At 43.5% G+C, this 144,179-nt stretch overlaps 2 long non-coding RNA genes across 10 annotated transcripts; both read right to left on the bottom strand.

The window, feature by feature from the left end:
• Positions 1-89,363: 89,363 nt before the first annotated feature.
• LOC115602062 lies at positions 89,364-129,415 on the bottom strand. Of its 9 annotated transcripts, none has more exons than XR_003989586.1 (11): positions 124,557-129,415; positions 123,296-123,428; positions 122,575-122,726; positions 122,249-122,320; positions 121,746-121,862; positions 108,361-108,468; positions 104,903-104,999; positions 102,617-102,764; positions 101,361-101,651; positions 100,656-100,814; positions 89,364-92,416 (listed from the first exon to the last, which is right to left on the bottom strand). It is a non-coding gene; the product is annotated as an uncharacterized LOC115602062 (long non-coding RNA). The 9 variants fall into 9 exon arrangements; XR_003989590.1 differs by having other exon boundaries at positions 122,575-123,428; positions 124,557-124,664; positions 127,498-129,415; XR_003989587.1 differs by having other exon boundaries at positions 122,575-123,428; positions 124,557-128,697; positions 129,168-129,415.
• A 1,619-nt stretch (positions 129,416-131,034) lies between these two features.
• LOC115602063 lies at positions 131,035-138,084 on the bottom strand. Its single transcript, XR_003989594.1, has 4 exons — positions 138,028-138,084; positions 136,506-136,711; positions 135,593-135,797; positions 131,035-131,241 (listed from the first exon to the last, which is right to left on the bottom strand). It is a non-coding gene; the product is annotated as an uncharacterized LOC115602063 (long non-coding RNA).
• Between the last annotated feature and the right edge of the window lie 6,095 nt (positions 138,085-144,179).

Here is a 144,179-nt window from a genome sequence, read left to right as displayed (position 1 = left end):
CATAGCAGGCAATCTGAATCTCCTTGGCTGCAGTATAAAGCCTAAATGTCCTTGTTCTATCTACCACAGATAACAAGGACAAATTACTCTCTTTCCCTTTTTAAGTGTTATAAAGATGCCGCCTCTTGCCTTAGCCCTGCTCTGTCTTAGGTACACGCTCTTCCACGGGCTCCTCGTGCTCCTGCTCTCCACCAGTAAGGATGGGATGACAGCACTGTGCCTCCCTCCCTCAGGGAGACAAACACATTTAGAAGATTGTGAGTTTTAGATCCTACTGTAGGCAGCATGAGTTTTTCCAAGGTACTCTGAAGTGATGGATAACATTGTCAACTGCAGAGTTAGCTCGAGTGTTGGAAAACAAGAGCCTTTCCCTCACAACAAATTCAAGTGCTCTTTGGTATCACTCCAAAGGCATCCCAGAAACCACCCCACGGAGTGCTGCTGACTACTACACTTCATCTAAAGTCATGAGGCCAGACCATGACATGAAGTAATAGGAAACCTGATGAGAATAAGCCACTTCACTGGACATCTGGTTCTTACCTGCTGCACTGAGAGGACAGAGCAGCAGATGTGCCTCACGCATGAGCCTCGATTGGATGTAGAGTGACACCGACATGAAAGGGGGCCGAGGAGCTGCCATCACAGGGAAGCACAGCCCATGTGCTGAACCAGGCCACGTATCTGAGGAGCTGCGGCTCCTGCCTCCTATCAACACGTGCATAATTCTGACATGCAATACAAACAATTCCTCCTTTGCCTCATTAAGAGATGCTACTTTCAGAGTGGGTTTCAGCGGTTGCCTCAAGAAGCACAGCTACTTCTGCTTTCACAGCATAAAATAAAAACCTCAACTAAGCTCCGAAGACAGGGCCTTGGGTTTGGGGTCACTGAACAAACAAACTGGCTTTGACTTCGTGGCTTCACAGATCACCAAAACCTACTGCTCGTTATGTTCCTATATGACACATTCTCGAGTCTCAGGGGAACATCTACTAAGCAGTACTTCAGCTCCTGCTCAAGTAAGTGGATGTATGCACACATCAGAGCAAACAGATTTTAGACAGTTAAACCATTTCGATGCCCATATTTTCAGAAGGTGCAGAGTAAGAAAATGGATGCTCGCTTTTTTTTAAGCATTTAAGTGAGGCACTTAAATTGGAGCAACGTGGCTCTCCATATAGCTACGCAAGCAAGAGGTACTTGCTAAGGTCTGGCCTCTCCTCCTCCTTCCCCAGACAATGGAGTGATCTCAACAGTACCATATTCCCAACTCAGCTGCTCCGGTTCTGAGTAGAACGAACCTGGTTGCAACTGAGTTCTGAAACAACCTGCGGGATGCATTTCTCTTCCCCAAATCCATTCAGTTCCAAGGGAACAGGAGTTACTACAAGGACTACTTCTTGCATTCAGCTTGAGAATACATCTAGAAAAGGTGAGTAGCTGTCACACACGATACATGGGTTTGCAAAACAAGGCTTAAAGATACACTTGGGAAGCATTTGAAAAGACACAAACCCAGAGAATAAGTCTCCAGCTGCTGTTCCTTCTTCCTTACTCCTTTATGCTACAAGGCATGAAGAGAAGAGGAGAAAATGAGGATCCTTCTACACTCACTAAGAAGCGGAGTCACAAAGTAAATATGGAGTGGGCACTCAGCAGAGCTGTCACAAGAGCTACGGATACACACATCCCCCATCGCACCTACAGCGCTGCTGTGCCCGCGTAGTTTGGGGGTGCCCTAAGAACAGCTCATAAGCACCAGTGGGCTGCTGAGCCTGAGGCTCCCTGCTGCAGTTTGCACAGGAGGGACCTGCCAGAGCAACATCCCGCAGTGTTAAACAGGCTCCTTAATCAGCATAGAATTCTATTCTGTTCTATTCTAAAATAGGAAGGAAAACAGGATGAGACATAGACTAATTTACATGCAGAGCTCCAATAAACCAACACTGTAGGATATATCCTGATCAGAAGGTAAGGAAAGGGAGAAAGCAGCTAAACCTTGGTATTATTAAATGCAAAACGTAAAAACATTTTAAGTGACACCTTCAGGAAGAGAGCTTTTAAATTATTCACAGTCAATGCAATACAATCCACAGCTAATTACAGTCTATACATGCAAATGAAAGTAATGATAATCATAATGACTTTGCACTTATATACTGTAGCAATTTTCGTCTGAAGACCTCCAAGTCTTTATAAACATTAATTAATCCTCCCGTCACCCTGATGTGCCACGTAACTGTTACCATAATTCTCCTTTTAGAGGCAGGTAAACTGGGGTTCAAAGGTGAAGTGATGTGCTCATTGTCACGTTCTGGTGCTGCAGGAGGGATGGTGATGTCTCCTTGGAGGGCAGCCACTACAACCACTGCCTGGGCACAGCTGGGGGCTAAGGGAGGAGACGGGCATATGGAGACGAGGCAGGTGAAGGGATGATTCTGGAGCTGAAGAACAAGAGTTTGCCAACAATACTTCACTTGTACTACAAAGACAGCACTGTAGCACACCACACTGCAGCAGTTCCACTGCTGAGACCCATACACTAACCCTAAAAGAGCTGACACTGATTTGAAGGTTTGATTTTGCCTTTGTAGAGTTGTTTTATTTTGTTCTTTTGGTTTGTTTCTTCTAAGAAAATAGTATTGTAAAAGTTTGTCTAGGAGCCAGGATTGCAGAGAAACAGCAAATACCAGAACCACTGCTGTTAGCAGCTTTGGCTTTATCTAATAAAGACCTTTTATCTGGAGTTTAGAAATGCAAAGTGAGAAGATGTGGTGCATTACTGGGAAACAAGGCTGAACTTACAAGTTTTTGGCACATGGGCTCAGATTAACCCATCCAAGTCAGTCTTGTGCCTTCTGGTTTCTGTTCATGGGCTCCAGGCTCTCAAGAAAGCTGCTCCACCAGGTAATGCTAAACACAGAAGTTAAGGCAGTTTGGGCTGGATGTATCTGGCAAGCATACTATGGGCTTCACAAGTTAGGTATTTAATTCCCAGTGCCATCCCATTACATTTGGAGACTCTTCTGCAGCACCCACCCTAGGGCAGCAGTGAGGCAACCTGCTAGGTGCTACCACAATGAAAGTGATTGCTCTAATACAAGGCAAACCCTGCAGGACAGTTCGCTGGTTCTTTCTAGGGCTAATGATGAGATGCAAAAGATGAATGGACTTGTGAAATCCCCTTGGCAGAAAACCTGACAGTCCAACAGACACCAGAACCTAACTTCAAACCCCTCTCACCTGGAATTACTCTCCTGGATCTGTATCCCGTGGCTCAGCAAATGTCCTTACCCGTGTTTCTAAAGGCTGTTGTGTGTTAATCATTGCCTGGTACCATAAAACACAACAGCCATCAATATCAAGCCTGCCAACTTAACAGACTCTTGTAATGGGAACATTTCTATAGACCTACACAATAAGACTAATTGCATGGGCTTGCTGTAAAAGCCAGAGGTCATTTGATTACTAGCTGTTTTGTACCATGAAAGTGCACATTAATTATTTAAAAGATGGACTTATAATTATTGTAAGGTCTAAGTAATTACCTCTAATTCTGGCAAGTGTTAGAAAAACTGATAGTCGAGCAAATTCAGGTTTTAGTCATTAGTAAGCTCATAATTACATTTAAATTGTAAAATGAGAATTATGCAATTTATCTCCCCAATAATGCATAAACATTACAGTGATTGTAGGTTTTAATGGACTATATTATTACTATAAAAAGCAGAGCAGTGATGGGCAGTGAGGGGCAATTTGAGTTCATTGCTGTTATTTTACATTATAATTGCTTATCAGTGATTGCACCATGATGGTTCTTCTCCTTGATTAACACGGGATGAGTCCATTCCACTCATCCAACTGTACTGCAAAGTAACAAAACTTACTGCAGTCACTAAAAAGAAAGGATTATTCTTATACCAATCCAGGACTAATTGCTGCAGGGAAGCAATCCAGAAATCACATATTTACCCTTTCTCTATCCCTTAAAAAAGCAGAATTCCCAAGTCATGTTGGTTTGGGTAGGGCTGTTTTCATTCAGACTTTTCAGGACCTGTTCCCATACACTCCTCACCCCTGCCTGAAGCTACTCACTGCTACTGCACCACCTACACCGAACAAGAATGAATAAAGAATGCCAAGTAATACTGACACAAGAGGATTTTTCAAATGCTGCTATTATTGCAGCACATCAATGGCAAAATCCATTTCAACATGAGAAAAGCAGCATAATGACTAGATACGGCTCATCAGACAACAGAACTGGTCTGGAAGAGTGAATTGTTCAGCATCATTCTAGAAAGAGGAACTTTCTAGTAATAATGAATGCAAGCCATCAAATCTGATCAGGTAACTACGGATGTGTATGCTCCGATGCTCACAGACCACCATCTGCCCCGTCTTCAGCAGCAGATATTCACAGAAGAGTTCATGCCTACTTAGCAAGGTCCCCAAAGTCTTCTTCACAGTGGCAGTAGAGAGTAAGTAGGAGGAGTGAGACCTGTGTGAGGCTGGGACACATTAAAGTGGAACACGGGACAGGAGTTTCCAAAGCACACAGTGACATCCCAACAGCACTGCCACTGGGCTCAATGGACATTTCCCCATATAAAGTCACATGGGCAGGGAGGTTATTTCAATTTAATAATGAAATTCCTTTGGTTTCAGGTGATGGGTGAAGTGATTTCTATGTGCGACTAAGCACTTCACCTGCCACACGCAGGTGTCAGTCACACAAGATCTGGAGAACAGATCAGGATAGAAGTGTAGGATATTCTATCCGGCTGAAAATGACTGCAATTAAACCACATGAGAAATGACGTGAGGCAGACAGGATTCTATCCAAAACACAGCATTTTCAGCCAACAGCACTTCTCTCTACAGCCAAACAGTGATATCGGAGTTCAATACTTCCTGAAAAGAAAAGGCAACACCAACCACTGTGAGTCACTCCTGCAATTTCCTTAAGGATTTTCACCTTCCCCATTACAGAGACTTCTCAGACAATTGACCACAGACACTGGTAGAGGTGAAGACCATGCCATTAGCTTGAAATCAGCACTGCCCGTGCAGTTAACTGTTGCCTGATTTCAGTACGACCCTTGGCTTCAACAGTCCCTCCTGTCCACAGAAAGCTTGTCCCCGTATAATGCAGGAGGAATGAAGTGCTGGGACTGTAATTCCAGGCTTGTCTCAGGGAGACACTCACGCTGTGTGCACCTTCAAGGCTGGAGGCTTGCCAGTACAACTGGCTTGGTTTGACACCAGGGAAATTTAAGAGCTGTTTTGTATTGTTATTTTACAAGCCCTTCTACAGTGTTTGTTTTAAATGATGTGCTGTGTGATTTAGTGGTTGCTGAAATGATGAAAGCCAGCGCTTGATGTGCTGTGCTCTGTGACTGTTGTCTTCTCCTGGAGATGAGATATTACTTTGCACAGGAGTTTCCCAAAAGGCGGCAGCAGCTTTAGCCTTTGGGGCACCGGATCTGCTCGGAAATTCAGAAACTAAAATCCAGGGAAATGAATATGCTTTTGGAGCAGCTCTGCACAGCCTTTAGCAGAGCAGCTCTTCTGGGTGGTGGATGGATGGCACGCAGGCAGCTAGTGCCAGCGAGGGGTTTGCTACTTGCTCTGGGCGCACAGGGTCAGGCTTTTATTAGCTATATGTTTTGAGGCCACAGACAGATCATTTCTGGTATCAATACTCAGACTGACCCTTGCTGCCCTCTCTATGAGCTATGGCATGCAGGGGCTTCGGCCTGGAAAGGGTTGTTGAACCAGGCAGACCTGCCTGCTGTGTGTTTCTCCAATGGTGAGAACCAAAGTCCCTGCCCCAGAGGGCAGAGGGGAAAAGGAAGAATTACTTTTTGTCAAATGAAATGCTCTACCGTCCTCAAGAGCAATACAGGATCAACCCTTGGAACTCAAGAGCTGATACAAGTCCTGCCCTGTGTAACTTCTAGGTTGCTACAGGGTGAAAAGAGTTGGAAATAACAGGACCCTGGGGATTTCTATGCTGCTCAAGAAACCTAATCCGAAACTTTCTCTCTGAGAATGCCCAGGATCAGGTGCTGCAGAGAAGATGCACTAAACCTTACAAGAGCTAAGCAAGGAATGATGTTACCTCACAGCATCTACTCAAGGCTCTACTAATCCCCATTTAGCAGAGTTTTACCTGAGCATAAGAATTTATACCCCTTCCAAGCCTTTTTATTAAGTAGTTTAATTCTGTACAGACACATCCAATGCCTCTTTGCACCTCCCTAAATTCCAGCCCTTCGTAAGAACTGTCAATCTTTATTACAGACACATCAAGGCGTTGAAAACACTTCCTTTCTCTGGCAAGTGTTCTCTGCCCTCTGGTTCAAAGGTGTGTCTGGTCACAGGTCAGTGAGCAACCAGAAGGCATCTTAAGAGAAACAACTTTCCAGCCAGCGCACATTTCCTCTGGGATGATGATAGCAATGGCTACATGGGAACACGGGATCCCTGGGCTGGCAGAGACTGGATGGGTCACCGAGTACAGTGCCCTGATAGCAGAGGCCACTATGTCACGTAATCTCCTTCATACAGGCTTCAAGCTGCATCTTTGAACAGGCAGTATTTTTGCCTCTGTTATTCTGGCATGAACACTGCTCTCTTCCAGAATCTTGTTGCTTTAAATGCTGCCTTATTTCCAGCCTAAATTACTGCGTGGTTAATGTATATGTTGTGCTCTTAGCCAGTGCATTCCTCTCTCTCTGCTCTTTAATCCCACATGGTATTTTTAGACAGCAATCAGATCGTCTCTTGGTCTGTGATTTGCTAGACTAAACAAGCCAAACTCTTCAAGTCCCCTCTCTCATAGTACGTTCTCCTTTCCCTTAAGCACGGGGTTCAAGTTCACCTTTCCTGGATATGACTCACTGAAGGGGTACTGCTCCAGACACAGACTTGCACGGATAGTTCCTTACCCTTCAAAGATGGCCTTCATCTGACAAACCCCAACACCACACTCCCACCTCAAAAGCCACAGCTCTAAGGTCTCCCCTTCAGGAGCCTTCTCTTCTCCAGGATGCCCCAGCCCAGCTCTCTCAGCCTGGCTCCAGAGCAGAGCTGCTCCAGCCCTCGCAGCAGCTCCGTGGCCTCCTCTGGACTCGCTCCAACAGCTCCACGCTTCTCTTGTGTTAATGACAAGGTTACCCCTGTGTTGCAAGTTGGCTGAGGCAGATTCTCACTTGTGTGCTGCAAGAGTCCTTCCCTTCTCTGCAACTCTGCACGTATGATGTATGTGACTGACCTGCCTTGTGGCTTGCAAGTCTTTGTCAGGAGTTGTGTCTAGAGTGGTGGAGAAATCAGAATTCACCAGTCAGGTGGTGAGATCAGAATAAACACAATAATTTAGAGTGTCTGTTATTTTCTTGCAGGGAAACACTCTTCAGTCACCTCAAATTCTAAGGTGTTTGCTTTTAATTGCATTAAAAGCTCAAGTTTCAGCTATATTAATTCTGTCAGTTATACAGCTCACAGAGTATCTGTGGTGCCCTGACAGCCCAGTGGCTCATGGGGAACAGCTCTTCATACAGCACTTCCAAGTCACCAGACACCAAAACCAAATAAACTCAGTGTTCTACAGAAAACAAATTCCAACCCATTCCCCAGAGGAATCTGGCCAAGTTCTCCTCTGAGGGTGGAAATTAAAATCGTGATTCCAAACCGTCATCAATCTCTCCAGACAGCAGATCATAGACCACAATTTTTGGGAGCAGAAGGTTGTTGGGTTTCTTTACTTTGGACTTGGTGATTCTGCAAACTGACCTCTTTCTTTGTCAACCCATTTGCAACTCATACCTGAAGTGATTTTTGATGTCTTCAAGGATCCATTACAAACCAGAACTCCCAGGTCAATCCACTGGGATTCAACACACTTGGGTTGGGGAATTTCTTTTAAGTTCCCTCGAGATCACTGCAACTCTCTGTGGTTAAGAGTGCCAAGGTGCCTCAACTGGAAAGAATCCCAGCTTAATCTGATGGCACAAAGCTGCCTACAGGAAGAAGAGACATGAACAGGCCCTGTAATACCTGACTGAACATCAGAATGCATATTCCATCCAGATGGCTATCTTCTGAACCACATCCTGGACTGGCAAACAGCAAACCCCATGTTTGTGTTCAGCTCACCCGCATGACAGAGTGAACTCGTATCTGCATGGCCGGGTACGGCCAGAGAAATGGAGCAGTTGCACTTCTCAAGTGCAAGACATGAAAATCAGAAGCTCTCACTTCATAGTTTTTTCAATAAAGAACACAGATAGTCTTTTCTTATTTAAACAGATGGATACCACTCCTACCTGGGAGAGAACATTCACTGCCTGCCTTTTGTAGTTGAATCAAAGTAAAGTTTAAGGGATGAAATAAGACCTACCAAGCACAAAGTACTACAGGGCAAAGAAAACAAGTGGTAGTTCTGAGGGTCCCAGGTTTGGTTCTAGCAAAGGAGAAAGAGAGGAAGACTTGTTCTTCAGAATCATTTCAAGGACTGTCAATTTGAAAGCTCCTCAATACAGCAAACACATGCTTTAGTACACCCACTGGGATGTGGTCTGGCTGTTCAGCACCAAAATCTTCTGTTTCTTCCACCTACTGAATATACACAGTTCCAAGCGAGTAAAACTTGGTTTTGACCATATGACCCTGAAGAATTTCAAAGTTTTACTAGTCTAAGGATTTGACAGAACTCGGATGTGGCTGGATATTACAAAGGAGCTGTGAAACATTCATTAATATTCTGCACCATCCTTCACTCAACTCCTACAAAGAAAACACTGTATACATATGTTGTCCTGCAGATATGCTGAGGCTGTCAAAGCTGCCTACAGAATTTGGCATCCTAATTGCATCAAAGTTATCAAAATTAGGTGTTCACATGTCCCAAGTAATGTTTTATAAATAGTGCTTAAAATAATACCAGAAATGAAAACACCAGAAGATGGCCTTGTGACACCAGCACTGGGATTCAGGCAATCGAGACACAACAGCTCCCTCTTGTACAGATTTCCTGTGCAAAGAGCAAGTACATTGCGGTGGAAGCGTGTCCCCAATATAAAATAGGGGTAATAATTTTTCACCATCTATTCCTAGTTAAAAATAAAAGACATGTAATGAAGACTTGGATGGTGTCTTCTGATGTCAGTATGCAACATTTAACTCCATACCCCAAGGATACTCTTTAGGTTTCCATATATTAATCACAGAGAATTATAATCCCAGACATCACAGGCTGCTTGGCTTTATCTTCGTTAGATGAGTGCGGAAGATGATTAACTGAAAGGCACTACTGCTAAATCCTGCCTCACTCACATCCCAGATCATCACGACGATAGGAACATTACCACTACTTAAAACTGCCTTTGCCTCAAACCCTTTTGAGAGAATTACAAGTGCAATAAAAAAGTTTCAACTGTGCAGATATTAAAATAAACAGAAACAGATTTTAATATGAGATCTTCTATACCTGACAAGGAAAAAAATCCTGAAGACTTTTGAGACCTGCAATGCTATTTCTTTGGTCTAATGTAGGTTCCCTTTCACATGGCATTTTCAATGATTAAATCTCAGGGAGATCAAAAGAGGCTTTGAATTTAACCTGAGAATTTTTCCCCTCCACATGGAAACGTTTTATGAATCTTCTTTTAAACATGAACCTCTGAGAAGGTGAACAAGGAAAAGATGGTCATCTGCACAGGCTGCAAGTAAACTAGAAACATACAGAAGCTAATGAAACATTAAGTGAAAATGTCCCCATCTTTGGCTACTTAATTCTTCATATCTTGCTCTTTAGAAGCAAAACGTAAAGATAACAGGAATAAATCAACAGTTTTGAGCAGCTGACACTGAGGCAGCACTTCATGCAGATGGGTTCATCACTGGCTCCTGCTCAGTCATGACGATCTAATCTCAACATCTTCTGACCCTTTTCTATAGTTCATTACTTTCTAATCACTTGTGGCCCTTATCGAAGAATGCTCCGAGCTTCTCAGACTGGAACAAATCCATAAATCAAAGACAATGGCTTTTTTGCTTTCTTTAGCAGCCTGTCTTTTCCTTACAATCTCACCCATCTGTTGAATCTGAAATTCACTTTTTGTATGTGTATATATACGGCTAAAAAAATAAAGAAACAAGGGAAAATATTTTAGTACGGAATAAATTGTCCATTGACTTTCTGAGCTAGTGAGAGGCACCAGCCCTGGCAGCAATCCAGGGAAGCAAGGCTGCCTCCTGCAATCTGTTATCTTGCTTTTCTTCAGTGGAGTTTCTCAGTATTCCTTTATTGATATATAGTTTCTTCTCCATGAGCAGACAATAGGAAAAGGGAAGGCTAACAAAATAATGAACTATTTTGATGCTTGCCTGTAGTTTGCACTGAACATTTTGCAATGCAAATGAAGCACACATGCTTATTAGCCATCAATCTTTGTGTCAGCTTCTGAAAGGATATAACAATCACATTTGATATTTACTTATTTTCTGGTTTCAAAGAGGGACTCTTCCTCCTAACACTTTGCAGTAAAATCATCTCTATTGAGCCACATTAGTGACTTACAGATCAACTTCTGCTCTTTAAAGACGATTACATGAGTGACATTTGTTCTAGTAATGATATCTCCTAGATCAGTAGAGAACAACATATTCAGACCCTCTACAGTGGAGCATCTCCCGGGGTTTAATGGATTTAACAAGGACCAAAACAACACCCAGGCAAAGGGGATGAGAGGGACTAATGCAAGCTAAGAAGATGAGAAGGGCTTCCTCTCCATTTCAGCTAGTCAAAGAGACTATATTCTTCCACTTTCAATAACAAACCTGCAGGACTTGTCAATAAAAGCACCAAGAGCAAAGCAGTCCAAAGCACTGAGAAGATCTAATGTGCCCTCTGCCCACCTGAGGCTGCTAGGTGAGGGGTGGTCAGGTCTTCTTTTATGTATCACTGCAAGAAGAAAGTTTAGTTTTGATGGAAATAAGGCAGAACCTGTCTAGTGAAGTATCTCAGGAGGCATTTTATAATACCCCATGTGCAAGACTGACATCAAGACAGACAGTGGACAGGGCAGGGAAGAAGAATATGCGGAAGAGGACAGAGATGGGAAAATCTGTTTTTAAACCAACAGTTGCAAAGAAAGGGGATCTGAAAGGGGCTGTGAAAAGCTTGTCCTGCTCTAGTTTTCCTGGCCATCCTTTCCAAGCCTGGGCTGGTGAATGAATAAGACAGACAAGCTTCTCAAAGCACACAGCAGCACAGGCCTAATGCAGCAGAAAATTCCACAGTGCACACACACACCTCCTACTTTCTAACTAATAACAGCTCTTGTGAGATTGGGAAATCACTAATACAGGCATACAAACACTTTCAAACTGGCATTTTGCTTCACTCCAGCTTGGGTTTGAGCCAGGTATGCTACCCTAGATGCATGCCTGAACAGAAACTCAGGCTCCAGTCCTGATGTGGAAGGAGTTGATTTGATATATCAAAGACAAAACATCCATCCAGGGTTGAATTTACAGGCTAAAAGCACTGGAAAGCAATAGGAATCCACAAAATCAAAGATAATACAGTTCCGGAATATAGATAAATATGACATATACTGTAAATGGATTTAAATTTCCAAGGCAACACAAAATGTACTATACCTCACCTCTGTGTTCCCTTTACCCAGACAACTTATTGGGATTTATTTGGAGCTGTCTAACATGCTGATGACATTCTGACATCATTTATCTCCCGATGCACAGCCGAAGTTGGCAGTGTTACTGAGGAGCTGAACAACCAAGGGATAAAAGCCGAGCTGCTTCTTAAGATCAGTCTCATTTGAAAGTATTTAGATAACTAATAGATGAGTTTACTCTACTTGTTAAGTTCTTCTATGTTCTAAGTAAAACTGACAGTGAAATTAAGCCTACTTATAGTAACAGCAAAGTAATAACTACAAATACTGTTCCATACCCTTGGCACATTTCAGTTGCTGCACCAGCGCGTGAGCCTCCACACGTGCCTGGTGCGAGGGAGCTTGGCTGGAGCTGCTCTGTGCCACCCCAATGAAGCTGCATTTCTCCATTGGGCAAGATAACACACAGCTCGAGTACGTTATAGTTTTGAGACCTCTCTGGACAAACAATGCTATAAAAGATGTGCCATGTTCTGTCCTCAGCAGTTCATCTCACTGTCAACTGGTTATCATAAAATAAGACTCCAGAGCAAGTGAGGAGTAAGGTAAAGCAAGCTTCTTAATAGGGGGGTGATGCTTAAAGCACAGCTTGTCATCTCCAGTGCTGCGTTATTTGTAAAAGCTCTGTTCTCTCCAAGGAGCTGGAGTTAGAACAGATATATCATGAAATAAATCAAACTCCTGTATCTTCCATCATATCTTCTGACCATCTGTATGACTGTCATATTTCCCATCTTTTGTTGAATTTTTTTCCACGGAAAGTCAATAAATAAGCTTTCCTTTCTTTGCTTTTCAGCTACACTTCTGGAACAGTTAAAAAAACACAACCCACTTCAACAAGCCTATTTCATAGAATATAACATCATACACAAACCATCTCAAGCACAAAAGCAAAGACTGTCATGTCCAACTTCTGAAGAGTGTATGAAGAATGATAACTTCCTTTACATGCTTTGTCTGACTCTCCTCTCCTGCTTTAAAGATAGTTTTCAAGTTTACTTCAGAAAAATCATTTTCCCTGGCTGAAGGGAAACAGCACAGACTATCCTGAACAGTCACCATCAGAGTGCCAAGCTAAGCACGAGCCGAAGGGACACAAGATCAGTGCACAGGCTGAGCCGAGTGAGACTCCCATGTCTGAGCTGAGAATATAGATGAGTTAAACAAAAGCACTGAGAAAGAAGAGATCACTTTTCAGACTGTTCCCAAACGGCTTTCCCAAGCTGCATCTCCACAGAGGGACCAAGCAATAACCAGCAGTCACATCTATCTCTTTTCTGTCAACGCCAATGCCCAAAGCACCTCTTATTGTTTGAAGACGCCACGTGTTTGGTGTGTCTGTCTGTGCAAGACAGAGAAAGAAAAAGAAGGTTATTAAAAAAGCAGTTTGGCTAAATAAGGGAGCTCATTATGTGTGCTATTTCTGTTCCTCAAATGTCTGCCTTCCTCCCTTTCCCTGGAGGTTTCTAGAGAAATCTGACAATCAGGGCTGAGGTTTACTGTCAGCTTCCATTAGGCAAATCAACCAGGCTGGGGATGGGGGGAGCACAAGAGGAAAATTGCCCTAAAAGTAAGCTGATTCAGCACCAGTAATGCCTTTGTGCACACACCCACTGCCAAATATTACTCGATGGAGGCACTGTCCCATAAACAAGCCCTTTCAGAGTCCCCCTGTACCCTCCCTGTACGACATGAAACACTGTTCTGACAGATCCACAGAGGAACCCATCTCACAGCAAGAGCTTCCAGTGCTCTGACAGAGCAAATGACCTTCAGCGTGTTCACCTGCCATGGAGCTCATTTCCGTGTTGTAACTGAGGTGTAAAAGTGATCTTCATTACTTGAACCACAGACACACGAGCCTGCAGAACAGGAGACTTGCCCAAGAATAAGAACAGACTCGCTGGACATGGAGCATTGGATCTGACATTTCAAAATCTCAGCATTAAAAAAGTAAATTTCTTGATCTATTTTTCACTTTCTTTCTAGAAAATACTGATTTCCCATCAGTGATTTTATGTGCATTCCATCAGTTTATATATGGAGTGTAAATTGCTCTCCATAGACAAGAGGTCCAGTTTTAAGCAGAAGAGGTTTCTGCCTCTTATGCTTTTAACCACCCTGCTCACAAAACAAGCCATTATTCCCAGGAGAGGCCTGCCTCCAATGCGTTGCCATTCATCCTGGTTGCACCTTATGTGTCTTCCAAGATCAGTCACTATACACAGACATAGAAAAGAAAAATTAGAGTCATCCACTACAGAAAATAGAGATGTTTCCCTAGTTAGAAATAGAAATAGTAGGGGTTTACTGCACAACACAGCTATTTGCAAAACTGCAGCCATCAGGGCAGGAAGGCAGCTTGTACATTATGGTTTCCACAGTAATAGCACTAAGAAAAAATATTCACTTCTCCAGCTGTGAGATGCCTATGAACTGTAATCATGCATGTCTTCTTCGTCATCAAGCAGTTGTGAGGCACCATCAAATCAAACTCACAGTAAACAGGGGATTACACTAAATTATGTATTTCCTTACAATCACAGAGTCATTTAAATAAGCCCCTGACCCACAGAAAACATCACCAGCGCAGCCACAAACATAAACCAACATTTAGAAGCTTCCATGGCACCTGTGGCTTGCAAACATTGTGCGTTACAAATGGCAGTTAACTGGGCAGTATTGCACCTCCTTGGGGTGTGATTGTTTCAGGGTAACGTTACATCCTTCCCACAAATGGACAGACCTGCCCAACGCTTTGAATTAACTGCTGGAAATGGGATGTGAATTGCTTGCTGGCCTCCCATCCTTGTCTGGCCATCCCTCCCTCTCCTCCACACACCACAGGAGACACCAGCAGCAAACCTCTCTCAGATACTCCTGTTCGCTTCTGAAGGCCCCAGCCAGGAGTTAAGTTTCCAGACGCAGGAGCATTTCTCCCCTCCAGCTACTGAGGGGGACTGCTATCCATTTCCTTACCAGGCTCCAAAGCAATGCCAGCCACAGAGAGCTGCTTGTGAGGTGGTGGAACAGAAGAGGAGATGAGGAACGAACCCTGTGAGCAGTGTGGGGACTCATCCTCTGCAGGGCACTAACAGAGCCCCAGACAAGCTCCAGGGCAGGAAGACCCCAGAGGAAGAAACTCCTTACAGGAACTCAGCCAGACATCCTTGCACTGCAGAGCCTCAGGGCTCATCTCCTTGCCTAACCTCATGTCCCCCTCAGCACCTCTTCTCTCCAGGTCCCCAAGCCACACTGCCTCCTGCTCCCCTCCGGAGCCACAGCTGGTGCGGTGGCAGCAGCTGGCTGACAAGCCCAAGCCACTTAAGAGTCCACTGCTAAGAATTAACAGATGCTGTTTCCAATTCCTAAAGACCACTTGAGACTAAGCAGGAACAACTCAGTAATTGCCTGAAGTTGGATATATACTGCAAAAAGCCAAAGTCTGGAGGATAAAACCTGTGTTTTGCCTCTCCATATGTTCTTCTTGCCTGCAAAGCTCACCCTATGCACCAGACAAGTTTTGTACTTCTGTTCAATCAACTAAACCAAAAAAATGGACAAAACTTTGCTGGGATGATCCTCTCCCACTCAAGCATTTCTATTTTATAGCTTAGAATAAAAGCTTTCCAATAAATCCAAGTGCTCTGATCTCCTCCCGTCCCAACCCTAAGCATTCCAGTGGAAATTAAGTACTTTTAAAAGTGAGGTTCTTCCCATTAAGGAGTCAAAATTTTCAGTATGCTGGGCCTGGCTTGTTTTCTTTTTCAAGAAAAGCACTGCTTCGTGTCATGGGGTTGGAAACTGTTGTGCAAAACATGAAAGAAAGAAAAACAGCACTTTGTTTTTCTTTAGCACAGCAATGGAAAACCAGCCTTGCCTAAATCTTCATCTGTTTCTGCCAGGGTTCCCATCTCCTGCAAATGAAACCCAAGGAAAGGCCCCATGTCCCCAAGTGAGCAGGTCGGGGAAGGAGGAGAGTTTGTGCTGGGACAGGACCCAACTGGAGCTGCCCCAATTGGGACTCAGTGTGGCCCCAACAGCCCCAGAAACACCAGGAAAGGCCTTTCTGAGATGGTCCCAAGCCGCAGGAGGGGAAACTTACTTCTCCCACGTGAGAAGACACTCCTGCTGCAGGCTCTTGCCAGGAGTCCATTTCAGAGCTGAAGCTTACAGGATAAACCATCCAACCTACCAGGAATTGTCAAAAAATGCAGCTAAATCGCAAACACATGTAAGTCCCAGGCATCTCCCTCAGCCCCACTTGTTCTTTTTTTAGCCTCGAGAGAAAAGCACATTCTTCTGCATAATTTATTTCTTCAACAAAATTATGCAGAAAACTGCAACTAAATTGCTTTTCCTGATTAAAACCAGAGTATTTTGTATTCTCCCCTTCCCTCCCCCATATTTCTGGATTGTTTGATTTTTATCCTAGAGCCTCTTCTCCCTAGAGAGAGCTCTCTAATTTTGCCTAGAAAGCAAGTCAAACCCTGTCTGCTCCTACCTTTCACAGCACATCCCCAGGTATGAGCAGGGAGACCTCCCACTGCCCCAGCCCCATCTCTATGAATAGGGGGCTCTGCAGCCCAAGGGCTGGTTCTGCTGTGGGTCTTTGTGGTTTGGGGCTGGACTTGCTTAGGTGAAGGCTGTTTGCTGATGAAAGGGGAGAGGTATTTTATCTCAGACAGAGAAATAGCTTTCTAAAAAGGCTGATGCTCTTGGAATGGTGTAAGGAGGTCTCTGGGTAGGTGGTTACAGGGCTGAAGACAACAGTTCTGTACCTGGAGGTCAACACCACAGGTGCTGGCACAGGCACTTGTACAAGAGCAGCACCAGGTCCAACTGCTCACAAATCACCCCAAATCAGTATGAGCTGCATTTGGATCAACTTGCTGCTCTTTGGGGTTTCTGCCCATGAGTGTGAGAAACTAGTTTTAGCACATGTGGAAAAGGGACTGGGGATCAGTGGTTCAGGGGAGAGCAGTTCCACCTCCCTGTGAACTCCTTTCCTCATGCAGCAGTGATGTAGTGCTTCTACCTGCATTTAGCTCTGATGAACATGTTGGCTCAGCTCTCCAAAAACCTTCTTTTAGTGTCCAGTTCCAGCCCAGAGGCTGGTTATAAGCCTTTGCCTGCCCACTGCCATGCTCTTAGCACAAATAAAAATGGATGGATTTTCACTTTCATTTAACATCTTCGCCTGGTACAAGGATCCTGACGTACTGAGCCAGTGCTGAGCCACGCTTTATGGATTCTGCCTGCCTCTAAGAAACTCAGGCTATTGCAGTTAAATACAGACACACTCAGTATTACTTGACAGGTTTATTTGCAGAATGATGGGGCTGTAGTTTTCTGGTTGTTTGTGCTGCTTCTACTGGGTGTTTAGCAGCACCAGTGGAAATGAAAATGCAATTGGTGCAGCCCTGTGGAGATCTCTGAGTTTTCATTATAGCAGTAAGGCCATCTCCCTCCTCATTCTTGTCTTTATTAACCACAAGTGTAGTAAGTGGAAACAGGCTCTGGGTCACACTCCCAGGTGAAGAAAGTCAGAGGACATGGGATGGGGTTAGGCAGGGGCTGTTCCTTGGCCATTAAATCCTCCTTCTCAGCTGCTATAGGTTGTTTGAGGGTTGTTTGTTTTAATTAGTGGAAAGAGATAACATTACTGGTCTCCTCTGCATCTCTCTCCAAGCCCATCTTTTCCCATAAACCAGGGAAAGCAGCCTGTGTGGCTGTGGTGTCTGTACTGATCACTGGTTTAATCCAGACTTAAGAAGCATCCTTCATTTTAGGGCTATGAAGTTACAATACACAGCAAAATGTCTGAAAAGCACTCTAAGAGAGCTCTGTGAGTTCCTTTCCTATGAGAAAACAAGGAGCTGGGAAGTGGGAAGCTAGTCAATGAGTTCAGGCAAGTAACAAAGCTTACGTACAGAAACACACCCTGCAAGCACATGGTCCAAGTTCTCTCAACAAGTCTGGGAGAAAAGACTGGTTTGGAAGCATGTTTTGAACACTTGCTCAAGGCCTTGTTCTGATAAAGGGAAAAAGTCTTACACCAGGAACCCATCCTTGCAAAATACACATCCAGGAGTCACTTATGGACTAACTCAACCACTGCTGCAGGAACAGAGCTGACCTCTCACGTGTCTCCTCTGCTCTACAAATGGACTAATACCCATCAACACTGCCCTGAGCTTACGGGTGCTCCTGCAGCTTATTCCTCTGCCTTGCACTGACTGAGCACAACCAAATCCCTGGACAAAGATGCCAGGGCTCAGAATCCACATGGAATAACTGGGTCTAACCATTGGAACTGTGTCTGCTGCCATCTGCATACAGCAAGTCACAACTCCACAGACTTCTGGGTATTCAGGTTGTGCTAATTTCATCAGTGCTGCCTGAACTATGCACTTGCTATCATTGTGTTTATCATTCATGTCTCTACTAATAGGATACATCAGCTATTATAAACCCATCACTGCAGAAGCTATTGACACATCTCATGTGTCAGAAACATACCTCTCTTCCTGAGTAACAGATCGTTAGTGCACTGATGCTGTCTCCCTTCTTGAATCCATTAATCATTGATCTTTAGCTTAAAACTTCAAATTAACTATTTTCTCTAATTTGGCTTCTCTTTTGCTCACTATTAACTTTGCTCTTGATAGTATTATGTGCTGTTCTGGGCTTGTCAAAGATCCTGATAGGAAGGGAATTCCTTTAACAGCAGAGAAATGTATTAATGGGGCAATTTTTGACTGATATTTTGAATGAATTATAAATGCAACAAGAATTCACAAATTTCTCCAAATGAGTGACTTTTTTGTTAGTTCCTAAGCTAACACATATGATGGCTCCCCAACAGTAACTACGGATAGCGGGATTTAGTGCTTTTATTTGCAAATCAGTCTGTGCTATTAGAGCATCTTTATTTCTGATGAGAACTCTCCAAGGTGTTGCCTGGGAAGAGAGAATCAAAATTACCTAAGGAGTTTCTGCACTGTTCCCTTGGGAAACAGTGGTTTTGTTCCCCACTTTAGACTTGGCACTGCATTACTGCAGGTAATAGCCTTTTGAGAGCAGTGACTAAACGCACAGGTTGAACAAGGCGGTACATATTGTGCTTTACATTCCAGCTGATTACATTAAATATTCCAGATTCTCAGGGTCCTCTCAGTACACACAATGCTCCACTGAGCAGATTCATCATCAATATTTAAACATTCTTTCATATCAAGCTGCTCACAGCCATATTTGATAGGTAGCAATGGAAATGATATAGCAGATAGCAATAGGTTTCACCTTTTCACTAACATCTTGTGTAGCTACAACCCCATCTTTATTCTCTTCCTGAGCCCACCTCACTATAGAACCTGATGTTCGAGTCCACACATGCCTGCTCTAATCCCAGCGACCTGCTGTCCAGCTGAGAGAAGGCAAATGACCCTTTGACGTCATGTCAGGAAACTACACACTCATCTGGCCCTTTGCCTTAGGGCTTCTCTGCTTCCACCACCACATGGATCAAAGCTCCAAGTCCTTTGGACGTGGACACGCTGGAGCGAGGCCAGAGGAGGCCACGGAGCTGCTGCAAGGGCTGCAGCAGCTCTGCTCTGGAGCTAGGCTGAGAGAGCTGGGCTGGGGCAGCCTGGAGAAGAGAAGGCTCCTGAAGGGGAGACCTCAGAGCAGCTCCAGTGCCTAAAGGGGCTCCAGGAAACCTGGAGAAGGGCTTTGGACAAGGGCCTGTAGGGACAGGACAAGGGGGAATGGCTTTAACCTGCCAAAGGGGAGACTGAGATGAGCTCTTAGGCAGAAGTTCTTCCCTGTGAGGGTGCTGAGGCGCTGGCACAGGGTGCCCAGAGAAGCTGTGGCTGCCCCATCCCTGGCAGTGTTCAAGGCCAGGTTGGACACAGGGGCTTGGAGCAACCTGCTCTAGTGGAAGGTGTCCCTGCCTGTGGCAGAGGGTTGGAACTGGGTGAGCTTTAAGGTCCCTTCCAACACAAACGAGTCTGTAGTTCTCTGATTCTATGAAAGCTCCTCCTGGCCTAAGTACCTCGTGGAGGCCCACTCCTTCCTGCTGGAGGGGACGGAAAGCTTTTGGTCTCATGTACTTCTAAGCTGTACACTGGCTGGTGGGGAATAGGCATCCTGCTCCCGCTTTTCCAAGCATGTTTTCCAGAATCTTTTACAAGGAGGGGCTGCACAGCCTGTGCTGTGCGCATCCAACTGCACATCCTCTCCTGTGTCCTGAGCCAAGCTCCAGTCCCACAGGTTGAACGGAGCCAGGGAAGGATGCCTCTCCACAGATCCTAATAACTGAACTTACAGCAATAATAAAACACGATGTGCTCCGTTAGATCTTTCATTTGAAATAAAATCCTGTGACACAGAGATATCATTATCATTTTTATCTCATCAGAAGTAACTATCACATTTGTGGGTAAATATAATAGATCAAAATGGATGCTTCTTAGCAAAGGAATCTGTATAAATACAAACAGTGGAGATTAAAGGGCTAACAACAATGGGCTCTGCTGCTGAGGCTCCAGCAGCACCCTGTGTGCACCCCCAGCAATATATTTACTATGAAGATTTTAAAGCTAAATCTCTGGTATTACCTCTTCTCCCCCATCAATAATGCGGTAGCCCTAGGCACACATGCCAATGGAAAAGCAGGCTGGAGTTCAAAGATGTGGCACACGAGAAAGTAGCAGAGATAATTTTCACCTGATATCGCATCATCAGAAACTGCTACACAAAATTATTGTGAATTATGGGGGCCTGCTGTGCGTTTGATTTCCCACAGCTGCCACCACAGCAGTCACTTGCCTGAAAATTAAGTGCATGTTTCATCTGCTCACAGGAAGGGAAGAGGGGAGAAAGGTAAAGAAAGAAAAATATCTGCTGAACAGCCCACTGGAAGCGCCTGTGCCATCCCAGGAAGCCACAGCCTGTTTCATGGCTGCACACTGGAACAAACAGCAGGGACACGTGGTGCGGTGGCACCGGGCGAGATGGGCTGTGTCAATGAGAAGTGGAGCCAGAGCAGCCGTACCAGAGCTGTGTCCAGCAACTGCAATATGTTCATTCAATTTACATTCTCTGCAACTCACTTCTGCCCTTATCTCCAGCAAGGGACACTTCACAAAGCAGATTATTCCAGTTTCTCTCCTCCAAAGCAGGCAGCAGCATTAAAAGCCCCTGCAACTGCCAGGAGCTGCGCAATTAGAGCCTAGGAGCCTGTCGGAAATGAGGGGCCATGGGGGAGTGAGGGGAGGGTGTTTCTGTCCTTCCTACGTGTGAAACTGCAACACAAAGCTCCTTCCTAAGCACTTACTGTGTGATCACTGTACTTGATTTGAATGCCCTCGCTTGCCGGGTGGGTACCGCTTCCCTGCGGTGAGGCTGACAGGCAGAGCACCACGCTGACAGCCAGAAAGGCAACAGCACAAATGTATTTCCCTCCTGCACCCCATTATCATTCTGCTCCAGCAAACCCTGACCGGAAAAAGCCATGTGGTTATTTCAGTTTGGGGCAGGTTTTACTGGTGTGGAAACAAAGATACTTCAATCACACTTTTGTGTCCCGAGATCATCAAGTGCTTCTTTGAGTGCTAATTAAATTTCACAACCTCCTCAAACAGTAGGTCAATCCAATCCAATGCTGCTGGAGCTTTGTTTCCTATGGAAATGACACACTGTCTAGCTGGTGTGCATCTGCAGGCCCTCCCCTAACACGTGCTGGAACCACTGGCCTATTTAAAGAAGATCTGACAGAGTTAGAAGCCCCCAAGAAAACGAATCTCCCAAATTTTTTATGGCCCTGACCACCATCACTTCAAGCTGCAGAAGGGAAAGGCTCTTGTGTGAGTTCATTGGGCAATGCAGGCAGAAAACACCTCAGCCATGGAAAAGCTTCAGCCAAAGCTTGTACTTTCTTGGACAGTGAACTGAGAGAAATCCAGAGGAAACCAGACTTGGGACACTCTGGCTCACAAAAACCGGTCATGGACCAGAGCCCATGTTAGCAGAGGGCCTTCTACCAGCTCAGGCAAACCAAGCCCAGATCCAGGACCCCAGTCTAGAAGCCCTGACATTTCCTTGTCAAAGTGATGCTTTGAACCTCATCCCCTGGGATACTCACAGGTATGATCACTACTTTGACTCCTGCGCTGCTCCCAGCACTGTAGGATCAACTGCATGTAAAATCGGGAGTAATAAAATCAGGTCTTCACTGGGCTGCTTTCTGTGTCTGGACATTTTCTTTTAAGCAGCTGATTTTGACCCTTGGCATTGAATTTTTAGCCTTTTCCTTTGAAAAGGACATTGGCATTGGTCCTTAGAGTAAAAAGTGGTAAGAGTGTTTCTCTCAAAAAGGCCTTTTTATAAGGTAAAGTGATTATGGATCCTGAGAAAAAGCAAAGAAAAGCCACTGTGGCAATTTCATCCAGAGGTGCCTTCTTCAGACCTCCTCAGGAATTCCTCTGAGGTTTTGAGGTCTTCATCTTCATACAGGAGGCCTGAGAGGACAGAGTTTATCTGAGATAAGATAGGAGACCCGCAGCTGCCACCCAGGTGCCATCAGGGCTTGTTCTGCAAAGAGCCAGGTCCCCCTTCACTAGGAAGTTGAGGCAAAGAAGAAATTACTGGAACTCATTTTAATGGTAAATGTACGCTGGCATCAAGCTGGTATTTAAGAGAGATATGAAGTTATTCTGAACAGCAACAGGATTCTTACAGAATATGGAAAAGGACTGAAATTTGGGGTGAATTGGGAGTATAAAGTACAGTTAGAGAAAAATGGAAAACCAGAGAAGTGCAAACACATGGTAGTACCTCTTCAATACAGAGTGCAGTCATGTGTGATGATTTTTGCCTGTCTGGAAGGAAAAAACTAGTTTTAGAGGTAGTGGGGGCACTTCTGTGATCTGGATTGTGACTGGGGGGAGAGATAGAAGGGGATGAGAAAAGGAAAGGGGTGAGAGTTTGCTTTAATTCAAAGCATCCTGAGCTGATAAAATTTTGGCCCTGTCTAGATAACAACAGTGGAAGAAACAGCCCTTGTGCTATCTCTTTTCTTTAGACATCTCCATTCCAAAAAGCCACTGTCTGGCACTAATCTGTCTGACCCCTAATAAAATAAAATAAATACACCTCAGCAGGTTTTGCCACTGGCTTTGTCCAGTGTAACCTGCTGGTTGCCTGGACCCAGAAGTGGCTGTCATTGCTCATTTGTGTGCAGACAGAGAGCTCTGGGCAGGACATGGCCTGCCATCAGCTGGAGCCATTCACTGGGAACAGCCACGTTAGTCCCAGCTTTATTCCAAACGCAGCAGAAGCAAACACAGAAATAACCCTGAGTAGAAAAGCACAGGATCATTAAGGGAGGAGAAGGGGGGGCTGCATTTCTCTGGCTTCTCAGATGGTATTGCCAACAATAGAGGAAAAGGGATTATCTTTTTGCTTCCAAGGTTGGGAGTCCTGTTACAGGTTTCATATAATCAGAATGGTACAGCGCAGACAGCCATAATAACCTGCTCTGAAAGCTGCTCGCTGCACAATGGCAAATTGCTCATGGGCAGTGATGGCAAAATTTAATCCCTGCTCTTAGAATGCAACCCGCACAGCCACTCAAGACAACATAATAGCACTTTTGTAGCTCTCTGCTACAAACATCACTTTGAAAAGGATACAGCTGTGGAGGGGAGTCTCCACATGCGTCATTTTTGGCTGGCTACCAAGCGAGCAGAGCCTCAGACACGCTGTGCTCCCTCATACAGCTCTGCCAGCTACTGCATAGTCACGCTTGGGAAAGGGAGAAGAAATGGAAGAAGGATGGAGCAGTGTGAGCAGTAAATTCAGGATACAATTAAGTTACTTGGCTAGGTGAACAGGTTAGGAATTCATCTGCTGAAGAACTGGGATGAGAGAAAACTGGGAGACAGCTCCAGTCTGGGATTTCACTTACAATCTATAAAGCACTCTATGGACTCAGGCAAGTCTCTAAAGCTGAGACGTGTCAAATATCAGCCATTCCTTCACCAAATGCTGACCCTATGTTACGGCCATGCGTAGAGGATCCCAGACAAGACTGGACACAGCACCAGCTATTTCTCTCCCCATCTTCCCTCCGCTGTTTTCCTGAGCTATCAATCACTGTTTCCAGCTGTCAAGTAAATCAACTAAGGGAGCGAAGAGGCCAAAGCACACCCAGTCTCCTCTCACCACTGCACGAGTTCTGCACAGCCAGAGTGCCTCTGTGCCCTGCACAGCAGCCAGAGCTGTGAGCAGTTCACCCAACCACAACCAGAAGAGTCCCTTCCACCCTCTGAGCTCCACTGTTGCTGGAGAGCTGCAGGAGGCAAGGCAGGAAGAGCCTGGGTTTCAGCTGTGGACCAGAAGGAGCAAGAATCCTCTCCAGAACTGACCATGGCAGCCTGTGACTTGAATCTCTACCAACCTGCTGTTGACTGTTGCTGAAAGCACCAACAAGTATCAGCCAGCATTAGTTTATGCATAACAAGTCCAAGAAAACTGTAAGCTTCCTATGGATCACTCAGAGACAACGCAGTGGTGTCTCATATGATACCACCTGGGCCTCTGCATCCCAATATTTATAGGAAGAATTTCCTTAGGATGGGCTGTTTCTCACCGCAAAGCTTTGGGGTGTACCCTCCCTTCCTGGCACAAATAAAGATACAGGATTTTGAGTGAATTGCCTAGTAATTCTGTCAGGAACTGAACTGCTTTCTCCTTCCTCCTCACCTCACTGTATTACTGCTGGTAACAAGGGAGTTATTATCAATCAAGGCAAGCTACATTGTGATCTGTGCCACCGAAATCCATTCCAGATCCGAGGATAAAATGTGATTATATTTACACTTCCTTGACACAATTCAGGCAGCAAAATAACAGCCTTCTAGAGACATTTTTCTTCTTCATATTTAGATTTGTCAGTATTGCAGAGCTGTGTGAGAAGGGAGGAAATTATTACAGCAGCTGGGATTCAGTGATATGTTTTAGTTGCCTTACAAATGAAGATGTTCAGTTTATTGTGTTGTCTTCCCATCTTTTTCATCTCCAAGTTCCTTGAATACTGTCCAGAACATCCTCCAGATTGATGAGATTGCATTTCAATCAATACAGCTCTATGTAAATCTATTTTTACTTTTGACACATCCCATAAATTATTTCTCCTTATAACCTTAATTGCTCTGTATTCATCACAGGAGATGGGATTTCTAACTCATGCAGCTGTTTACAAATTCAATTTGCAATTAATGAAGAAAGTCTGAGATTAAGCACTTCATATGTCCCCATCTCAATTTGAAAAGGATACAAACATGTTTTATATGGTCAGACTGTGCTTGGATGCTTTTATGTTAAAGGTGTAAGCTCCAAAAACACCCCAGAAATGCAGAAACTGGCTTGACCGATGTGGTCTTAGTCAACCTGAGGTTGGGCTTGACCCGCTGGTGGAACAAACACTATTCCTCATAACAGAAGTCTCATTTCCAGTAGACAATCATATGTTGTCTTCTCTTTCCAACTCCAGCTATGATTTTCAGCCCATCCATCCTATCCAGGACACCGAAGAAGCATCCCTTTTCATTCCACATCAGTGGCTGCCACAGAGTGTCCTGGCACAGCCAGGAAAATCCCCAAAGCTTTGCCCTGGAGTGAACAACCACCCTTTCTCAGATTTTTACATCTTCTCTCTCTTTTTAGGAATTGTATTACAACTTCTACAGAGTATTTCAGGGAAGGATCATCTCCTGTCAACTCTTCAGATTCAGAGAGACAGTTTTCAAATGAGGACCCAGCCTGAGAACGTTTCAGTATTCTCCTCACAGGCACGTTACATAGCAGGAGAGCTGGGAAAAGGTGTTAACCAAAAGCATCAATAGCAATTTTTAAGGAACAGTCCTGTAGAACTACTGTTCAAACTTGATAATATATCATAATACACTGAGTTCATCTGCAGGAGAACACACTGAATCTGGGAAGGAATGAAAGCACTTTTCTTTCTTTAACAACTGGAATTCAAGACCTCTTCACTGGCCAATTTTCCAACACCTGCAACATGTATTTTCTCTCATTGAGCCTCGTTCCTTCCCATCTCCAGCAGACTGCCTTAGGCAAAGCGGTGCTCCTCTCCTTTTCACTTTTCCTCCTTTTTTGCTTATACAGTGAATTTGAAACTACAGGGTGCAACAGGAACATGTCCTTGCCCTGTCACTTAGTGCAGGCACAGAAAACTTGAGAGAAAACATGAATGTATTAAAAAAATCAGGAGTCAAATTCAAGTGTAGTCACTACTTATGGACCCAAGGTGACCAAGGCCTTCCCTAAAGACTTAGTACAAGGAAGAATCAGGATCTTGAGCCTATGCTATATTACCTGCTAATGGAAGGTTATAATATCATTTATTAGAAATGCTGTAAATTCCTCTATGTATCCATCCAGTAAAAAATGAGATATAATGCTGCAAGCTTCCTCAAGTAACACAACAACTATTATTCAAGTGTTTATGTGTTACCATGTGTTTAAAAAGGGCTCCATGGCTAATAATAGACTGGAAACTCAACATGGGTCTTGGGAATCACAGCAACAGCTCTAGAAACCTGTCCTGATACAATACTGAAACCTGTGCGACTGAGCAACTGGTATTTGCTTTTGGGAAGGAATGGGGTTCTGGTGCAGGAAGAAGAAAGGTTTAATAAAGAGCAGCGATTGCTGAAGGGAATACTGAGGACAAGAAGCCAGGAGTCAGTAAGCAAGCAGATGGTTAAAGAGGAAGGTTAAGTGGAGGTTAAATAAAACATGAGAAAGGAGGTGAACCGAAGACTGAATACTGGAGGAAACAGAAGTGTTAAGCAGTAACAGAGCGTGTATGCGCGTGTATGCACGTGCATGTCTTGAGAGAAGCCTCTCCACTGCATTCTTTCTCCTTTTTATATCCACAGAAAAGCCCCACACACTTCTGAGCGCTGCGTATGTCCATGGCATCGATGGAAAAGCACTGCAGGCTTTTGGAAACCACAAGAGAGAAAACGCCAGGGCAGGCTTGGGGCAGAGCTGAAAAGGAGCCGAAAACCATTTAGAAGCTCCTTGTCTTGAAAAGGTAACCTAAAACTGGCAATCACCAGTACTAAGTGATTATGAGCACTTCCTTGCTGGATTGGCTTAAGCCAAGGAATCCTCCTGATGGCTTCCAGAGGGGAGATGAAGCTGCTTCTGCTTATCCACTCCAACCTCCCTCCTTATCACCTCTTTTTCAACCAGCTATTGACGCCTCTTCTAACTTCATCAAGCCATCTACAAGAGGAATTCCCTTCTTCCCAATGTCAGTCTTGGAGGTGAGTGTATTCTGGAGGAGCAGTACCTTTGATAATGAAATCCTTGGCAAGGCAGAGCGTGCTCACTCCATGCTCCACCACCATATGGTAAAATTTTCCTCTCCAACAGATTTAATAAATAGTGTTTACAAATCCTTAGGCATGCCTCCCTAGCAAAATCCATTAAACCCACAACAAATACACTTATCATGGCATTAATTTGGTTAGAGATTTTCTCAGAGTATTGACAGCCATATCTAATTTCTAAGGATTTATTTTTATTTTATTTTTATTTCAAAAGATATTAGATGTATTTTTTCTTTACCCACTACAATTCCTTTATAATCGTGTTTCCTCTGAAGGCACAGGGCAGCTGCTTCACAATCATCCACTGCTAGACTACAGCCCCTCAAAAATATCCTTCAATAATTAATATCTTATATTTATTCACCAGTAAGAACTTAAACTTTCCAATACAGAGCTGCAAAGCCCTAAGTCCATTCTTCCTACAACTGAACACTGACATTTCATGGTTCAAACACCACTCCCTGCAGGGAGATTATCTAGTACCGTGGTCTAGATATTAATATCTGCAGTCTGTGAAGTAGGATTTAATAATCTTAAATATAAATTTTAATATAAATTCTCTCACTCATACTTGTTTCTTCTTAAAGATGAAACCAAGTAGACACCTCAAAAGCAGGGACTTCAATTCAGTACCAGTTCCTGATGCATTTCCTTTCTCGGTCAATCAATTGGCCTCTGTTAACAACAAAACATCCGGACTAGTAGTGAACTAAGTGTCCTGCTGATGGATTCAGATGCCTACATTCCTCTTGAAATATGGACATTACCTGCCATACAGATGCGAGGCTCTCTTCCACCCCAGTAGTTTTAGATTTAGCATATCAGTACAGACACATCATGGCAGATGAATGCTAACATGGCATGGATCCAACCCACTGCAAGTACCAGCATCTCTGGTACATCATCTTCCCTACATACTGGAGCCACAGATTCATCCTCACCTCTTTATGTATGGAGAAATCCTGCAGTAACAGACTGCTGCAGTCAGTTCCACAATACAAACACCCACATGTCAGCACCAAGCAATAGATTCCCACTGAATGTATACTGTTAGAGAGCTTTGAGCACCCAGGGTTGTGTGAAGCATTCATGATGACAAGTGAACTCAGGAATGGAGTTTCCTTCTGTTTGTATTTCTCTTGATGGGATGCAGTTCCTTGGTTATGACAAACTCCAGTCTGAAGATGTGTGAATTGTTACAATTGAGTTGAAATGTGTGCAGCACCAAGTGAGAGAGAAATAAGGAAGGCAGAAAGCCAGCACCCTCTGACATCTGCTCTGACCTGAGGTGCTCTCAGGTTGCGTTGTGCTTCCTGCATCAGACTCTTCTCATCCCACAAATCCATAAATAAACTTTGGAGGAGAGAGAGAGAGAGAACCTAATTCCCTGATTGCAACGGCAGACTCCCTCAGATAAAACAGCACTGAATTCATCCTCACACCTCCTTCACCCTCCTCTAACAACATGAGCAAACAGAGTCCAATCCATCTTCCCCTAATAAATCTAACCACCTCCATGGCAGGAATTTCCTGAAAAGCAGGACAGAGTTTTTAGCTGAGCAACCAGTAGTTCCCAGTCACCTGCTCAGTCCATTACCAGCCAGACGGTGCTGCATTAGTTAGCTGACCCGGGTGCAGGCCTGGAGTATAATCAAAGATGGATGTCTATCCAAAGATGATGCCAACTATTTCTAAGTACAGGGAGGAGTCTTAGCAGAAGAGTGTGAATAAGGAGCTGCAATTTTTCATGCACTCCTCATGACGAAAACTGCTTTTCTTCACTTCCAGTATTCAGTCATTAAGTTTCCAAGGTCAAACATTTAGGGCCAAAGTTGCAGCTCCCATGAAAGACCACTGCTGGGTTGGTTTAGACCATTTCAAAATGATGGCCTTGGGCTTGATTTTTCCAAAATCACACTGTCTTTCCAGTTGCTTTGGACAACAGTTTCCCACAGAACCAGCGCTTCCCAGTGACAGGAAATGCTTTTGATGTGGTTAAACAGCTTGTCATTCCAAGTACGCTATTACCCAAACCACAGTGCAAACTGCAACCTCAAAACAACTGGCCCAACCTTTTCTTCTGTGGCTGCACAACAGCCAGCTCTGCACCACAGCCCATGGGATGCTCCTGAAATAACACTTAGTAACAACAGCTCTGCAAATAACAAGAAATGTACAAACAGTGGCACTCGGATTCTGGGAACAACATTCCTCTGAAGGTACCCAAACCACAGCACAGCTACCCTTCAGGCTCTGCTGCTGTGGTCTGCAAGGGGCCACTGGTGGGAGGAACTCAGTATTGCTCTGGATTTGGCTAATGCAATGATCAGTAAACACGATGCATTCGTTGCTCATGTGCTCAGTGTTACATGTTCAAAAGGAGAAGTCAGTGCAACATCCCAGATATAAACATGTGCTGCCTTCCCAACCATGGAAATGTATTTTTCCCTTCCCTTATATTCTCTCTGTGGCTTATCGATTAGCGTCTGCTAAATACAACATACCCTTGATTTGGTCCACAGCCTCAAAGCTTTTATGTGGCTTCTGCTCCACTCCAGGAATTTTGCAAACAAATTGCTGTACTGGATTTGTTTTGAAGAAAGCATTTGTTTGTTTTCAAATCATATACTTGGCTAAATGAACAGGATCCAGCTCTCTGCTTTCTCCCAGGCTCTTTGGGTTCCAGTAATTGTTTGCTGCTGTATGTTTTAAGGAGATTAAGGGGACAAGGGATGGGGCAGAACTCGAGCAAGCCCTGCCGCCAGTTCCACATGACCTGTGCCCATGGACAACACTGACTGTCCCCTCTCTCCTCTGACAACAGCTCCCATGTGCATGTCGACATCTCAGCCTGGTTTCAGCTGAAGGAGAAGAAGGTGCACTCCCAGAGCAGCTGCTTTGTTCTGCTTTTAGATACCCACTTTAGAAGAGGAATCATGCCCAAAACGTGTCCATTGCTCTCTGTGGGCTTCAAAGGGAATCTGAACAGTTAGTTCACATGAACATGACAATGTTGTAGTAATTCTGGACTGCTGAGTTCTTTTCCTAGTATTTTCCATTATTATTTTAGTCTGTAGAAATAACATGGATCTGATTTGTATCTGATACATATCTGCATCTGGGCTTCCCAGACCCATCCAGCTCAGAATCTCCAAAACTGGGGAGCCAATAAGAGAGGCACCTGGACATTTCAATACCACAGATGCCCATTAACATCTTAGAGCAAGTTTCTTTTTTAGACCTCACTTTACCCAATACAAAATTGGGATACAGATACTGAAACTGATGTCTGATTTAAAGACCTTGCACGCCACAAGACCCAGGGGCTATTAGGAATAGTAACATAATGGGCACAAGTAGCAGAATGAGATTTGAAATCAGTGATTTCAAATGACTGATCAGAAGCTGTTGCGCAGACAGCAGATGAGAAAGAATGAGAGCTTCTAACATATGAAAGCTCAGACCTCAGGACCTTTGAGGACAAAGACACTGCCTGAGAGGGGGAAGAAAGTCATAAAAAGAATAACTTTGTAAATAGCACTATCATAATCAAAAAGATATTTGTGAAAGGCACAGAACGAAATGGCTGGAGTCAATGGAGACAGGCCACGTTTAGTGACAGGGGCATTTGCTTCTGTAACCCCGAGTCATGTCAAGGGCAGGAAATAAAGTTCACAGTCTGAGCACACTCTGGTTATATCACACCTTGATCACACACAGGGGAAACTGCTCCAGAAAGGAAGCACAGTCTTGTTTTATGCTATGATAACAGTAACCAGCACATCCCATAATTTCCCCTGTGCTTCAGCAACAGAACTGGCTCCTCCAGGTGAACAGCAGGGCAGCAATTATTTTTAGTAGCTAAAAAGTTAATCTGATGCTCTCTTCTTCATATCTTCCCATCTACCTCAGAGTCAGTCTCCACCAGGGCTACAACTTCTATTTCCCTGGAATATCTTTACATAAGGCAATTTCATGCTGATAGAAAGACACTCACCAACAAGGTCCTTAAAATAGTACTTAATGTTATCATTAGGCTGACAAAATCAAGGTGACAGGTAATCCAAGCTTGGTAGAAAACGATGCTGCTACTTCATACCCACAACATAACACTGCTACAGTAGCAATAACATGTGTGCATTATGGATTATCAATCCTGGAACAGCAGAACTGGCATCTCTCTCAATCAGCTGCTAAATTATTCTTAGCTAGTCCCTAAATTAAACATTTAAACAGACAACCCTATAGAGAATGCTTTAGAAGTGGTTTTATGAGATCTTAAGAGCCTGATGTGCAGCACTCCAGAGAACCAAGGGTTTCTGCTTGGCTTTGGCTGGGCCTGGGCAGCTCAGCACTGCTGGAGGCTGAACCCCGGGGGACATCTGAAAGGGTGCAGCTCCCCCCATCCCCTTTCTGAGGCTGATGCTCTGCACCGCCACAGGAGAGAGCAGGAGGGAAGGGAAGCAACTGCTGATCTGCTGGATGCCAGCAAAACCTGACCCTTTTTGGCCACATGTGTTTAAGGCAGGGCTGGGAACTAATAAGGATGATGGGCTGAAGATGTTCACTTACCACTTAACTCCACGACCTTGGGCAAATTGCCTGACTAAGCACCATCCGCAGCTATAAAAGTGGACACAAAACACAGCCTGGATGATCTATCTGAAAGCATTATGCATGATGGCTGTCTGAAAGCTGCTCCTGAGCCATTCCAATACAGAAGGAAGCCATAGTGTATAAAAACCTGCTAGTGGCAGCCAGAGTAATTCTCTGCACCTACAAGTTTCCAAAGGCACCTCAGACTGACCTACAAGACACTGTTCTGCAAAAGAATAAACACACAGCCAAATAAGAAGAAAAATGCATGTATACCAAGGTACATAACTCTCTGGGGATGCTGTATAGTGACCTTTTACTGAACCACATGTGGATTAGCTCTGCTGTATCATTCAGATATCTTGAATGAATCCCCTTCTGGAAGATCATTACATAGAAAACAAATAAAAATGATTTAAATAAAAATATTAGGTTTTGGAGTATTACTTCACCTTTCCCAAAACTATTCTGTGCACATCCACAGGTACCAGACTGTACTGAAAGACAGGAATTGATCTCACCTTATCCCTTTTTTGTTGCTGTCAAGGTATTTTTAATCACTTGTCTAGCATTATTAGTCTCTGTGTTTTCTCTTGTAAGCCCTATTCTAAGTCAAGGCTTTCTTGTGTTCTGTGTGTGTGAGTGGGCCAATTCCCTCCTCAGCCACCCCCAGGTTATCCTTACTCTGCTCAGGCACATGCACAGATCACAGTCTCTGCCTCCTGTGGTCAGCAGGCCCTGGGCTTATTCAGGCTTGCGGGTGTTCTTCTGAAGTCACCGATCTGGCTTTCGGGCTACGCTTGCTTCTCTGCTCCCACCTCTGCTCTTGTCCCACACTGAAGCCTGCCCTTTTCTCCTCCTCTTCTGTCAGGCAGGACTTGCAGGAGTGTACACGCTGTGCTGAAGAGTTGTCTGGTTGGTCACTGCAGGCAATGCCTGAGAGAAAGGGATATTTCAACCATGTGCAGCACCTGGGAAACTGGGGCACGAGATAGACATGCCCTGGGTCTAACAGGAAGATGGAAGCTGGACCCAGATTTGAATCCTACCTGAGACACCACAGCCACAGAAACACCTTTCTATCTTACTGCATCTCTCTCAATCTGAATGCCATTATCTTTACCTTTTTTCTACCCTTATAGATAACAGCTATAATTAGTTTATAGCATTTAATATACTCCGAAATAGAAATTAAGTAACAAAATATTAACATATTGCCTGCATCTCTCCCTCAGTGCACAGCAATTCCTAGAGTCACAGTGATCACCAAAGTACCGCATCCAGTGTCACAGACAATACCATGTATTGTCAGTAAACACTTCAACAGCAAAATGCAACCTCATCAAATCTTTATCCTATTGATACAGAAGTTTTCCTTCAGAAAAGCCTGACTCAATCCCCCAGTATTCATGCACCTGTGAGGGTGGAAGTTTTTTACCTACTTACATTTTGGCACCTTTCATCTCAACTTCTTTCTGAAGCTGATCATCCCTGTGGTGCCTAAATGAGAGATGACAGTGAACCCATGGGGAAAATGAGGCTGATGAAATGCAAAACAGCCTTATTTATGCTGAGTCTGTGTGCAAAGTGCATTTCAAACTTCCTTGATTTTTCAGTAATAACCAATGTTGGCGAGGATGGGGCAAGCCAATATTTGCATTTGATATTTTGGAATATCTCATCTTTTTCTTTCTCTCTTGGCTCACTGAAGCACAATTATTACATTTTTTTTCCATTTGACTTGAAGATGTGAGTGATAACTAAAGCTCTGCAGGCAATGTAACTAGCATCTTTGGGGTCTGCAGACAGGAGAAGAAAACAGGCTGGAGAGGGGGGGTTTGGGCAACCCCTTCTTTCAGCCTACAGGAGATGAATGTCAGCTGCTTGGATTTGGAGGCATGTTGCTGTGGGAGCCTCACACTGATGCTGTCAGTGTCATATTCCTGTTCTCCATTGAAAAGAATTACTTGACTTTGAAGCATTATCATGGTTGCTCCTCTTTAAACAAATCTCCTGTCTTCCTGAACAAAAGCCATGGGCTGTGAAGCACTGCTCAGGGTTGGCCACCTCCAGGCAAGGCTGGGGAGCAGCCAGCAAACCCCTCTGCCATACGCCGAGTCCAGCATGCATCTGGCCAGGGTTTTGCCAGTAAAGAGCCAAACATTGCTCTGTCCGAAGCACTAGCATGCCTGGGCCTTCACTGGCCTGAATCAGCACAGTGTAAAACATTATCTGAAGGAGACAGCATCAATAAATAAGTCACTCAATATTTCACCTTAGAAGTATCACTGGAGAACCCATCTGCAAACCCAAACAGATGAAACCCTCTCAGATATAAATCTGTGACATCAGTGAAATGCAGAGTCGGGCAGGAAAGCACAAGAAAACCCTGTCCTGTTGATAACGTGACATTCTGCCTTTGCTCCTCATATTGCATAAATGAGGGGGGGCAGGCTTCCTCCCACTGTTTGCATGGAGGGAGCCGTGCTAATTTTTCACATCTAGCATTACAAACACAGCAGAAAAAGGGAGGGTGAGGCAGCCATCAGGCACACACAATAACACACTTGCAGCTCTCAGGCTCAAGGCCTCCCCACAGCGGTGGCTCCGCGCTTATGAACACTCCAAGTGCATCCCTAATGATCTCGCCCAGCCATAGCAGACAGCCAGGGCTTTGCTGCTGGTTATCAGGCACCATGGTGGACCTGCCGCCCTGCTGTGCTACTGAGAACTGCCAGAAACCTGTGAACAGAGCTTCTGGTTGGATCTTCATTGTCTTCACCATAATTGTGAAGAAGAAGAAGAAAAATTTCTTTCTGTTTTGTAATAAGCAGAAAGAAATCCAAAGGACAGGTCTACAGCTCCCTTGGTCACGGGAGCAGAGGAATGAATCCAGTACATTCCCAGCACTCCCATGGCTGTTTCTGCTCCCACTAACCTCAGCTCCCTTTCCTCTATTTCAGGCCCTGCAGATAACAGGGTCCCTGAATGGGCAGAACTGGCAAAATGAAATAGGCAGTTCCAGTTTTAGAAGATAGCTCTGTACCCCTGGAGCTATTTTTCCCTTGTTCCTATTGGCATTTCCTTTTTTCTCCCCGAGCTGGGCTAAGCAGCTAGTCCTCACTGAGATCTAGTCCCATATTTCTCCTACCTGTGTCACAGCCAGGTGCTATAAGGGTGTCTATATGAGTGTGGCAGATCCAGGCTCTCTGTTGTTCCCAGAGCCAGGCAAGCTGCACCACAGCTGGCAGGGAAACCAGGGCCCAGCAATGGGAACAGCCTTGAACTCGAGCCCAGTACTACAGGAATTACTGACATAACACCCCAGGCTGCGTAGCGCAGACAAGTACACCAGGAAGTACTATAGCCAAAAAAAGTAGTACAGCCATAGCCTAATTGTCATCTCTGCATGAAGCTGAAAACAGAACGCTACATTAATATCCCAGTGTGCTTTGCTGGTCCAAGTTCCATCCAAAATAAGGGCCCCATTTTGCTCCAAACCATGCAGGCAATTATTTGCTTGCAACAAAAACTAAGTAGATCCTGCTTTAACTTTCTACATTAACAACTCATTGATCATCAGCCAGGCATGAGAAATACCAGCTCAAACTATAAATGCTCCTGAAATTTATGGTCAGAGAATAGTATAAAGAAAACCATACCAGAGCTGTCCCTCGAGGGTTCAGGTACTGCCTGCTGCCTCCAGTAGTGGTGCAGCACAGACCTCTGCTCCTCAACTGAAAGGCAACCCTGTTCACTGGGCCGTGGTGCAGGCTGTTTTCTCCTGGCACCAATGGGGAACACCATACTTCCTCAGTTTGTTGCACTGACTTCCAAATACATAGCTGTAAAAATAAACTATGGCCCTCAAACTTTGTGTGAATGAGCGTAAATCATTACTTCAAGCATGAAAACTGCAAACCTGCTTATAAGATTTATTATTGTCAAGCTGGGCAATTACAGCATGGAGTCAAGTTTGTGTTTTAATAAATGAAGTACCAAAGCTCTTGCCAAAAGAAAAGAGGAAAAAAGAATTAAGTCAAACTTAATCTGATCCAGATGGGCTGCACCAGGTTGTCCCCAGTGTGGCACTGGTTTGATGAGACAGCCAGGTCTTCCACTGCCCGAGGAGATGACACACTGCAGAACCCAACCACAAGAAGATGCAATGGGGTTTTAATTGACACGAATTAAAAATTAACTCTTTGGGTTTTTTTTGTGTGATGGGTTTGTGTTCAGCAGATTAAGTGCCAGCAGGGGGGCAAGCAGCAGAAATAAGCTCTGCTACAGCCCCCAAAGTGGAAGGGGTGGGGAACAATACAGAACCAGCTGGTGGCAAGAGGCTCCAGCACAGCTTAAGGAAAGGTGAGAATATCCTCTCTGACTTGCTAAATTTGTAAAAGAAAACCAGCGAGACCTTCTGCCAAAGTAACTGAACTGTGTGAGAGATAGACTATGTTCTGTACTCTTTTTCCCTCCCAAACAAGAGCAAGAGAAATACAGAAGAACCTTCATCCATCAGATGCTGCCCACTGAGGAACAGAGCTCAGTTTGCTGTATTTCACTGCTCCTCTTGCACGGATGTACCCAGCCATGCCCTCACAGTCCAGCACTGCTAAATGCTGGTTTAGTCCTTCGCCTGCTCCCACAGATCTGATATCTCCACCTGCAATTGTGCTCTGGGTCAGCCTTCCCCCGGGATCAGGCAGAGTGCTGCTGCTGTCCAACTGCTCACATAACGAGGAGCTTGAGACCAGGCCAGAGATCCAGCATCTGGGATACTCTGTTCCTGCATTTGTTTTGTCTTTTGTGGTGGAATGACTGCATGGACTAACCTGACAGGAACACTGCTATGGTCCTGCTCTGTCCCAGATTCAGGCACTCTCTCACACTCAGTGTCTAATGAAGCAGCTCTTACTTTCTCCTCTTCCTTCTGTACTTCTTACTGGGAATGTTTCTCGTAGGGGCAGCATTTTCTCATTTTCACACACTGATCTCACTACTGACACTGCCAAAAAGACCAACTTAGGAGCTGAGACTCCCCCACATTGACAAGGCAACTCAGCTTTGTTGCACTTTGTGTTGGGCCACAGGATGGGGACAAATGGTATCAAAACCTGGCAATCTTTTGTCCCTTACCACCACTAAAAATCTATTTTCTAACAATCCCACAAACAGGTAAATGATGTCCTTAACTTGGCAACTTCTGTCTGAGTTCTATCATTGCCTTCCTTTTGTTTTGCAAAGTGCTCCACACCTTGCCATCATATTCTTGTCTTTCTAGTCTCAGTGTTCAGGGTCACAAGTAAATGAGGCATATCTGCTTTCCATTTAAACCAGTGAGTAAATATTTACGCTGCAGAAAAATCTGTGGTTTTGCTTGCAGTGTCAGAGGAGGCCACTGAAAGTACCAGAGGAGGCTCCAGGGTACCTGCAGATACTGCCTGGCCTGGATCAACTTCTTTGTATTCCAGTGGCTGGCAGCAAGCCACTAACTGTGTTTGAGTTTTTGCCTTCAGTAGGTGGTTTCACTCCACTGGAGCCCAGCATCATGGTGGGGAGAGGAAAGGAAAACAGAAAGTCATCACCACTGTATAGCCAGTGTTCTGACATCCCAGTTAAGTTCTAAATTATGGTTTTAATTACTTGGCATGATTTATTGAGACAGTGTCTCAAGGTCATAGAGCACCAAAGTGACACAACTTGCCTGTCAGCTTGAATCTCTGCACTGAAGTGCTCCCTTCTCTTCTGCTCTGCCATCCTCCTTGTGCCTTCTCCCACACTATCCAGCATCAATGTCGTTGGAAGGATTCAGACTTAACACGAAGTAGCTTTGGGGGTTAATTTGGTAGCTCTGAGCCACAGTTGTAAAGGGAAAGATTTGGGGATAGTAAAGCTGGACTGAAGGGTTGGGTTCCAAGGAATGTGTAACACAGGTCTACCATAGGAACAGTCCTGTTGCTGCCCCCGTGATAAAGAAATAAGAAACCCAGAAAGCTGAATGCTGCTGTAATAATGCCCCTCATGCAGCCAGTTCATGCAGCATGAGGGAACAGACCTGCAACCCACTGAACTTGTCCTGCACCAGCCTAAAATCAGCAAGAGGATGGTTAAGGCATGCCCAAGGCTATTCTGCCTGTAGAGCTGTAAAGAACTCACTGATTTAAGAGTTGCACAGGAGCCGCCTTGCTTTGCACCCAGTGCATAATGATGTGCTGCTGCCCTGCCAATTAAAGCTGCTAACACTCTTCCTGCCTTTGGGAAGGAATTTGTGCCCTTCCTGTGGCAAAACAGTGCAGGGTGCCAAGGAAGAGGCACTGGAATACAACCCTGACGCATTTTAAGGCTTCTATAAATAATTAAGGGAGCTCATTAATTAATAAAAAGAAAGTGAAATTGAAAAAGCAGGAGGAGAGGGGCAATGAATACCCACTGGGGGATAATAAGTATGTCCTACACTGCAGCTTACACAGACTGAAGTCTTTTAGGGAGGGTAAAAGTGGCTTTGTGGTTTGAGCTAGAGAAACAAATCTTAGCTAGAAGAAAAATCTTCTGGGAATAACACAGCTACTTCCTAAATCCAAGTTACACTTGGGAAGATCTTTCAAGGTTTACACACTCAAGTGCAGACAACACGGGATATACACAGATGTATCTGTGTATTTCTCAAACGCGAGATGAAAAACCAAGGCTGTAGCTGGCGCCTGAGGTTGGCTTGCACCAACATGTCTTTGGGGAAGACATAAAATACAGCAATGCAGAGAAAAACCTCTTTCATTAATTAGATCATTATTAGTCTCCTCTGGCTCAAACATGGGCAGCTTTGAAACCCTGGCTGCTATCAAAGAAAAGAGTTACAGAAGTTTCACAGAGACAGAAAGAAACAAAGTCTGGTAACATCCCAGTGGGTTAAGAACTGGGAGAGTACACTGAGTGCAAGTAACTAATTACAGCAGCTTTGAAATCAGCAGCTTAAACCTATGCTAAACAGCAACACGGTGCTTTGGGCCACAGCTTCAAGCCCAGAGAAGAAACGTGACAAACACGCACACAGACAAGTCATTCCACAAGGAAAGCAGGAAATTGGAGGTGCTGCTGAATGCTTGTGAGCACACAATTACCTGGTGGTGGTTTGCAACTGCATATTTCACATGCACAGTTACCTCCTTGCACCCCTGCCTGTTCTTGCATGGGATTTCAATGCCTATCTTTGAGGACGACCTTGGTATCTGAAAACACACAACTTGCCTCAAGTGCTGATCCAAACAGCCAGTAAGCATCAGGGTTTCAAAGAGGTGAAAGGGCTGGTTTCTCTCCTGTTACTAACACACTGCCTGACACAAATTGGTGCTTTGCTGCTGATGACTTCTCATCTCCTGAATATTCCCCTTGGAAGTTCTGGCATGCAGCTGGTGAACCGTGCAGCACAAGTGAAGGGAGACGAGGTGTATGTCTCCCCTACAGGAGCGAATGCAGAGGAAAGGTATTAAATGAGGTTGAAGCCTGTGATCTTGCCAGATCAAGAAAGTGGAAGGTAATAGAGGCAGCTGTGCTAAAGGGCTATCTTTTGCTGTCAAGCAGCCTGACATTTGCTCTGGTTTCAAATACTTATAATCTGTTGTGAAATATCCTTTGGATTTTCCTGTCAGCAGCTCTGCAGGGATGGAGCGTGCATGGCTGGGCGGGCAGGAGGAACACGCCTGAGGCCATTCAGCCTCTCCTGCCCGCCCTGCAGAGCCTGCCCAGGGCTGGGACACAGCCTCCATGGGACAGAACGTTCCTTCTTCAAACTCTGCTACAAGAGCCTCCCCTGTGAAACAAACACCATGTACATTTGATGCAAAATGTATTTAAGCACAGGGAAAAGCAGTCAACAGTAAGATTTCAGGTATAAAGACAATACTCTAAATACTACTCTTATTTCCTACTGTACAGCCTGCATGGCTCTTCACCATGATAGATGTTTATTAACATCCAGGCACTTGTATGCAAGTAGTAAAGAAGCAGTTCCCAGTGTGGGGCCAGTACAACCCTTATTTCTACATTTTCCTCTCCCAGTGTAAGACTCAAAGCTAGAATAACTTTCAAATCTGCTCCACCATCAGGTTTTAGTGCTCTAACTCCACTGTGCTGGCACCCCATGCTCCCAGAAAATGATACTAATCCTAAAATATGTGTCTGATGTAATGTCTGTAAGTAAAATGTTGGGGAAAGGGGTTGGGGCTTCTTTGTGCTGCTAGCAGCCTGCCGTGCCTTCCACGAAAGAGCACAAGAACGGAACAGAACTTTCAGAAATCATGCTAAAGAATGGATATTAGTTGCAGAAAAGTTACTCATTACTACTCCACAGTTCTAATAAAAGTCTGCATAAATGTATGAACTAATGGATGAAATAATAATTAAAAAAAAGATATTGTCACCTGGTAGGGGAAAAATCCCTGTCCAAGGCTGCAATGATTTATTAATATAAGTAATCAATAGCAATAGGTCTGTATCAGTTTTCCATCTAATTTAAACTTTCAGGTCTCAATGTACTCATTAAATAATAGAATAGATTTACATATTTTAATTATATTTTATGGATTCTGAACATAATGTAATTTAAAGGGTTTTTCAGGAAAGATTATTAATGAACAGGGCAGCCCAATGTTCTGTACAGGCATTGTGGGTGCAGGACTTCAGTGTGGCACAAGCTCAATCCCTGATGTGAGCAGCAGTGGGGTCACCTACACATATAACCATGTGCATTGAACAACTGCCTGCACTGAACTGAGGAACCAGAGGGCAGAGTGAAGGTGCAAGCCTTTTGGCTTTTAGCCCCCACCCCAGGCAATCAGTTACACCAGGAATACATCAAGACACGGGCTCAGAAAAGCACAGCCCAGCTGTGTTCACTGAGCAGGACTGTGTGAAACACAGAAAAGGTGTTTCAGGTCTTGTGCCAAGGACCTGTCAAGGTGACACCCTCAGCCCAAGCACCGCTCCTGCATACATTCAGGTGTGGTGGTGTTTTACAAGTGGGATACTGAGCTCTGGAGGAGGGAGAATGAACTTGAGCCAGGTCCCAGAGCAGGCAAGAACAGAGCCAGGACAGGGCTCTCTATCTCTACCCTTCTTCTCCAGCTATTAGGCTGAAAGAATGATTTCAGAAAAGGCTGCTGTTCCCAAAACTGTTTTTCCAACCACATCAGACCAGCTAATAAAAGATACTAAATCTTTCTGCAAACCCTGAGTCTCTCACATCCTTAAATAAACACAACTCTAACACCATCACTATTGCTTCTACGTTCAGGAATTACCTATCAATAAAATGCAGCTCCCTCAAACCAGGGTCAGACCTCCTGAAATAACATCCCTATGAGCCTCAGCTTCCTTCTGAAGACAGGAAGTAAAGAAGATTTGAAATAAAACCTGAAATGCAAACATAGAGGAAAGGAGGTCAGCACTGCCAGCTCTTTTGACTCCACTGAAGATCTTTAATACTTCATGTTTCCTTCACTGCTTCAGCTAGTTGGTCTTGTGAGCAAAGAAATAGAGTTTCAAGTCCTCATGACTGTGGAAGAAAAGCTGAAAATGCATCTGTTAACTGCTTGGGACTGTTGCACATCAAATGGTCACATACAGTAAGATTTTCCCTACTATTACAGTCAGATTAGACCTTATTCTGCAGAACCCATCACTGTAATAAGCTGCACAACTTGAGGTTAGTAAATTCTGTAAATGTTTCCTTTGATGTTCATGTATTCTCTGTTCACCGTACAGTATCCTGTCCTTCTAGTTATGGAATGCTGTTTTGGGAGTGGCAACTAGTGAGTTAATTAATCTGTTCTCTTCTACCCTCATGAACTTTTTCTCTATCACATAACAAGTTTATTTTCATGGTTCAATAATTCCTTGTTCTTGCTCCTAATACTTCTTCCCCTGAACATGCACAGAGGCGACAGTTCAGTTTCACTGATTTTCCCAAAAAGAAGGATTTAAAATCAAGTGTAAAATACAACTAAACCACAACAAGGAGAGGAATTCCCCCAAAATCAACCTGTGATGGCTGAAACAGAAATCCACTACAAGGTATTCTGTAAAGAGGCACATCCTAAGAGAACAAACAGCACAAGATCTGTACAGATTTCAATGCTGTTCGTGTTCTAGCTCTCTGCCTGAGCAACCTCACTGCTACACAAGTTCCACTACAAGAGAAAACATTAACGCCTTCTAACACACACCTTAGTTAACCAAAGTCAGGGTTACAACCATATCCACTAGCAGATCCGCTGGGCTTAAACATCCTACTAGTTAGGACTTGTGTCAGCCTTGACCTCCAGGCAAGGTCTTTCCTCTTCTAGCTCAGCCCGACCTTCAAACCATAAAGCAAGTTTCATTATCTTCCCTGAAGAACCTGAATACAGCATTTTGCCATTATTGCCCATGCTGTTACCACCAGAAACTTGTCCCCAGGGCCTCATGTCTCAGATGGCATCCCTGTTCCCTTCAGCCTTGGCTCCAGCTCCAGCCCTCGCTGATGTTTCTGCATTTGCTCAGTAAACACATCGGGTTCTGTATAATGTAAAACATGAGCATCTCCTACACTGATAAAATTACTTCTGTGCTTACACAGCTACTTAATTCCATTTTGCCACTGATTTGTCATTTTAAAGTTAAATAATAAACATGGATTGTAGCCAGGATACTAAGTGTTGCTTTCTCCCCCTCTAGTTTTTGATTTATGTGTTTATTTACTGATAGATTTAAGTACTCCCGATTGCATTTCACACATAATCTGGCAAATCCTGAGGATTTACTTTCACAATTGATTAGAAAAGTCAATGTTCTACAGATAGCATTAAAATGGGAAATATCTAGAAGCCTTGATGGAATCTATCTATGACAACTATCTCCACTAGACTCTCCAGCCCGTAAAAACCTGTGTTGTGTGTTGTCAACATTGTGATGACAGAACCATTTCCTATTACAGGTATTATGTCAACTAAAGAAATATACTTGCTCAGCTGTCCATTGTGGGAGGGCCTTGTAGGCTTCTCATTTGATCAGCACATGGGAAAAGATCAGTGTTTTCCACTTGCTGGTAGCTTGCTTCTCCTCAAACCACCACCAGACAGGCTGGGAGGCAGTGCTGAGGCAAACACTGTCTGAGCGTTGTCACTTCAGGAATCCACATTTTAAAATCCTGAAAATGGCAACATGTGACATTTTGTTTTTTCCTTTTTTGTTCTAGCTCCAAACCATGTCTCACTTCTTCAGTTTTAGTTATTTTTAAATCAGTGTTCAGAATTTTTAATGCTTTTTGACAGGGCAAACAAGCATTTGGATTCCTTGTCAAACGGTGAACCTGGTTCCTTCTGATCCACTCTCACAACCAAAACCAAACCAGTTATTCACACACAGCTCACTCTACAGTGGAATAATTCTCCAGATCATGAAATTTCAGTGCAGACTGATAAAAAGCTTAGGCTCATGTCAGAGAGCAGATTACAGGGCAGCCTGCAGAAGAGAATTACATCTACTCCTAACCCCATTCTCCTGGGACTGGGGTCCCTCTCTCTGGCCTTCACTGGTGCTGCTACATGGTGAAATTCCATTCTGCTGCACAGTGCCATCAGTGGTTTCAGTACCCAAGAGAGGCTTTGTTTTGCTGTTCTTAGTGAATTTAATGCCAAAACGTGGGGGCAAAGGAAAGCCCCCATGGCTCATGCTGGGGCTGAGGAATTCCTGAAGAGAGCAAGACATTGCTACACAATTAGGTGACCACTGGAATTTGTAGAACAGTCAATACAGATTGACCTTACCTGGTAGGGCAAGGTCAAGTGAGCAGACAGGAGAAGTGAAGGTAAAGCACTCTTTGTGTGTCTCAGTGCTAAAAAGTCAAACAAAGCCAGAGACGGCCAATGCACAGAGACCCCCACGAGTCTGAGGCACTGGAAAACACCCCAATTAAGTGAGAATTACCATCCCCATTAAGTGGCAGCCATCACTGCTTAATTGCTACCCAGGGAGGTATCCTGATTGAGAGCAGATGAAGTTAGGCACATCTTAGGCAGTAGGTTGTTGCTTGCATATAAAGGAAAGGAAAACCAGAAATACAAGGCTAAGGCATTTCAGTCTAAAGCTGGAGGTGCTCACTTTTTCTAAATAACACAGAGCGGAGCTGGGGCTCCACTGAACTGGGGTGTCTTTCTCTCCTCATCCATGAAGTCAGGGTCTTGCAGGGACTGGGGCTGACACAATCCTGTTTTGCCGTTCGTTTGCTCCCAAGTGGGGAAGGAGCAGGAGTGGAGTCCTGCTCCAGGCAGACACTAAACCCAGCCCGGGCTGGGCTGTCATGTTGGGGCTCTGCTTCCTCTGCAGAGCTCAGGGCAGCTCAAAAGCACCTTTTAGCCAGCTTGAAGCAAGCCCGCTGTTCTTACTCCCAATCCCCTGGCCTCAGTGAAGACTGTGGCTTTGTCAAGATAATGTGATACCTTTTTTTTTTTTTATTTTTCCTAACCCAGAAATTCCTCTTTCTTTGGAAAAGCTTTGACCTTTAAATGAAGATGCATGCCAAGAAAAATCCAGGGCTTGTTATCAAGACAATCTGTGGCACAGGCTGTGTGGTAATGTCCTCCCAAGGTGATGAATCAGATCTATCAGTGTCTAGATGCTAAGGCCTTTTTTATCCTTGCAAACTTGCCTTTCCAAATCTTTAAGCCTGATCAGAGATAGAGGCACTACAAGAGCTTACTTAAATCTCAGCAAGCCAAAAAGAGGGCAAGGGGGAGAAAGCTCACATAAAATAAAGAACAGCACTTTTTAAAGATAAAACGTAACTCTAGGTACAATGAAAGCCTTTAGAGAACAGAAGAGATCTTTGTCAGGAATGTATCTCATTTAAACCCATTGTTTCACTGCATGCTTTGCAGAAAGCCAGCCATTTATCTTGCCTTTTTTTTCGCCTCTTTCCTGATGCCAGTTTCCATTTCATTAGGAAATGAATCACTGATGAGGTGCTAGTCCTGTCTCCCTGCAAGCAGACCTCAGAAACAGGGGGGTCAGGAAAAAGAAAACTACGTATATAGTCTTACAACCTAAAAGCTGAATGTTTTTACATTTTACATGTTTTCGCATTACGGATAGCTGCTGCTTTGGGTTTATGGTCTGCAGGCGAATAATTCCAAGTCAGAGTACCTATGGTTAGATACCTTCAACATGTGTTAAGGCCCAACAGGAAGAAATTTTCAAAGGGAAAAGCAAAGGGCAGAAGAATTCCTAGATTTCCATGCAATTTCCCCTGTGGGTGCTGTGAGCTGAACCTTCCTGGTTCACAGCACATTGCTGGAACGCTGTACCATGTCCCAGAAAGCTCAGAGGGATCTCTCATTTTCACACTTGGTGTACTGCACACACATTTGTTTGTGGAGTTATATGCCCAGACAAGGAGACAATCACATTTCTGTAGCTTGAGTACCCCTGTGATGAGGCATAATGCTGTTGTGGTTTTGCACAGAGAAGCAAACTCCCAGCAAAGCCACGTCAGCCTGAGTTTGACCTTTCATTCAACAGAACATGGATCAGGGTATTTTCCATGCATCGCAGCTGCACATTGAGCACATGGAAGGTGTCAGGTACGGTGCAGTCTACATCCTAACATCCTTAATATCTCATGATCCCTGAAAAGCCAAGTCCTGACCCACACAGCAGTTCATTTTGGCTACTTCAGGTATTCCACAGAGAGAAGAGAAGAGAAGAGAAGGGACATTGCTTCCCTACCCTCTGCATGAACTCATCCACCACTCTGATTGTAGTGGTGTGACACACAAACCAAACTTGTTACCAGAAATGGCCATCTTTGAGCTTGAAAAATGTGTTTGTTTTTCCCAGCAACAGCAGTCTAATAAAAGACACTTCTCCCCACTATCCTTAGTCTCTTTCATATCCTCTGACAATACTTTACGTTACTGTCATGATGCTGTGTGAACCTTCACAGCTTCCAGCTACACTGTTGTTAAATTTCACTTCGATAACCACAAAAGAAAACAAATGGATTTAGGATTTGCAGAATCTTGTCCCTCAGCTTTATAAGGTTAAGATACATGATGCACATATTTATTTTATACCACGTGATACTTCCATTTAGTAGGCATGTAGCATTCAGCAAAGATACACTGGATTGACCCACTCGTATGAAGCACATGAACAGGACTCACCCCTTTCATTCATGCAATCAAAAAGCTGTGAAAACTGCTGTACTGGGAGACTCAAACTCCTGCACAGCTACAATTCCCACAAGGGCTTCTTATTTTGAAGATCCAGATTTACTGACCAGCAGACAAATCCAACAGCCTTCTGAGTCTCTTCCTTTCTCCGCTCCTAGGAGAAAACCTTCTCCACATGATGTAAGCAAAAAGCCTAAGGTCATGCTGCAACCCCAATTACTTCCCAAAGCACAAAAGTAAACCCTTAAAAGTCACCCTTAAAATTAAACACTATTCCACCTTCTGCTTCCCCTGGAAAGTGCTTTGCAAATTGCTTTTTTACTTGTTCTATAGTGAATTGGTTTGTATCTCAAAGCTACTTGTAACCAAATAAACCTGTATTACCGATTATCATGTTGCCCTGGTTTTCTGCACTGCCTGCCTCTCCATTGTCCTGCTGGTCCTTGTTTTCTAGTCTTAATAAAGCATTTCCAGGTCAGAGACAGTGATAGAATCATAGAATGGCTTGGGTTGGAACAGAGCATCTATTTCCAACCCCTCTGCCATGGGCAGGGACTCCTCATCCTAGACCATGTCGCCCAAGGCTCTGCCCAACCTGGCCTGGAACGCTGCACGGATGGGGCATGGACCGCTGTCCTTTCTGTATTCTTCATGCTGTTGAGGTTTTGTCCCCTCTGTGTTTCTGTGTTTGTGTAACTCTGAGTGCACAGCATTTTCAGTAATGAATTTGTATGCTTTTCCTCATGGCCAGTTTTATTTCCTCTGTTTCTGTTTTCCCTCCTTTATATTGGAGCAAAGGAGGAAACCTCAAATGAACTGTGCATCAGCCCATTGATGAAGTGGAGTACCTTTCCGTGCAGTAATTACCATTGCCTAAGCTATACCCAAGCACAGCAAATCATTTTTATGTCTCTATGCTCTGCAACTTGGAGAAAGAAGCCCTAGTCATAGGTAGACAGCATATGAATTGCCAGAAAAATCCCAGCTTGTGTACAGATCATTTATAACCCAGCCAGCCCAGTGCTTGCAGAGGGTTTTGCCCACTAAACATCTCATGAATCATTGACTTCCTTTGAAAAGATAATAATAATTTCAAAGAGGTGAGTGGGATTGGTCTGGATCATTATGTTCTCCCTCTAGGGCAGGGAGTTAAAAGTTTTAATTTTCTTTCATCAATCTTAAGTCATCACCCAGGGCTGGAGCCTGATGTTTGACTTCCACTAGTAGAAATCTTAGGTAAGGTGAGATCTGAGCACTCTCCACAGAGGGCTCCAGTGAATGCTACTGCACTTGTACACAAATCTGTACCTTCAGACGACTATAACCCTGCACAAAGCCCACTGTGGGCTCAAGGCCTAAAGCCACCAGCAGCAGAGCCCACTGCCTGTCTGCTTGTCATGGGTTTACAAGGCAAGAGAAGGAGGCAGGGAGATGTCATTTTTGTGATCAGGACTTCCCAACCGGGTCTGTGTGACAGGCATGATACAGCACAGCCATAATGAGTTCAGCATGGCTTTGGTAGCCATGGATTCACTGCACATGTTCTGTAGAGCCGATTTGTTCAGGAAACACATCTGGGGTTTCCAGACCTCTGGCAACCCAAGCTATTCCTCCAAACTGACATTCAGGAGCCTGAATAATTGTTCTAATCCCTCAAATCTAGACAGAAAAACAAAATATGGCCACATAAACTCAGATGTACTGTACTCAGGGTGGAAGGGTTACTCGCTCTCTCAGCCTGTGTCGTGTGCTGGTGTGTGTGTTGCTTTCTCCCGCATCACTCCAGGACTGCATCCCTCTCTGCACCTCAGTCCCACTTGGGTTGCTGTTTCACTGGCTCTAGAGCAGCAGTGAGCTTTTTTTGTTACCTTTGTGTAATAGAGGACCCTGAATCCTTGTTTATAGCTGATGGCTGGTGCTCTGATGTGCCACTACTCCAGCCACAACCACCACAGCCCTGAGCTAAGCATTTTTTCTTGCAATTGATCTAATGGTTTTTCCCTTTACAAAAACTGTACATCCATTTATGCTTTCCCAAAACGTGCTAATTATTTTTTTAAAACTGCTGAATATTTTATATGACTGATTTCCAGCACATGCATTGTTTCTTCATTATTTTTTATTAGAATTGACTTGGTTTTAGCCAGCTGTAAGCATTCTTTGTATTCCTGTCAAGAATGGAAGATCTTTCTCATAGGAGCTGTGCAGAAAATCAGATACTGGATGTCCCCTACAGTCCATAACCTTATGTAAAAAAATACAACAAAAGGCTGAGACAAGCAGAAGGCAGTAAACAGGGAAGCTCATAAGGCACAGCTGGGAAAGAAAAGTATTACGGAGCCACTACTGTGGCTTACCTGGAGTTCCCAAGAGTTTCAGAGGAGTCCTGGCAGGAAGAAGTTCAGCACAGTCACAGATGTGAGATGCTCCAAGCCTGGAGTATGTCAGCTTTGAGCTTTCTCATGGTGTGTTTCATGCCTGCAACCTAGAGAAGAGGATACTATGTTAATATATGAAAGGACAAAGCAACTTGGAGCACACAGTGTCAGAAACCTGTTTACTAACAATTTGACATGTTGCCAACAGCTTGTTGATAGCACATTGTACCAGCTATGCTAAGAACCACTTCTACAGGCAAGAGGAAAATCAGGGCACCAAGTTCATTGCTTGCTTAATCCATCTCCTGACACTGCCAAAGACAGTCCTGCCTTTAGGACCAGATTTAGTGAGGTTTTCCAAACAACTTATTTCCTGTGTGCTACAGAAGGCAACTGAAGTGATGGACTGCAGACAGTGAGCAGTGAGTCAGGTCTGAAGCACCTTTCCCAGCCTCGAAACAAGATCCATGTTTTCTGGTGATCCTTGCAGATACTGGACTCGCTGGCAACTGTGCCCAGGAATGCAAACACAGATGTGATGGAAGGAGACTCCTGCACTGCAGAATCACCACCATGCACCAGCTACTGCAGGGGCACAAGGCTTAGAGGAGGGACTGAACTCCAAAGGACTAATCTGCCCCAGCTACTGCTTAACTAAAATTCAGTACCCTATTGAGGATACAGAATTCAGTTATAGTTGAATAGGAGTATCACAGAGTATTGCAACAAAAGGTATTTCAATAAAAAGAAATTCTATCTAAAGTAAGTATTTTTTAAAGGTATGGATGTATAGAACTGGTGTTCCTACCCTTACACACTGATGAGATATGCTCTTTAAAATCTAGTATCAACCTATAATGTTTTAAGACTACGTTTATATTTAGCTGCTTACCCAGATTTCCTTGTAAATTAAACTGAAGCCCTCAGAGATACTTCCCTTTCTTTTGTTCTTTCCTCTCTAATTATACTGTGGCACTAATTATCTTATGGGCAGAAACAGTCTACAGATTGCTGTTGCTTCAAAAACTCAATTGCTGCTCCTGCTACTCTCTTACCTTCCGAGTATCTTCATTCAGCCAAAAAAAGCAACCCGAAACACCACATAAAGGCAAGCAAGACTGCCCTAAGCTCTCTTCTTTTCTACAAGTTCTCTGCCTCCCCAGTTCTCACCTGCTTCCTATCACTACCGATTCCCAAAGTTGGCTTCATGGTTATCCTTGTTCTACAGCACTTCTCTAAACTACAGATGGCACCTCTGCTCTAAAAAGCATGACTGTTTCCTGAGTAACACAATTCAAGTTGTTAGGATCTTCTCTTGTAGCCTTTATGCAGATGAGTAGTCTACCTCTAGTGTAATCCCATCTGGAATAACTTAACAGCAGCTGTCAATAGTGGAATCATGAATTTTTTCATCTGAGAAAATGATTGTAAAATTGGATCATAACAGAGCAGTGAAAACACCTGCATTTTCTTTTAAGCACAAGCTCAATAAATGATGTTCCTAACATTAAATCATGCAATGTTAACTCATTGCTAATGGCACAAACGTATGCTCACTTCATGAAACCTACCACATTAAGACCCTCTAAAGAGAAGGAAAAAAGGGATCTTAACGAATTTTTCAACTCATCAACTCACCATGGAGTCAACTTAAAGCATTGATTAATGGGACCCTTGCTATCCTAGCTGAACCCATAAGTAGCTTAATAAGACATAAAATATTCTGCTCAGGGTTTTTAGTTTAATACTTTTTTATTGATTTTTTTTACAAGAAAATACAAGAGCAGCGTGCATCTAAAGCAGCCTGCACGAGGCCTTCACTTTGCACTGGCACATCAAAAGTAACATTCCTTCATTTTGCATGTGTCACCAACCCACATGACCTTTAAACTGTTATTCAGCACGAAAATTAAGCATCTAGCAAAAAGCTCCAAAAGAAGGATTCACTGAAAAGTACCTCGGATGTGCCGCACATTGCATCAAGTCATACACACATCTAATGGGAAGTTGTTGACATCTCTTAACACCAGTGGTGAGCGTGACAGTCTCTTTGGTGGTGAGGAGGTTACCTACCGTACACGCTCAGGATGCAGTTGGGCATTTATAAGCCTTATGAGAACAGAGAAGTCAAATGACTTTACCAAGGTCACCCACCTATAGGGCAATCACAGCTGCGGTGTCTCCGTACTCCAAACGGATTTCATTCCTTGGTGCTCTGCAGCGCTGTATTACAAGAAAACCCATCACAGCTGCCACCCTCCCCACTTGTTCCCCACTTCAGACCCTCATCATCATCTTCCCACCACCAGCTCTCTTCTCCCCGAGGCAGTCTGACGCCCCTACTCTCAACTTGTACTTTAACCACAAGACTTTCCTTCTGCCCTGCTGAGACCAGCCTCCTTGAAGCTCCTTCTCCTGAACAGGCACAATGAAATAGCTGTGTGCCTTCCCCAGCTTGAATCAAAGCGTTCAAGTTCTTCTCTTTGCTTGATTTCTGCTGGCAAGGACAAAGCTCCATTCACCTCAAAGCCACCAACTGCTTCCGACTGCCCTCACAGCAGGCAGCTAGGACTGTTTCCACCTCCATTTGTCATGGTACCCACGGTACGTGGCTCTAAAGTCATTACACAGGGCAAGAGACACAGCTGCCTAAAGCACAGGACTGCTTAATGGGCAACCAGGTTATTGTTGTTCTCTATTTTATCTCACTTTGTTTTTCAATGTCTTGCCTAGAGCAAAAGGCCTAGAGTCACCACCACTGGGAAGCCCCATGATCACACAGGCATCTTCTCCATGAGTCGGAGCATAAGGCAGGTTTCAGACATGCTTATAACATCCTGAACAAAACTGCCTTCCCCCTGTCCAACAGTGACCTCTTTGTGACATTGCTCGGTAACAAGCATAGACTTTGCAGGGAGGGGGATTGTAATCATTAAATTGTAAATCCCTTTAAATGCAAAGATCAAAGGGAAAGTTTCAATCCAATGACACATAATTAAAAATGCAGACGTGAAGAGCTTTGATTCATGAATGCTTATGTACTTTTAAATTGTTGCCAGGGAGATCAGGGCATGAGAAAATTAAAACCCATTACGCTTCAAAAGGATAAATGATTTTCACAGCTTTCGAACATTAGTTCCTGTTGTGCAGATTTTTGTGTGGTTTCACGTTTCCCCGCCCTGCCCGGGAAGATTAGTTCTGAAAAATGTTTTCCAGAAAATGTTCAGAACTCAATGAGATTAAAAGGAGATTAGTGGGCTGCCTGGATGGACAGTTCCCATTGGTACTCAATGGCAAATGCTCGGGGCACTTACATAGGAACCCCACCACACGCATTTTACCCTTTTACCTGTGTTTTAAATTAAGGAGCTGCGACCCTTTCATTCATTATGCTTTTTCTAATGGAGCCAGTACAATACAATATGGTACAGGCCATAAGCCAAATCTCCCTGAAGTTAAAAGAAAATATTCCCATGGCTGCAGTGGTTTCAATCTGTTTGTTTAACATTTCTCACTTGTAAAAGTCAAAGCACTTAACTGAAAGGAAAAGGCTGCTTCCTATTTCACAAATACAAAATTGAGACTTGCAAAGCGGATATGATTCTCAACCATCACATCATGGATGCCAGACTAAGTCTAGAGCTGTCAAGCTACAGCAAATACTCCCACTTCTGATCCATGGTGTCTTTCAGATCTGCCCTGCTTCAACACGTGACTTTAACACTCCCAAGTGGCACCTGAGACACCCTTTGAAGTGCTTTAAAATCATCCCAATCTTACAAGAGACAAACAGTGCTGCTTCATATTTGCAAGTGTTTAGCAGTTAATTTCTTTGTCAGAAACGCATTGCTGCAATCCACCTGTCAGTTGATGGCTACAATGACTCATGGGCAGCAGTTTCATTAGTGGCCTGAAGGTACACGTGAAAACAAGAAAATCTTCAGTGCTGAACTCATGTCGCTTCTTAACCACTGGCAACAGGAAGCGCGAGGATGATCAGATGAAACCCTGAAACCTGTACTGTACACAGCTAGGTATTAGCTGGTCACTCTCCTCTTCCTCTACAATTGATGGAATACAGGAAGATTCATCTCATCTGCAAACACCTACATATGTGACTTCAGATGCCTCCGTACCACGAGGATGTTTTTGATTTGTATGTATAAAGTTACATAGGATGAATCCCACTATTCAAAACATGTACCTTTGGGATGAAGGAATAGATACAGCCCCAGAGGCATAGCAGCTCTAAATACATGAGAAATCCCATTCCATTCCCATGCTTTGGAATTTCAGGAGTCCACTTTTTCAATAAAGTAAGGTGCGGCTGCAATATGTCTGCATCAGGCTGACTCGCTCCTCACTCCACTGTGGCATTTTTCAGCTGCCAGTCAAGCCAACCTTCACAAAATTTTCCCCAAGGAGGAAAAGCCAGAGACAAGTAGCAGCAGACTAACCGAGCACTGAACACTTCAGCAGGCATTTGATGGTGAAAGGAAAAACCTTTTGTATTCACTTTGAACATATGAAACAGACATTGTTTCTGTTGGAGACCAAGCTACTTCTGAAAAGGGTCTCCATGGCGGCAGCCAGTCAAGACACAGCATAAGGGGCCATCCCAAAATGCCCTGATGCTGCCTTTGTTACCCAATGCATTTGCTGAGATAGCTCCAGTGTAAGGCACCCCACATATAATACATCACTCCTTCTTGTTTTTTATTATTTGTAATGTCTGAATAGCAAATAGGACACGATGAATTTATCTTTAAGTTGGCAGCTGTTCAAGAACATTCTCATATTAGTCTTTGTTTACAGTTATTGGATCAATAATGTTGCTACATAATTCTTATTCTGCAGATTTCAGTCCAAAGGAGATTTTCTAGTCTCAGTTTCTTTGTCACACAGACCATAACACTTAATCCATTTACCGCAAGGCTGAGATCAGTAACTTGAATTTGACTAAGGCAGACATCTGGTGTTGACTTGAGGACTCCAAGAAGTGGAGAAGCAGTTTATTCAATTTTTCCCCCCCCAAGTGTCTTACTTTTTATGTGAATTTGGGCATAACGCCCCCATCGGCATTTTCTGTGTGCAACAGCAAAACCTCTCCATGCCCAAGCACCTGGATCCTCTCATAAGTTTGGCTGTTAAACACTATCATCTTCCACACAGCCCCTGCAGAATGACTGTCCTGTCTTAAGGGAGCAAGAGACCAACTCCTCTGCAGGTTTAAATGAGCTCCTCATTCATTACTGACATCAGTTTACATCACCTGTTTGGCCTTGAACCTGGCAGTGTTGGAAGAGCTGGTTGACAACTCCTGGACAGTGAAGTATCTCTGACCTGAGCTGCCTCCTCATTCATGTGAACACTCAAGACTTCTCCAAACTCCCCAGGGAAGGAGCTGATCACACTCCATACCAGAAGGGTTGCCTAACCTAGTTCAGGGCTCTTCTGAACTCCCTGGACCCGTATGCACTCAGTCTTTGGTTTAAAGGAATACACTTAACCTAAGACGAGGTACCCAATTTCATCACTCTTTCCTCAAGCTTTTTGGCAAGTGCCCATATTGTTCTGCTCAGCACTTCTTGCCTTCAAAAGCAACATGCTCCTTGTAAAACAACGGACAAGGGCATATTTATTGCACCCCAGAGGCACCACAGGCAATCTGAGAATTACCTCTGTGGATCTGTACTGTGTTTCTGCAGCAGCACACCAAACACAAGGTTTGTTCTCCTTGTAGTCAACTATTATGGCACACAGGGCCCAACACTTCAGGGATTTGCTACAGTTATATCCAACCTCTTGTCTTGTTGGGATACTGCATAAATACCAAGACTTCCTCCCACTCTATTTTCTGCTGCAAGACCTGTGATTTTTCTGTGGGTATATTTGTCAGCTGCTCTATTACAAGATCAAATCTAGGATTAGAGTTCTCTGCTATTCACTGCATTTCTTTATTCCACTTGTCAAAACAGAATCAGTCTTTCAGTACCACGATGACGCCTTAATACAGCATGGATCAGGTTGTGACTGACCTACAGACACAAAGAGGAAAGGGAGTAAGAAGCTCTCTTGTGCATCAGTAGGGCACTGTTCTGAAATGTGCAGATACCATTTGACTCTCCTTCCTCTTATACATGATGTACACAAGGGAGGTGAAGAGCAAAGATGACTTTGTCCCTCAGCACACAGCTGAGGCTGGGAAAAGTGTGAAGGGAAGGAGAGTCACAGAATACCAATTCTTTCCAGCATGGTACTCCTGCAATTCCAGTTCCTGCTGAAACCAGCTCTGGGCAGTAACATACCAAAAGCATGTGTGCTGTTTGCATATTGGCTTGCAAAACCAGGGAAGACAGGTTTGGATAAAACAGATGCAAAGGGCAGTTTCCTACATCATGAATCTCTGCTCAGCCACCATGGCAAATACTGAACTGTTCTGTTTCACCCCCCCAGTCAGAATCTGACTCTTACCAGGACTAATAGCAGGAGGCAGGCAAGAGCAGCTGTTGTGATTTCCAGCATGCTTGAAAGCAGGGGCAACAGGAGATCTCACAGCTGAACAAAATCCTCTGCTGTTTGTTTTTATTATTGTTCTATCATTTCAGTAGCAAAACAACAAACTGGCATTCAAACATCCAGGCCTGCTTCAGGGACTGGTGGTATGACTTTCTTGCTCAATTCACATTCATTCTGGTCCCAGTAATGGTTACCTTTGTCCCAGGCTCATCACAAGTCCAAGCTCACTGCAAGGCCAGGAGAAGGAAAAGGACAAAACTAATGAATTTGAATGGTGTTTATCAGTAATAGATTTTATAAACTCCTTGACTGTGTGCAGCAGCTCCAATTTACTGTGCTTTATTTGCTTTGTAGGACAAAGACCACCACAGTTCCTGACAATCTCAACAGTTTATCAGCATACTGTGGAAGAGATTATTTTAAAGCAGATAGGTAGATAGATGGCTAGTGTTCACCTTTTTTTCCACCCCCAAGATACCTGCATATGTGAAGCAATTCTCTTCCTTAACACTCAGCCTCGCCAGGGCTAGGACATTACAAAGGGAATGAGGAAATGAAGAGGAAATCCTCATCCAAAGATAAAAGAGCTACCAACTGGCTTTTCTGCCCTACTGGAAATTATATTGAGTATCTCTTCTCACCTCCTAGAGTGGTTGGCAACTGAGTGCTGTCTATGTCATGAAAGACTCCCCAATCCACTCTTCTGTGCACTTTTCGAAAGGAAAGCGTGTTCATGTTCTGCAGGTCTCCTTTACTTAACAGCTTCTTAGCAATATGCTTCCTCTGCTCAGCTTGTCCTTGAGTTGGAGTGGTTGTTTTATACTAGGATGGAGAATGTGTTACACTCTTGTTTTTTTTAAGGACTGAGCTCCTAGAAGTACATCACTGTACTGAAACAGATTCCCATTCATCTTCTGACTGTCACGGGCTGACTGGATGACCTCAGCCTCACCATCCGTAAGGTAGTGATGAGAATCGTCAAACAGCTCCTTGTGTGTCAGACACAAAAGCTGGGGGTGAGCAGTGCTGAAGAACAGTGAGGCATGATTACTAATAGCTTGCCTGATTATTCCCAAACACATGCAACCTCATAATATTGCCTTCATTTGGCATAACACTGCCTGAAAACACCGAGAGGAAAACACTGTTTTGCTCTAGTGTTTTTCTGATAACTGGAAGGGGAGATACAAGCAGAGCATCTGCACTGCCCCGGCAGACAAACAAAATCCCCACATCCCGCAGGTAATTACCATCTCCTAATTGGGTTTGAAAACAGGAGATTTGAGTCTGAATGCATGGAGCTTGCACCAAAATGAACAATTACATGTCTGAGGGATTCAGTAGCTTCAAAACACAACAGGAAGAGACTGAAACTGAGGCTGAATTGAGGCTTTACCTGTGAGTTTGCAGATAGCCTGGACCGACCTCCACTAACAAGCTGGCTTCTTTTGCTGGCTGGTATCAGAATCCACTCTCACCCCTATTGTCATTTTTATCTGCCACTCTAGGCTCATTACATCAGTTTAACTAACGGCAATTAATATGAAAATTAAAATTGATAGCAAAATTAAGTACCTGGAAGACAGTCAGTGTTCCTGCATCACTCTGGCATGCCCAATTACTGCTAAATAAAACCCCAGGAACAACCTGCACTTTCCCAGCCAGCCCTGACCCAGTCCCAGCCTCCAGCCCAGCCCTTGTGTCTCCAACACTGCCCCATCCCTCCCCACTGTCAGTTCACCCATCACACTCCAGTGCAGCAGCCAAATTTGAGAAGTTTTAAGATGCTGTGACAGGTTAGTCTCTATCTTGCTGTTAACACATGCAAAGGTTTTATAGCACAGTTTACACTGCAGAGAGCAAAAATAGACGCAGGCTTGCTCAACACCAATACACACCTCACCAGAAACTCAGGTTTTCTGCCAACAGACTGTCAAAATCCTACACCTCATACAGGAAAACCGCTAGACCTGCCCATGACCTTGGAGTTTAATTTCTCTGTGGCTTCGTTCACAAAATCTCTACTTTGCCAATGCAGATGCTTAATTATTCAGAGTTTGTATAATACTTGGAAGGCACAAGCTGTATCAGAGTTAAATTATTATTACAGACAGGGTTCTGATATCTTCCAGCCTTCACCCAGCAGCACTTTAAATGTTATTTGCCCCACCATTATTGTGACAATAGCCTCCCACACTAGATCAGCAGCAGTGTCCAAACTTTCCACCCATGACATGCAGCTTAAAACTCATCTACTCGAAATGAGCTGGCAGAATCAGTATTATCCTCTATATCTTCCATTACCAAGGCACCAGACACACATTTTACAAACATCCTTTCACCAAGGGAATATGTCAGTTTACTGATACAATAATCAACATAAATCTGCAAAACTTTTGCTGACATTGTTGATAGGGAACACAACAGAGTGTTAAACAAACTCAGCCCTCATTCCCCCAGCGCAGCTTATCTGGAGCTGCTTTGCAGAGCGGATGTTGTGATTTTATGCTGGTGTATCCAATTTTATATTGATACCTGCTGTGTACGAGTGGAGCTATAACCGTGTTGTGCCCAAGAGCTATCCTTACTATGCACTGACTATGCTGTAACTACCTCCGTCATATACTTATAAATGGTTCCAAGCAGTGAAATAACATCTGTATTGATCTAAAGAACATTTTATTGATTAAAGACTGCAGAAGAAACCATATGAAATGCAAGCCTGTTATTTAACAATGTCTTTCCAGTACCTGTGTTGGAAATACAGGAACATGAGGCTGTTAAATTTTTTATCAAATGGCTCCCACTGAAATTCCTGTAATGATGCAAAGTCAAATCACTAAGCTTTGGGTTCACCCCCTCCACGCCCCTTTATTCTCTTCTGTGGGGGGAGGAAAAGATCTGCAAATGAAAAATGCTTCTGAATATTGACATTAAAAGCTTCAGACAGAACAAGAATGCATCTCCATAACTTCTACAGCAACATGGCACAGAGGTCTAGGACAGGGGATTGGTGTGACCAGCAACCTTTTGGGAAGGACAGCTTACACAGATCGCCACTGGCCTGCAATTTAACAGCTTTCACTGTCTTTAATGTCACATTAAAACACTATTGTGTCATGTGGAAGGGCTATCCATCTTCAAGGCTTTGTACTTTGACATATAGGAGGGGGATTTGGAAGAGAGACCTAGGAATGGCATGAGGGGCAATTAGCTGATGTTAAAGAAACCCCAGTGCCAAGTGTAGCTGTGTTTTCAGGTATAGCACAGAGCAGGGGAAACAGGGAAACTTGGCACACAGGAAATCAGCACAAGGTTGCCTCCTGGCAGCAGCTGACAATTTACTCTATCTTTTAGTTCACATCTTACATTCGAAGAGAAATTCAGCAAACACCAACTAACATCTCTGCCAGGAAATTGGAAATGTAAATAAAACCCAACAGCCTCTTGGGAAACCCAAATTCAAAGGTTTTCAGACTCAATTTCCACACAACTCTGAACTCCCCAAGATTGTGGGAGTCTCTTCTTGTACGAGAAATCCAGCATCAATTGTTTTACCATTGATGTTGTGTTGTAAGGGGAAAGATACCACAGGAAGGTGATGAAAATCAAAGTCGGGAAACAGGACGAAATCCATGCCTGGAGACAAAAAGGAAAGAATGTGATATGATCCAGGACTCTGACCTTGTTCAGTGAAGGTCTGCTGAGCTGTTATGTTATGCACACATTTTGACTATTTCTAGTTAATATTTACTGTAAGCAGAGAAAAACCTAGTGATTTAGATACCACAGGAATGCCAATACAGAGTTTTATGTACACCAGTTGGGAGAGAAACCCAGTCATTGTGTGGGAACCCGAGGAATGAAAGTCTTGGTCAAACTAGTAAGGTCAGCTCTGTAAGATAACTTCCCTTTTGGTTGGTTGGCTGGTTTGTTTCCTGCCTCCCTCCTATAGCCTTTAAAGCTTTTCTCTATTGAAGAAATTAAGATGAATTGTGCTAGATGGAGTGAGCCCAAGCTAGACAGTCAACTGAAGAAACTATTTGCTGTTCTGGCATTTTTCTGTACCAGAAAACAATAACTGCCTGCCAAGTGATATCCTCTAAGATACCTCTTGCCAGGTTGAGACAGCAAAAGGCAGTGCCAGATCCCACAGCAATTTTGCCCCAGAAAGTGCATTGCTCAGCCCCAGTTACAGCCTGAGCTGCTCCTGCAACGGCTCAATCAAACCAGAGGGCTCCAGGGGAAGAACCTGTAGATCAAAAATCTTCTGGAGACATGCAGCCACTGAGGGAAACGGCCAAGTCTGGTAGCGAGAATGCAATAAAACTGTGGAGCTTCACCTCAGTACAATAGAGCAGAGGTGTATTTACAGCCAAACTTGAGGTCTTCCCCCTTGTGGCTCTCCTTGTAATGTTTCAAGGACCTGGAAGCTACTGTCAGAGCCAAAGCCAGTGCTGCAATGAACTCTATGCAGCCCGGCAAATAGGGGGGCAAGCCCCTTAGGGATGTTCAGGTAATTTAATGGTGGAAGGTAATGCAAATGGTGTTCGGAGCATTTACAAGACAAACTGATTCTCTCTTTCTGTTTTGCTACTGGAAGGCGACTTTTTTCAGTTAGTTACAGTTCAGTAACTGCTACCATTGAATGGTTCTTAATTTCTTTGCTCGAATTCACACAGGTTTTTTCTTTTTCAGCATTCAGCCAGAGTATAAGTTTGGGCTCAGTTAATGAAATATAGAGCTGATTTACATTAATGACTATTACAGGACACCTAGAAGCATTCAGACAGTCCAATCATTCAGCAGGCTGAATATTTTAATCTTATCTCTTCGCAGAGAAATGCTGCCTCATGCGAAGGGAGAGCTAATGCTCCACTTTGGAAAGAGCTTGGAAACACACAAATCAAAACCCACGAATGTATGGGTCTGGAAGAGGAACTATGGGGACACTTAATGAACACACAGTGGTTTAGCAGAGCTATTTAAAGGGGGTCTCTACAGTGGTCTGAGATAGGAAAGACAATTTCCAGTCTGGCCTCAGGTCCTATGAGAGATTCCAGCAGTCAGGACCCAAAGGCCCACATCTGGAAATCTCAAGACAGTGACCCAAGCATTTCCAATTCTAAGCCCTGTGATTACTCAAATCTAACAGGCTGAAGTGAAGACAACTTTTGAGACCAAGTCCTTCCCTAACTTAAATACAGTGTTCCATCACAAAGGTATTATCTATGCAGTGTATGTGCTCACAGGATCCAGAGAGATTGTGTGTCATTTTCCTGTCTTTTCTGGATTTGGACAGTGCAGTGCAGCTGCCATCACCAGAAAAAGCAGACTCCACAGTGGAATAAAGTGTTCATAAATTTGAGGGTTATCATTTGCCATCACAAAGACTGAAAAAAACAACATTTCTATTCAAGTTCTATGGCACCAACCTGACACTACTTTGGTTCAATTTTCCATAACAGAGGCAGACGGTCTCGGAAAGGGCAGCAGTAATAAATATTGACAGCCAAATCTGCCCATTGAAACTTTTTCCTAACAAGACCTCAGATCTTGGCACCAGCCACAATTCCAGGGTGAAGGATCCCACTGTTGGGTATAACATTATATCACATGCTGATACAGCCACAATAAAGGAAAATACCAACAGTATGAAAAGCCCTTGAAGCCCGAATTTTTTCAGGGGGACAGTTTATTTATAAAGCCATAAATGCATCCAGATAAATTCTGGTTGGTTTATATATGAATAGGGAAGCAAAATAATTGTGGGAAAGGTGAAGTCTAATGCAGAACAATTGTTTTGATTATTTCAACTGCAACCACCCCAAACTAGTTTTCAGCTAATTTCATTGCAACTAAGCATCTGGTATTTTATCGTCAGCATTTTTAGTAGTCAAAAACTCTTTTTCTATCCCATTGAAGCTTCTCCTCTCCCTCTTCATCACCCAGAGCATTGTAAATGTGGGACAATGTAACATAAGCCTCAAAATAGGCCATTACTTAAACTGATGGGGTCATTTTCATTTATTTCATGGCAGCCATTCTCCACCCTTTGCTTTCCTGTGAGGTCATTTTTTGATTGTCTTGTTTTGAAGCCAGGCAATTTGTCCCACACTCACTGCTTTCATAGGCTAATTAGAATTTTTAAAGTAATTTAAATACCCTTTGCAGTGTGCTGTTAATTCCCTCCAGATTGCTGGGAACATTAGCTTCAGTGTTTATTTCAACTGATTCTAAAATATCAAACACATTAGAGGTTGTACCAGATCTGGGATAACTCACCTTTAACAATAAATTCATTACAAAAGTAAGTATCCTACTTAATCAGTATTGCCTTGTGCTCATGGAAGGTTCTGCACCCTGAGATGACTCTGTGACTGAAGCACCTCATGGGAGACCTCAGTGCAGCAAGAGGCCAAGGCAGGGAGGCACGGCCTCAGCATCTGTAGTGACCAAAGCAGGGTAGCACAGGGTATCTGCAGAGTTCACCTCTTCATCACTAGTGTGGTCTGGAGACCCAGCTTCTGGGACACCCCTGCTGCTGTCATCCATGCTGAGTGGACTGTCACTGGCATGCACGGGCCCCCTCAGACACCAGGCACACCTTGGTGGTCTCCCTGCTCCTGAACTAGTGCTGGTTTTGTATGAGAACCTTCCCTGGCAGGAGTCAAACCCTGACCTGAGCGCTTCAACAAGTCCAAAAGAACCACAGCCCCCAGCACATCAACCCTAAGTTACATCTCTCTCCTGCACTGACTCAGGGGGACCCCAGAAGAGCCATCCCCCTCCCTGTACCATCGCTCTGGGCTACTGCAGTGCCAGCAGGCCCATGGAGCTCCAAGCACTCCTCCAAGCTCCAGCGAGGCCGCTGCTGACCAACCCAGCTCAGCCACCTGCAACACCCCACTAACGGGGACCATGTACCATGGGACAGGACACCCTGAATAGGATCAAACATGGAAGTGTTCCCACCACCTTCATATTGATACCTTTAACTGAAAATCAGCATATGCAAATTGCGTAAACAGAACTGATTGTGTAAGAAATAATTGTGACATAGCAGGAACCAGCACCAGGAATTTGGGAAAAAATTAAGTGGAAAAAAAATTAGGAGCAGTTTACAGAAAAGTATTGATACTGTAATACATTTACAGCCTGCAAAGCCATTTCATTCATCATTTTCTACATCTGCCTCTGAAAGGAGAAAGTTTTATATATAAAACAAAACGCAAGCAGTACTACACAGTCCTGCACTTTGCAAATACCCTGTTATTTGTGCAAACAAAAAGTATCTAACTCTCAGTAAAGATTTGACAACACTTTCCACAATAAGCATTATTATAAGCAATCAAAACTGAACTACACTCATCAGAGAAGTGCCTACAGTATACATCTGTGAGCATTAACAACCACTTCCACCCGGCATGTTTGCTTTGCATTAATACTCTCATTAAGCCAGCTAAGAACATGAAAGCAGCTGTACCTGGGTTCTTCTAGCCAAGCACCCTCTCTGCAACAAGGACCATAAGCTGACACCTAGAGATGAGTAAAAACTGCAAATGTATATGGCACTTCCCACGCACGCTCACAGCCTCCGACCATCTTCAACTCCAGGAATTTCTTGATTCTAACACTCTATTTTTTTTATATATATATATATATATATATATAGACACACACACACATCTGTTTTCTCCAAATGCTGTACAAGCTCTGTGTCCCACATACATTTCTGCAAACTAGACAGTCTTTGGGAAGGAGTTTCACAGACTGACTAACACTTCTTACGTTGTCTTGAACACAGTTGCTACCATTTTTAATAACAATTTTATTTTCCATCTATTCCTTTCCTAGAGACTCAATTTTTTTTGTTATTATTTGCTTTTCTGGTAGCTATAGAGCATTGAGCTGATGTTTTCATGAAATTCAAGTGTGCTCTGAATGGCAGCACACACTTTGTACAGCTATGCCACTTCAGAAATGAACAGTTTGACTTCCTAATGTGGTTACCAGTATATTATTGTCTCTCTAAAGAGACCGACTACTTTCATACCAGTGTAAGTGTATCTGTACTTGAGGCTGCTCTAATGGAATTGCATGTTAGTACACCAGTTTTAAACTGAAACAAGTACCAAGGCACAAGCCAGTGCAGAAACCAGCCAAAACCAAACTATCATTTTACTGCCCAAGAAACACTGGTGCAGAGCAGGAGACAACCGGTACTGCTTCATCAGAGCCCAGCTCTGCTGACGTAAACACCGTTCCCTTACTTCTCCTCTATTATTAACACTGTGCTTTTGTTTACTCCTGAAAGAGCTTGTATACAGTGCTCAGGCTCTAAACACATCAAAGTATTAATGAAGAGTTTTTAAACCATCAGGCTGGCATTGAAAGTTGAGAAACAGTTTCTCCCTTAGGTTTCCATGGTTACTGCATCTCCAAAGCACAATTCCAATCATAATTTGCTCCAGGTAGCTTCCCAAGCTGCCGCTGAAGTATCATTCCCCTTTATGTTAGTGTATAGCAGGGACAGCCACTGAGCCCTAATTCCTCTCAAAGGTGTTCCAGGCAGCATCCCAGGGTGGCTGAAAGGTGTGCTGAGCACGTCTTGTAGTGAAGTGAGCTGCCACCTTCTGGGGTACAGCCAGTAATGGCTCTTGACGCCGAGTTCAATGGGACCTACATGGGCTTTTGCAGCCTTCAGGGCAAGCGTTCAAGGCTCAAACTTGGCCTGGCAGGAGGCAATGAAATTTTGTCTATGGCTGAATCTGCTTTCAACTAAGACACATTTACTGATGGCTTTTATAAACCTGGCATTTTCCAAGAGAAAGCACAAGGCAGTGGATCACACCACAGGCCCAGGTCAGTGTCCTCTGAGGGCTCTATTTGACATGCTTAAAGGCCCTCAGGGCATCATTGTACTTCTGCAAATCCAATGCCAAAGCTCCAGAGAGCCTGACAGACTAAAGCCAATGAGAACCCACTTAAAAAGAAGCACAAACGCAAGACACACAGCTTGTAAAATGCACTTTTGTAAGCATAGCTGGCAGATAATAGAATAATAAGGCAGCAATAACTATATATAAAAAAGTCCTTAGAACAGCCGAGATGTTTTCCAGCTACTCAGTCCCACAGATAATCCTACAGCAACAGAAATCACCAAGGAGACAAGTCAAGCCCATGGGATAGCAGCCTGTGCAGCAGAGATGCAGACAGCAGTGCATTATAGACTAAAGCTCATAGGAACCAGTTAAATTAAATAACATGCAGGCAGCAGGGCACCATGGGTCAACACATGCAACATGTTTGGGGCTCAGTCATGAGATGGAAAGCAAAAGCACCAGCAGATCAGTCTACAAGAAAGAGATCTAAACACTGGTGCTCAAGAATGTGAGAATTCTGTTACACATTCAGGGCTATAATCTGTCATGCCATCCCTCCAGAATTGCGTGTCCCATCTCAGGAACTGAAGGGCAACATCCAAAGCAGATCATCACCTTAGGAAGAACAATCATGGACAATGAAGCCAACCATTCCAAAAGTGAGATGCAATTTCAAGTTTCCTAAATTCAGGTATCTTGAAAGGCCAATTGCTGAGCTCTGTCAGCTGAAAACAAGCCCTGCTCAAGCCTCTGAAAGTCTGGAGGCTGAGGCAGTCTTTATTCATTTTTAAGGATCATGGCTTAAAGAACTAATTCAGACTGAAGGAAAGCGTGCTACCAAAGAAGAAAAACAGGGAGATAAAAACCACCATGCTTAATAAACACAAAACATAATGCGAAATTTACTTTTCCCAAGCACTTTACTACACTCAGTTAAGATGTTTTAATTTCTGATCAGTCTAGCTATGTTTATCTACAAACATATAAAATGACATTATATGTCCCTTCTGGTGGATAAAAAGGCAAAGAGTTAACAGCATGCAAAAATAATCAGGGTAGCAAGTGGAAAAAAAGCTCTTTTCTACTTGAATTTACACATGGAACCTAGAAAGAGAGACTAATTGCTCCCTGGGACCCTGTGATTAGCTAAATCTGACTTGTAAACAGCTGCAAGATCATGATATCAAGGAGTGGGTACCTCTGTTTTCTGTCTCACTGGCTGCTTGAGACACATTTTTCCCCTGATTTGAGCTGATTGGGCCTCTCATTTACCAATTAGGGGATGAGACTGAACAGGGAGAACAGAGGATGATTAAAAATCTGCTCTTTGCTATTTCTGCAACAACTGTGGACCATTCTCTTCCAAATTAAATCTGGCTTCTGGCTGGCAAGCTATCTGGCAAACGCAATCTCATTCTCCGAGTGCCAGAGTGCATCAGCTGTACATGAGCCATTTGTGGTCCATCTGCAGGAAACATGACATGCCACTTACTTTTGGGTGGGCTGGGAGGAGGATGCAGCACCACATCACTGAGCTCCTCTACTGTTCCCACCCAAGCAGATAAGGTTTGGGAATTTTGTGAGACTGTGCTTTAGAACAGCTTTGGTAATTCACACTGCTTCCTAGCACCTGCTTTTGTCAACAGGTCTGGTTATTCAAGTATCATTCTTTAAATGGGAAGACAGTAGCAATGAAATATTGTCATTGTTTAAAAATAATTATAATGCAATCAAGGAGTTCTGGCAGGTGATGCTGTGCGAAGTGTTCGTTTTCCATTTGTCCACTCAACCTCTTGAGCTAGACTAAACCCACAAGCCAAGAAGCTCAAACATAGCTATTTAAAAATCGCTCTGAGCCAGAGAAGTAAAACACACATCCACAAGAAACCCATGTTCTCCACAGAGTAATTCCTGGGCACACGCCTCCCACAGGAAGGCTTTAGGCCAGTTTCATAACTTTAGTAATTTTATAATCTCTATCTTGGGAAGGAAATAGTGCTCTGAGGAGAGGAGAGCTCTCTCCAGAATAATACAGGGGGTTTTCCCTGAGTAAATATGTCTTTTTTAAACTCATTTTCCAGAGGGAAAAAAAAAAAAAGTCATATTGCATTTTATGATGTCAGATTTTTTTCAGCACGAGAAAATACTTTCGATGAGTAACAGCACAGACATGGCAATGCCAACCAGAACTGCAGGTCACTTCTCTAGCTCTGATTCAGTGAATAGGTAAAGTGAGCGGAACAACCTTACTGCAGTAACTGAGGCCCATTTGTCCCTCTCCAAAATGTCCTAACTACTTTGTTCCAGTAATTGTCATAACTGCTAAATTCAGTTCAAGAGAGATTCAGGAGGAAACTGCTCATAGTTACCAGTGCACATTAACATGAGTGAAAACAGTTGCAAGGGGAAGCTAACAAGGCACCTGACTGTATTAGCTTGGAGTAAGCTGGAGCTGTCAGTCTTCCACTCTTGAGTACTCTCATTTGAGAGAAGCACAAGATCTTGAGTGCCTCTTGTCCTCTGTGATTGCATCTGCACTCCAGTGCTGCCATCCTCTTGGAGTTTCACTAAGCCCCATGATCACTGAGAGCTTGTTTGCCATTTTCTCAGCATATGTGGGGTCGACCCAGTTTTATTTTTTTAGCCCTTGTTAGCCTTGCTACAGCTGAAAGCGGCTGCACAGATACTGCCTGACATTGTCAACAGAGACATTATGTCAACCACTGGTACCCATGCTGTTGACTGCGGCTTAAGCCAAAAACTGCAGTAAGTGGCCTGACTGCACAGCACTGAATTAAAATGTTGCACTTACTCATAAGCTTCCTTGACATTAATATGAATAAAATGGCAATACGCCTGTATTTTATATTCTGTCACTTCACTCTACATGACTAGTAGTGTAACTTTGTATGCTCCCACTACACTCATACAGATTACATTTACAAATTGCCCCTCTGAATAAAGAGCACTGCGCAGGGATGACAAGTATTGATTTTCAATCTCCTTCCAAAATGACTCTATCATTGCAAGTAAGTCAGGCAATTTGCCTCACTTTACACTTCAGGCTATAGGCCTCAGATCACACTGACAGGCCTGATCCTTCAGGAGATGTTTAATTAGAAAAGAAAGGAATTACTGTAAATCAGCACTTAGCAGTGCTACAGAATTTGTAAAGCCCCCCCATCACCTACAAACTGTCTCATTTATTCTCTTACCCTCACCTGGAAGTTTGAGGTGGCTGTTTCACATAATTCAAATCCCTGCCTTTTCTCTAGGAAATACTTCAGCACATCCAGCCTGAGTTTCGTTCTTTGCAGACAGACACGAAGACAGGGCTGGCACGGGCCCACCTTCCCGGCCAGCGAGAGGGGCCAACAGTGCCCTGCATTTGCCTGCACTTCTGCTTTCTCAGCTATGCTTGAGCCTAATTACAGCCAACATGCAGTAAAAATACGTCTTACTGAAGAACTATAATACTGTTTATTGTGGTGCGCGCTCAGAAAGCAGCTGGACACTTCTCCTGTATCCCCGTCCTCGGGGACAAAGGCTCCCTTCAGCCTCAGGGCGCAGATGAAGTCATTGTTTAAATAATTTCTTCTATCAACAACCGGAACTTTGACGCTTTACGAGCTGTTGCGAGGTGAGGGTTTCTCTTTTCTCCTGTTTGTACACACACATCGAGTTCAAACGCCTCCTTCCTCTGCCCCCCGTTCTCTCTGCCCCCCTCTCCTCAGGCAGCCACGCTCCCTGCCCGCCATTTCTCCTCACCCCAGAGCTCTGGAGCCCTCCCTCGGCCCGAAGAGCGCGGCGCGAGCCGGGCGCTTCCCGCCCGCCGAGGCCGCGCAGCCGCCGCCCCACAGACGACGCCTGGAAGCGGCGGAAACGCCGCAGGGTCCCGCCCGAGCCCGGCCTCGAGTGGGTTGCGCACGGTAGAAGCTCTCAGCTGGAAGCTCTCAGCTACAGCCCCGACTGTCTCCGGCGGGGGAAGGGGAGAGGAGCGGTGGGTGCTGCTGAGGGGAAGAGCGGGACGCACCTGGGCCCGGCCACACTGCTGAGGGGAGACCCCGGCCATGAGGGAACCGCGCTCACCTCCTGCCGCAGCCTTCCCGAGGACCCGCGGCCGTCGAAGTCTTCCGACGAGGCGCTACTGCCTACCCCTGAGGAGCGCGGCAAGGCACCCTGAAGCAGGTGAGGGGCGGCACGATGCGAGTTATTCCGCTGGGGGCGGGCTTTAAGGCCACGTACCCTCCATGAGGTCCGTGATAGGGCGACAAGGCCGTGATCGGCAGCGCCCTCCGCCCCTCAGAACCCGCAGTGAGACCCCGGCCATGAAGGCTCTCGGGGTACGCGCGAAGGCGCTGCCCCTGTGAGGTAATTCAATAGTGTAAACCGAGTTATGCCCCTGTTGAGAGGTACCTCATGCATCCGAATGCAGCCCCAGTACAGGTGAATGCAATTTATATATGGATTTAAGCTGCATAGCTCTGGTTCCCCACGGCCAGCACTGCTGTGAACCCACCCCAGGCAGCTCAAAGTGCAGGTACCCTGGTCATGCATCCACCAGAGAGCAGGTAGCACCTGGTAGCAGAATCATAGACTCATAGAATAGTTCAGGCTGGAAGGGACCTTCATCCTCTCGGTGTGCGTGGTGCGTGCTTGGTCCTGCGATCGCAGGGCTTCTGTCCGCTGCTCCACTGCAGTCCAGTTGCACATCAGGCTCTCACAAAAGCACCCAAACGACCAGGCTGCCTCCAGTCTGAAATTCCCCCAAAGCAAAGTGCCAGTCTTGAAACGTGCCCGTGCAGATGCCACAGCTGGCACAGGATGGGAAATCCTGGATGTGTGGTAGGTTCACTGGAGTGTTTCTCATAGCAAGTCAGTTCGTAGTTGTGTGAATGATGTATCAATCTTATCATCTGAAAGGGCTACAGGAATAACCTCTGTGCCTTTTAAGTACTTGTTAAAAAAGGAATATCTCTAAGTTAAAGAGAAGGATGTAACATCTGTGACTCTGGAAGAGGTTTTAAAAAATTACCTGCTGTTGGAATGCGGTAGGGAGGAAAAACCCTCCTACAATTTTATTAAAACTTGTTACAAATGGTGAGTACGATCATCCATCACCTTGTATAGATTACTTTTTCTTCTTTAGTGTGAGAAATGAAACCGCTTGTTTACTGTAGCAGTAATACAGGGAGAACTACTTTCAAAGCTCCCAGCTGTGCCCCTTCCACTAGAGCAGGTTGCTCCAAGCCCCGTCCAACCTGGCCTTGAACACTGCCAGGGATGGGGCAGATGCCAGTGGTCTGATAGTAGGCTGCATGTGACTGGTCTTGCCTGTGCAGTACAGAAGTACTTGAAGGAGGGGAGAATTGTGTGAGTGGCTTTCAGCCCCGCTGACGCAGGTTCCTTGGGCCACCTCGAGGTGGATAGAGCAGTGGGGGACGACTGGGCTCCTCCATGAGTAGTGTTAGAGACTGCTCTGTGAAATGAAGGCTTCTGTTTGAGTCAAGGACAGCAAAACCCAAAAAAACTTCAGGTTAATTTCTGGTTTTGCTGCATAAGTCAGGAAAAGGTCATTTTATTTTTATAACTGCATAGAAAATTTGAAACATCCGGAATCTTCAGTATTTCTTTGAACACACTGTTGTTAGTGTAAGCTCAGTCAGGCCTATGAACTTTAACTAGTGCTATGCTGTTAATTGGGGTCACCGAGGTCATCCGGATGACTGGAACTTCTTCCTTCAGTGGTGTGAGGAATTCTGGCTGCAGAACACCTACTTGCTATTGACGGATATGGTTTGCCAGCTGACTAAAAAGGCTTCTAATAAATAGATTGAGTCTTGTTCTAAAGCATGTGATAGCGCAGTCCTGAATTGTTGGGAGTCAGTGGAGGAAATACTGGGTGGATATTTTTGCCCGAATGGTTCAGGAGTTTAGGGAAGAGACTCCTTCTGCTAAATGATAATAAAAATACAACACTGTGAACTACTCTCAAATACTTCATGATTAAAATATAGTTTTCTACTCAGAACTCATTAGAACAAGAACCAAACACATAGAGTGAACCTTCTGTGCTTTATTACTACCGCCATTAATATTTTCAGAAATTTCCAACTGCTTCAACCATTTGTTCTGGCACTAAAAAGGAAAGCTTTGATTTCTAGTGGTCTCAGCTAAAAACACCAAGTTGTTCTGTGAACAACAGAGTTGATAGAGTCGGGTTTCCTATGAAGTTGAGCTTTTTGTTCCTTTTTTTTCTTTCTCTTCGCACACAGAGCAACTGCAGCCTCCTTGTGTGTCCTTTGTGATAGACACACTGAGCAAGACAGGCCAGACAGTGACCCCCAAGCAGAACGCGTAACAACTGAGACCTGCTTGCCTTTGCCCTGGCTGAAGTGCTCAGTTGGGTCCTTACTCTAGCTACATACTAACTCCCATAAAACATTTACATTCCATAAAAACATTACATTTCCATAAAAAAGGAATGTAAATATCTTTGAATTGTCTATTCCTATGCAAACTTTGTTAAAAATGGGTTACCAGGTTCATAACTTTCTAGAAGGTTGGGCTGGTTTGGTTGGTTTGGAGGTGATCACAAAGGCCTGTTTTCTTCAGGAGATTAGGTCCCTGGATTTAAATGGCTCAAGTTTCTAGTCATTATCCTGGGAACTTCAATCGTATTTTCAGGACATTCAGGAATGAATAATGCTTCCTCACTATCAAACTGTGACTTTACACAGGGGGTTTAAAGAAGCATAATGCACTGAAGGGAGCCCACAGCGTGGCATAACTGAATGATCAAGCATACACAAGAGTTTTACAGCCTGGGGTAACAGGACAATGTGTTTGATCTAAGTCTCTCTCCACAGCTGTGGAGGGCTGCTGAGGTAGCTGGTACTCACCGTCTACTTCTAAAGGGATTTGAAGTCTCTAGGACTGCACCGTCTCTCCCACAGGTAGTCTTTGTGCTGCGTAGGGAGCTCTGCTACTCAGCATTGTCCTCAGCCCCAGCTTGCTGGGGATTGTTATTGCTGCAGAAGCTACCGATGGAGGGGATGCTTCTTGCTGCAGCTTCTGATGATATTTTAGCTCTTTTAGAAAAGTAGCAGCAGCCTGAAAGTTCCTTCCTAACTCCCTATAACCAGAACAAACTAGTTCTCTGTGGGTCTCTTTCACAGTATGTTGGCAGCTTGCCGTCTCTGACAAGAGTGGCCACGCTAGCCAGGTAACATCAAGTTAGTTCTCCTGTCCAGACATTCCCAGGCACCAGTGCAAATACTATTGTAAGGTTGCAGAGAACATATCATTTCACTAAAAATACCACAGCTTCTTTCATGGAGATGAGACCCGAGTGGTCCAGCCAAGTGCCCTTCCCTACTTGCGCTCCCTTCCCCACTGGGCTGCTACCATGGGAAGGTTCTCCTCCCTATCCACGGGCAAGTACCCACAGAGAGCTCCCCTTCTGCTCCCTGTTCTCAGGGCTCTGGCTTTCCAACATTACAATAACAGGCAAGGAATAAAAGAATAATCAAATCTTGGCACCTCCTTACGATTGTTTTTCAACAGTTCTCTTCTGTGCTATGTGCAGCCTGTGATTATAAAGTCATTTTAATTTGTACTTACAAATATTTTCTGTTAGAAAACAGAATGCTTTAGCCAGTCACTTATTTTCAAGCCTTCTGTAATTTTTATACTTTTTTTTTCTTATCTAAAAAACATCTATTGATCTAAATAAGCCAGAATAGAGGGCTGAATTTTCAGTGCAGAAGTTATTTATATATGCTGCAAAAGAGATTAGAATCATGCTTAATATAAATCCTTTTTTCCTTTTTAAAGCTCTTATGATGTAGGTACAAGCTGTACTATACAAATGGGGAAAATGAGGACATGGGGAAAGTAAATTACTGAAGACCACGCAAAATTAGCAGTAGTACTGATTATCACTAAGTATTCTGTTGCTGTTATCTCAGGAAGGAGGGGGAAATAGAAAGTGTATATTCATTTCAAAAGCTTCAGATCACTGAAGAAGGAAAATGATTTCTGATTGCCTGGCAGGAATGACTCTTGGAGGGCATCGCCGCGACTCCTTTGTTGTGTGATAGGTCTTAAATTCCATTACTCGTGCTGCTGTTTTGGTTGTTTCTTGCCTAAATGCAGGCCCTAGCCCTCAATTCACATTAGTAGATCACCAATACATGGGGTGTTGTGGGGCATGGGCTGCCCAGTGGCCCCTGACTAACTGGGATGGCTTTTGGGGATGAGCCATTTGGGACAAGGACAGCCTGGTTTATTTCCCTGTACAGCATCATGCACAGTCCTGCCTGCACCCATCAGCCACCACCTTCACTCTTTCTGCTCTGAACTGGGAGGACTGAAAAATGGCCCAACTTCCCCCCCCCCCCCCTTATTCCCCAACTCTGTCCCTTCTGTACCAAAATAAGTAATAATTCCCAGTCCCATTTCAAAGGGATATAGACCTTGTGCTACTTCCTTACTTCCCAAGATAACTTCTGAAGGAAACCTTTTCATTAAACCAATTTCAGCATGCTCTGTTTAGTCTTTCAGAGATTCTGTGAGAGAAGGAGAGGAGTGACACAGGCTATTTATTGAACCAGTCCAAAACAGTGCAGAATTAAGTACTGAAAATGTTAACTTAATTGAAAGGATTAATTAGATCTTTGTAACTCTGTTCCTACTGAATAATGCATGTGACATGAGGGGAAGAGGCAAGTGTTTGGATGATTGAAGAATAGCTGGTTACTAGTTGCTCACCACCTGGGAAGTGGTCAGTGCCTTGACCAGTTCCCTTCCCCAGAAAGACCCCACTTCCTCTTTTCAGTTGTTTTCCTCATTAGTTTTGCAGTTCCCCTTTGTACTTCTTCCCTGTTTTGAGCAGCTTCAACTGATACTCTTCTCGAAGCCCACCAGCCCTCTCACACCACTCCAATATGTTTCTAAAGAGGAGGAGGAAAATTTTTCTTGTAGAGACTCTTCAGACACAGGTTGTAATGGAAATCCCGTTTCCCTTCAGTAGCTTATTGCTCTGCTGCTTTATCCCACATTCCTGCTCACCTTAGCCTGTATATTTGGGATTCTCCCTCCTGTCTGGAGAAAAGGTTTGCTAGAATTCCAGCTGCACTTGAGCCTGTGTGGTCTGAAGCAATCATTTTATTTAAGCTGCAGCTTAAAAATAAAATCCTCTCCATAATAATTAGTGTGTTGCATTAGAAAATACTGGATGTCTACATATTGCATACATAGACTGCTCTGCACTGAGAGCTGCACCATCTGCTCTCCTGCTCCCCGTTCTTACTCCTGCAGACATTAGATAAACATGTTGAGAGAGCAGCAGGCTGTTTTCAATCATGACATATCTGAGCTGTGTTTAAAGTCAAAAGCCTTTATTTACAGCTCAGTGAAGAGAGAGGACTCATAATCAAGGCCAATAAACTAGATCCATAGCAGTTTAATGGTTCAAAGGGATGGCAGCCATGTATGTCAAACCTGTCACTTCTTTAAAATGCAGAAGGCTCCAAAAAGAGCAGAGGGGATGCAAGGCTTCCTGGCTACCATGAGATGGCCTTCAGTGCTGTGGGTTGGGTTTGGAGGCACAGCAGTGGAGCAAGCATGCTCTGCTTCTCATGGACGTCATGGAGCGGCCTGGAAAGAAATTCACTGGCTTTTACCCAATGCATAGTGCTGAAGCAGCATGAGATGTTGGCAGGAATTCTCAAAGGAGGACTTTCCTCCCTGGGATAAGTGGCCACAGCTGCTCTTAGGAGAAAAAAAAAAAAGGGATTTTAGGTCTTTCTACATGCTTGGAAAGGAAGGAGAGCAATGAAAGGGCAGAGTATTGGCAGGATGGTCCTGTTAAGGCCTGGAAGTCAATCAGTCTGTCTCATGCCTCACTGCAGAAACCCACAGAATTCAATGTCCACCTCTGAACACAAAGCCAGTCTTGATCAACTGACTTAGTCCAATACCAGCTCAGACTACTTACAACAATGCTGAGTAGCTTCTACATCTAAAGTAATGACCTAAATCCTGTCTGAATCTGGGCACTGGGCCTCCACAATGTGAAGATGTAGTCGTGTTCAGTTAACTCTCCAGTGCTGTGAACCCAGGAATGGAGTTAACATCAAACCTTATACGTGTTGGATTGGTTGATGCATCCTTGCAGGAGTTGTGGCTCTGGGATGCAGTCTCCTGGTTTAGAGTTAGTGCTTATACCAAAATAACTGAGTGGCTAAACTGACCCAGGATAAGACTCCTATAACACATACTTGCGAAAAATCCCAGAGCCAAGTTTTCAAGCCAAGGTCCTCTAGCCATGTGTGTGCATTTTCCCCTGCTCATTCCAGCAACCTTTCTAGTTTTACTTGTTTTCTCTTTGATCCTTGGAATTCAATTGTACTGATTTCCTGAGCATTAAACATACATGAATGTTCCCCTAGTCTGCTTAATGGCCCTAGCAAAAACTGTTTCGACTCATTGGCAATGCAATTGGAGCAGTCACTGAACACATCTACTCTTTCAGGCTTGGATGTTGGAAACTGCTTTTTTTTTTCCACAGTGAGTGAGCATGCAAAGTTATGATATTAGAAATGGCTCTGAGAAGTGACAAATGGGCTTCAAAATGCAGCATAATGATCACTGCAAGATGGGGATATATTTTGTTCTCGAATTGCTATGCACATTTTATTGAGATGGAAGTAAAGATCCCAGAGAGTGACGCTTCAGTAGCCAACCCAAACCCAATTTGGGCTTTGGCAATGAGGTACTCATGAACATGAAGTCCCATATCGCTAGGATGGTGCTAAGAAAGGATGACGTGGCTGAGGTGGATTGGAAAAAAGTGGTTCAGAAAAGCTAAAGATGTAGAAATCTCCAAGCCTGAAGCATATCACAGCTACAGCCTTGCAGTTTCTGGTGGTCTAGTGGCTGTCATGTTGCAAAATCCCAGGAGTCTGAATTCAAGCTAATGTTGGATTGACAGCCAGTTTCTAAATTCCTTCTCAGTTTCTGTGACTGGAGAAGCTGTTCTTGCACCAAACACAAGGTACTACTTACACTTTCTGCCAGATATTAATAAAATGGCTCTAGTAACTGAGTCACAGCATGAAGTGCCAAAGATGCTGATTCCTTAGAGTGGACTTATTATTCAGTCAAGCTGAGCAGAGTTACTTCACTCTGTTTCAATAACATATCCAAAGCTGTTCCCAGCTGATTTCTGCTCCCTGAAGGTCTACCAGTGGCTCTGTCTGTAGGATTTTTCTGCTCTCCTGAGCTTCATCCAGAGAGTCTTTCTGCTACTTCTCTGCAATCCCAAGGTCCTTATCCGATTATTAAAGCAGACAGGGGGGAGGCCATAAAAGGCCTCTCGCTGCAGTTTCAGAATGGCACAGATAGTTTTCTTCCTAACCTCTGTGTACTATCTCTATTATTACACAGTGCTGAGGGCAGGCAGTGTCAGCGTCAGCTGGGAGGTCCTGCACTGTAGCACATGTGGATACAGACTCCTGCCCTGGGTTCTCTTGAAGCCAACACACAGAAAGGAATAAAGGAAAGCTTTCCCCTTCATCTGGTGGTTCCTGTTCCTAGCGTGACTAGCTGAGAAGGTGGGACTCTCCCAAAGTCATGCTCATCAAATGCAGTGCAGGTAGCTGAGGGTTAGATGGCACACTCACGACATGCACCATGCCCCCCAGAGTTAAAGCCTGAATTGTCCATATTAGTCCCCTGAGAGAGAAGAAATCATCTTTGCCTGCAGAGGAAGAAGTGTAATGCCCTGTGTCCAATTTTCTTTTCATTGCTGTTTTTATTATGGAAACAAAATGTTCACTGATTCTAAAATGAAAATGGAGAAAGCTAATTTTTGTAGTTCTTGCTAATAAAATTCTTAATGTGCTCTTCTGCCATTATCATAAGATTGTTATGGTTTACTTTAGCTCTGGAATGTTATTATTTTCCCCAGAAGTCATGGGCATTCCTTATCTTCAAAACTATTTTCATCTATTCAGATATTCTTCTATCTTATCTTTATCCTCATAGTTAGTATGAACATACCTTCATTATCCTACTTCTGGGTTGGTAAACAACAAGTGGCTATTGATCAAGAAGATGAAGATGAGGGAGCAAAGCTACTGGAAGCACTGGCTAAGAGTCTAAAGGAGAAATTAAGGGTTTACAAGTAACCAAAAATCTGATGGATGGCAAAGTAATGCAAAGCCATTTAAAAATCAGCAATTCCAGTAGTACTGAAAAGTGTCAGCCTAAATTGCTGTGTTGTAAATGCTGCAGATAATATACAGAGCTGAGTCCCTCTTGACACTGGTAAAATGCAGGTCAAGTGCATTCATCAAATGTTATATGGTTTGGGGACAGGTGAAGTATGATCTGACTGTACTGGAACCAGTCTGAGTGCTCTGCCTCGTGCCTGAGCATACTTAAAAATGGGGTTCAGTGAGGGCTACAGGGCTGCTCTCCATTCATAAGCTACTTTTCTGTCTGGAAATATAAATAATCCAGGATGATTTTTACCTTGTGCTGCACTTGCAGAGTGCAAAGAAGGCTGTAGTGTGGGGGCCAACTTTTGCACGTGTGCAGTCGTCCCACTGACCAGCCACAGAGCCAAGGTGCACACAGAAACTGTTAAAGTTTGTCCCAAAGTGTACTACCACTCCCTCACACCATCATGCACAGCTTCTGCCACTGCCTGCCTTTGAGCTGGTCACTACAGGAGACAATACAGTTAATTTTAAGGCCCTGAAGCCTGTTTTGACTTTACCTAGGCAGCAATTTAACAAAAGGAGAGAATCGGAATTGTCACGGAATTCTGTGAATTTGACTTCTAAAATCCCAGATCTTTTCTCTGTCCTTTCCTGGGATGGCAGCAGAAGTCTAGTAACAAGCATGTCGTGATGAAAGACTGAAACGCCTCTAAGCTGCGCACCCCCCCACTGGAATTCACCTTGTATTTCCTTTTGACATCCAGCCAAATGAGTTGACTTCTCCTGGAATAACCTGAGAGCTGGCAGCAAGGTGGGAGCCAGAGCAGTGATGGATGGCCCAGGCAGCGAGTGGGTAACGAGGCAGCTGGAATCCTTCATTTTCCAAATGTCCCCTCCATCTCCTCTGAGCCATCAGGACATGCAAAGCACATGAAGTACAGCATGAATCAGCACAGCTTTGCTGACAGCACATGCTGACAGCAGGCTCTCTGGTCCAGACCCTCGCTCCTGCCGTTAATCTTTCTTGCACTGAGCCAAATGCTCACAGTGGCTTTTCCTCACCCTCTCTCAGTTGAAAGCAAACTGCTACAATTGCTGCTGAGATGAGGAAAAGAGGACAGGGCAGCCTGTGCGTCAGAGGATGGAATCACTGCCAAAGGGAGAACACGCAGCCCTTGTCCTGCTTGAGCAGGGCTGTTCCCTGCACATTGCTACGGCAACCCCAAGCTCTTGGGTGACTTGATGCCATAGTGAAACCTGTGGCTTGTACTGGCTGTGAGCAAAGTGTTTTGAGGCCCTTGGTGCTATTCCTTTTTCCCACAGCACTGAACCTGGGCCACCACTGAAGTGCTGTGTGGAGGATTCCTGGAGACATAAGCTTTTCTGGTTTGGGTTTTGGGGTGGTTTTTCATTATAGCAGTTTTTGCTGTAATGTCCACACATTGCTAGTACAAAAAAAGACAACAGAAGGATAAAAGCTAATTATAGCTGATGGCAAAAAATGGTGGAGGTTCTCTCCATGCTGGCATTAGTTCACTTGACATGTGATTAATGGTGGTTAGTGTGGGCACAACCAAAGCTTGCACAACCCTAGATAAATAATATTGAAGTTTAAAGAGATATATGCTCGAGTTAATAATTTTAACAGGCTGTGAGAAATGTTGCTGTTCTCATGGTAACAGGAAAGCTGTAATTTCATCTCTAATTTGAGAATGCTTGTATAATGTGTGCAGATAGCTTTCTGATGGGAACCTTTTTCTCTCTAATTGAAGCTTTTCTAATGAAGTGATACGATCATATAGTTTGGGCAAACAATTCAAACTGGACTAATTAGCACTAAAGACACCATTGAAAAGTGTAGTCAGAATTATTTGGAACTGAACTGGTGGCAACCCCTGGTTTCTGTATCAATAGGTGCTTGATACTGATGTATGTAGGCATCTCTCAGGGCACTTCAGGATATTCCAAACACATCTCACTGGAGGTTGCATTTGTAGAATTATATTCATTAGACAAGAAAGAAACACATCCACTGGTCCTCAACTCTGTACTACAAACACGTGAGTGTACAAATACCTCAAGAACAAAGACTCTCAGAGGTTAAAACAACCGAAGGATTTGGACAGTCCATTTTTATTATCATGGGTTTGACCCAGATGTTGAGGTACACAAAGATATAGAAACATAGATGGAGAGTCTCATCCTTTCCATAGGAACCCTGAAAAAAATACTAATAAGGCACCTAAATGTGTGCTGCAGGTGCAGGACTGAGAATTACTTTCTTAGAAAACCAGCAAGAATTAGGCCTGTGATTCCTTTGCACTTTTGAAAGTATTATCCGTGGTTCTTTTCAGTTTCTTACAATGCCTTAGTCATGGAAACCAACTGACAGCACACAAAATGAAAGCATTTCTGCTAGCTGTACAAAAGTGCCTCCATTGACTACTAATCTTAACCCATCTCCACTGCTCACTTTTCCTATTAAAGCTCTATATTCAGGTTTATTATTCTCTATGTGTTCAAGAACATTTAACTGCCTGTTACTGGGAGAGTTCCAAAGCAGTTTTAGAGTGCTAAGATATATGTATTAGCGCTTTGCTTACAGGAAAACAAAATGCACCCATGCCCCAAACAGATGTGTGCAAGGATTGTGCCAGGACCTCAGCTACCCAGGGCGAGGAGTGGGAACGTAGGTGGTTTGATGAGCCTCACTCACCAGAGGGAGCTGGAGCTGAACGTGGAGGAGGAGGAAAGTGCCATTTTCAGCTTCTTGTTTTTATCTTCCAGCACAGCGAGACTGACGTGTGATGAAACACACACGGTTCACAGTCAGCTTTTCAAAGGCTGTGTTACTTCAGAATCATTAACCTGGCTGAGACTTTGCATTCTTCTCTGCTTTGTTGGGTATTTTCATAGCAGCGATTGGTGGTGCCTTGCATATCCTTAAAGCTGCAAAGCTAGCATTTTCATTTATCCTCATTCAGAACCTAATTGTCTTGCACTGTTGGCTAATTAAATGTTCAAAGAAGTGATAAATTAAGCAGGTTGATCATTACAACACAAGTAATTAGTCCAACTGAATCTGAGCCTTGAAATCCACATTCCCTGAGATGACAGGGATTCTGAGGATGTGCAAGAAAGCAAAGAGTTTGTCAATGTTGAGGAGGAAAAAACTTCCGCGGATATTTCATGTGTAGTGTCCAAATCTTACACAGTTTGGGGCTGAGCAACCTGGTCTAGTGGAATGTGTCCCCGTCCATGGCAGGGGGTTGAAACTGGATGATCCTACCATCCTTTCCAACCCAAACCATTCTGTGATTTTCAGGCTATTTTGTGCATAAGGAAGTCTCTTTCTGGTGCCACTAAGAGAAGACGAAGTTCCAAGATAGCACCTAGCTAGTTTCCTGCAGGATCTGACATCTTCCTGTGTTAGACACATGGAGTGTACTTTGTGAAATAGGTATGAGTGGGGTTTTTTAAAAAACGAACAAACCAAAGCACAAAACCTCCAACCCTCCCAGCATCAGTTGCATACCTAAATAGGCAGTTATATATGGAATATTCCCTGGTAGGGAGCTTTCATTCACAAAGGTTTCATACAGTGTTTTACTAAAGACTCTCCCTGGGGTCAAATTAGTGAAGATCTAAAGACCCAAATGTATGTTCTGAAAATCAGTCTATCTGTGCAGCTGCTCCAATTCTCAAGACAACTTGCTGCCAGAAAAACATATCTGTACAATGCATCATCACAGCAGCTTGATATTCTTCCTGCTAACACATCCAAGTGCTCTGTAGCCCTCCCACGTGCTGGGAGGTAGGAAGGTGTAGGAAGGTGTGTGTGTCTAGGGAAGGGGCATGTCCAGCACCACCACATCACTGGGGACTGGCTGGAACCACCTGGGGATGGCGTGCCTGGGACAGGACACCCCATCGTGCAGCTGAAAACAGGGATGAAAAATAGCAGAGGCACTGAGATTGTTTAATTAAAGCGTGTGGGGACCTTATCTAGGAGCTCGCCCCAACAGTGAGGCAAGGACGGTGCCTGGCTCCTGGCTGTGAGAGAGAAGGATGTCTCAGAAGCAATCCTTGGTGTGATCCTGTGGAGTGCTGCCTCCTTCCCAGCCTGGCTGCTGCAAGTCAGACTTCTCCACCCTGCCCTGCTTCTACCCTCCTGATCCTGTCTGCAGGTTCAAGTCTCAGTATGGTTTTTACCAAAACTAAGTGACTGCACCATCTCCACTTCATTTGCAATCATATCCTTCACTGTTCGGTTCATTAGTAGAGTTTTCTTCTCTCATCGTTTGCATTTAGGACAGCAAGATCTGAGGTGTCCCATCTTCTCCAGTGGAAATAACAAATAATAATTGCTAGAAGCATCTGTCAAGGGTAAATTTCAGACACAGGCTTCCCACAGGCTGTGTTTTCTCACCTATCCGCAGTGGCTGTGGTGTGGGACCAGCATTTAGATCGTTCTCTCAGTGCTGCTGCAGCAGCCACACTGCTCTGGCTTCTTCTACTGCCTCTTCTAGAGGTGATAATAAGTTTTAAAGGTTTTCTGCTTGTCTTCTCACTGCCATGAAGAAAGTGTCTTGTCATGGCTTTTCAGTTTATCTACTATTTCCTTGTGTAATGGGTTATAACTTCTTTCTTGAACACAGAACTCCTGCTTGCTTTGCTGAATCAGCTGGTATTTCATATTGTAAATGATACTCTTAAAATTAAAGCTCCTAAAATGTTCTAATTCCTTTTGTTTTCTTGTGCTCTAATTGGTCTAGCTGGATTATGTTAATTATTTCTGATCAAAACTGCTTAATTAGCATGGCAGGTCAATTAGCGCGGGCCTTTGGGCTTTAAGATAGTTACTTCAGGTTTAGTTTTAGTTAAAGTGTAGGCAATCCATTGTTATACGTTTTATGTTTCTAGAACTATCCATGAATTAATGAAAACTTAACAGACTGGGATGTAAGAAAATGCTTCATAAGCATCCACCAATATCTTGCACTGGGGATGGCTGGTACCTAAAATGCTTCTTTAATGCTCCATCATTGAAATGAGTCTTGAAAGCAGAGTTCATGGCCTCGCTGCTTGGCCCGCAAGGGGACAACCACCAGGAGAGCCATGGGCTACCCTGAGGGGTGAGGGTTAGAACAGGGAAAGCTACAACCACAAGTGTTCTCCCTTCCTGTGCATAAAATGCAGGGATAACAGTAATTTCCCATCTGTGAGATCCATTTGAGGAACTCTTTGTAAAACACTGAAAGGCTGCTAAATGTTATGTTTTTTTCTTGCAGATAACTTCTTGCAATACCCATTCATAATCAGAGAAGCCTTTAGATTACATTGGCATAGAAGGTGTCAAAGAAGAGCTGCCCATAGATTTAACTCTCCTTTTTTAATATTGTAAATACTTGATTTATTCCAGTGAGTGCAGGTTTTCATCAAACCATCTTTCTCCTTAATTGAGCTAATACCTTTACTCCTGTCCTCCTCTTTGTTCAGTCTGGCAAGCAATTTCCCAGCCTCTTCTCCCATCTCATATATCCCTTTTGATCTGATTATTAGCATTTCATCTTCTACAACATTCAGTGTATGATATTCAAGCCCAGCCTTATTTAAGGAAGTAATACCTTTTGGTGTGCTGGGTGTCACACATTTCCTTTGTAAGGTAACAATTTTATCTTATGTTATTGCAAGTTATTTGCTTTCCATTTTCATTTCCTTCCTCCTCTTTTTTAACTGGCATATAACTCCTCATAAGAAGATATAAATGGAAATGCAACTGCAGAATGAAAACTGAGGAAGGCATAGATTTTTATATGAAAAATGCCCAGTGAGCAAGCATTGGAGGATTTAACTCAGAAAAACCCAATCTGCCTGCTTCTGAAGAACTTTTTCCCTCCAGGTAGCTAGTGGATCCTTCTAGAAAGACTGGATGCCCACCCATCCCCGAGCCTTTCCTTACTCCATACTCGATTCAGGTTTCTGTGCTAATTGCTTTTTGTTCTGTTCTACAGCCTGAAGCATGCTGCCTATGCTCAGCAGGAGACACAAGCTGGAGAACAGAGGTGTTGCTGGCAGAAGCAGTCACAGCAAACTGCAAATATGTAATTTCTGGGCCAGAACAGACTAAACCTTTGGTGCGCACATACATGTACAAATCGCTTTTTGCTCAGAAACCTAACTGGGAGTACAGATCACAGAGTGAGACCATTCCAAGTTTAAGCATACTTAAATGTGAAGGGAAGAAAATAATCCAGAAATGGCAAGTGATCCTAGAGCCAAGAAGTTGTCTCTAATGGACAGTATAAGGAGTATAGTATGCACTGTTAGCAGTGGGTTGGTCTGCTGAGAGGACTGACCAACTGGTGTTACCACAGCACACTCGCCGTAATGCTGCTCCTTCTTCACTTAGGCAGGTCTTTCCTTCAGTTCTTTCCAGCTACATTCCTAGGGATCCGTTCTAAACTTTTTCCCAGATACAATTTGACATTACATTTGTTTGCAGCTGTAAACAAATCTGAGCAGTGGTGATGAACAGTAGAAGTACAGTCAGAACGTAATGGCTGCTGCAGTACTCACCCTTTCCGAGGTGGTGGCCTTCCTGCTGTCACACCTGCAGCTATCAGAAGAGCTCAAAGAAAGAACCTTTTAGCAAAGCAGGAAAAAATATCTGGTACAAATGCAGAACAAAAAGCAATAAAATAAATGGCCTTCCTGCACTTCTCATTTAATTGCCTTCTATAGGTCTTGCTCAGCAGTCTGCCTCCCAGCCTTCATCCCAGACACATCCATTCCCCACTCCAGGAATCGAGGAACCAGATTACCAAGAACAACTCCCTTTTAAATAGTTAAAAGCTTAGAGTGAGCATTCATCATTTTGATAAATCAAGGCTTAAACTTGCTAGAAAACAATCATCAAAGTTCATGATTTGCTGCTGTGCCTTTCAGCTGCATGCCAGGAGTCCTTGTCTGTGAAGCCACTGAACGGTCTTTCTTTTTGTTCCTAACTGCAATCCCATCCCTATCCTATGTTAACACAGCCTGTTTCAAACAGTAAATTATTTATCATTAATCCTAGGTGCTCCACATATAGCACATAATTAACCTCCCAAATTAACACGGAAGAGGAGTTAAAAAAGCATGACATTCTGAGCAAAAAGTCTTCTCTAAATAGCACAAAAATGAAAGACAATTGAATTTACCATTTAGGTCTTCTTAGTTCAAACCTTCCCTGCAGTTACATTAAGACCTTTCCTTTGGGTCTCATTTACAGCAATACTTTAAATATAGATTCTTTTGTTCTATGCTAATATATTTAAGGGACATCGATGATCAAACTCTGAAAAACAGAGTACTGTTATCATAGTATCCCAGGCTGGTTTGGGTTAGAAGGCACCTCAAAGCTCATCCAGTTCCAACCCCCTGCCATGGGCAGGGACACCTTCCGCTAGAGCAGATGTAGCATGGCTATAAAGTCAATAATTATGCAACAAATTCAGACTTCCTTTGGTTTCTTTCATTCTTTAAATTCATTTCTATTATAGTGCTCTCCTCATGTCCAAAGAGATACAACTATAAATCTGACAGTTCGCCAACAATGATTTACAGGTCAGACAAGCCAGTGGGATTCTTTAGGAAATTTTTGCAACAACTGCTGTTAATGTATGTATTCTTTTCAAACTGGACAAGTTGGGAGTGTGTGGGGTGGTTTTGTTAGTTTTCTGGCAAGTAGTGGTCTCAGTCTTGCTTCTGAGGGATGGGATGTTGGGGGGTGTTTAATCTCTGAACTGATTAGGAATATGAATTGGTAATTTGGGGACTTGCTTGCTAACAGTGGAGACATTACAGGACATTCTGCACTGGAACATTTGAAATGGCTGAGAGAAAACTGCTCCTAGTGATTAATAACACCTTTGCTCTACACTTCCTCCAGGCAACATGATTTGAAAACAGTGTGTGGGAGGCCTGGGCTATGCAGCTGAGAGCAGGGGCTTCATGTGCTTGCCACACACCTACAGAATAGGAAGGAAAATCTCTGCCAAAGATGCAGGAGATGCCTGTTTCTTTTCTAGCCAGGAAGGCCTGTGTGAATGACCATCTAGGTACTGGTTTATTGTAGTTACTGGAACATAAATGCTTCCACTCTGGCTGTTTAATCACACTGTAAGCTCCTCAAGGCATAGCTTCTTACTCCAAAAACAAACCATCAACACAGTAAAGCTGTGGATCCTTCCATACCACTGTAGTGCTTATCCTTGTGCTCACAAATTCCAGTCATTCACTTGCACTGAGTGACCAGCTCCACAGCAGAACTTAGAGATGACCAGGGACCATGCATGTGTGATTTTTGTTTGTTTTAAATACAAGCAACTAAACTACATCTTTTTCAAACATAGCTCAGTCTTTACTCCTTTGGTTATTCTGAGGGAAACGCGGGAGAATGCACTGAGAAAGCTGGATACATTTGGCTCTCATACCTGGTAAGGCAGGTGTAGCGGCTGGGCTTTATCTTGTTTGACATACTGACACACCACAGTATCACAGTGTGAGTTTCAGCACGATTCCAGCACCTTGTGGATGCTGATGAAGGAAAGGTAGCTCCTCCTTTATCCTTTATAAAGCCCGGTACTGTACTTCCCCCCCATACAGCAGCACAGCCCAGCTGGCTATTTAACTTATCATCAACTCATCTACATGAATATGCACAAAAATGCTTTAGAAGTTTCTTTCTAGTGGTCCTTGCACACTCCAGTCTGACTACAAGCAGTGGTGTCAAAAATAACAGATTTATTCTAGAAGTAAATGAATTGTAACTGGTATGAAAACTGCTAATATGAAATATCCTGGAAATATCCTGCCCCTGTGCTGGTCAACTCATGGTCCCACACTGCTGATGTGCATGGAAACAGTCTCCTTCCTTGTACAAACACACCCATCAGCCAGAGCAAAGTCCAGCCCTGCTTCTGTGAGGGATGAGAGAGCTTTACTGTCACACACACATTACTATTGTCCTGTGTTCATTAGTGTTCGCTGCAGGGTACTGGTGAAGCACAAGTGATGGCAACCACTGAAGAAATTACCAACTGAACTTACAAAGGTAGTTCTGGCCTCAGTTACCACCACTGAGAGCACAGCCCAGCCCTTTCTGCTTGCTGAGAAGAATTTTCAGGAGTCAAAAACTTAAATGGAAGCAGGACCAACACATACCTGGAGATGCAGATGAGCAAAACTCTAGGCAATCCATTGTGAAATGGAGGTCTTGTAACTACAGAGCTCAGTATAACCATCTGCTTAGTACAGCAGGGAGGGAAGAGTTCAGAAGGGAAAAGTATTAAGCCCCAAAACCTTAAGAATCCAACAGGCAGGACATGGCTCACCATGTCTGGGCTTTTGCACACTAACAAAGCTGTATTCAAGCATAATGAAAATGCCTTTTTCTCCTTCTTCAAAAACCATAATGAGAATGCAGCATTGTGGGGTTTTGTTTGGGTTTTATTTTGGTTTTGGTGTTTTTTTCTCTAAGTGTGTTTGTATAAAGTTTCAGGCGCAGATTCTTTAACTTCTTATTGAAGTCTTCACAAGTACTCTCCCTTCAACAATGTATCTGAAGACATTTTGATGTGTAAAAGCTCATGAAGGGTGGTTAATGTGATAAAAGCAGAAGCTTGAAGCAATGACATCTAAAGAGAGTCTGTCTGAAGATCTTGAAATCAGATAGAATAAAGAGAAGGCTAAAATGACAAATATGTTTGATCTTACTACTTAAACAGAAAATCATTTCTGAGCCCTGTCTTATCCTATAAAAGAACTGATGGATGGCTTGGATTTAGATACATGTAGCTATATTTGCTACTGAGAAAATTACATACTTGCCCCTTTGCACTAGTGCTGTATTTTGGGAGTTGGAATTTATTGATTTAAAACCCCAAATTACCCACTTCATTCCTCCTCCCCTTTCTGCCTAAAAAAGTATTCAAGTGGAAAACAGAAGTTGGCTTTCTTGCACAAGGAAGGAATTAATTTCATTAAGGAAAAGCAATGAAATTACTCCAAAAATGAAGTCTTGAGATGATTTTTGGGTCAAGTAGGGAAGAGCAACGCACACAGAAGGTAGGTGGTGAGTCAAGCACAGTCACTGCAACGCAATTACACCATTGACAGGGGGAAGGGCAGGTGATGAGCGTGAGAGAAGACAATTTCTATGGCATTATACCTGTAAATGAAAGGAGAATATGAAGGAATAATATGGTGTGAGCCCTAAACATGTCATGTCTGCATTTAAGACTGGAACTCACAGAACAAGACAAGCAGAGAGCTTGGTAATGATGATCACCCAATTGACCTTAAATTTACCAATAGACTTGTATAGGCACAGACAAGCTCAGACCTTAAGCCTTTCCTTTAAAAATATGAGCTCCATTCTTGCAAAATTAAAGGAATCTTGCTTAAAATTTGCTCATATTTTGAAATACTTCTTTCCCCAAGCCCAAAAAGCATGCAAAGCCCTTAAAAATGTTTGTTACACAAGAAAACTCCTTTTTCTTGTCTGCATTCAGGAGGTTCCAAGTTCAATCCTTCCAACTACAGAAAGCTTTTAGTATACCATGGCCCTGATTCAGTAAAACATTTAAATAGTTGCTTTATTGTAAGTGCAGCATTACACATACAGCTCTGAGCTCCATGTTGAGGAAGGCAAGAAGGCCTTAAAACTAAATCATGGTGTATTAGAAAAATTAATCTCTATCAGATGCTGCCCTCCTCCTTCATCTTGCAAGAAGGTGCAAAGAGAAGTGCAGAAGGCTGAGACTGCAGCCTCTAGTTACTGATCCCCCTGACCAACAAAGCAGCCTAGCTTGTGCTTACACCACGTCCCTTCCACAGAGATCTGCTTTTCTTCCCTCCCCTCACCACTCTCTAAAGGACCTGTGTTATCTTTGGTTAGCTACTGCTCTCTCTGTCCAAAGCCAAGTCTTGTCCACATGTTCTTGTGAGCACGTCACTGCCCTAAATGCAAAGTATCTGCATCTCATGCAATAAAAACTGACAGAGTAAGGAGAAAGCATCAGCTCTAAGTCAATGCACGCTGAGGCCACCTAAATCACTGCACATGGGCTCCAGTCAGCAGAGAGCAGCAGTTTTCATATTAGAGACTCTCCAATTCCTTAGGCACTCCCATCTCTGATATTACACTGAAGTTACACTTGAATGTACATTATTTGCATTCCACTTGCTAATTCATGTTGCTTGTTCTCTCTAATGTAGACATCACAGCAAAAATCCTTTTCATGCTCTACTTCCTATGCAGTGCAGCTTCGTGGGTTTGTAAGCAACATTATTCTTTCCATTAAAGTTAATTTCTATTGTAGACTATGGACCGGCTCTAACTTTCTCTAACCTCGCCCACATTTTAAGAGGAGCTACACAAACAAAAGTCAAAGGATTTTGCTTCTATTACCTTTTTAAACACTTTAAGGGCTACCGAAAAGATGCTAGTAACTTCTGTTCTTCTTCTTCTAAGGCCTGTTTCAAAGCCTGTGAGAGCTGTTACATTCACAGGGCTGTGGACAAAACTGCTGACCAGTAGACAATCAAAGTAGACATAAGGCATCACTGTGAAGGAGTTAGTTGAGGAAGATGAGAGAGACAGTGCTGAAGGCAGCCTTACACCTTCCTGAATAGAAGCAATGCAGAGGAGGTAAACAGGAATCAATCCTGAAGGCGATAGAGGAGCACAAGAAAGTTCCATGAGGAGAACAGAATGAGTCTGTGGAAGGCCATGAAGGGTGGCACAGCTTTTGCAAGGTACTTCCCAGTATGCATGGTGTCCCACACCTTTTAATGCCTTTGGCTCTGTTGGGTGACACTTTCTGCAGCTGCCATGAGGCTCACTTGTTTCACACCACCACCACAGCTAAACATAACCTCAGTGAGCTCATCGACAGCTACATCTGTCTATGTAAGAAGTTGTCAGCAGACTCTGAGGACCAAAATACTACTCATTCAGTTTCTTTGTTTCCTGCAGTGTCTGCAATGTCACATCAGAACTGGTAGTTCTTGGCCTGTCCTGGTTTAAGGTCTGGTTTGGCACCCTGAGAAAGTCATGTTGAGTCAAGGCTTGTTCATTAGTCTTATATCTGCTGACTTAACACTAAGAAATTATTTCAGGATCCATTTCCTAGTTCTATAGCAGGAAATACATAATTTCTTACATACACAACCTGCAAAATGCTGTAGGAGAAAACAGAGTCTGTGCTGTGCAGTATAATTTAGACCATCTGTAATGACAAATCTTTCCAAGTTACGTTTCTGCTGGGGCTCTCTGACATTTCCCTGTGCTGGGGTATGAGTTATCTAACAGAGATTCTCAACAGACACCAACAAAAGTGTCCCCAGCTTCAGCAACACCATTAGCTCTTTAAATTACACCTTGTCCGTGTGCACGGACACATGCAATGGAAGTTCTGATATATCCACTTCTATTCCCTTGATGTTTGCTTTCCACTCAGCCAACAATATGGTTTTTCCTTTCCTTTTTTGCTGTGGGGCAACAGGTTTTATTTCTCTTTCATTTCCTTATGAAGGTATCCTTCCTGAGGATGTCAGGACACAGCAGCAAGACATTTTTGTGTGGCTTATAATTAAAAACTCTTCAGGAACTTTACTTTTTGTGCAGGGGCAAGGAGATGTCCAATGTTACTATTCAAGTCCACTTTATATTACATGCTTAATAGTAGCTGCATGGGTTAAGTGGAGTTTAAGTGGCTACTCATTTCTACTGCCTTCACTCCTGTGTCCTCAGAAACACCTTGAACTACAGTACACAGAAATTAGCTCTGGTTTGGGTCTAAACTCCTGTAGATTTTTGCTGTGTTCACTGAAGGTGCAGAACAACTGTAGAGTAGAGAGTAGAGACTGTATCTGTAACTTGTGAACCCATGAAGTGGGTTTTGAAAAGATCTTCCTGTTGGTGTCCATGTGTTGAGGGAAAAGTAAACGGCCACGATGCCATGCTGGGACTCAGCTGCACAAACATCACTCTGGATGCTCCTCCAGTTTTCAAACATAGCTCAGCCTGCCTTGCATGGGAGGTGCTCCAGCCCCTGATCATCCTCAGGGGTGGCCTCCTCTGGACTTGCTCCAACAGCTCCATGTCCTTCTTTATGCTGAGGACACCAGAACTGTCTCTTTGTTGCTGGGTGGCTCCTCCCTGCCTGGCTGCGAGCTGCAGCACTGCTGTGGAGAGTGAAGCATCTGAGTGCGGTTTAGTGCTCTACAGTGTGATGGCCTTGCTGATCATCAAGAAAGATGACGTGCCATTCACCAGAAAGAAGAAATTTTTCATGGCAACATTTGTAGTGTACAATTTAGCACAAAACCTGTTAAAGCACAAAAGCAGTCTGTTAGAGTCCAGAAACACTGTGCACAGCAGCTTTGGGTATTTATTTATGAAAACAATACAGTGTGTTCCAGTGGGAACTGATCAAGTTGCATAAAAGATTTAAGAGTCCATTCTGTAGCTGTAATAATGCTTTTAGCACTTTCTCAGATCCTTCCCTATTTTTGAGTATAGTGGCTTGTGCTAGTTTATCTTTTGGACCATAAACCATTTTATACCTTCAGTATTCTGGAAGTGGTATCACAATAAAACAGATTTAAGCCACAAAATAATACACACATTTTCTGTTTGGAAATGTGTTAAATCTGTTTTTGAGAAACTAACTGCATGTGAAGCTATTAGCACAGGATTGGTAATACCCTCGAACATCACTAGAAGTGATGGCAGGTTCTTGTAAAGGAGTAATCCTGGTTTAATACAACTCTGTTGAAAAATTCCTCATTAAAAAATCATGTTCAGCAAAAAAATATGATTCCTCTCTGAGAATTTATTTTGGTTTTTAATAATTTAATCAAAAGACTTCTTGAAGCCTTTTATGAAATGAAAACTAAGGGTTTGAGGTTGGGTTTGGTTTTAGTTCTTTAATAGTATAACAGATTTTTGAGCCATATCCAGGCTTTTCTGAATGTTCAGCAGGTAAATATGCCAACAGCTCCAATTTAACATTTCAAATAGCAACAACAAAGGCAGTGTGATGCTGTCCTCAGTTAGTGTCAGCAGTTGGCATAAGAGACCACAGCCTCACTCAGGGCAATGTCCATGTACTGTTCCTGTGAAGAGAATCCAGGTATGGTAGCTGCTGTGAAGCATTAGCATTGATATTCATGCTTTAATAGGGACATGAGAAATAACTCCCTCTGCAGTGCTTAGGAGAAAGTAATTCCATTTAGGACTACATAAATTTACAGTTTGTTAATTAGGTTAAGAGAGGAAAAATAACATTAGGAACTTCCACTAGAGTTGTATTAGCTTCAAAATTACAAAGAAATTGAAGGAGAATTTATGTTAGCCAGTAACTTTGGCAATCAGCTCCACTTCCAAACCAGGGCCCCAAAACACTAAAGTCTTCACTTAGACATGTGTTCTTTTTTCTCTTTTTAAATCATCTGCCTTTCATTATCATTTCTCAAAGACAAAACAGCTTGTGAAGCAGTTATCCAAATATATAACACGAATTATTCCGAAATCTGGCATTCTAGGAAGCATTCCCCAGAGTAGATGTACTCAACCCAGGCACGCAGGTCATAGCTAGAACTACCCCAGAGAAATGGCAAGTCACTAAAGCCTCTTTTGAAGGTGTCAGGTCTCCCTTTCAGCAACGGTTCAGCACGCTGAGATTATGTCCTGTCATCACGCTGGCTTTGGATGGGACTCTGGGAACTGCTGATAACAGGATCCCCAATTGCCAGTAACTGACGAGATTCACTGAATCTCACGGAAAGGCTTAAGGAGCATGGAGGAATGGTCAGGAATATTTTTGGTAATGCAGACAGGAGTTGAGTCTAAATCTGAAATCAGCTTTCTAGCAGAGAAGTTTTATCAGATGCAATAGGAGATGATTCCACTCCCAAACCTCACAAAGTGGTGCTTTAGACACACACACAAAAAGAAAGCCTTGAAAAGTGGCCTTTGAACTCTCAGCTGAGAATCCTGATCAAGAGAGGGAGAGAGCGTGAATGCGTGTGTGTTGCTGAAGACCCCTTCTTAGCCTTTAACTGCTCATAGATGAAAACACTTTTGTCCATCTGTTCCTATGTGGAATATGAAGGACTTCGATCACTGCTGAAAGTAGACATGAATTTCTAGCTCAATACTTATGTTGGGGAAAAAAGGACGCTAGTCCTTAATTCTAATGCACTAAGCTAACAAAGCTGGCAAGTGGCTCAGACCTGTCCCTTGCTTATAAACAGTCATACCTGCTCTTAAAAATGCTGCTTTCAACATGGGGATTTGAGCTTGTCCAACCAGTTAGATAGAAATTTGGATGAGGCATCAAATGGCCTCGTACATGACTGATCGGTCCTGGAGATGGCAGCTGGATTCCATCTCTCGGCATGTTTCTGTAGACACTCATCCTCTTTCTGAGGTGTCTATTTCCAGAAACCCAACTTCAAGGGTTTAAGTGTTTGCTGTAGATGAGCAAAGCAACAGTTGTCTCAGGTGTAAGCCAATACATGACAAGTAACATCAACCTTGGTGTAATCCCTGTCCACTCTCCCTTTGCTGTCAGCTTTCAACTGGCATCTCTCAGATTTGTTATCTAGCTGGTGGTCCCAGGCACGTCTCAGAGCTTTTGAACCTCAAAACAGAGAAGGTAGGATTTATTCAGGGGCAGGCATGAGAAGCAGCCCCCTTCAGAAGACCTTCCATTAGGCTCTTTGAGGCCAAGAGACCTTGTGGGTCGGGCTTGATAGCCCACAGAGACCATTATGGAGAAAGTGTTCCTGCTGCAATCATACTTGCCACCTTCCTTACAGGAGCAGAAGGCAGAAGAGCAGGAAATTCAAGGGAGAGTTTGAGAACCATTGCTCCCATCTCAGGATACAACCTCCCTTTTCTGCAGCTTGCCAGAGTGGGTGCTGAGCCATGTAACACTGGGTCACTGGTGCAAAGAGGATCCTGGCTTGAATAAACAGCCTCACTTACAGCAGAAGGCAGTCACCACTGCAGGATGTACAACACAGGTACAAGGTATATATCCCAACTGCAGGAGTCAGCTCCATAGTGGGCACAATAGCCTCTAGTTATACTTATATTTTCCTTTTGGTTTCCGGTCCCTGCTTGTCATCAGCAGCACATAGTGAAGGGAACAGCATGCACCTAATTATTTAGATTTACCATTCTATTTGTAGCACTTCAGAGCAAAGCAGAAGGGTTTAATAACCCTCCCCCCAGCAGTGAAGGGCTGGAGGACTCGGTGGGAAACCCCAACCCCACTGTCTGCTTCCCCTGGCAGCAGGGGCTCCGTTCAGCTGCTGCCTGCCTACTTCTGCTTTGTGTTCCAGAGGCATTTGCTGCAGTCACTTGATGGCTTTGCACGTAGAGCAGGCATCTGATCAGACTTTTAACCTGGGGGAGGGAAGCAAAGCAAAATTCTGGTGAGTTAAATTACCTTCTGCTGCATACAATCATCCAGCATAACACGGCTCAGCAATAACATTCATGTTGCCATTAATAGAAAACACTTCACATTGCACTCCAGAGAGATTTTTTTTCTCTTGGTATGGAAGTGATCCATTCAGATGGAGCTGCCTGAACAAAGCCTAAGGGCTCAGACACCACCAGCAGCATCTCTCTAAATATCCCTGTCTTATTGTGTAATCTCTGCCTTGACTGAAAGAAATGTGCCAATTGCTAAAGCTATAGGGCTCTGTGTATATAAAACACACACTTAGCTGAGTGGCCCTATGGGGCAACATGAGTTATTTGCTGATTTACCTCAAGTAAATCATGATAATACTTCAACAGAATTGTCTTGGCTTCAACAAAATGTGTCAAAGTGTTTTTAAATAGAACACTTAATCCGTGCCTCACTCCCTCGTGTCGTGAAGGGAAGAATTAAAAACGTGACTATACACCATGCTGGTAAGAGCCTGAAAATACTGATGAAACACTTGAGAGGGGGAAAGTGGGGCATTTTCCAGCACACTTAAAGATATCTTAAGTTTTTTGAATAGAGAAATGAAAGCTTGTCTTGGACACTTCTGGTCATCTTGAAAAATAAACTGAAATATAAATGACAGTAATGAAGAAGACCAGAATCAGCTTCTCAACTTACAGATATACATGGGCTGCTTCCATCAAGCTGACAGGTGCCTGTATAGCTCAGAGGTAACGTGGCTGAAGCGCTGACAGCAGAACAACAATACCTGACTCAAAGACAACTGAGGTGCCAGGCAAGGTCCAGCTGGAGGAGCAAGTGGGGCCTGCACAGGCTGGACACTGGTGGAGGCGGAATGACAGCCCCAGAGATATCATAGCATTTATGTCCTTGTGTGTTCAAGGGACAGTTATACTCCTGGCTAAAGGACAGCACCCCTCGAGTCATTTCATTAATGTTTCTTTACTGTTTAATGCTGGCTTGCATAGCTTAAGGCTGCCTGCTCTCTTAAAATGAGCAACCGTGTTCTGGGAGGGAACAAGTCCTCCTGTTTTCTCAACAGAGGCAAATCATTCACAAAGCAAGAAGGGATGCTGCAGCCAGCCTGTAATTGAATTTTGTGGCATTCTGAATGATAATGCATTGAGTCTCCTCTCCAAATCAGCAATGAGGAATTATTACACAGAAGGATAAACAGGATAAAATTGAAAGTTAATGTTTCTGGAAAACAAATCAAGTATTTCAAGGCCAGGTTGGACAGAGCTTTGAGCGACATGGTCTAGTGTGAGGTGTCCCTGCCCATGGCAGGGGGTTGGACCTAGATGATTTTAAGGTCCTTTCCAACCCAAACCATTCTGTGATTCTCTGATTTCTGCAAATATTTCTGCAAAAAGTATTTACTGGCATTTCTGCTCATAGACTCCTAAGTTAAAAGTCTGTTATTGAGCCCAGACCCATCAAAGACGGTCTAATTCCATCCTTTGTACTCCTGGTAAAAGGCCATGAAGTTGCATAGAGCATTAAAAACATTAAGTAACAGACTGAGCTTCTTAACCTCTGTATAAAGCAGTAAGGCAGGAGTTGGATTATGGCAGGTAAGGCACATGTTTGCACACACTCATCTAACATAATTAGACACTGGGGGGGGGGGGGATGGGCTGTAAACCACAAACACAGGAGAAGAAAATGGTTTTATTCTCTGAGAATTCTATGATTCTGTGATGAATTGTCTGCCTTTTACAGTGAGATCTAAAAGTAGATCCTATCAAGTCATAATTTGCTATGTCATTTACAACATTTAGAACTGAAAGTGGCAATTACCAGCCCTCTTTATATGTCAAAGGTTGCTAGACAAGGTTGGCTCAGCATTTTCACAGCAAAGAGCATTCAGGCCTTTCAAATTCAGATCTCTGTCTTAATCAGACATCAGAGGAGTCCATCATAAAATAAGTAGAAACACCACAGGCAATCTACTTCATGGACTGCTCTTCTTGTGGCAATATTATGGAAGATATGGCTGGGAGATTTGCTTATTTCTCATTGCAGAAATTCTTCCTGAGGTTGGTAGCAATTTGGATAACTTCTTCTGTTCTGGTTTTACTGGGAAGAGAAATGCATAAAGAACTTCAGTGCAGAAATTTCTGATGTAGGCTTCACAAAGCAGAGTCAGGGGCTGTGTGTAAGGGAGCTCCCCCTGAATGAGCACGCACAGGAAACTTCTGATTCAGGACATGTTTGTGCCTGTTTGATAGATTATTCTTTTTACTCCTTCTGATGTCAGGTTATTCTTGGGCATGATAAAATGAGGATTAGAAGGGCTGTATAATTAATTTCATTATAAAAACATTTGAGAGTTCACTAGAGAGTTTATCTTTGTTTCCTCCCTTAAAAAAGCACTACCAAGAGCTCTCTCCACTCTCTCCATGTAAATAGGGAAAATCCCTTTTGCCAATCAGCAGAGTATCAGCTTTGCATTAGCAAGTCAGCTTGAGCACAAAATGACCTTTTTACATCCATATGTATCCATCTCTCTAGAATTAATCATCCATTCAGCTGGTGGTTTATTTAAGCATAAACACACCAAAAAGGTGCTGTAAGAGTGTTTGCAGAATCCAAATATTTGCTTTCTCCTTCTTTAACCACCTACCCACCACCAGGGTGAAAGCTGCCAACTGGCAGCTGAAAGCAGCATTTTGTCTTCGATTAGTCATATCTGAATTTCTCTTTTTTTCTCCCCCTTTTTTTTTGCCTGTGAAATAGTGCCTCAGGGACAAACGTGTAACAACAGAGGGCAAACCAGGTCACTTAAAAACCAACTCCTGGGGCATGTCTGCATTGTGAATGAGTTCATGACTTTTGTAAGGAGCTCCCATTCTCCCACTGAGATTATATTTCCTGCCTCAGACAGATCACGTTCACTGAGCCAACAACTGCCTCTAGGCAACCAGGATATAACACTGTGCCCTGAGCAGCACAACACTTAACCTTGTGGGATACTGTACACAGGGTTTGTGTGTGTGTGTGTGTGTGTGCAGGGAGGAGGGGGAGCCCTCTTAATATTACTTACTAACACTGACAGCACAGAGCGCTTTCACAGTGGTGTGTGCTCTCAGTTGTCTGCTCCGAGGGAAAGGGTTGTGTGAACTGTTCCATTTCCCTCATGGCATGAGAAATGTATTTTATGGCTCTTAAATGTTAATCACTTGTGGTGGGGCTGGACCAAGGATGCCCAGTGATAGACCAGGATCACGTTAGGTAGTTTACAGACACCAAAGGAGAAGATGGCTTATTGAGATAGAGACCAACTCATTAGCTAAGTATTTACACTGCAGCTCTCTGTGAACTCCAGGCTGGTGTTCTTCTTCTTTTCTGGGGTGCTTCTTTTTAAGCCCAGAATGACTTAGAACTGTAGCAGATTGATTACCCTATAACTAATATACTATTTGGAAAGCTTCCCTGAATGTCCAGAACCAGAATCTGGAAGGTAAGAGTTGCTCAGTATTACTTAGCAGAGGCCTATCCAGATTTGTGAACCATTTGTTATCATTTCATCCGACAACACAGAAAGTAAAGGTGGTCACAAACCCAACTTTGTTTGGCCTCAGAATGAAAACAAGTCAATCAGCACAAAATCCACAGGTATTTGTGCTGAGGTTGCTTTCAGGACTATGTTAAAAGCCTGCAAAGCTACTCATATTCTTTGGCAAATGGAAGAGGATTGTTGCCCTAAAATGGAAGGCTTTACTATTGGGTACAAGAGATTCCTGTTTGTGGTCACAGGCCATGACAGCCTGAAGATAGGTTCAGACACAACAGCCACAGGCAGATAAGCCATAGACACACAAAAGCTGTTGGTCAGACACCGCAGCCTAATCAGCACAATAAGAAAAGGTTATCATAGAAATAAGCATTGGTCTTTAGGCCCAAAATCACAGAATCACAGACTGGTTTGGGTTGGAAAGGTCCTTAAGATCATCTAATTCCAACCCCCTGTCACAGGCAGGGACACCTTCCACTAGAGCAGGTTGCTCCAAGCCCCTGTGTCCAACCTGGCCTTGAACACACTGCCCAGTGTTCTCTGGGCACCCTGTGCCAGCGCCTCAGCACCCTCACGGGGAAGAGCTTCTTCCTTGTATCCAACCTAAATCTCCCCTGTTTAAGTTTAAACCCATTACCCCTTGTGCCATCACTACAGTCCCTGATGAAGAGCTCTGGGACATTACAGCAGGCTCCCTTTCTTTACAGGGCTCCTCTTGCAAATGCACTAAAAACCTTTCTCTCTGCTACGCAACAGAAGAAATTGCTTAAGCTCCTTTACCTTATGCCAAATCTCAGTCTACTCAAAGCCACATTTTCTTTTCTTCAGGTCCTCACATGAGCTTGTGTTAGGCTGATGTGTGCCTGACACCCCCAGAAACCATGACAAACTCCTAAACCAACACTACTGTACAAAAAGGCATGAGCATAGAACAGTCCAGTTGGAAGGGACCTACAATGATCATCTAGTCCAAACGCCTGACCGCTTCAGGGTGACCAAAAGTTAAAGCATATAGAAAACAAACCTCTCTTCCTTACATCGGCTGCACACTCGAGAGCTCCCACTGTCTGCAGCACCAGATCCTGTCCCTTTTCAAGGGCTGCATGGGTGACTTCAGGCTGGTATGGGCTCCTCAGGTCATCTCCTCCAGTAATTTGGCTCTCAACAGCAGCATTAGAGGTATAGCAGCTCCCGTAGGAGAAATAGAATTCATCTTAATTCCTGTTTCCAAGCGTCCTCTCCACCCCCAGTTTTGAGAACTCAAATAATCAGATATATTCAGCTTCTAGTTCTCAGTTCATGCACATTGCTAAATACTTGGATAATTTCTCTGAGGAAAGCTTAAGAAAGCTCTAGAACAACTCAAATAGTCTTATTCATTGTGGAGTCCCCAAAGGATGTCAAATTGAAACTGAAGTCCTGCTTGGAGAGGAAATGAAAACAGAGAGGAAGGGGTTTGGGAGAAACAGAGGGGTTTTAATTAGTTTGTGGTTGAGGCAGTGGAATTACATGCTGGAACACCCCGGTGCCTGTATGCACATTGTTCTCTCCAGGGGCAGCTCTGGGAATTTGCTGAGTGACAAAAGGAAAAGGTAACCTTATTATTTCCTCCTGTCAGACTCTAGTCTCAAATTAGCACAGTGCTGTTAAATCCTACTCGTAGCTCTACCTCTCCTTGGCTTCACGAGAGTTACCCTAACACAGCAGTACAGCGAAATGACAGGTCATGGACATTTCTCGCTTCAGGACTCGGCAGTGCGGCTGCAAGGCCAAGTTGCTTTGTTTTATTGAGTATCTAATTCAGCGATGAGCTACTCTATCTTCTGGAGAAGAGAAACCACCTAGATCATAACATCTTTTTTGTGTCATGCCCGTGACAGACAGCTGAGTATCACTCCTGCAGCACTGGCTGCATGGATGGACAAAGCACCTGCTGATGCTCTCGTTTTCCCCAAATGAAACACAGCATAAAGAGTTTGCAGCACTTGCTCTCCAGGCACTGCTCTTTCATAGAGAATGGGCTAAAGAAACATACAGTGATGGCAAACTTTCCATCAGCATAATGCCAGGCATTTAGAAAACTGGCTTGACCTAGTTTTGGGTTGTAGAACCCAATGACATGTAGTTTATTATGTGCAAAGAAAAAAAACCCCACCTTAATAATAAAAACTATGTAGCACATATACCCCTTCCTCACAATCTAATATTTCTATCATGCTGTGCATGCTGCTAATTCAAAAAGGCTGATATGGTCACAGACAGCACAGCTTCTAGGATTTACCATTCAAACATACTTGAACTGGCATGAAAAATGCAATAAAATAATTCTTTCAGACAAGTTTAGAGAGAGGTATTCCCAAAAGACAGAGTTCTGGCTTCCAGTCACATAAAGCTTACACTTTGTCAATAACACAGTGAAGGAAGGCATGAATGAATTTTATTTCATTGGACAAGTGACTTGGAATACAGATAAGGCAGGGTGAGCATATAAACCTTTAAATAAATGTTTTAGCACTATCTGGAAGGGAGGAATGCAATTGATTCCAATCTTTTCTGACAGAAAATCAGTTCCTCTAAAGCTCTTGGGGCAACAAACACTAACTAAAAGCGTCTGTTACTAATAAAATCTTTAAGTACAACAAAACAAAACGTTGTCATTTGCAACTAATAGGCTACAATTAATGCAAATTATTACTCTTGTAGTTTAATTGAAATATTAAACTCGGAGATGAGGTCGTCGTTTTACTAGGACTTTTAGAGCCATGTAACTTTGAAGAGGGACCTTTAAAGAGCTCAGGAAAACCCCAGCAGAGAAAGGGCTGACAAAGCCCCAGACAAAACACAGCGTAAACAGTAGCATGAGGAATACAAAATACTGTCTCTTAAATGCCGGGACTCTAATGAATGTGGCTGCATCACCTTGAATATTGCTCCAAACAGTTAACAGAAAACACTGACCTGTGCTTACACCCAACAACATTCTTCGATCTGCTTTGTGGGTGTTACTTTATCCAAAGTTGTTCACCTGTTCTTCCCTCTCTGCGTGTTTCTTGACACTTGTGTTACTCCCTGCTGTGATACTACAAGATGCAGCAGTGAAACCTGCTCTGATAATCCTGGTTTTGCTTTGCAAATGCACGTTATGCTTCAGAATGAAGGAGTGCATGCAAGTGCTTTAGGAGAGCCATGGCTGGGACTTCTACAAGAGAAAGCCACTGAAAGTGGCAATTTCTTGTGCATTATAAATCTAACTCAAACCAGTATCCTGAGTTGCAGTTTTATTTGCAAAACCACAGGTTGTTAAAACTCACAAATCAAACTTAATGTTATGGTCTTGAGGGCCTGAGGGTGAATGGTGTGCTAGAGAAAAGGACTGTATTCAGTCACAACCTGAACTTCAAATCAAATGGTGCTTCATTCACACACATCTTGTACCAGTTCAAAGCACTCACTATATTTTTAGTATTAAATGTTCTTTTCCTAATGCCTTCCATAATTGTTGAGTAGAATAGATTTGCTTTCAGGTTCCTACTTATTGAAATAGACACTTTCAGATTAAGTTAGTTATTACAGCTAACATTTTAAAACAGAAAAACCTGCACAGCTTCAAGACATGTGCTTGCAATTGTATCAGCTGATCAAGAGTTGGTTTCCATCCCTCCCAGCCCCTAACTCACAGAACTTCAGGATCTCAACTTCTGCCTTCCCACCTTAATTGTCCTCTTTATTTTTAGAGATAACTATTCCACCTTCAGACTTCAGCATGAACAGGCTTTGGCACCAAAAAAAAGGAAAATTGTAAGTGGTAAGCTCAATATTTAGAAACAGAAAATTGTATTTCTATTTTCATACTTCTACAGGGAGAGACGCAATAGAATCTAGTTCACTATCTTGTTACAAAACCAAACTCCCAGCTCACAGGGTAGCTATTTCTTAAGGGGCTGGTTTTCAGTTTTGTCAAAGAAAGCATTCAGCAACTGCAGAGGGGAAAAAATATAAAACATGAAGTATTATACAATGGCCAACATTTTACTTACAGCTTCTGGCTGAGTCTGTATGGTAATCTATACTTCAGCACTGTTGAACCCAAAATAATTGCATAAAATCTCCAGGGCTCAGGACTCATCTCAGAAACCTCTAAGAAATACATCCTAAAACTCTTAACATCAAGCAAAGGGTGGAATACATCCTTTCTCCAATCTCCTCTCTGAGTTGCTCATTTCTGGCAAGGGGCACCACATGTAGATGTGCTTTAAATGAATTCCTGGTTTTGAATGACACTAAAAAGTGCAAGTTCATATTCTGCAGTTCAATTATTAAAGAAACACTCTTGTACTTAGGAACCATTTTGAATCACTAATTTTAACCTTCCATCAACAGGAACAGAATTTCCTGCTTGTGACAGAGTACTTCCAATGTGAAGTTTCTGGAGAATTTCCTTCATGTTTTTTGCTTTTATGGAAACCTTTCCAAAGTTCTTCTTGCTATCAAACAGAGAGAGGTACCAAACTTTCGTAACCCTCATTTTCACCAGCTCCCATCAGTGGCGGTGAGGGCTTTTGTTTTATACAAAAGCTGCTCAACTAATTACGGATTCTATAGGTAGTGCTGACACTGTGAATCTTAAGTCTCTTACCATCTAGTACATGGCTTAATTAATGAGAACTTACTGGAGCTGACTGACATCCCATGGAAAGCTTTCAAGTAGAGTCATTTGCCAAATATTTCCAGCTTCGGCTGCAGGATGCTATTCTTTCATTATAGTTTGTAAATGAAGTTTCCCTTAATGATGAAGACAGCTTCTGGAAAGAGCTGGCTGTGACAAATGCCTGGACAAAGAAGTAATCTATAAGATGACGTGGATAAACACTTAATTTAATAAAAAATATATCAAATACTGCAGATTATAAAACCAGAAAATTGGTCTGGCATTCTCCATATCTCAGACCACGTAACTCTCATGAAGAGCCACATATACCTCTTTTAAAGCACTCCCTGTTTAGCAGGAAAACATGCAACGCGGAACTGCAAGTGAAGGAAGGTGCGTTTGGTAATTTAAATTAGCTCCTGTGTATCCTAAGGCTGTGTGTACTGTGTGTACACATCGCAGTCACCCGGGGTTGGCACCAACTGGAGCAGGCCCACATCCACACAGCACAAGGTTTGGCCTTCACGTTCTCTAAGGACCCTACAACCAGGAAACTTCCCTTTCCTTTTCAGTTTTGGTTCAAAATAAAGGCGTGTTTACAGCATGACACAGAGAGCACACTCATGATAGTGAACAGCTACCTGGTGGTGTACTGTCAAAGAGCTCTGCTGGGTGGAAGAGCCAGATTAGTGTTGAATATATCCATATTGTCTTGGAACATGCTAACCTTAAAAGCAGGTTTATGTTTTCCTCCAGGACTAGCTGGGGCTCACTCTAGAAGGCAGTATGGAAGTGAGCTCACATGCCTGCAGTACGGAAAACTGCTCTGCAGCAAAGCAGGGACACGAGGAAGACTTTCTCTTCTGTTCTTCCCCTGGAGACATCTTCCTTAACTTGCTGTACCATCTCTTTCATTTCATATCCCTGCAGTGTTTCCTCTGATTGCCTGTCCTCCTCCTGTTCTGCTGAGCTCCTTTACCAGCAAGGAAGCTTGTGACAATGATTTTTCCATATATAGCTAGCTGAAAATATTAAACAAATACAAATCAATCAGCTGTGCAGACGCAGAGGGAGGAATCTGGTTCTGATCCACTGCAGCTTTTTTCTGAGCATTAAGTCTCAAGACATTCCTGCTGACATCATAAAATAATTAAAGCTCATGGTGAGGGGGTTTTATTGTTTGGGTTTTTTACCAGCTGTATCAAACAGTACGGAAAAGCACTACTGAGATTTCAACACAGCCCATTGTGCATGCTCACCTAACAGCTAACCCAAACTGTTAAATTCCTTGTTGATAGCAGGCAATGATTTACCTGGATGACCCCGACTTGCTGCACCTGTAAGTCTTTACACAGCTACACTTTCAGCTGCAACAGCTTCCAGAAGTAATCAATCCTGAACATGTTGTTTCACAGAAATAACTAGGGGATTTTAAAGCTGTGTTTTCCCCATAGTGAAAATACCAGGCTACTGCCAAATCAAGCTAGCTCTCATCCCCGGCTGCCTGCATGAGGCCAGTGGGATGCACAACTGAAGTCTGCAAGGAAATCACTTTGTGTCCCTTTATGTTGGGGAACTACGCTTAATCAGAAGGCCCAGTGGCACTAGAAGGAAGGATTCCCAGAACATAAGCCTGGAAACACACTGTTACCAGGCACATCAGTGGGGAGGATTTTGCTGTGTAATCCACATGACATCCCTCTAGTGCGTAAAATACCAGGCTAGCACCAGTGTCACACACTGTGCTCCTGCTGTTCCCACTCCCTGATGAGCAGGCAGGGCTCAGGCTGAACTCCCCCCTCTTGAAGAGGGCAGTGGCACTTTAAATTCATTCCTCTTCCGTTTACTACACAGCGAAGTAAAATCCATGTGTGGTTTCACCATGTATAGAACTCACTGCATGTCCCTCTAACACAGCCCTGGGCAGATCAGTACTGTTCTCAGCAGTGTAAATCACTTGTACCTCGAAGGTACAGTTCTTACCTTTCTTCTAGATCCACCAAGGTAGTCATGGCTGGTGCAGATATCTAGTCTGACTGTGCTGGCCTCTTCCTCTGTGTTCTCACCAGGGAGTAAGGCTAAGGCTCTTCCATCCCTGTCTCCAAGGCAGATGGAGCCATTTACTGCTAGTCTGTACATTCAAGAAAAAGGCAAATTAATATGATACAAACATGGAAAAGGAAGGAAAAGAAAGTCTGCTGAGTGATCTTAAGAAAATTGGATGCTGTGCTGTCTGCTCTCTTCCTTCTCTGCAGCACCACCAGGAACTGGGGACTTTTCTCTGATGTGGTTCATCTCGAGGGATGCTGCAGGAGGTTGTTATCCTACAGAAACACTACTCACTGGGTCAGGGGTTTAGCATTGGGAGTGAGGGAAGATCAAATTCTGTTTGACTCCTCAGCTCATTCTTCTGTGTCCCCAGATCACAAAAGCAAAAGTCCTGACCCATTCCATCTCTCAACAGTATCAACTATTGTAGGTAGTAGTTACTGCAATCTCAATTTGAGATGTTGCTAATAGTAGGAAAACCAAGGTGTGATACATACTGCACTGCATTATGGGTCAAATACAGCTTTAATTGGAATATTTTGTTGTAATATTCTTGGCTTAGCTTTTCTTCCACATAGAAGAAGAAATAGAAACAATTCAGCAGAATCAATGCAACAAATACAGCCTAACTTTAAATCCTGATTAGATTTTCTTTTACAGAGGGTGTGTGTGAGGAAGGAAACACATAAATCACACTAACTGCTTAACACATTTGAGGCACTGTATACTAAATCAGGGAGGCCTCATTTACTTCTAGTCTTAATTCCAGCAGCCCCCCCCAAGGACCAAATAAATGTAAACCCTGACTTTGCTGCAATAGCTTGTTCTGCTTGTTGGAAAGTCTTACAACAGAGTGTAAGTGCAATTCCAAATTTCCCATTACTAACACTGAAAGAGAAAAGTAATTATATACATTAGCAATATTGAAAGAGGAAAGTAATTACATACATTAAAAAAGAAAATTTCCTGTGCTTCAGAAGTGCTTCTTTTTGATTTGTATTTGTTTTCTCATGAGTAACTCTTACAACTGAAGGAGCTTAAATTGATATTAAATATAGCTTTATGTATAGCAAGAGCAATATGTCAAAGGCTATCAGCAGATTGAACCAGGGGCTGGGACATCCCAAGTGAAACTAAGGCATTAATAAAAGGCATTACTGACTAACAGACATTCATCTAAAGAAATGAGGATACAGACAAGAAATCCATGATGGATTTCCACACCGTGGGGCTTTTTTATTGTCTTTTCAGGTCAGCTGAACTGCCTATTTGAACAGGTTACCTGTTGTAACTCACCACGCTGATAATGCTAACTAACAAATATCATGAGATCTTGTTTTCAAAGCCATGCTCACTCGCTGATGCTAGAATATATCATAATACAATAGTTGTACAGTAAAGACTGGGATATTAGCATCCAGCTACTTTAATTCACAGCAGAAATTTGGAAGGATGCTAGCACAACATTTGACAGGTCTTTTGGGACATTACTCTGCATCTGCCACACTGCTCTGCCCAAGGACAGGATACTGTGTGACGAAAATTAAAGCCTCAAAACGCAGAACCCGCATCTGTTCCCACAGAACAAAATGCTACCGAGATGAGGTGTTTTGTAAGGAGTCATAATTTTTGTTTACTGTATCTGTTCAATTATTTAGGCAACCTCTGCATAATTTATTTCTTTCAACAAATTTCCATGCTTCAATGTTATTATTTTTTGCAAAACAACCTGTATTCAAAGCTAGAAGTGAAGCAAAGGCAGCTTTCAATATCAGTGTGTGCATTTGGGGGGTTGGTTTGTGTTTTAAAAGAAAAATTTTCACTCTTTTTAAATAGGTAATTTTCTAGAAACCAATACTAAGCAGTAGCAATCTTCTGAGCAGTTGCTTGGCTTTCAAAAGAGCTTTTTCATAACCTGAATGTTGTTACAACTACTTGCCTTTTAAAATCAGACCTAGTAGCTCTTGAGGCTTCAGAATCTTTTGTGGTAGACAGCAGAGAGCAGACAGAATTTCTCTAAACCCATTTCTGTGGGGGGTTTATAGGTAGCATTAATGTTCAGGTGTTAGACACAGGCATCAGTCCCAGAATCAAGCCACCTTGACTCAGAATCAGTCCTGCCCTGGTCCTCAACTCAGGTGAATGTAGTTTTTAATCCTTCCATGATTCAATCAGAGATAACCATGCAATTGCTTTAAAACAGAAGATACTTCTTGTTACCTCCAGTTAAAGATGGTAACATGTTCTTCATGAATCACTTGACTGCTTTACCACATAGCCAGCAGTTAGTGTTGGTTATAACTCACCACCAGGTGACCTAGAATGAAATGAAATTCTCATTAAACTGCAAGATGAAGGCAACTAACCAACATCTGAGTGGCGTTTCTAACTATGCACATCTAATTTCAGATTTCTTCCAAGTTCAATCCTTAATGTTCTCTCCACAGAAGCAAACCATTGTCCCTCATAGATAATTCTGTTCTCATTCATAACTCCTGCAGTAAGTGACCTCTCCCTGCTACTGACCCTGGGATCAGAGTTTAAAACTCAATTCTACTTATTGGAGTAAAGTACAGCCCTTATTTCTGGTTCCCGTTTGGGCACCAGGATCACATACACAAACACCCTCTGAGCCAGTTCTGAAAGATAATGCAAATAAATAGCAAAACCTGTTTTAACCTCAGCTATGCACAGTAGCACCAAAGCACGCAGGAGCAGCCTGGATTTAGATCAGCTTAACCTCGAACAGGATTAAAGCCTAGAGTCAAAGGCACAAACTGGAAGGACTGACATTTACTGTGTGCTGTTCTGTGAATGACTTGACCGTGGCCCCTTTTCTTTTCCACATGAAGGGGCCTCTTGTATCTGTCACTTCTTTGTCAGAGCTTGGGCATTGGTGACTTACAGAAGCAAGTCAGTGCCAATCAGCTAGATCAGCAAGCCCAGCACAATTCAGGTGCAGGCACCATTCCTGGGGCTTATTGTTAATGTGCACACAAACAAAAGCCTGTGATTATGGGCTAGAGCCTGACCCTCCTTACTTCATCCTGTAGCCAAGATCCTGCCATCTTTTTGTCTAATAACCGGTGCTCTCCATATCCTCCAGCTCTGCCTAAATAACCTCACCAAGAGACATGCTCAGGAAACACCTCCCCAGTTCAATTTACTTTGACATCATACCTGAGTGACAGGAGATCTTCTGAGCTGTTTGGATCCATCAAGACAGAAATATTTTGGGTTATGGTTGGACTTCAGACTTTCTACAGAACTTTGTCTGAAGAAGTCAGTGAAGTAGGTGAATCATAAACACCCCCAAGCTAAAGCTAGGCAGCAGCTGTGAGAGGCTGAAGATCACAGTTCTCAACAAGCTACGTGTATGGGTCCCAGCTTAAACTCGGTTCTGATTTGGCTCCGGCCCAAGCACTTTAGCCAATATACCTGTGTTTGAGCCAGCAAGTATCAGGAGATATGGGATTCAACACAAATTCACATAATTTCTACCCAGACTCATGTCTTTCTGAACACATCACTGACCACACAGAGGAAATGAGATCCATAGAGTATGATAGGTGGCATGGGAATTAAATGTGGGCAGCTATGACCAAAGATCGATGAAGTTCCAAACACTGACCCTTCAAGAGAAATTACTTAAGCCATGCAGCAATTGAGAGTTGAACACAGGCAGTTTAAAAGCTGTACTTCCATTGTCAAATTACTTCCGATTTCCCATTTTCATTAGTTGCTGATCTTTCCTCTTTATCTATAAAACTTGGACAAATGACAGTAAAATAAAATGGGTTCTCTTTAAAAAGAGCAATTTTGAGTGCTGAATTTGCAATTGTCTTTTCTCAGGTTGCCACTAAAACTTTTTTATCTTCCTAAACCTTAGCTTACCGTCTTCTATTAGCAGAGCTAACAGAGGGAAAGGCAACATCCCTTCTCTGGTGATCCATTGCTCCAGTCAGCTACAGAGAATCCATTCCCGTGCAGGTTATACAACATCCCTCTCCCACTCACAGGGACGCTCTGCCCTCTCCTTTATAAAGTTAATTTACTGAGGTTAAATGATACAATATATTTGCCTGTGTTTTCTTTCCTCCAGCTCCAGCTCTGTCAGGCTTCCTAGGTCAGAAAGGGAATGCGTTCCCTGCCTTGTTTTCATACATGCTCCAAAAGGGATTGCATTACCACCCCCTTCCCAATTACCAGCCTGTGGAAAGGGCTCCAATTAAGTGGTTAGCCATAATAGCATGGCAGCCCTTTAGGAAACTGCTTATCTAAATAGAGATGTACAGAAGGCAGTTTTCTCTCTAATAGTGATGCATTTTCAATTTATGCAATACAAAGTGCATTGGTCTGCAGTGTCCCTGGCTACTGATGATTAATAGCCCATACACTGCAAGAGTCTACAAAGAAAAGTGCCAAGGGAAGCAGATGCAGCAGGTTTTATATTATCATGACTGCAACAAACTCATTCAGTGGTGTCAGCTCTGACTGCAGGATTCTGATTATGAAATATGATGCGTGTTGAATTTAATGGCTTTCTCTGCCCTTCTGGTGAGTTCACTGCTTTCCAATGTCATTTTGTGTTCTCATCTGAGTGGTAATAAAAGGAATATCATTGACTGTGCTAGCTCTGTAACCACTGTGTGTTTTACAATAAATTGTGTTTCAGGACCTTTCTACCCAGGAGAGTGTGCAGGGCCAGAAAGTAATATTCCCCAGTTTTCCAATATGAAGGCTTTCTGTGAAAGGAGAGGAAATTATGCAGGACTGCCCTTCTCTGGAGGTATCCCTCATGTGAGCAGGACATCTCTTTTTCAAGTGGTTATGTAGTAAAATGGTCAGTTTGGATTGCAAATAATAAGAAGATAAAACATCAAAATAACAGAGCAGAAATGATGACAAGAGGATAGAAGTTGTTTAAAATAACATTTAAATAAGGAACCTGAGCTCATAAGGTGTTACCCATGTAGGAGCGTAAAGTCAGGGCAGACTTCAAGACAGGGGGTTCTTTATCCAGCAAATGGTTATTTCATCCAACCCATCAGTGGCCTGTGGCCTGTACTGCTGAGTGAAGACCTCACCTGCTGGCAAGCTGGTTTGCTAGCTAGCTACAGGTGTTCTTGCAGATCCCTCTGATGCCTGCAAAGGCATTTGACTGGTTTCCCAAACGAAATAAGCCTTGCTACAAACACATTGTGCCAGTATTGGTGTTGAAGAGTGCACACACAGACTTCTTCACACAGACTTCCTCACACTTTTGTTAACCAAAACTGCCCCAGGCTGGGTTTGAGCCCAGGAGGGACCATGCAGATCTGTGCAGAGAGAAGAGACACAGACTCAAAGCCAAGATGTTCTGCCTTACGTGAAAGAATTCCAGTATTTTCATCCCCTGTGCTCACATGTATCTCCTGCCTGTGTCAGCAGCTTTGGGGGCTTGGATCAGTCAGGGGAAAACAATGGCAGAAAGAAACATTTTTTGAGCTTCTCTGATAAATCAACCTGTCTGCACTTTCCCTTCAGCTTCTCCTGCTGCCAATTCGAAGCAGTGCAGCCACAGCTAGGTTAGAGACTGTGTGAGCTGCAATGCAAGTCCCTGCATGTAGACAGCGTGAGACACAACCAGGTTCTTCCTTTTCCACCCAGGATAAGGCACAAATCAAAGTATTACTCACTTCTGCACTTTGTAATTTCATAACTGGCCAACTCTAGAGAGCAGCAACGGAACAGCAAGAGGTGCTTCTCACACACAGCAAAACCACATCCACAGAGGCAGAAATGACCTGGAACGCAAATGGTATTTTTGTCTTTGTAAATGCACATTCCAAAGTTTACCTGGGCTGTTTTCTTAACTACAGCCCCCTCTGATAGAGTGTTGCTAAAGGAAGTATTTTCTGTCCTGCTAGGAGGACTTCATTTACTTATTACAGCGTGAACCCAGGGCTAGTGCTTTATTTTGATGTGATGAAACCAAACAGCAAAGGTTGTTCCTAAGAATTTACAGTTAAGGTGGAAGCTCACCTGATGAGTAAATCTGTACATTCATCTCTTTTTCAGAAGACAAACACCACCAGCAAAGCAGGCCACAGTCCCATTTACACCTTGGATAGAAACACATTTCATAGCCAGCACTGCCCTAGTAGAACTCTCTCTTCAACTGAGTAAGTTTGCATTCAGCAGTTCATTTGCATCCTGCACCATTTTATCGATGAACTTTTCACAAAAAACCTAAGAATGAAACTTCTGCTTTTAGGATAATCCAGAACATTTTTCACCTTGCTTTTTGCCTGTAGTTGAAATGCCACTGGTATTCTCAATCATATTTTATGTATGAACACTTAAAAAGCTTTGCCTAAAGGACAAATGAGAGGTTTCTTTTGTCCTTTCAGACTACACTTCATATATTTTCACACAAAAAAATGTATTGAAACAAGATTTAAAACTGTTGTACATTTTTGGAGCTCTCCCTCCAGAGGGAGAAGCAAAGCACATTAACATTTAACATGGTGGTTTTGTCTTTTTCCCTTTCCTTCACTGTTTGCTGAAAAACTTACAACAGTTGAAAGGTAGAAATGTCAGACAGAAATCTGTGATCTGCCTCAAAATTAAGTTATGTATCACCATAATAAAACAGAACATTTGTCCTCCCTGGGAGTCTCCATCTCAGTAAAGAATCATCAAAGGGGCTGTGAATATTCCCAGATGAAGAGATCACAGAGAATGAGGGTCCTGAGAGTATTACAACTAGTTTGACAATCCAATGTGGTGTTCTCTTGTACAATGAACCACCTTGGCTTTGATTTATTCTGGTACGTAGGCACAAGAAGGTGCATGTCTCAGTGTACGGCTCACGTACAGCACAGCACAGTGCAGCAGCACAGGAACCAGCCACTGCCAAGCTCGCTCTGGGGCTGGAAGCAATAACAGAGGCAGCAGCTCTGAATTCTGCCTGCCATTAACTGGGAAACACAAGCGAAATCTCACGTGAGACACAGGCCACATCCCTTCCTGTTGTTTTCAGGGTGCTGGGATCTGCTGTTTGCATGCAGAAAAAGGCTTATGTTTACAAGCAGAGAAATTGCAGGTTTCTTGGAATCAATACAGAAATAGCTAGCACTGAACACGAACCCTGGAAGAAACTGTGTCCTTGAGTCCTCTTTGAACAACAGCACATGAAGCTCTGGTCTTAAATTTAGATGTCTTCATAAACAGCTCAACTGATTCAGCACTGAGAGGGCCACAGTATGCCAAGTGCATCCATGATGTTCTTCCCAGGCCAGAGAGACTCTGCATAGTGAAAATGAGCTCAGGAGGCCAAGGCATTTCAAGCAGGTAAAGGTTTAGTATGACTAAGATATAAGTTTCCTTAGCAGCTGGGTTAAGTAGCTAGAGGTGGAGGGAAGGAAGGTGTGCTACTCCCTGTGATGTCCAGTGTCAGGCCCATTTCTTATTCTGAATGTATTTTGTATGTTTGAAGTTGCAAATCTGGTCCTCAAGTTCAACAAAGCCTTTATTGTATTGACTCCAGTGGGGCTTCAGAGCAGCCTGTCCATCACAAAGTAAGCCGAGGTAGTTAAAGCCAACTTTCTGACCACACACCCCTATATAACTACCAGGCACACTCCACATTTACACCAATCCTTAAAAGTTCTCCCTGTGGAAGCCCTGGTGTTCCTGCACCGACAAATACAATTAGCCAGGTTTATAACAAGCTCTGCACTGGGGGGCTCCTGTGCTTCCCCATTAAAAGGATGAGGTGAGGCTGGATTTCCCACAGAACAGCTGACTGTCAACAAGTGCTGCTCATTAGTGAGATCCAAACCTCCCCAGTCCTGCTGCTTAATTTATGAAAGCCTTGTGATTATGATAAACAGGAGATGTGAGATCACCAGGGATGGTTTGCTTAGTTTGGGCTGGGCAGAATTATGTTCCAATTATGCTTATACAAAGGCATATGCCAAGAACTGTTATTTTGTAGTTTTTTTCCTTAAAGGTCATACATGAAGTGTCCCGACAGGGAAACAGGGAAATCCATCAACTTTCTTGCAATTCTTTAAAGCAAATGAACAAGAAAACCAATAAAGTTCCTTCCCTTTTTCTCTATTAACATTAGGATTTTATCCTAAAATTCTGTTACAATATTGTTTAGCAAAACCCAGCTATAAAACCTGATGTGCTTCAAGAGCAGTTCTGTAACTTGCTCTCTACTCACACCATTCTGACATATTTACATCTACCAGTAGACTCTTTATGAAGATACCCAGAGAACACAGGCTCAGTTTAATGGTGGGATGAATGTGTCCCATATTCAAGGAAGCCCCCAAGATCTTTCCCCGTGTCCCTGGCAGAGCAGGGAACAGGGCAGGTGACTCCTTCTTGTTTCACCCCACCTAATCACAGCTATTTTAGACAGTCAGGCACCTCCGTGCTTCTGAACTCCAGCTAGCAAGGTGGGCTGTTCAGCTGTAAGAGGATGGATGGACAGGATAGGGAGGATTAATATTCTTGGAGGTTTCCCTTCGTATGCAGAAAGCCAACACAAAGGCACTAATAACCTCTTCAAGCAGAGTACATTTTCTCATGGGGATAATAGCTCAGGGATAGAAAGAGAGTGCTTTTATACTATAAAGGCACGTTATCTTTCTTGTATGAAAAGTAACCATTTGGGGCTCTTCAGTGCAGAACTAAGCTACTTGGATTTTACCTGTGCATTTGCACCTGGGTAAGGACAATTTTGCAATGTCAAGAAAACCTGGTTTAAGGAGTCTATCTTCTGCCTCCTCACTTGCACCTCATTTGTTTCATAACATAGGGATAGGAATTAAAGGCCTTCGCTACAGTTTAGGCAGCTTGCCAGTACCTATTTTATAGCAATAAAATATGTACAAATTAAGGAATCTCATGTGGAAAATTCATTCAGCAGCCTCAAAAGCCAAATGAATGGTAATTACTTCAAACACAATGTGGTGGCAATCAGGCAAGATTGGATCATGCTTTTAAATGTATGTCTAAATTTTTAAGAACCAAGATAATTATGAATTATGAAAATAAGTCCACAATGCTGCAGCAAAGACAGTGTTTGTGGAATGAGAGTTCTTCTTAAGAACAGAGAAGACTTAATTCCAACACCTGCAGGGGAATAATCAGAGAGCAAATGTGGGGCTGACATTTTATTTCCTAACTTCTGGGCATCATTTTATACTTTAGGATGGCTCATGGATGCCTGCGGGTACGGAGCAAGTGGAAGCATATAAAATATAAATAAAAGGATTTATCCTGCTTACTAAAAGCAATGGAAGTTCTTTCTAGTTCACATTCACATATATTGCAATGTAAAAATAAATTGGCCATCTTAGTTCTCTGTGCAAGTTTTCTTCAATCTGGAAAACCAGCTTAATGCCCATCCACTTATGCAATGCCAACTGAACAAACACAAAGTGGGGTCATTTCTCATGAGTAAAGCTGAACAGATTGAGATCAAGATACCCATTTGTTTTAAAAGAAGACTGGCAAAAACAACCATGCCTTTGCTGTCTTTTTGAGAAGTCTCCAGGAAACCTTTCCCTTCAGGAAAAAGGACAACAGAATAGGTCTAGATTGAAATTAACCATCAGAGTGGGAATTCTATACATTCTGTTTATTCTTATTTTTCCCAGAAATTGAAATGGACACCAACAAAGGTCAAACAGCGAGCACTGTGTTCTCCTGAGGCGATTTGGTTTCACCAAAAATCAGCAGGAGAAAAAGAACTTCATATTACTCAATGTTACTGAAATGGATGCTTTCTTAAAAATGAACAACATCAAAGCCATTTTTGACTCACCAGCTCAGCTGTCAGTGTTCCAGTTCTGGACTGCAAAGCATCCTCAGAGTGCCCAGCACACAGCCAGAAGGCCATGTGCCAGCAGAAGGCTGAGGGTTAACACAGTGCACACAGACAAGGTGGAAGAGAATAAACATCCTACTGTCACCTTCAGGATCTCTTCTTAAAAACACAATTTTTTAAGACTTGTTGAAATCATAGATGTGATGCCACAACCAGTGCTGATGCTTTGATTCTAATTCTTCATGTATTTCTGAGCTGATCCTATACTTTGCTCTGCACCCTGTCCCCCCTCCACACTGCAGCACAGGCCCTGCTCCAGAGCACTGGTTGCAGTGGTGTGGGCACCTTGGGGCTGATGCAGTGGGTTGGGACTCAAGACGTGGAGCCCTTCCTGGTGTCCTGTAGCTTGTTCCAGTGCAGCAGCAGCCCTGTGGTGTTGCTGCCTCTACACAATTAGCTTTAGACTTATTAGTGCACTCTGTGTCAAATCCACAGCACTGCAGGTGCCCTCATGAGCACTGGGAGAACACCAGTTCCTAACAGCTCTGTACAGTGCACCAACACCCTGAGCTGCTTTGAAACCACAGCAAGAAAGCTGCCTGTGCAGGTTAGGAACTGCCTAACTAGGCAGTGAGAACCTACCAGTAAATGGACACCAGCCCCACCACTTCCCAGGCAGTGCTGGTGGTTGTTTTGTCTTGCTAGAAGTTCAACACGGTAACACAACTGCTCAGTGTAACTTGAGAGTGAATCATTGTTTTCTGGGGAGTTATTACAATTATTTCCCAGGGAACCTTTGCTAACACCAGCAACAGCATGACAAGGTCTGACAGCAATTAGACAAAGATAACACTTGGAGCTCCCACTGATCCCCAGACCTCTCTATCTCCCATTGCTGTAAACCAGCCCACATGATCTGCTCACAGTGTCAGTCAGTGTCCTGGGCATGCTGCCTGAGGGTGGGCATTGCCTTGAGCTGTAAGGGGGGAACTAAAGAGGGTCCCCCTAGTACCACAGGGGAGAAGGTGAAGATAAAGCTCCCAGTCCCCCTCCCTACCCCCTCTCCAACTCCCAAGGAAGCTGTCCACCAGCTACTGCTTCCTATGCATATGTATGTGCTGCTCTTTAATTAAAGCTATCTAAATGAGTCTCATTAGAGAGGCCTCTCCCTGTGGGAAGGTCTAGCACTACTCTCAGGCTCACAGTGGACTAAGTGCCAGCTTAACGCACGAGTGCCCATAACCACCATCACGGCTGACAAGCACAGATGGATTGCCACCAGCTGGGGTTAGGGGTGACAGTGACTGACATGGAACCATCTCCCACTGACAAACCTGGCCTGCTTAATGCACCTTGGTGTCTCTGCTGAGGGAATTTGATCATACAGGCAGTTCAGCAGGTGGGTACCTTGATGCCCAACTTGGGGGAATTGATTTTTTTTTCAGCTCAGTGAAGTTTTACCTCTGGAATCTTTTTATTTCAAATGCTCTTCCTCCTCTCTAGGCTGAGCCACACCAGGAACACCTCTTATCTCTTGGTTTTTTTTTCTTGAAGCTCTAAGTGAAAAACAAGCATTTTTAAATTACTTGAATTCTTGAGGAAGGAATTACTTGTTGATATATATTTTAAGTGTAATTCCCTCCCCTTAAACCTGTTAATAGAAGATCAGGTGTGGGAACTAAAACTCTCCCCTGCCATTCCTACTTTTATTCTTTGCTGACTTTTCAGCCTTTAGCAAAGATACTTGTTGTGAAACAGGAAAGAAGTAACAGCTCTGACAAGTCATAGATTTCAAAACTAAAACAAAACATAAATAAATTAGAAAGCAGAGTAGCAAAAGAACAGATATGACAGAAAGGGAGCAGGGAGTTAAAACTGGACACACTGAACGTATTCCTTTTTCATTTTAAGTTAAAGTTGAAAAAGATCCAATAATACTACACAGAGTATTTAAAGAGTGGAAAATGATGCTCGACAATGCAGATGGAAAAATATGATGATGTGATGTTTTGCTGCTTCGAACTTGCAACACACTTTCTTTGTTTCTCACCTACTACATATTTTCCATATCCTCATACCTGGCTACACACATCTACCACCTGCACCTCCTGCTGACAAATACAAATGTACCCTTGAAATCTAAATAATGTGTCAGAGGAAACTTAAACCAATGCTTTTTGGGGAAAAAGTTCTAGGCCTCCCATATCCCTCCAATATTCAGTCACACCATGAATTCTCTTGCAGAACTGGCAACAACAAATTCAACATGATGTCTCCTTCTTTAAGGAGTCCCATTACACACAGTTACTGCTGAACCTCAGTTTCTGAAGCTCCTGAATGTTCTGTAATGAAAATACAAACACAACGTTCAGGACATTATCTAAAAATGGCCACAGAATTCCCCTTCCTAGACAGTGGAAGCAGCAGACAATGCTTTGACTGTGGAAGCAAAAAACCAAGGAGCTTGCAAGGGTAATTCCTGTTTCACTGCTACCAGATGAAGATCCAGTACAAGCCCTGATTTTCAAGGGGGCTGTGCATGCGTGTGTGTGGTTTAATTTCCACAGCTCGGCATCCCACAGAATAGATACCAGAATTGATTCTGCCTCCTTCAGGCTAACCACGTGAAAATGCTGACTGACAGAATCACCTTAGGGTAATAAATCTGCCAAGTGTTTTGTTAAACAGCCATTCAGTTTGAAATGTATCCAGGCATTTGAGAATAACAATGGGCTACTGTAATGTATGGTGCATTAATTATACACTTGACAAGAAAATTACCCTTCAAGCCAAGATTACTAGAAACTTTCCTAGGCTTTTCTTACCCTCTCCTGTTAAATACAGTCTTCAGTGTGGCCCTCCCTGAGGTTCTGCCCACCTCCTCCCGCAGAGTTAACCAGCACAGCAATGAAGTTCCAGGGAGATTTACACTGATGTTTTACTGAGAACATTGGTTGCTTCCCCAGATTTGATTATAGCTGCTAAATGATGAATATCAACATAAAAAATGGCCTTGCTTTTCCTCGATGTAAGTTTTTCTGATAAACAGAATAAAATGTTGCTTCAATTTGTGGCTGTATTTACATCCCACACCAGGTACATTTGCACATCTCTGACAATCTGTCTGCAAAGAAAAACCCATCAGCTTTCAAACACTCACCCACATGCTGGTGAAAGAGTAGGATCTCCAATCTGGGAGGCAATGCGAAGATGCTGTAAATTAGTGTAAGAATCCAACAGAAATGTAAATACCCTGCTACTAATGGAACATAATTTGTGTTTTCCAGGCAAATACTCCTCTCTGATCCCTCCGACAGTTCTTGAACCTTTTGCAGCCCAGGGCTAAGCCCAGATGCCCTCAGTAACGTGGTGAGATGGTGCTTCTGCACACAGGTACTCCACTTGTCTGCTGCTACTGGCACCTGCACAAAGCTGAGCCATTTCACAAACTACAGTTTAAAATCAGTAAGTTCTTCCCTAATCCTGACTATGGGCTGTAGAAACAGAAACACAGGTCGTAGGAGTGCTGTAAGTGTCATGGGGGGACTTTGTTCTGTAATAACTTCTAGTAGGTACTTCTACTCAGAAGTTTTGGGATGTGAAAAATTCTGTGTCAAAGACTTAAATCCTGCATCAAAGATGACTAATTCTTAATTTTACGATAGTAACTTTCTAAATACAATCACCAGTTATGCATTTGCCTTTCTGAGTCAGAATCTCTCAACACACAGCACAATCCTCTAGTGAGGTTTCAGCATTCATGCACTGTTGCTGATATGGAAAAGCACTTCTAGGGCTGCCAAGACATAAGTGCTTACTAGCAAAGAAATGTTTCAAAACCGTACTGAAATATACACTATTGAGTATATTGTTAACTCTATAGACAGTTAGGACTAAAGAAAATATTACACATGCTGTAAGTTGAATTAAAATTCAAAGCTCTCTTATAACTGAACACTCAATTTCCTGTAATTTGAGGTACAAGCATGACTTATAATCAAACACATCTGAAAACCAGCACCACTGAGATTTGCCACCCCAAGGAACAGCCCGCAAGGGTATGTATTTTTAGCATAATTCCATGCTTCCTTTTAACTGGGTATAGAGAAATTCTATGAGTTTAAAGCATAATTTTTAGGAGTTACATCTTTTATAGTCTGCTTTATTGTTGGTTTTGTAAACTCACTATTAAAATAAATGAACAGGCATCATGGATTAAAAGCCCACTCCAGCTTAACTGTTCTAAACCCCGCTTTACCAAATCACATTACCTTGTAATTTATTCTAATGTAGCATGCATTTCCCTTTAAAGCCAATTTCTATTCCTTAGAATAGAATGTCTAAACGCCTTTCTGATTAACCTCTCTGATCGAAAGCCCACATAGCTCAAGCAAAATCTTTCCTTTTACCTCAACGAGCTGTTATTCTTCTCTCCAGAAGTTGTGATGAGGTTGGTACCGTAACCGCGTTCTCTATCAAGGAAAGCTTCAGGTGAAACAGCAGTGTGGGCTAGGTGCTCAAAGAAAGCAAATCAAACTAACGCATTGTGCTCTCATGATGGCTGAGAGGGGCTGTGGCACCAGAGAACAGACTTCTCTACAGTGAGGTCAGTCAGCATCAACAGATGCATCCTTTCAGAATTGCTGTCAATAATCCAGCATGTGCCCAAGTTACAACCCATGTCTCTGACCTCAAGGCTAAAGTCCTTGTTCCAGTTTATTCCAGTAGAAGTCAGGTCTGTCTGGTTTCAGCCACAACTGGCAAACAGCTGAAGACTCTTGCATGTACCTACACATTTAGAGAAGGAGAAGTTACAGAATTTCCCAAATGAAAGTGTACAGAGCAGAGGAGTGACATGGGATGAGATCTGGTTGATGGGAAGGAAGTTTAAGAGGAGGAGACAGAACACAAAGAATGCATTATAGTAACAGAAACTCAGAGAGAGAAAGGAGGCTCTGTCCAGGATAAACTGCTACCTGCCAAACACTGAGATATGAAACCTGGAGCCTCTCATTCCCAGTGGTTCGAATCCTGTTCCTGTTCTACCACCCTTCTCTCCAAAGTGCAGGTACACGGGCTGCAGAGTTTCCACAATGTAGCCCCACATCATCAGAACTCTTGGGCAGAACTTGACATGAAGCGTTCTAACTCAAGGAGTTTGTGCTGGTCTAAAGCTATTTCCATCATCCACAGACTTCTTTCTCCCCAAAGAGAGGTATTACACACTTCAGAGAAGGGATCAGATTTCTTTCAATCTTTATAACATCACCTCAACATTTAATAATGCATCAAGGGAATCAACAGAGAATGGGCCAAAAACCAGGCCTGAAGTCTTCCTCACCATTTTCAGCTTACCAATTCTTGCTTTATCCCATCATCTTGATGACTGAATGTCTTCCACAGAGGTTGTCCTGGTCACACTGCCCAGCTACATTCCCAAACTTACCAAATTTCATCTGAAAATCAGGTACATTGGGCTTGCCATTGATCTGCTGTAATTATCTCACATCTGACATGAACCAGAGCCCTTGTTTCACAGCTTCAAGGACTCAGTCTGGACCACAGGTTTCAAGCAGCAAACAATGCCCAGCACCTTGACACTGCTCAAGTGTTCGACTGCGCCCGCAGTCAGGACTGCATGACTCAACCATGACTGGCCACGGCTGCCAACATCATGCTAGTGCTTCCTGACTGCAGATTCAAGAGTTGTTATCATCATAGATCTCTTCCTCAAGCACTCTTTTATTCTTCTTCTCGAACAAGATAAAGAGATTAAGAATCTAAGTCTCTCTTTAGACAGCCTGATTTTCCAATCTTTCCTGTAACTCTTTCCTAAATCATTTCCTATTTGCCAACAGCCTTTTTAAAGCTCACGCATCAAAATTGGACACACATTTCTGATAGTCAAGTGAGAGCCCTCAAGCTAATCAGCACAGTTCTATTGACCAGGTTTCCATTTTACAGCTGTGCTGTCACCACTCATTGCCTTTGGGCTGCGTATGCTCTGCTTGTGCTGCATTTGAATGGGGCTTTCTTTGGTGGAAAGGACAAAACCATAAATGTTTGCTTTCCAACAGTTCAGTTTGTGCTTGGTTTAGATCCTACACAATTCCATTACATAGATTCATAGAATCCCAGACTGGTTTGGGCTGGAAGGGACCTTAAAGTTCCTCCAGTTCCAACCCTGTGCCACGGGCAGGGACACCTTCCACTTGAGCAGGTTGCTCCAAGCCCCTGCGTCCAACCTGGCCTTGAACACTGCCAGGGATGGGGCAGCCACATCTCTGCTTCCAAAATGAGGTGTACTGAAGGTTTTTGTACTGAGGGGTTAGGAGGACACAGGAAGACACCAAGACTTAAAAAATATCTCCCTAACTTTAGAGGAGAAGTGACTGTCATGTGGCCATTACAACCCAGACCACTGGCAGCATAGCTTTGCAGCTGGCAAAGTCTCTGTGATCTCCATGCTCAGGAGCAGAGGATGCTGCAGATGTTGAAGAGGAATCTTGGCTGTGACGACTCTGAAGACATCAGGTTACAAAATGGCAAATCCCTTCCCAACAGGCAGTGCAATTCCAGGTGGCCATTGCATTGCACAACTTCCAGGGATTACTGACAACTTTTGTAGGCAACTGTGCAGCTATAAAACATCTGGCTGTATTTCACGGGTGAGCACACGCTTCCTAGGCCCCACTTCACAGTTGTATGACAGCAGCACTGGCTACTGATGAATAGTGCTGTGTCTCTAGAGCCACTGTGATATGGTCCCAAAACAGAAATGCCACAGTAGTTATATCACAAGAGGCATTTGTGCCAGGAATCACATCACTCATATTTTGCACTCCCACAAAGTACATTTTCTAGATCTCTTCCATGAGAACATGCTCTGTACCATCACTGCCAGAAACAACCAGACTCACTGCAATTGAACACAGCACTGGCCAGTCTTGCAGGCTGTGTGTTCATGAGCTTGAAGTGCTTTAAGTGCACTAAATACTTAACTCCACTCACTGCGATGTTAAAAAGGCTGCCAAAGCTGTAAAGCTGGCAGAAGGAGAGAAAGCACCAGAGGAGGTTCAAACCAAGCAATAACTTTAAAGAGATGTAGAAGTCGGTGACAGCAGGAGACTCCAGGTAGCCATTAAAATCTCTGCTCTCCCCTGACCTAGACATAGTCATTTCCATCCTTTCCCCCTGAAGACAGTAAAACAGCATTAAAAGAAAAAAACTCAACAACTTTCCTACATTTACACAAGTGCAATAGTGAAAAACAATGAAAACCACTTGGCATCTTTATAAGACAGTTCAAATAAAAATTAATGGCACATGTAATAATAATTCCAAGAGTATTTTGTTTCCATTTATATCCAACGAAGAGACAATTTTTGGTGCATTTGGTTTTATAGTTCTGTGTTCTGCTTTGTGTATATGCAGCAAAGTAGAAATCCTGCACATGGGCAAATAAATAAGTGGCTATGACTGCTTGACAGCAAGATTTGTAGAGCTAATTAGTTCAATGAATAGGAAAGGCACTCAAAATAACAGCTCATCAAATAGTTCTTCATACAAGAGAGATCTGTCACCCTGCCTATGCTGAATAAATATTTTTGCTGTCTTCCAGAGATCAATGCCAACAGAAGCAAATAAAACCAGAACACAACAACAATGAAAGCCCACCAAACTCCACAGACTCCAACCCTCCCAGCCAGCTGCCAGGCTGTCCGCAAAGGAGAGGTCCTCAAGCATCCATAAACCCTGTCCTGTCACACAGCACAAGAGCTGCACGTGCTCCTGTTGCTGGATTACATCCTCCTTTCTTGCATGGCTCTCCGTTATCAATGCATTGTGCTGAAAATCATGATTCATTGGGAAGACACAACATATTCCCAAAGCACACTCATGGCCTCGTGGAAATGGCAGCACCTTGAGGAGACATTTGAGGCCAATTCACTTCTGCGAGAGCTTGCTACAGAAGTGCTGTCATCGGACAGGACCCCATCTAAGCAAGTGCTTTGTGTTGGGGGCCCATGGGGTGATGTACTGCAGATTAAGGAAATAATCATGCTTTGAACTAATAACAGATTAAATGATAGAAATCAACAGTGTTCTATAGGCAGGATACTGATAACACTGGGGGGTTTTAAAGCCCACACGTACCACCTTATTCAATCCCTTCTCTCAGGGATAATTTCATCCCCTCAGGAGAACTTGTATGAAATACATAATTATGAGAGGCAAACTAGGTTACAAGAAATTGTTCTGGGCATAACACTGGGTTACAGTGAGCAAAATAAAGCACTCACCCATCCATATCTCGTCCTTCTTGATGCAGGAAATAACATACTGAGTTAATAACAAGTATCAAAAGAAGACAAAGAATAAGGAAGCGCTGAGCATGCACAAAGGCAGCTATCTGAAACCAAAAGCAAGGACCCTTCTAGCAGCAAGTGCTGAGCAGGACAGAGAGGACGGAAAGGATCAAGTTTAGAAGCAGCTGACAGGAGGGAATCACACAGGCACCAAGAGACAAAGAAACTCCCTCAAAAGGGCCCTGAGAGCTACTTTACATCTGGTCACAGATCAGCCTGCCCCAACCCCAGCAGCTCCTGCCAACTGGTATCAGCAGAACGTTACAGAGAAATGTTATAATGTTAAATAGTCCAAAGTAATTCATGGCTTACATGGGTTTAGTATTGACATTCGAGTGCACCATCAGCTCCTCTGGCGAGTGATATTTCTAATTGATTTGAAACTGTGATATACCTATTATTCAATCAACTCAGTTTTGCAAACTAAATTGATATCTGAAACCAGGCCAAGAGATATAATGAGACTGTAGCAGCTACATATTTAAAAAAGGAGAAAAAGTAAACCATCTGTTTGCTTATGTATAGTAATATAAAACATATCCTTGCCATCTCTTTTGATTTTGCCACTGTATTCCTTTGAAGAACTACACAGAAGAAAACTGCTTAGGCTATAGCTGGCTTTCATCATCCTCCCCAAATCTTAGTCTTCTTTTACAGCAAATCATTACAATTCCATTCATCTTTTTATGCCTATAATCCAGAGTTTCAAGCACACTCTTGGATATAAAGGCCATTTGGGACAAATATAAATTGATGAAACGTTGGCCTTGTCTTCTAAGCATTTCAAAATGATGACATACATTTCAGTATTTGAATTCTTCTAAAGCAGAGCCACAGCAGTGAATGAAGAACTGAGTAAACTCACATCTGAACGTTCATTTGTGATTTAACTTCTTAACGCCACTTTGTCCAATCTTCCTGAGCTTCCTTTTGAACAAAGCTGTTCAACGGGCACGTTTCCACCCAGATACTGAGCCTGGCTCTTGAGAAAATGGCACAAAAAAGGTCAATTGTTGTTTCTGTTCCACTCCCGTTGTGCTGCCCCTGCCCCTGCTGAGCTCAGTAACGTTTCCCAGGTTGACTGAGGCACGTGGCCAATGTGAACAAGTCCACACTCACAACTAGTATCATTCATAACAGATTGTTTCTGCCGTGCTCACCCTCTCATACTGAGTTCTTGCGTGTGAAAAGGCTACCGCCAGTGTTGCAGCTGTGACTAAGGTGCACCAAGCTGCTATTTCCATTATCAAGCCCAATTTCCAAGGTTTAATAAGTCAGCAATTCCAATCCACCAGTATCCCACAGCAGTAGAGTTATCCCACATGTACGAATCAAGCTGTAAATGACAAGCTAGCCAGTCTGACTTACCACAGCATCCAGACCCAGCTTGGGTTTAAGTTAAGAGTCTGTTCTTGGTACAGAAAGGGAATTCATTTCATCCTGTACAAGAAACGGCACAAGAAATTGGAATGAAACACTGGGGAAGCATCTCCTAATGTTTTTCACCAAGATTATTCGTATAGAATACAGAAGAAAAAATAAAGGAAAACCTAACATACATTTTGCATCACAAAGTAACACTGAATTCAACCTTGTTCCTGAGCACTGGAAGTTTCAAAGCTGGGTATGTAGGTCAGGTACACAAACCCCACAGAAATGCAGCAACTTCAGTAGGTTATTTCTGAAACACCTACTCTGAAAGAACACAGATGTGGACAAATTCTCTGGGAGCTGAAGTCAGCACAGGTCTTTCCACTTGGGATGAAACACCAGCTGAGAGCTGACAGCTTTTATCTTTCCAGGTGTCAGTTTTGGCCTCTGCAAAAAGGTGAAGTACAGAATCCTCCTGCACAAAAGAGAAAATTCATTATTTTCATGATCATGAACCCTCCAGCCACGAAAATGCTCCTTCTGCTAGTCCAAGCAGTCCATGACTCCATCTTGCCTCAGTGGCAGAAGAGGTGAGCACCCACAGTGTGGTCTGTGTGCAGCCTCAAGTGCGGGGAGGTTTGGGGTATCCTGATACAACAGCCAGGGGTGGCTGTGCACGGTTCCATGAGCTTTACTGCAGAAGAGCAGCACAAGAGCCTGGCAATGTAAAGGTAACTGAATCTGTGCTGGAGCAGCTGGATCTAAATCAGGAGAAAAGCTAAGCCTGTGCAAATGAGTCATACGTGTAAATGGCAGCAGCACGGCTCATACACGACTGAAATGGAGGTGGTGTACACATTTAAGAGCTGGGAGCACAGCAATCACAGCAATTACTCTGCATTTTTTGTCAGGAAGTCACCACAAAGCGCATACAATGCCGTATGCCAGAGAGAGAGATGTTGCTTAGAGTCTGCTTCATGTGTGACAGTGGAAGAAAGAACTGATCAAAATACCGCACCTTGTGTCTTTCTACAGCGTACTTACAGAGGCAGAAACTACTACTTTAGAGTAAGTTTCTTCATCTAATACTATCTTGGTTTTAAGATCATTTTAGGCTGGAGTAATTCCCCTGGACTGCTGTAGACCAAAGTATCTGCAGGGGACTGAGGAGAGACTTCTGCAATATGAAGAAGAGTGAAAAATGATTAGTGAAACATTTAAAGAACAAAGAAGTCCAGCCTTGGTAATAACAATCATAATATAACAACAACAGTAACACTGCAGGTGTGAGCATATGTGCGTCCATCCTCTCCTTTAATGTGACTTACAATCTCCAAGTTTTTTTCCATACCCATGAGAGTTCAGAGCATCTTCTCTCAAGCCAATCTAATTATACCAGTAAAAAAGGGAATGAAATACTCACATTCACAGATTTAGTTCTCCCTCCTGCATTATGGCACCTTCTTTTGTTTTAGTGCTAATTGTGAAAGCAAACAATGATGAAGCACACCAGGACTGAGCAGATGAGCACATACAACTTGCTCAACTACCTTCAGTGTCTTATGTAATGTTCAATATTGATTTTGATTCAATGAGACTTCTATTAGAGTTATCTGTTCTAGCCAGCTGCCAAATGTACCTGCTCAGTAATGTGTCCAAATTCATTAACAGTTTTGTTTTAATAATATTTCATTTTAAAGTTTAATTTTATCCACACATTAGCTTCATATTACTTATGCAAATAAAAGCTTTATGGCTATATTAGCAATAATTCATTATCATTCCCTACTGGCTTAGTGAAGGAATTTGTAACTTTGGAGTACATCCAGAGCTTTTAATTGAAGATACTAAGGGAAGCCTACATTTAGTTAGAATCATTTGCACATACAAATTAACTATGATTAGCATAAGTCTCTCAAACTCTTTCCAGGCTCCCAGACAGATTGTCTAGGATAGGAATTTTCCCCAGGTCCTGTCTGAAGAGTAATGTATTAAGGTGTAATCCAGTGAGCATCCTGGGGGAAGGAGGCTGTGGTTCCTGCAGCTGGGATCTGAGGCAAGCAGGTGATCTGTTCCCTTCCAGCAACTCGGACCAAGTAGGAGAAAAGGAAGGAAATACCAAGACTGTATGGTTAGGTTACAAAACCACATATGGTTTAGCTGCTGGAACAGAGAGGGTATGTTTTGGTGCAACTTTACTCTTTTCTGTTGCTTTACATCTTCCTAACCAGCCCCAGGTAGGGAACTCACAATGACTAACTGTATAGAATACTGCAAATAGATGGACTTGGAGATAGTTACCTACCCGCTGGGTATCGCCATAGGTAGTCCTGCAGGGCTGGGTCTTCTGTGTTCCAGTGTTTCTGTCTCCACTCCAAAGGTGGAGGACTGGACTCTAAATCATCTCGGAAACCTATTAAGAAAATTATATTGTGGATACTCCTTTCTTTGTGCTCTAAATGAGCTCTTGTTGGATTAGGAACTGACTCATGTTTACTTTATTATGTCCCAAGTCACATAAGGACTGTGGGTATCTTCCCCATCTCCTACAGAAGATGTTTTAATTAGCCAATTATATTAGTAAAAAGCAATCTAATTTCTAGGCCAAACAATAGCATGGCACAGATACTAAAATCAAATTCGCAAGCCATGGCAGTGTTTTCCTGTAGCATGCAAACCCCACCTCCTGCCCAGATAATTACCATTACGTCTGCATGGTGATCTGTGGAACAGAGTAAACACACACACTGTGAGTAATGAACACGGTGACAGGTATAAGAACTTCCCTCTACTGTCTCTCTCCAGCTTTTGCCCTTTTAATTTAGTTTATTAGTAATCATGGTGTGTCCTTTAAATACATGCTTTAGAAAACAAACAGCAGCGTGTGCAGACAAGCAGCAAGTGCTGCTCCAAGAGATTCCGCTCCCGGTGCGCTGTGAACTTCCTGCACAACACCAACAAAACCCCACAGTTTCTCTGCACTCTGTTGCAGGAGGACAAACATCTTTCCACCTCTTCCTTCCCTCCATTTCAAGTGAGTGTTGTGCGAGAGAAGAGGCCTCACCATGTCCTTGTGTCCAAAGCAGAGCAGCAAACCCCCAGGCACTTGCAGCTCAGGATGGTGAGGCACAACTGTAATGGGTGTTCTCCACAAAGAAACTCCAGCCACGTAACCTGTAACTCTGGTGGGAGAAGTGAAGCTTTCTTCATAAAATACTCATATTAAAAAAGAGGAGAGGGAGAGAGAGAATAGATCTTACAGCCTTGACTCCATACAGACCTATTCTTTGCTCACAACTATGAGTTTAAGCCAAAGCAGAGAATTAAAATGTTTGATCCAGGATGATGGTGCTTTTGATTGCCAAATAGTGAAAGCTGAAAGGAATCTTTTAAATTGTGCCTAGAATCCACCTTCTGAGATGGAAACGGACTGAAAACCTGTTTATCTGGGAATTAGAAACAGCCATTTACAAAACGACTGGCTGCTCTGAAAATGTGCTTCCACCTTCCCCCGACAGAAAACAGAGGCCTGCTCTCCCCTGCCATGCTCCAGCACTCTGCAGCTCCTGCTCCCCAAGTACAGCTCTGAGCACACCCAGGCCTCTCCATAGCACCGTGAATTTGTCAGAGTAAGACATTTATCCTGCAAAGGCCACGGCAGCAGCACGCCTGCCTTGGAAAAGCCAACAGATCAATTGTTCTTAACCCCTGAACTCTGAATCCTTCTTACAACCCTTCACAGGTTCTGAGGTGTAAAACCACCCCTAAACAAAACAGTATCAAAGTCTGGGGTGCACTGAAAGGATGAAGTGGAAGAGAGATGTTAACAGCTGTAAGGGGCTCTCCTTCCTCCCCTGGGATGCAGAGCCCTGCCCCTGCTGCACCAGCCTCAGCCCCAGCACAAGGTTTGATCCGACCAGGAGTAATTGCTCCTCAAACAGCGTGTGACAGCCCAGAAACACCCAGGATCCCTCCTGACACATTTCAGATTTGCTCTAATGTGTGAAGTGAATCATTTCCCTACATAAAACGATGGCTCTTAAATGTGCAGAATATCCACATATCTGAACCCAAACTTGAACGTTATAAAGGAGTGTAAGGGAGGGATTAGGGGAATGAAGGGATAATTTATGCTTCCTTGGCTGTTGGTGTATCCCATGTTACCTCTGTATTTACTATACTGCTGAATGGAAATTCAGAGAGGATTTACAATCAAGAAGAAAGGCAAATGAAATACAAAGTATTTCAGCGATGTTCTAATGTAACCGCTGTCAACATTGTTAGTTCCTCCTCCAAAGTCAACAGAATTGTATGTACTTTATTGTGTCTGAAGGAGCCATAAGGCCCTTTCACAGTTTTTCAACCCAGAATTACTTCCCCTTCCCTCACCCAGCGTCCTCCTTCCCTGCAACCCCCAAAGCAACAGCAGGACATGCACTGGATTTAACCACATGCTCCATCAGCTGAACAAAAAGGCCAATTAACACCTCAATTCTCTACAAACTTTCTGACAAAAAGCATCCAGGAGCATCCACCTATTTTTGGAACCACCAATATTCAAACCTGTGACCCCAGGACTTGCTGCTGCTGAAGTTAGCATCAATATGTTAACTGCCTGTGTCCAAAGAGGCACTAACATCAGCCTCTTAGGAAGACCACAGCATTTTCTGTACCCATTGGAAAGCACTGAGGGATGTCATTTCTTTTGCCATTTGCTAGCTACAGTAAATAAAATATTGTGAAATGACAGCTCAGTAATTCTGCAGTATTTCATGCAAGGAGCCTGCTTGTCACCTGCCTGTCAACCCTGTGACATGATTTCTATAATCACCTCCCAGCATCCTCCTCCGCTCACAAGGTGACCCTGCGTTTTGCTGCATTTTTATTCTTGTCATCTTTGCCCCTCCTTCAAGTCAAAGTGGAGTCACAGACACCAAGATTGGGCTTTGTGATCACCTGAACTAATGCTCACACATAGGAGATGCTGACGGAAGCACATGGGAGAGGTCATGATTCCTCACTGTTAGTGCACTGTTTCTGCTGCAAGGGAACAGCTTTCTGTACCGTTACAGGTGACTATTTCCAACGTGTTGATACATGCAAATTCCCAGCCAAGCAGCTGGAAAGCATTGGCTCAGCAACCCTCACACACATCCCCGGACAAGGGCTTTGACCACTGGCATAACTTGCCTGCAGACACCCACAGGCCTCCACCCAAGAGGTTTTCTGGGCTCAAGCGCACACACCCAGGTCATGGAGAGCTGCTCATCACACACCACCACCAAGTCCTTCTCCTCAGGGCTGCTCCTCCAGTCTCCCCCAGCCTGTGTTTGTGCTTAGGACTGCCCCGACCCAGGGGCAGGACCTTGCTCTTGGCCTTGCTGAACTTCATGCGGTTCACATGGTCCCACTTCTCCAGCCTCTACAGGTCCCTCTGGATCCCAACCTTTCCCTCCAGCGAGTTGACAGCACCACACAGCTCAGTCCTGGGTACTCGCAGCTCCTGTTTGTCTTCAGCACTTCTCACTGGGGTGTGAGCACGCCTAAACAGTGGGGAAGAGGCAAGGAAAAAAATCAGTTGAGTGATCTTGGACTTGTGGCCTCCAGTGTGGAACTGAGATGGGAATAGAGAGACAAACAGCGTAATGAGAGCACACTGAGCAGGAGTGTGAGTGCTCTGTCATCTAAGTTCTAGTGCCATGATTTTGGAATGAACTTCCCTCCCCCAGTGTTTAGCTACAAAGTGTTTGAGTAAAGAATGCTAAATTACATGCAAGTCACATTAAGAACAATCAGTCTCATGTAATAAGGAATCTAATAGTTCATAAATGAGATGCAAATTCATTTTTACGGGTGCACTATAATAAGCCAATTATTTCAGAGCTCTTCAATTATGCAGTTTCAAAAAGCTGAACTGCTTTAAAAAATTTCTTTTAAGAAGCTTTAGGTTTTTCCTTAGCTTACAAGGAAGAAGAAAAGATATCTGCCTTGCAAGCAACATGAAAAACCCCATCTTGCCATGCTGCAAGCAGCAGCAATACAAACAGCACCACAGAATCCTTAGGGTTGGAAGGGACCTCTGAAGATCATCTGGTCCAACCCCCCTGCCAAGGCTGCAGCCCTAAGTTTAACTTCATGGTTTTTCCACATGAAGCCGCACTTGAAGAAGTTTGCAAAAGGAAAGCAAAGCCACTGCCTCCCAATTGGCAACACCATTTCACTGACATCTTGGTTTCTTCAGTTTTATGGCTAATGATTACTTACAGGAAAACAGAAGCAAAGCCAGCTCTGAACCACAGGTCACATGAAGAAGCAAACCTGTCTCCACAGTTTCACGCCTTTTTAAGGCTTTGCTGCACTGACAGCTATATTCAGTGTTGTTCTCCAGGGCACCTCACTGCTGAACCTTGGTGAGACGTGGCCTGCTTTTGGTCTGTGATTTTCAACTGGAACAAAACAGTTAGAATTCCATATGGGCAACTCCTATCTCTAATACAACTCTTTTTCCTTCACTGAGCCACAAGACATTTCACAGGGGCGAATCACAAAGAAATTGAACAACCTCAGTTGTTGCAGTCTTGGCCACACCACGATAATGAACTTAGTCTTAACATGATCATATATACTTATCAAGTGCTGGGCTCCTGCCTGATCCTTCTTGTTACCATTTAACCTTTTTCCACACAGCAAATGCCCATACATGAACTGAGGAAAGGATGTCCCTTTCTGTACAATGAATACATGTATTTTCCAGCCTTTGCTTGCAAAGTGTTTGCATCAAATGAAACGTGCAGACCAAAGTAAAGGCTGTGAGAAGCAGTAATTGCAGCATCATGTGTCCTGCTCCCCGAGGGCTGAGGCAGCTGGCACTGGGTATGCCAGTGCTGTCTGTTTGTCCTGCCCTGCTGAGACTCACCTTCCGGCTCAGAGCTCTTGCCTGTCTCCCTCCTGCAGCAAGTGCAGTGCTGCTATCCACCGGCCTGTACTGCTTGTTCCCATGGGAATGCCTTCTGCTGCAGCACAGGTACACAGAGCTGCCAGGGCAGCCTCCCCCAGGGATGCTGTGACAGGGAAGCAGGAAATATATCCAGGAAAGTGAAGCCAGGATTCATACACAGAGGTCATAGCCTAGACTAAACCAATTCTGACTGCTGGAAAACTTACCCAAGCTTTTAGGCCCATAGGCTCTTATTTTCAGATCTGAAGCAGAAGTAGCAGACTGGAAACATGCACTGTGTGATTGCTCCGCAGGTGTAGGAATTTTTGAAGCATGTTACTTCTGTTTCATAATTCAGGTCATCTTACATGTCTCAGGCATATCAGCACTCGAGTAAAAGATACAGCCTGGACTTGGGTGTCTTGTCTTAAAGCAACTTCATCACCCAAACCACTACAGGGGTTTCCCTGCCATCACAGAGATCTCTGCTTAAAGCCCTACAGAGTTACAGGATGCTGAAAAGCAGGAAAACTTCTGACTTCCCCCCTCCTCTCCATGCCCATTATAAGCCTTTACCAGGTGTGCTACCAGGCCTGGCTGAGCAAGGCTTCCTCTGACCAATCTGCCAAACCTTCCTGGACAGAACATCCCAACAGATCAAGTTTGTGAGTAGCAGCAAAAGAGGCAATAAATCACAACACAGCCTTCTCCACGGTTTACATTTCTAGAGGTAATCCAAAATTGGCAGCCAGATTCAGAATTAACTGTTTAGCTTTGAAAATGCTTTGAAACTAAGGCTTAGAAAAATGTACATCAGAGTTTGAACACATTCCTATCGAAATCCATGTGTACTGTTTGCAACTGGAAAATGATCCTCATTTTAACTAAGACCATATTCCAGAGAATAAGAAATATTAAAAAAAAAATCAGACCTTACATCTGGATCAGGACTTTTGTGACTAGAGACTGCGGAAGACTGAGGCAGCTTTGGAGAGGACATCGCTTCGAGCTGTCTTGAAAGCAGTGTCTGAATCTGCAGGCACTTGACCTTCTGGGACACAATAATTCTAACAGTCTTCTGGCCTTAGAAGGCTGTAAACCGTACAGTGAATACACGCATCAGTCTTGGGTAAGAAGCTTACTAATAAATTAGTTAATTTTTTTTCCTTTAGCCAAAAGGCAGCGCAAGCCATGGCTTTATTTACAAAAGGTTAAAGATTCCTTTAATTGGATTGCTGGCATTTAAGCGTGCAGCAGAATATCCTTCAGCAGTGTCCCCTTTTATTTGTGACTGGAGAAGTGCCGAGAGAAATGCCAAGGGAAGATTTCATTGTAATAAAAAAAAGAAGCTTAAGATCCCTTTGGAGGCTTATGTTACATCTCAAAACTACCATGAACTAATGAATTTCATCTAAAAGGTCCCCAACCACAGGACTGAAGAGAAATTGCAACCCTGGTGTAGCTTGACCAAGCTGACTTTGTGTGTTAGCAGCTGTAGCCTTGTGCTTACGCTCTGTTATTAATACAAACACACACATCTGAAGTTTTTAGTCATTTAAAAGATATTTTTAAGTGAGAACCCTGGTTGCCCTCCAGCATCCTAAAGACACTTCAAAGACCCATTCGTGGCAGAGACTTGCACATCAATAGAGCAACAGGAAAATCCTCCCCCAGGTCAGTGCTTTGGAAAAAATTACACACCAAAAATTGTGCTGCCTGGAAGAAAAATAGCCCCTTGTTGGCTCATATTGGGGTCAAGCTGAGGGCCTAATTCTGCACGGTGCTGGAAGCCACGTGCACTCAGCACTACCAGGCTGGGTTATTATCTTACAGTTATTATATTGCACAGCATGGACGTCTCCCGGGGGAGTGGCTCATGTACACTTTGCCTCCCCAGAAAGTAGGGGGGGGAATTTACGAGGGAAGAAAATAGGATCTATAAATTACACAAAGGACCTTTAAATCGAGGTATAGTTTTCATTACCGGAGCATGTCACAGGATGGTCAAAATTAAAAACAGCTTCTAGAGAGTGGATTGCATTTAACTTTCCATCTGGGGAGAAAGAGAAACAATTTCAAACATAGCATCTATTAACTGGGCAAGTTGAAGTATGATGCCAAGTTTGCGTTAACACAGTAAGTGACCAACGTGTAAGTTATCATCCCCCTCTACTTTAACATTTCATTTTGCTTTCTAAAATGTGATGATTAGAACACTGCCTTAATGCCATGATGGATTTGAGAGCCAGAATCTACCTATTTCACTAACACCATAGAGAGCATGAGAGAATGGCTGAGCTCCAATATGCTGCAGCTGAAGAGCCAGAAGAGAGAAGAGGTACCGCTGGGAATGCGAGCAAGGCTCAAGGCTTTCCTAACTCTGCGGGATAAAGCACAGCAGCCAGCCTTCCCCACCTGCAGAGCATCCCAAAGTCCTGCACTCATCAAACCCCATCACACCCACCTTGTGACACCAGATCCCCTAGAGATGAAGTTTTGCCCCTTACTGTCCCTAGTCTCCAGTATTCCAGCACAAAGACCAGCAGCAGCATGGGGCACACCAGCTCTTTTCTCACCAGACACCCGTGTTCCCAACAAGCACCAAACAATCCAGGAGAAACTTCCTTATCTTAGAGATTTTCAGCATTGCTTTCCCGTTTAAAGTCAGAGCTCCCAGTGCTTTGCTGTGACGCTCCCATCTAATCAAGTGAGTATCATGCCTTTGTGGTGGTACAGAAAAGACAGAAACATACCTGTGAATGTGCTACCAAGCCAGAAACCAGAAGGCAGATGAGAAGAATCCACGACTGCACTAAAGCAATCATCCATTATTTTTAAGTCACTAATACAATTTTTGGAGATATGCAGTTGGGAAGCCTGTACTTCCCAATTCTACCACCACACCTGAAGAGAAGTCTCATCTGTTCCAAAAACCAAGACGCAGGTTTCTTTCCACCTCAGACCTTCAAATAGAGCTGGTGGTGCTCAGACCTTCTTGGAGTGGAAGAACCCAAATCCAAACAGACACTTCCCATTTGTGTGCCTGTTCCACCACTCTGCTACTTGGAAAGATAAAGGAAAACATATTTCCAGGTTTTAAAATTTGGAATGGGGTTTCATTCCCAAATAGCAACTATTTTGAATCATGGAAACAATATTTAAAACTATTCAAGACAAAAACCAAAATGTCTCACTCAGGGTCAGGCAGAGTGTTCATTCTGCCCCCAAAACTACTTTTTCCCTTCATTATTTTGTTTTTTCAATCATTCTGAACCAACCCTTGAGGTTTGGTCTGGAATAAAAACAGATCTTTAACCAGACACTTATTCGTGCAGGGTTTATCCTCCTCTCCAGCTGTAATTCCATGTCCACCTCATGGAAGTGGCAGCTTCCTTCTTGTGGGACAAAGTCAATGAGAAAAAACCCCTGGCTATATCAGCTTCAGTTTCTTCTATTCTGTAGTTACATATTTGTCCTTTGAGTCATGATTCTTTGACTCCAGTCCTGACACTCTGGCCTGGATTTCCACATTTAATGAGGTTGCAGGATGCTGCTTTCCACTATTATCCTTAATCAAGTTTTATTGATTACTGGGACGCAGCATCAATGAAGAGAACACTACAACCAAAGGGAACAGCTGCCCAGCAGCTACTGGCAGCTTTTTGTGTTCTAGAACAAAAACACACCCCATGTTAAAAAACAATGTCACCGCCTCTCCCATTCAGTGCTGCACACTCCTCGCTCTGCACTCCCCACAGTATATTCCCATCATCCTGGACTACACTGTAACCCTGCAATCCTGACACTCCCTTGCCGAGAACAAGCTTGATATGGAGAGACTGAACGTGCATGTTTGAAGATGCTGAGTGAAGAGCCAGGGGCAGGAGGATTGCTCATGCTCAGTTTGATGTGGGCAGGTAAAAAACGTGTTCTTTTATACAGCTTCTCTCCCACTCAGAAGGAAACCTGCAGAAGGCTGAAGGAAAGGCTGGTGAAACCTAAGGGTTACTTATCTTGCAGTTATAACCAACTCAAGAGTTAATGGCAGAGAAATCACTTGGCCAGGTACTATCATAGGTAACATGCTCGCAGAAAATTAGCATATCAGAAAAAGTGACCAGTTACCCTCACTATGGGGGATTAAATTAAAATGTATTCAATATTCTACATCAAAATCCAGGGGTTAAATCAGCTAAATTATAAATCCTTCAGGAATGACAGCACGTGTATTATCAAGGTAATGCCAGACCAGAAAATAAGAGAATTGGGGAATTTAAGATACACAATAAAATTGTGCTGGGAGGATTGAGCTAATAACAAAAATCTCTGCTAGTTCTTACATGTTCGTTATTCTTTAGAATGGGTGTTTGAATGAGAGCAGGGTCAGAGCAGGGACCCACACTGACATATGCATTTCCATGAGCAGTCTTGCAAAGGGAAATGAGTTTGTTTGAAGCCAGGACCGTGTTAAACACAGCAACTTGTTAAGATACAGGCTCTATCTCATCACACCATTCTTCAAACTCTTCCCATTCTTTTGTAGGTATAAATTGCAACTCCCCAAGACAGTTCAAAGTAACCAAAGAGTTACTGCTACTCTTCCTCTACCACTTCCAACTCTTCTCTTTATTGCTAAGAATTACTTCTGCCATGGGATATTCTGTGCCTTGTAAAAACATCCTTCAAAGGAAGCATGGTTGAACTCCTCGTTCCTTGATCATAAGGTTCCCTACTGGATTGCATATGATTAATGACTAACTGTTTTTTATGAAGAACAAACACACAACAAAGGGTTGTCTGCACAGAGGAGGGGGGAGGAACTTCCCTAATTTCCTGTAATTTGTGTGTCTCAAGCCATAAGGAGATGGATCTCTCTCTGGGCACCTACACAGAGCTACACAGTTAATAGTGAAGGAAAACATAACTCTATATTTCTGCTTCATGCAATTACAGGGATCTAAAAAGGATAATCATATCTATGCAGTCCAGGATGACCAATCATTACAAGAGATAAAGTAGCCAGAATTATACAAATAAATCAATTCTACTACAAACTTAAGTGCATGTTAAAGGTACCAAAGTCCATATAATTTCCTTGATTACTTCATCCACCTCTATCTACCCTCTTTCTTAAGCCTCTGGTTGTTGTTCTGAAGAAAACTTTTATTCTGCATTGCTTGCAGACTCTAGATACTGTGTGTTCCTTACTATCACATGTAGTTGGTGATGACGTTACCCAGAGAGAGACGCAGGTGAAGAGGAGCTGGCTGATACTGCTGGTACTCCCATACTTCAGACAGCAGCCTACACGGACGTGCCCAGCCTAGATTTAAACTGCTGTCTTTCACTTGTGGAAGACAGAACACCACAGAGCTCCCTCCATTCCCAGCCTGGCACTGAGTGACCAGCCAGTGCCGAGCTCAGTGAAGCCCTGCAAGGTACCAGCCCAGATCCACCAGTGGAAGCCCACAGCCATGCTTCCTCTGGGTACGTAGACAGGATTAGAAACGCAAGAAGGCAGCAGACCGTGTGTGGTGTGGACACTGCTGCAGTCTTCAAATGTCTTGTCCTGCACTTGGATGTCTTGTAAGTAGGGATTGCCCAGTACTGTCAGCAAAGAGCATCTTGCTCAGAGTTTTGCATTCCCTGGGAATGCAGGTCCTGAACCTTTTATGTAGCTCCCCAGTGCTTCCACAGTGGAAGTGATATGTCCGAGTTTCATTAAATGGGGGACATTCTTTAGCTGTCCACATTGTTGGAGATAGCAAGGCAGAGCTTAATCGGGCATGGACTGGGAATGTTTTCCAGCTGGTACCACTCACACTCAGCACTAGATTATTTTGTTACATTTCTCTGCCCTTTGTTACTCTTTGTTCAGAGATGGTGGGATGGAATTTACCATATCTTTAAACCACCATTTAGTGATACAGCTGCAATGCTCATGTGCTTATCTTCTAGTTTGCAGCTTTTTTTCCCCTGCTTTGTTTTTCCCACAATGTACATGTATTAGTAGCTTTCTCTTGAATTTGCCTTTTTTATGTGTGCATTAATTCCTAAATTACAGTGTGTCATATCCTTTCAACTGCTCATGAATGTCTCTGTAACTATGATATTTTATGGCAATTTAACTGTGGAGATTACAAATAAATTTATCAGCTAAAACCAGAATGATTAGTAAAGCAAGATAAATGCTGTAAATTAATCATCATTTCATACATCATACCAAGGTTTTACATTTTCATGTTACTATGGCAGATGCAAATTGTTGAGGTGAAAATTGTTGTAGCAATTTTAACTATAACAAAATATCAGTCCTTAAACACAAACAGAACAGAGATGGGGAGTTTCTAGCTAACCTTTCAGACATACACATTCACCAAACACCACCATTTAGCAGCACGTACTTGCAGTTGCTCTGTCAGTTCCTATCCCTTGACTTTTCAGCTGATGTGTTGAGGAGTGTGTTAATGACTCAGCACACACTGCAGCCACTGCTTCCTTCAGTTAGATAGGAAAGACTAGAACTCACTGGTCTGCAGCCTTTTTGGGACAGGACACACTGTTCCTTCTGAATTTATGCAGCCTTAGATGTGAAGAGAACATTTTCTTCTGCAAAAAAAATGAGAGAAATCTTTTAATATTATTTAATACAGATGGGTACCCTGCCACCCTCCAGCACAAACCCACACAAGCCTATTGCTCCCATGCCCAACTAGATAAGCACACACAGTCCCTCCACGTTTTAAATTATACAGCACTGGCTCAGCTAGACAGAAAATGTGCAGGGTTACTCCTAGACAAAGATTAATCTTTCTTTGATATATTCAATACTTCACATGCTCCACATTATCTGGTGAGTATATATGCCTTGCCTTCAAGAATGTGATGTACTATGCCATACATCATGGTCTAATTTATTGAGTGCACCTCCGCAGCATGCACTGTACGTCCCTGCCCAGGGTCAGGATCCGGTGCCAATCTTCAGTCCTGCTTTTCCCAGCCCTGGGACTCGGCTCCGAGTGCCAGCACTGCTGTGGTGTGTACAGCCAGCACGGATCACACCGTGCACTGCACAGCCCTGCTCAGCTTTGGTTCAGAGCAGGTGTACAGAGCATAAAGCTGAGGCAGAAACAACCCACCACACTCAATAGAAGCAATATCCTGGAAAAAGCATGTAGTAACAGGAAAGGTGGCACCCCACAGGAGCCACTGGAACAAGCAAAGCACATGCTCAGACAGTGGCACCCAAACACAGACTCTCCTGGCTTTATTCTACAGCTGGGACAGTTGAGTTTTCCATTTGCCACAGTCACCTACTTGTATGACAACTATCTTTTAAAGATGAAGAAGTTGAGGGACAGAAAGACGACCCTGACTCATCCAAATTAGCTTCATCTTCAGGGAGATTTCCATGGAAATGGAGCAGAACAGGCTTCTCATTCCTACACCAGATCTTCTCAAGACATCTGCTGTGTCCAGCACTCTTCCAGTGTTGGAGTCACAGGCCAAGAAGTGCTAACAGCCTGTGTGGTTTGAATGGGAGGAAGGAAAAACAAACAGATATAAACTTAAACTTCTACGTGCAGTTCAGTTTGTTATATTGAAAACCTGGGGCTTCTGCAGAGAAGCAGCCTGGACTAGTATCTTACAGTTCTTTGCTATAACCATGGCACAAGTCACCTTGTGTCATGTAATGGACATAGAATGATGTGATTAGAAAGACTAACCCCACATGTGCCTCTTTCTCCAGTGTACGCACAAGCACTGTTGTCTATAGCTGCACTTACATGGAAGCATACTACATAAATATTGATACTTGCTGTGATTAATATTGCTGTTTATATTAGCAATGAATTGGGTTCACATAAAAATAATTAGCACAGCATGCATGGGTATTATTTGCTCCTAATTATATCACAGTTCATTTCACCAACAGCAATGTGTCACTAAGTCAATAACAACCAATGATTAATACACAGAATGGATTACCTTAAAATAATACCCTAGGTTATGATGGAATACTATTAGGAAGTCCCTGGATAATTGCTTCAGGTGAGTTCCTGACTGGAGTCACTAATACTAATGTAAATTGTAAATACAAGGATAAAAAAAGGTGTTACTCAGCATTTTTGTTTGTTCATTTTCTTGCCTTTATCCTTTTCTCCCCCATCATTTCCTTTCACACACAGAAAGCCAAGGGTGACCCACGGTGATGGGGTGCACCAAAGCACCAGCACTACCATCAGCAACTTGTCACCCCCAGCAGCCCTACCCCTCACTCTAGGAGCAAGTCAGTGTCATCCAAATGATCCCATGCCAGAGCTGACAGAGCCCCTCCACCCTCACCCTCAGAGCTCCAGGTACACTCATAGAAAGCACCTCCCAAAACAGACGGACTCAGGCAGTTACGCCCCAATCGCAGCACCCAGGCAGCAGCACAAATCTAACAAACATGTAATAAACCCAGCCAACAAAACCATCCCCAGAGTCCGCCTCCTACATCTGCCCAGCCTCACTCATCTCCCAACTCCCCTGAGCAAGTCATTTAACCACTCTCTTTGCCATCTGGAAAGCTGGGACATTGCTGCTGCCTCAGTACTCACAGGCCATCAGGAGACTTTGTTTACTGGAGTTTGTGAAGAAAACTAAGATACTGGGATGCAGTGACTTGTCAGGGGCTCTATTCTGCAAGATGCTGGCTCTGGCCCGGATCCAGCAAAGCACTTAAGCACTTGGTTATCCCTTAAAAAAATTAGAGCAACTTTTCCACTGAGAGTATTACAGAAAATATATTCAAAAGAGCTTAAAAAAATAGCTTAGATGAAACAGGTCCATTTACTACAAGTGCTGATTCCAAGGCACAAGAAGAATGGCTTCACGTTGTTCTCAAGAGCAGTCTTTTCACTTCTGGCTTCTGATGGCACCTGCACCATTTAAACAGATGAAAGTGGCCACATGTCACACTTGGAATCAAAACTTTGAAGGATGAAGATTTACAGCTCGTCTTAAGACAGCAAATAAAACTTCCCTTTGCTCATCACTTATTAGTGAAGACGAACTTGGATGTAAGTTAATACTTCTCGCCAATCTCTGTCAAACATACAGCCAGCTAACGAATACTAAATATCCCGCTGTATATTGCACACCCATAAACCAACCCAGCCAGCGGGAACACACTCGGCATCTTTATGGTGTGCTACTGCCCTCATGTGTAATAAACATTCCTAACAGGGATCTGGAACTGAAAAATGCTGCCTTGGATTTCATTAGCACAGTGCTGGTGGAGTGTCATGGACAAAAATATCCTGGTTCCCTGCAGCTGAAAACCCAAATGAAAATCAGGTGAATGTTTTAGCACAGGGATGCCTGGCTTTTCCTTACCCTGTTAATGCCAGGACAGCACGATCCTTTCTCAGTTGTTCTATAATAACTTCTACAGCTCAGACACACATTTGTGACAATCTTGTTACGATGGACCTTGAGACAGGGTGATTTTTTTTTTTTTGGAACAGTTCAATTGTTATTTAGGTACAAAAATAATTAAAATTTGAAAGTCCTCAGTACATTGACTGAAGTGCTTTTAAAAAATATATCTGAGAGTAATATTGTCAATGTTTTATGAAGAGTAGGTCTCCATGGAAAAAATGAGCTTTTAAACATGATGCTGAGCGTTGTGCAGAGCTCTAAAGATGCCTCAGTGATGGGTACAAACATCCAATGGGAGAGAAAACATAGAACTTAGCTCTGCAGAAGCAGCAGAGACTTTCAGCTCTGACCAACCTCTGTGTAGCAAAGGTTTCTCTCCAAGCAGAAAACACAACCAATTTCCTGTCCTGTCAGACTTTCCAGATGCTGCTCACCCAGTTTCATCTGCAGATACAGATGAAAATCAAAATCCAGACAAAGTCAAGGAATCAAAAAAACCCCAAGGAAAAAATGACCAGGTCAATCATTTCATTTTTAATTCAACCAAACCCAATATTTCCAGCTTTAAACGTTGATAACGCTGCCAAATAACAACACAGAAGCCCACTTTGTAATTTTGGAAATGTTAAAATAGGGCATATTGAAATGAATCAAAAAGCTATTACTGTAAGAAGCCCCCTATCTTCTCTTGCCTACAAATCCAGCTTCAAAATTAGTGGGTTTTGATTAAAAACAACATAATGGCAAAAATTCTCAACAGCTGTACTTCGTACCTTGAGAAACGAGCTGCTCAGCAAGTGCTTTGGTTAATTTACAAGAAGAAAGATGAAGTGGCTAAAATTTCCTTCTCTTACTTTCTAAACACCTATTTCTCCCATCTAATGTAAATGAAAGCAGAGCCCGCTCTCCCCCATTTCACTCCCAGTACTGGTGTCAGTGGTCTTGTCCCCAGCACTGGCCTTGCAAACCACAGGGCAACAGGGACAGGGACACTTCCCCTGTTAGAGCATCGCCTGGCCCTCACTCTGGGGGCATTAGCACAAGCTGTGTGCACTAAGAATGCTTTGTGCCAAGCTCCCAGGTGCAGTCCCAGTTTCAACATGTTTTCAATGACGTGGGAAGCAGCACAGCAGAGCACAGAAGCTGTCCTCTTGCCCAGGATTCAAGAGCATGAACTGCCACCACCAGAGCTGCTGGGACTGCTGCTTTTGCTGGCTGCAAAAACTAGCTTGGCCAAGGCAGCACCATTGTGCAAGGACAAGTGGTTGACAAGTCCTGGTGTCCCTGATTTTTCTCAGGACACAGGATGACCCATTTCTTGTCCCCACATCATAGGAACTTGCCTTTTTCCAGCAGAAGATGGGGACTGAAGAATCCTGTTTGCATTTGTGATCCTTTTCCGAAAAGGAATCCAATGACTTGCACCACCTCTCGGTTGAGTCCACGGAGCCCTGTGCATCTATGGCCTTGTTCTAGGGGAGACACTAAGAAAATGAAAGTTCATTTACCCACAGGCTGTGGAATATCTTGTACCTACACAGGAAAGTTCTCAGAGGTTACACTGGAAAAGAACGAAAAGCAGTATTCTGCAGGGGAATACTGAGTGTGACCCCCCAGCAGGTTACACCAGAGAGGGCTGTGGGCTCACCTCCTGCTCACCTGCACCTTCCAGCCTGACCTGACTCTCAACAGACCAAAGGAAGCAGAAGCTGGTCCCAGCCTCACACCTCCTACTGCCTACACCAAAAGCATACAAGACATAGAAAACAAGTACATTTTAAAGCTCAAAAACAGAGCCTCATCTTCTAACCAGCTTACGGTGGTATCTCAGATGGTAACGGGCTTCTCTGAGCCCTTTCCAACTAGCAGGAATATTCCTCTATATTCCCATTTCACTCCCAGGCTCTTATCTTTCAAGATGAATTAACGCTTTGATTCAAGATTAATTTCCCAATGAAAAGCTCACACCTAGAGCGAGTCACAGTGCTAATGAAGACCAGCACATCTGCCAGGTAGAAGGAGCTGCACGCCGAAGCCCAGTGGATCACCACAGAGCATTTCAAGACGTTCACTCCACTGCCTCCATCGTTCAGACACACGTATAGCAGGGAAGACAGATGATACGTGATTACCCACAGAACTTTATTAACACATTCAGGCTTATGGAAATATGCAGGCTAAGCTTTTTCAGTTTGGGGTTGTTGGTTTTTTTTTTAAATAAGATATTTTCCACTAACAAAACTGATTTTTAAGTATGGAGCAGTCATTTGCCAGGTTTTCAAAGCCATCTGTTTTCAAAGCCTACCTTCCTTGTTGTTTACCACAGGCTGCCTATCTGTTTTAACAACCTCCACTGGGATTTCACATACCTCATTATGCAAAATCACTACTTATGCATTCACTCCAGCACTTGTCTAACTAATCTGCACTCATAACACCTTCCGTAGAAGATGCAGCATCCCTCTTCAGAGGCTGCAGATCAAAAACAATAGTAGCTGGTGTCATAGCAAGACAAAACATAGCCTCCTGTGTATTACTGTTGTGATACAGGCCTAATCCAAGCCTGCTTGGAGCTGCTAAAGTATAACAAAAAAATACCATATCACAAGAGATTTTGTATTGCATGCAAGATAAAAAGCATCTATTTTTAATGTTGAGACTTAGAATCCTCTTGACAAAGAAAAGCATAGGTATTTTGGTTTCCCAGTCCTCATCCCCAGCAATCTGATAAGGACCCTCAACCTGCTCTGAAGTTCCTCATGCCCTACTGTTTGGTTCATCCAGGCACCACGTGCTTTTCCTGCCAGTTTTCCATGTGTAACAGGCAGCCCTAACATCTGACAGAGCTTAAGCCGCTGGTTAGAGCCGCCCTCTGCCTCCCTCCACCCTTCCTCTAGATCCCTTCATGCCATCAGCAGCTCATTGACAACAACAGACCTTCCCAAGAGCTCTGGTTTATCATGTCAAGGCCTGCTCAGGGACCCTTTAGCACACATCACTGATACAATCCATCACAGTAAGAGCTTGCTGGGGGATGCTTGAATTCACGGCTTATTAATGCAATAGACTATAATGTCTGGTACCGTTATGGCTGGCTGTGTCACAGAACATCCTCAGATAGGTTAAAAAGCAAAGAGAGAGAAAGGGAGAGGAAAACATATTCTCTCTGTTGGTGTATTAGATCCACTGTGTACAGTATTCTCCAAATAATTATAAAACCCCAGAATTTATTAACATTATTTTCTTTAAAATAATCCATTAGCTCATCCTCCTTGGACAATGTGGCTATCGTCTCTATTTGTCTGTGTACTGCAAAATTTGAGAGCTAAATGTAGAACTTGCCATTCTTACATCTTTCAAACCCATCTCTAAATCACAGCTGCAATGACACTACTACGGTAAGATTTAACTCAAATTCAAAATGACAAAGTGACTTTAAGTGATGTTTATCTTACATGGGGAAGCAAAGGGAATCCTCTCGAGCAAAGCACAAGAGATTGAAGCTAGCAATAGAAAAAAAGTGGAATTTCATGGTTGAGTCGCAATTTCCCAGAAAAAATACAACACAATAGTCCTGTAAAAGACTTTCGATCTATGAAACTGGAAGTGTTTTCTGAGTGAGGTAAGCATCCCATCACTATCCCATTGCACACATGTGAAAACAAGAGATTGGAAATTAAATGAGAGGATGGACCTTTCCAAAATGTGGGCATCGGTTCTGGTCCCTGAACCATGTGCAAACACCACAGCTCTCCCCCTTGCTACCCTCAGCTCCACTTCCAACGCAGGATGCTATTGCCTCAGAGCCTCACTCCTTTTGCATAACACAGCAGCAGCAACATGTGTCAGGACCAGGGACTTCCAGGTTGGAGCACAGGGTGGCAAAGGTGATGTGAAGAGAAGCTGCCCACTTAGACAGTTCTGGGCAAGAAAACAGAGGCAGAAAGCCAGATCTCGCTGGAGGTGGCTTTAACAGCCAGTGTGGGAACTGGCTGTGATTTTAGCTAAAACTGCACCCAGCAGGGCCCAGGCAGCATTGCCACAGATCTGTCAACACTGCCCGGCAGCCTTGGTCCTCCTGAAATCAAAATAGGCTTTTGTGGAGTGGCTCATGAAGTGAGGCTCCAGAAGAGAACTACATGTAACGCCCATGCTCGTATCTCACATCATGACAGAAGCAAACCCAGAATCAGGAGGTGTATTTCTTTGTTTTCCTTAGACACGAAATGGAAATCAACCTATTCACTCACTGTTGCACAACATTTTATGGTTAAATATGCTTTTATTTATAACACCCTTTGTACTGTGAAAGGCTGAATTTATATAGCTGCATTAGCATTTTTAGACGATATGCAAGAAAACAGATTCACTTAAACCTATTATTTGGAAACACTAATTAAGTTTGTATACACCTGTATTACACATCTCCACTAAAGCGTAAATTACTGTTTCTTTTCCCTGCATTTGCTTTAGTTGGCTGGTCTATTGTTCCCCACAGCACAAGTTTAACAAGTACTTGCATTTTGCTAGGTGAGCACTTCTGACTGTTGGTTGATACAACTCTGCCAGCACAAATGTTCATAGTAACAGCTCTAAGTGCTTGATTTGCCTTGTACACTTTGGAAAAGCATGAGGTCCATCATTAGGATTAAACACTGTCATGCAGTAACATCAGGAGGTGGCAGGTATGGATCAGGATTATGCTTGGGTAGGCAGTGGATAAATGTGGAATAAAGCAGTCCTTGCACAAAGTTGTCCAAATGATTTATATGAACGCCAGCTACAAATACAATCAGATTAACTTTCAGCTTCAGTAAATATTAGTTTCACTGGAACCAAATCCTCTGCTTCTATAGACTGGGCTAGAAATAGCAGGCTAGCAATTCAAGGCACACTGCAATTACACCACTTAAGAAGTAGTGGTTGGGTGGCCTCAGGGCAAAACCCCATCAGGGTAGATTACAGGTCAGATAGCTAGCACGGACACATTCAATGTTCGTATTTAATGCACTCTGGGCAGGAACAGCTCTACTCTTCACTGCACAGCTGGTTTTCAAAACAGCACAGAGAGCAGAAACCATCTTAGCAGTGTTCTTAAATGGTCCCTTTGAGCTCACTCATCCTGTGATTTAGAAAACTGCTAGAATGAGAATCAGAACTGCACTAAACATAAACACAGGGGAAGTCAAGCTGCTGGAAACAAACATTACATAAAACAAACAGTGTAAAAAAAGAAACACGTGGAGGCAGGAGCCTCAGCTCGGCGCTGGCGGCAGCACCAGGGCAGCGGCACACAGGGGAGGGGAGCACACCTGAGCACAGAGGCAAGGGCAGCTCGGCACAGAGCTGCGCGCTTTACACTGAACTAACTCACAGAGGGGTGTTTATCCAAGAGGCAGCAACTCTTCCCAGGCTGCTGGTTCAACGGTAGGAGAAAGGCTTTATCAACGGTGCTGCACCACGCACCCCATCACTCCCCTTCGCGTCAGGCCAGATCCTGCTTCTCCCCAGCTCCACACACACTTTTGGTTAAGGCAGGGGCAGGAATAACCAAGTATAGTGCCA

Source organism: Strigops habroptila (genome assembly GCF_004027225.2).
Source record: "Strigops habroptila isolate Jane chromosome 13 unlocalized genomic scaffold, bStrHab1.2.pri S16, whole genome shotgun sequence".
In the NCBI taxonomy this organism is placed as follows: Eukaryota; Metazoa; Chordata; class Aves; order Psittaciformes; family Psittacidae; genus Strigops; species Strigops habroptila.
This window is presented reverse-complemented; position numbering and strand designations above follow the sequence as displayed.